Source organism: Haliotis rufescens, unplaced genomic scaffold (genome assembly GCF_023055435.1).
Source record: "Haliotis rufescens isolate VD_foot unplaced genomic scaffold, xgHalRufe1.0.p SCAF_17, whole genome shotgun sequence".
NCBI classification, from domain to species: Eukaryota; Metazoa; Mollusca; class Gastropoda; order Lepetellida; family Haliotidae; genus Haliotis; species Haliotis rufescens.
The window spans coordinates 326,470-429,513 of NW_025963857.1; the positions used below are offsets into that span (position 1 = coordinate 326,470).

General features: G+C 43.6%; 3 protein-coding genes and 1 long non-coding RNA gene across 6 annotated transcripts; 1 reads left to right on the forward strand and 3 right to left on the reverse strand.

Annotated features, from left to right (window-relative positions):
* Positions 1-9,288: 9,288 nt before the first annotated feature.
* On the reverse strand, positions 9,289-36,485 carry LOC124112716. 2 transcript variants are annotated; one of them, XM_046472953.2, is made up of 6 exons: positions 36,329-36,485; positions 31,755-31,835; positions 17,207-17,341; positions 15,509-15,695; positions 14,231-14,467; positions 9,289-11,866 (listed from the first exon to the last, which is right to left on the reverse strand). In XM_046472953.2, the coding sequence occupies exons 2-6, from the start codon at positions 31,818-31,820 to the stop codon at positions 11,778-11,780; spliced, it is 714 nt and encodes a 237-aa protein (XP_046328909.2). In that variant the 5' UTR covers positions 31,821-31,835; positions 36,329-36,485; the 3' UTR covers positions 9,289-11,777. The 2 variants fall into 2 exon arrangements, with proteins under 2 accessions (XP_046328909.2, XP_046328831.2); XM_046472875.2 differs by lacking the exons at positions 31,755-31,835; positions 36,329-36,485 and adding an exon at positions 28,508-28,721.
* Positions 36,486-38,665: 2,180 nt separating this feature from the next.
* LOC124112535 (vitelline envelope sperm lysin receptor-like) lies at positions 38,666-55,080 on the reverse strand. Of its 2 annotated transcripts, XM_046472725.2 has the most exons (12): positions 54,925-55,080; positions 53,930-53,973; positions 53,107-53,143; positions 49,805-49,850; positions 48,567-48,751; positions 44,773-44,927; positions 43,403-43,548; positions 41,653-41,737; positions 41,051-41,204; positions 40,198-40,249; positions 39,244-39,390; positions 38,666-38,880 (listed from the first exon to the last, which is right to left on the reverse strand). In XM_046472725.2, exons 3-12 carry the CDS (start codon positions 53,140-53,142, stop codon positions 38,735-38,737), a joined length of 1,152 nt encoding a protein of 383 aa, XP_046328681.2. In that variant the 5' UTR covers position 53,143; positions 53,930-53,973; positions 54,925-55,080; the 3' UTR covers positions 38,666-38,734. The 2 variants fall into 2 exon arrangements, with proteins under 2 accessions (XP_046328681.2, XP_046328731.2); XM_046472775.2 differs by lacking the exon at positions 53,930-53,973 and having other exon boundaries at positions 54,925-55,077.
* On the forward strand, positions 51,463-52,738 carry LOC125381142. Its single transcript, XR_007221702.1, has 3 exons — positions 51,463-51,813; positions 52,128-52,185; positions 52,585-52,738. It is a non-coding gene; the product is annotated as an uncharacterized LOC125381142 (long non-coding RNA).
* Positions 55,081-55,484: 404 nt separating the features above from the next.
* Positions 55,485-74,404, reverse strand: LOC124125760. Its single transcript, XM_048397383.1, has 6 exons — positions 74,239-74,404; positions 65,126-65,192; positions 62,569-62,706; positions 61,284-61,479; positions 59,650-59,895; positions 55,485-57,030 (listed from the first exon to the last, which is right to left on the reverse strand). The coding sequence occupies exons 2-6, from the start codon at positions 65,189-65,191 to the stop codon at positions 56,945-56,947; spliced, it is 732 nt and encodes a 243-aa protein (XP_048253340.1). The 5' UTR covers position 65,192; positions 74,239-74,404; the 3' UTR covers positions 55,485-56,944.
* Between the last annotated feature and the right edge of the window lie 28,640 nt (positions 74,405-103,044).

A 103,044-nucleotide genomic window follows, 5' to 3' on the forward strand; every position in this document is an offset into this window, starting at 1 on the left:
TTCACCATATGAAGCTACCACCCTTGGAAGAACTGAAATACTACTAGAGTAAAACGAACCTCACTCTTTCACTGAATCGCCGCGAATAGGTCGAAGATTGCTGACGCGGTGTTAACCAGTATTCACTCACTCACTCACTCACTCACTGGAGGGAGGTAGGGGCCAGCTGGACGTGGCCCGACTGTAGAGCCGATGATCCCGTCTATCGTTCGTGCTCGCCAACCATGCCCTTCTCCCAGCTCCCTGATTACAATCATATGTCATATTACAAACATGCTTGATCACTCAGGATTAGTGCCAACATCAGCTTCATCGTCAGATTATGTCTTCAGGTAACCGCCATATCCAGCGGCCATTATAACTGTGATATAACCCGATTCTAACCACGCTCTGATAACACGAGTTATACTGGGAGCTGGAACAGTAGACTGGGTGATGGGCGATAAGGGTTGTGTTTGTCCACCACCTCCCCAGGTGATGTAAGGTAAGAACGTCGCCGGTGACTCATCTGCTGACACCGAGGTCCCATCTGTTAACATCCATTACCTTTTTCCAGGTGTATGCGAGATAAGTCGGGTCAGCGCGAGAGGTTGTGTTTTGAGAAGGGTTTTAAGCAGATCTTTGTGAGTGTGTAACATGGCGCCCGCTCGTCATCTGGTATGGTGGAAATGGCGTCGCGGTGTTTTGTGTTTGTTTTCATAGATCAGTACAACACAATACAACACAATTGAGTAACACACCCTTAACTACCTTCCTCAAACCGAAAACAAGAAAGATATAACAAACACACATACACACACAACACACACACACACACACACACACACACACACACACACACACACACACACACACACACACACACACACACACACACACACACACACACAAACGCGCGCGCACGCTCAAACCCAAACATTAACCCAAACAAACCTCAACAAAAACAACCTAAAACCTAAATTGTTTATCCGAGTGAGTGAGTTAGTGAGTTTGGTATTACAGTATTCCAGTTATATGACGGCGTGTCAGCTTGGAAAGCCTGAAGTGATGCAGGTCTTAGACATTTACCACTTTGGTGAAACCCACGAGCACGGGTATGGTGCTGACAAACCTAGAAACATCATCGGGACGAAACCGGGCTTCGAAAACAAGCTCTTTGGTTTCTGGCCTGCAACTCTTCACAAGGAACTGTTCTCTGCCATACAGACCCTGTACATACAAACCCTGTAGTCTGCCATACAGACCCTGTACATATAGACCCTGTAGTCTGCCATACAGACCCTGTACATATAGACCCTGTAGTCTGCCATACAGACCCTGTACATACAGACCCCGTAGTCTGCCATACAGACCCTGTAGTCTGCCATACAGACCCTTTAGTCTGCAATACAGACCCTGTAGTCTGCCATACAGACCCCGTAGTCTGTCATAAAGACCCCGTAGTCTGCAATAAAGACCCTGTAGTCTGCCATACAGACCCTGTAAATACAGACCCTGTAGTCTGCCATACAGACCCTGTAGTCTGCCATACAGACCACGTAGTCTGCCATACAGACCCTGTAGTCTGCCATACAGACCCTGTAGTCTGCCATACAGACCCTGTAGATACAGACCCTGTAGTCTGCTATACAGACCATGTAGTCTGCCATACAGACCCTGTAGTCTGCCATACAGACCCTGTACATACAGACCCTGTAGTCTGCTATACAGACCATGTAGTCTGCCATACAGACCCTGTAGTCTGCCATACAGACCCTGTAGTCTGCCATACAGAACCTGTAGTCTGCCATACAGCCCCTGTAGACTGCCATACGGACCCTGTACATACAGACCCTGTAGTCTGTCATACAGACCCTGCAACAAATATATCCAATACAGCCCATGCAAGTCTATAATAGTTAGTAAGTCTAGGTTACTGCAGTTTCAGGGAATGAAGAGAGTCTCCGGGCTCCATTTTATCATATTATAATATTTTAAAAATATTTATATCATATTTAATTAAGATAATTTAACTGTTTTTTTCTGTAAAATATTTTCATTTCAGAGACTAGATGTTAGTCTAAGCGACTTGCGTGCTCTAAGACATCTGGGCCGGCGGTGCCCTCAACTTTCTCAGAAACAATCTCTCTATTCGTGGAGGAAGGTAGTTCCCAATCACTCAGGCTGCTTGTGAGAATACATCACTGCTTCTTCCACTCCTCCACACTTCACATTTGTTCATTCCGCCGACCATCATCTACCTTACTTTAAACAGATTCCTCAGGTATTAACGAAGCCCTTCCAGGGTTACCATAACAACCAAATTTTAGGAAGCCTTTTAATTCCAGTATTACACAAGTTGCACGCGCCAGTGCCAATGCAATCATCTCCAGAAGAAAGCATTAAAAGATGCACTACAGTCCGTTTGACTCCAAATGAGAACGATGAATTGCAAAATAACTCGAAATCCAGAAAAGTGTATGAAACATCAATACGGTACTTGACCATGAATACTCTGCACCCAACAAAATCTGAATTTTGTTTATTTTAAGACCCATGACGGATGAAGTTCTTTAAGAAACTATCATGTAATTTTGTATAGAAATGTGTACATGACACGTAGGGGGGACAAACCGTGGAAGGCACAGCGCAAGCACGCATGCACTGCACGTTCTGTGGTAGGGGAAATGACAGAGCGTTAGAGGGGCCGTCTCATGATAATTTCTGTCGCAATCTGACGCGCTCATGCCATAGATCTCGTCGTCGGAACTGCTGGTGCCTGAACCGACTGCCACTATTATAGGTTGGACTGTTGCTGGCCGTAGTCCATCTCGTGACCAATAACGTGGCTCTATCTCGTCAACGACTGTGGCCACACAACGCCTCCATGTTTCTACTGTTACCCGACCAAGGGATTCCTTTACGAGTTGTTCAACGTCTCGTAATTTGAACGTTGTGTTCGATCGTCCAAAGTCACCCTTGACGGTGCCCCATACCAACTCGATTGGATTCAGGTCGCAGTGATAAGGTGGCAGTTGTAAGACAGCGTGACCCTGACCCTTGATGTAACTGTCAACTTTATACACGGGGTCAGGTTTCATAGTTTTGATGATTTCATAGAACTGTGGTTTCGTCGCTCGAGAAGGAAAGGTAATGTTCCTCCGTTGCAGCCAAGTAACCATGTTACACTATGATATGGTGCATTGTCCATGACAATGAGAGACTTGGTAGGCAAAGCAGGGACTAATATATCTTTCACCCACTCCAGAAATACATTGCCGTTCATTTCTGTGTGGTAGTCCCTGTTGTCTTTGGCCTTGGAGAAAACCCTGACTAGCAGAACCAGCATGGAGAACTATGAGTCTTTCACCCTTTCCCATTGGAAACTTTCTACCAGACTCCTTACAGTCACCACTGGGTACCCACTGACTGCTGGCTGTGTGTGACGAATTTACCCATGTCTCATCTAAGAAGACGGGCTCATATCCTTCTTCACGTTTCTGCTTGATGGTTATCTTTTTGTATTTGTAACCAAATGTATGCAACAACTGCCATAGTTTGTACTTTGTAACACGTAAATCATGGTCAGTTTCAAGGTGTTTCTTCAAAATTCTTAGGGACAGGTACTTATTTTCTGAGTGCAGTTTAACAATTGCACGTCTGACTTGATCCCTCTGAAAACTGTCTAATTTATCAACCTTGCGTGGTTTTGACATGTTCCCTACCTCCTTGGCCTGACTATTTGTATCTCGTAGACTAACAACCTTTTTAAGTTTCTGAGGGGACATACCAAGAGCTTTTGAAGCTCGTTTCAAGAATTTATAATTGCATAAAAAGGCTTTGCTCTTTCTGCTTCACTTCTAAAGAAATCATACACATTCAAATTCAACTGTTTAACATCTGCTGAGTAGCGCATCTTGTCATTGAATGAACACGGTCACTGTGTAGCACGTGCAGACCGTGCTTGCGCTGTTCCTTCCACGGTTTGTCCCCCTACGTATCATGTACACATTTCTATGCAAAATTACATGATAGTTTCTTAAAGAACTTCATCCGTCATGGGTCTTAAAATAAACAAAATTCAGATTTTGTTGGGTACAGAGTATTCATGGTCAAGTACCGTATTGGTGTTTCATACTCTTTTCTGGATTTCGAGTTATTTTGCAATTCATCGTTCTCATTTGGAGTCAAACGGTCTGTAGTTATGGCGCCTCATTGTGTGAGCCTTTAAAGGGGAAACAACTCGCACTCCACTGTACAAGTAAATGAAGTGTGCTACGAACACACACACGCACGCACGCACGCACACACACACACACACACACATATATATATATATAGTTTTGTTTCTTCGTAGCTACTGAACTTGTTGGTAACTAGATCTCAGGTGGCTGAGTGGGTGAGATCGCTGTATTTGCGTGCTGGCGAGAAGGTGCCTCGAATCCCGGATGGGACTCAACCCAGAAAAGTGCACGAATTGTACTTTACTACGAAAGTGTAATCCCAAACATAACATTTGTTAAATCTCTATTATGAATACTTTGCCCAAGTCGACAAGATTCCTTGTACCGTGGCTCTTGTGATTCGCCACAGATTATCAAGTCCATTATGTCTGAATGTCTCTGTGATACAATAACAGAATATAAAGTATAATATACCTAACACTCGAGGAGGCAGTGGGTGTGGTGACTGCACGTGCGACCTGACCCCCAAGCATCACCATGCAACACAGCAGGTTGTTAGCGGTTGTGTGCGAAGACAGTGAGGGAACATGGCCTGGGAAACCTTGTCCTTATTGCATCGTCATGATTGTCGTGCGTTTTCTCTGTGAAACGATTGATGTAAGTATTGGTGGGCCATGACATGGACAAGATGAACACATAGGTATGTAAGTATTTATCTAAATATAGAACTGATGAAGTTATGCAAGTGGTAGGGCAAAGGTCAGTGAGTAGCGCTGGAGTTTCCGAGACATGCACGAGGTGTTGTGTGTACTTCACGCCCTGCAGAACAATGCCTGACGTAGTTCCCTGGAGTTTAAATATACTAAACTCACCATGCCCCATGTCGATACGCATCAAAAGCCATCAGCTGATGACAGTGCAGGTACACAGTACAGGGTTGACACACCGATGTAAGTGTTACGCAAGTTACAGAATCTAGGGGCTGGTCGACACACCGATGTAAGTGTTACGCAAGTTACGGAGTCTAGGGGCTGGTCGACCCACCGATGTAAGTGTTACGCAGGTTACAGAATCTAGGCACTGGTCGACACACCGATGTAAGTGTTACGCAGGTTACAGAGTCTAGGGGCCGGTTGACTCACCGATGTAAGTGTTACGCAAGTTACGGAATCTAGGGGCTGGTTGACTCACCGATGTAAGTGTTACGCAGGTTACAGAATCTAGGGGCTGGTCGACACACCGATGTAAGTGTTACGCCGGTTACGGAATCTAGGGGCTGGTCGACACACCGATGTAAGTGTTACGCAAGTTACAGAATCTAGGGGCTGGTCGACACACCGATGTAAGTGTTACGCAGGTTACAGAGTCTAGGGGCTGGTCGACACACCGATGTAAGTGTTACGCAGGTTACAGAATCTAGGGGCTGGTCGACACACCGATGTAAGTGTTACGCAAGTTACAGAGTCTAGGGGCTGGTCGACACACCGATGTAAGTGTTACGCAGGTTACAGAATCTAGGGGCTGGTCGACACACCGATTAAGTGCTGCACATTCCGCGTGGACCAGGAACAAGGAGCTCACCGCCGTGCCTGGCCATGACTCACTCTCAGGTGAATGGGAATAGACAAAATACATTCATTAATTTTGTCACGGCGGGATCCGAAATTCCTTCTCACTTGAAACTAAGCCTGCTTGGTTTCGACCCAGCCCCGCAGCTTCAAAACGCTTTGTTGTTGAAAGATGAGCTCCGGGGTCGCGAAACTAACGGAAAATTTACACACATCCGAGTAGTCGGACAGACTTATGTCGCATGCGATATGTTTCGTTACGGTTTTGGCTGTCGTTTCGACCAGTAGTATATGTTATATAGACAGGGTAAGTGCTGTGTAGAAAGATTCGGTCAGATATAGAAGCATTGATGGGTGAAGGTGATCATGGCATGAACAGAGAACAGAGGCAAGATGCAAATTAACATGCATACGATTTACCGACCAGAATCTGCATTTAAGGGAAAACTATGTAAATTATGTAATACATCTAAAATATGAATTTCATCCTGGGGATGATATTCACCTCACGGTTGTGCCTGGGAGGTCATCATGATAAAGAACAATATTCCATTAACAGTTCATACACGTTAACAGCGTCTCGTCGCGTTTTGTGGCGTCACTTTTAGACTGTCTCACAGCGGGGAGATACAGAAGTCATCTGCGCATGGGTGTGGTCGTTTGGGGTAGGGGGTAGGGGGTAGGGGGTAGGGGTGGGCGGTATGAGTGGGTAGGGATAAGACGTATAGGAGGGGTTAGTATAGTCTAAAAGAGATTTGAGCGTTTGGCAAAATAAATGGTTGTGCCACGCGTACACTGAAATGATTTACATTTGCAAGTGAGTTTTGAAACCCCCCCAGGTATGTCCAGGTATTCCAATACTATTATCAATTTGTTTTAAAAACTTTACAATGAACGAAATGTTCGCGCCGTTAGAACTGGAAGTTTCAAACTGACGAATTTGCCTTCGACAATGACGCCGACTACGAATTCCAACACGTCCACGTTGACAATGGCAGCCGCGCAAGGTGCAGACAACAAAAAACCTCAGGTAACATGTCTACTGTAAGTTACACCGCCGGCTGAATTCTTGACAGATACCCTCATTTAAACTGAAGCACAACGCGGCAAATTACCAGGTTTACCCCGATAAAGTACCGGGTTAGAAGGGTCGGCGTTATCGGCCAGGTCCCTGTAATCCACTCTTATTAAAGATAATCATCACACAGCTTTGCCCGTCTCGTTTTCCTGTGTACACCCAGTTTGTTCGCGTTGGCATTCTTCGAGTAAACTAAACCCTCCAGTGTTTGAATCACTCAGCCAAAGAAATGAATAATTTTGTCAATTTCGGCGTTCTAATGGCGGAGTAGATGGCACCGTCTGTTAGTACTGTAACGGGATACCTTCTAATTTCACCCAATTTTCTCCTTCCGTATATCGCCTCGTATTGACACAGCAAACCCAGTCAAGTAGACGCGATAGCGTTATTCCTGCACGTGGAGATGTTTTGTTCTTAACTTTAGAGTACGTGAATGGATGAATACTGTTTAACACCACAGTCAGCCATATTCAAGCTGTTCAGCGTCGGCCTGTAAATAATCGAGCCTGGACCAGACGATCCATTGATTGACATCTTGAGCATTTATGTCTCAATTAGGATACGATGACATGCATCAACCAAGCCTGACCACCCGATCCCGTTAGTCGCTTCTCACGACAAGCATAGTCGCCTTTTGCAAGAATAGATTGTTGAAGACCTATTCTACCCCGGATCTTCACGGGTCCACTACAGAAGAAATCCAATTGACGTGGCTTCCTCAGACAGCCGCTGTATATGTGCATCAGTCAGTAAACAAAAGAAACTAATATTTATGTTTAATCACGTCATGCATTTGTTTACGTGAACAGCGACTGATAGTCTTAAAATCCTGGTTCACTAAATACGTAATGAAGTAGTATATTGATATAACAGTCCATTCATTGACCAGCACATCCCAACGCTGTTGTAATCACACCAGCTTGAAGTTTAGATGATTCATCAATGTAAATGTAGTGTATAAGAGAAATGTGTTCATCCAGACTAGCACCGACATGTGTCGTGTGAAGGTTGCCTTAAGCAGCAGAATGTTGAGCTCTTCGGGACATCCTTCTGTGCTAACCACATGCTTCGTAGAAACAGGTTGCAACACATGCGGGTAATAGTTCTGTATTTTACGTCCGCTTCCGTCACTTAGTGCTTCTCTCCTGAATCGGCGGCGTGTCATCACTACAATCAATCGTTAGCTGCTGTTGGTGGATGGGGTAGAATTTGTTACATCTTCATCAGTATATATTCAATGCTCTTGGTGATCTCTCACGATGTCTACGGTCATCGTCGTAGGAAGGAAGTAAGTCACACACGTGAACTGTTTGGTAGACATTACTTAGAAGTTGACGGATGACAAAGTAGACACAATTTATGGATAACAACTTCTTTAATGCTGTAAAGGCGACGTTTCGGTATAGAGCCTTATACCGTTGTCAAACAAGTCACGCACGTGTTTTGGGCGGCCACAGCCTCTCTCCACACCAGACAAGGCACTATGTGGTTATCCATGTGTTTCCACACAGGTCAAGATGAAATGGTTCGTATGATCATTAGGTTTTACGGTAAATCTAGGGTTGATGGTTTGATCATGTAAACTGCCAAAAGAAAAGAAAGTGTACACCCATGTTTGATGGTGACTAAACGCGAAACAAACAAGAAATGGTTATTCGATGGTGATGTGTTTGATACGGGTATCATAGATATGTTTTGGACCTAAGTTTTCAGTTTTAATAACGTTTGTATTCCTTGCATGGTCAAATCCAGGTTTCAAGTGTATAATTTCTTTGGTCGGCAGTTGGTTAGATTTGGGCTCCAAACTTGATGGTTTGTTTGTTTACTTTGACACGGGCTCGAGGCTTGATACTTCCTTGTCATGATAGTTTGCTAGTCACAAGAACCACTCTTCACTGTAAACTACAACAGGAAATATTCTTACTTTAATTTCCTCTGTAAAAGTTGGTTTCGAGAAAATAAAATATAATGTAACAAGCTTATTCTTGTGTTATTGAGCTTGACCAAAGATGGACTTAAGACTACCCCTGTTTATGTTCTAGTCTAAAGAAGAGCTTACATAATGCTTCGACGTCACACATATGCTTTTGTCTCGCATGTATGACATTGTACTGTATAGTTCTTCCGTCACCGAGATTTAAGTCCGGTTTAAGTCCGCGTTAATAACGAGAACAACTCACCGGACCTCCGAGATCCGAGTGACATGTGAAAAGTAAATCCGGATTTGGAAGCGTCAGTTATTAAATTGGTCACTTGTCACAAGATGTCAGTCCTGACTCCGCAGTGTCGGAAGTTCGAAAGAAACAGGTTTTACTTGATGATAAACGTTGATTAAACGTAATTCGGTACTGGTCTGGTTGGATTAGCCAGAGTCCGGTTTAGACAGATTCCGCTGTACCAAGTGTAAAGGATGAACTTGTTCTTGTGGTTCGGGGTTTCACCTTCCGCTGGTGGTCGGACACACAACTACACACAAGTATTTACAAAATGGACGGACTTTATTTCTTAGTATATACATGTATCACAGTGTCGCTTGATGCGGGGCTAATACGTACTGTTAATAAATAACAAAGAAAAGTAAACTGAAAAGAAACTATAATGCTACTGCATAAACAGATTGACGCAGGACGATTTCGACTTAAGACACATTTACATCTTTAGAAATACGCTGAAACCTCGTGAATCCGGACGGTGGTCCGGACTAGGGAGGTTTCCCAGTAGTGCCCCATTGAAAGCCCCGAGCCCTGTACACTACCCCTGGACTGCGTATACTGATGCGTCGGGGCATTCCGCTAGGGTGAGCGTGGTTGGTTCAGTCATTCCAACAGATTCGAACCCCGACCAGCGGATCCAGGCCTCTACCGTATACTAAGGCTATTTCTGAGTAACTCAAAGTTATCTTTATCAACCACATCAATCTATATTAATCTAAATACAGTGAAAACCGTTAATCCGAATAACCTGATCAACGTGAAATCGTCCGAATATACAAATGTCCGAATTAACGAGTCATAGGTTATAGGTTATGAACTTTTCAATGCCGGACTTACGGGGTTACAAAGGTACAAACATGGCATAATTCTTCAATGAATTTCAAAAATATAACAAAACTGATAAAGTTGCGTATATGTGATGTAGCTACCCACAGTTGTAGTTCACATCGAAGTTAAAGAAGAATCATAGAAGACCTGATTGGAAAGTTATAAGAGTTCATGTCTGTCATCCCTGCGTCTATAACGTTTTGATTGAAAGTCAGTTTATACATGTAACATTAACACACAACGCCAAGTGAACAGTGTGCACGCTTCAACGGGCTAAAACCTGGACCATTGGATAGTGCCGCCATCTGACTGGACCCAGCTATATGTAGTCACGAGACATCACGTGTCACGTGTTGATTTGGGGTGTCAGATGTATTTTCAAACAATTTGCACGGTTGTCGAAATAGTGATGAAAAATTAAATTACAAATAATTTTTTTAATAATACGGTTAGCTGGATTAATAAAAAATTAACAAAATCTTCAGCGTTAAGGCGGTGTTATGGATTTCAAATTCTTTATTCAATGAGACGTTTCAGGACAGATGCCAGTCCTTGAGCAGCATCTGTACCGAAACACTCTTCAGTGATACGGCAACATCTAAAATGCCACCAAGATATAGCTACAGTTTTGTCTTTCAATCTGTTTCTTTGAACGGCCGTTGAAGGCGATTGTAAACAAACGTGTTCTACTTGTGTGGAGTAGGGATGATCTTTAAGATGAAGTTAGGGCAAGCCCAGAAATAGGTCTGAATCAATCCACTTCGTCACTTCGAACCCTTCAAACATTCCCATCATGTCTTGTTACTGAAATTATTATTCGGTGCTAAAGTAAAATAGGACTGAAGTAAAGCTTTTGGTTTCCCAGGGACCGATAAATTATTAATCATAATATGAAACTGATTCAAGGCATGGAGAGAACCTCGTTAAAGTCGCTTGCCCATCAAACAGAAAGTAGCTGTATCCTCACACGCCAGCAAGGTCCACGTTTCCCCTTCACATATACTACCCAACGGTTGATAGGGATGCTTCCGTTATTCAATGATATACAAAACTGAATACAGTAAAATACGTTTATAACCAACACGCTTGTAACGAACTGACGGATATTACGAACTTACTTTTTGGTTACCGCCATTTGCTGTATAGATGTTGTATGTATGCTTATACCGAATTACGGTTATAACGAACTAAAATTAGTGGTCCATTTGTGTTCGTTATAACCGTAGTTTACTGTATATATAAACATGTGTAACTATAATGTGTAATCTGTCTCCCTGTCAATAGTTGATTAGTATACACAGTTGAAGTACATATTTGTTGTTCTGCCAAAGGGCCTTACGATAGTCGTGGCGCTGAGAACGTTTTGTGGGACGTTCTTAGCGGCACGACTATCGTAAGTCTATGTACTGCTAAGGTTCCTTAGTGAAACGATTATATATATAACATCTTGGGATCCGACGATGTCCTTAGACTACACTAGCATACCACCAACAGACAGTCTTCAGGTACACTTCATCTGTACAGCGTTATCGCCAGGGAACACCTGTACCGGATTGCCTGGTCGATGATTGTAGCGATTTGTTAAAGGGGACTCATTCCAAGTGTAGGTGCAGATATCGTGCACACAATGGTGCCGTGAAACACTGGCGTGGGGTACTGAGACCGGTGATTAACTTCTACATATTCATTACAAAATTTGAGCAGACAAAGACAAGATTTTTAGATTTGCCACAGCTACCAAATGTCCAGACCTTAGTCACCCCCGACAACTCCTGATGCCGATAGACTGGAGGACGATGATGTTGCACTGCCAGCACGTGCAGCATCTCAGACTCATAAACAGGTAAGGGAGGCAATCAGACGTCATGGGTGCATATCCTTTCTACTGTAGTCGTCTCCACGCGCCAGGGGTGTCACGTTACCAAGGCTATGGACAGGCCCTCGGGTCGATGGTGAAAACTGTTGTCATTTCGTAAGCGAGTGAATTGTGAGTTTGTCTAAGGCTCTGGTACATTCCTGTGAAGAAAAGATGAGGATTGAGATAATTTAAGAGTAATGGTTTAATTTACAAAATCCACCATAGCACCTTGACCGGTGCAGATGAGTTATCTTTCCCTATCCACTAGGTGGCACGGATGTCTCAGTCGTCTTAGATGCCGCAATTCATTGTGCAGAGTTGCGGCCCTTAGTCGTGCCAGAATCCTATGATCGTGGAATCGAACTCCGCCTCCACCCTAATTATATTTCCCGCTTCGTCAGCACCACTGTGTTCATGGGTTTAACTAAATGCTAACCGTCTGAAGCCTGCATCACTTCAGGCTTTCCTCCGAAATATCGGGTTTGTCAAGCCGACACGCAACACAAATACACCGTTATGGATAACAACTTCTGATTTACTGTTTCGATGTAGATTTTTACACCATTACCAAGCTGCAGTGACAACAACCAAGACTAGGGATGAGAGGTACATGTATATATGTACGACATTCCGTGATAAGCAGCAGGTTAACATTGACAACAACAGGTAATAGATAACAAGCAGCATACAGATAAACGGATGAAGCCAGATGTACAGTAAGAATAACAAAGAGCACACAGGTGATGAAGCACACGGGTGATCAAGCCAGGTGTACAGTAAGGATAACAAGTAGCATACAGATAAATGGTTGAAGCCAGATGTACAGTAAGGATAAGGATTAAAAGGGTTCAACGGTTGTGACAAGCTGATTCGATCCTAATTAAATCGAAACGTCGCTATATGCAATAAACCAGAAGTTGTTGTCCATAAATGTGTACATTTTCTGACTTACTTACCAACTTCTAGAATGTCAATCACACAGTGAGCTGACACGCGATATAACTGGATAATTATTCCAAGCGGCGTTAATCCCAACTCACTCACTCACTCACTCTCTTCTTCCTTTGTGCAGGGAATCCAGGGTTGGTAGTTAAACCACTGGCTAGGTGAATCGTTGGACATAATGGCTACAGACTATTGATACTACATAGATTGGTGACGACCGTGTCGGCATTGACCAGTGGTCATCATATCACTGACGAGTATTCCCATCCCGGCATTGTGCAAATTGTTTGAGACACCGAGCAGGTATATCCGAAGCGCCGTAAAAGGGCCTTGTCATGGACAGTAGTTGATTTCGTCAACAATGACCTGTGCTTGAGTTGTGAATGAGTTAGGGACAGCTCCACTTTGAGTGAGTATGTTTTTACGCCACTTTTAGCAATATTCCAGCAAGATCATGGCGGGGTACACCAGAAATGGGCTTCACACATTGTACTTATGTTGGAAATAGAACCCGTGTTTTCGGCGTGACGGGCGAACGCTTTAATCACAAGGCTACCCCACCGCCTAACCTCCACTTTAAACAAAAGTCATTAACGTCAGTTTGAACAGCGCGGATTATAACAGTTGTTTCTGTGCATGTCAGAAGTGCGAGAAAAGTCCAAAGTAAATAAGGCTGAGGAAGGGGTTCGAACCCACTGCTGGCTACTATTGATTTCATCCTCGTGATTAAAGGGTTCCTTTACACACCTCATCAGGCAGGTGACAAATAACATCCTCGTGGCTCAAGGCTTATGTTACATACCTTATCAGGGTAGTGACAAAATTAAAAACATCCTCGTGGTTCAAGGGTTGTGTTACATACCTTATCAGGGTAGTGACAATATTTAAAACATCCTCGTGGTTCAAGGGTTATGTTACATACCTTATCAGCGGAGTGACAAAATTAACAACATCCTCGTGGTTCAAGGGTTATGTTACATACCATATCAGGGTAGTGACAATATTGAAAACATCCTCGTGGTTCAGGGGTTCAGTAACATACCTCATCAGGGTAGTGACAAAATTAACAACATCCTCGTGGTTCAAGGGTTATGTTACATACCATATCAGGGTAGTGACAATATTGAAAACATCCTCGTGGTTCAGGGGTTCAGTAACATACCTCATCAGGGTAGTGACAAATTTAATAACATCCTCGTGGTTCAAGGGTTGTGTTACATACCATATCAGGGTAGTGACAAATAACATCCTCGTGGTTGAAGGGTTTTGTTACATGCCATATCAGGGAAAAGACAAAATTAATAACATCCTCGTGGTTCAAGGGTTATGTTCCATACCTGATCAGGGTAGTGACAAATAACATCCTCGTGGTTCAGGGATTCAGTAACATACCTGATCAGGGAAGTGACAAAATTAATAACATCCTCGTGGTTCAAGGGTTATGTTCCATACCTGATCAGGGTAGTGACAAATAACATCCTTGTGGTTCAGAGGTTCCATTACATACCTAACAAGGCAGTGACATATGCCATCCTGGTGGACCAAAACTCTCTACGCGCCTCATCTCAACAACATACCATCGTTCATGACATCCTCGAGGTTGAGGGGGCTCCGGAACAAGTGGACGGTGACGATGTGGTTGGGGTCCTTGTAGAAGCGCCTGATGCCCATCACACTGGAGGTCTGCACGACGTAGGGCTGGGCATGGTACTTCTGGAGGAGGTCGGCGAAGGGCGTGGCGAAGTTGTGTTTGTAGTGCATGTAGCAGTCGGGGTCCTTCAGGCGGATCTCCGAGATCATGAACGTGTTCAGAGCTGCAAGGGAAACATGTGCTGTCAAACTGAAAACCGTGAATCTTATAAATATATCCAGTTGTTTGTTGTTCAAGAAACCCGCCGAGATATGACCATGGTACCGATGATGGTTAAGCGGGTATCGTGACGTTACATCGTCTTAGACTGGTATTTCGAGATCAAGGACTTTGAGTTCTAGTATACTGTATTCTGAGTGTTGATAGTACAATGAAACAATAATTAACGGTAATTGTCCGAAGACAAATACCGGTCGAAAAAATCCCCAAATATATATGTGTATCTTCAGATTTGGATTTCCTTGTCTAACATGGCAGTGTTCAGAACAAATGGCACATAACATGCACCTATGTAATGATTCCACATATTTGATGGTGCGTAGATCGCAGGAGCGACATGGCTACACGCATTAGTGCATGGATAACTGCATCCTTGAATATCCAGTTTGTTATATCTTCATTCTATTACGATTAAAACCCTGAACCCATCCCTCGCCACAGCTTCAGGCGTCACCACGCTACAACATTGCCGTCCAATCGAATTACATTTACATCCGAGAGACATTCTGTGGGAAGAACGTGATCAGAAAGTTTTGTTTGTTGTTTAACGCCGCATTCAGCAATATTCAAGCTATATGACGGCGGTCTGTAAATAATCGCGTCTGGACCAGACAGTCCAGTGAATGACATCATGAGCATCGATCTACGCAATTAAGATACGATGACATGCATCAATCAAGTCAGAGAGCCTGACCACCCGATCCCGTTAGTCGCCTATTACGTCAAGCATAGTCACCTTTTACGACAAGCATGGGTTGCTGAAGACCTATTCTAACCCGGATCTTCACAGTGTGATCAGAAAGGTAGTGACAGTGACGTCCAAACTGGAGCTATGTTTACAAATGGGTCCAGGGTATTTATTATACGAAAATGGAAATATTATACACTGGGCAATCGAGGATGGTTTCACAGCAGCGATGATGGTATGTCACTATGTGACAAACACTGGATGTATTCTGTACATGTATATATATTGCCGTCGCACCTCCTTCGTTGTCTGGCGAGTAATGGCGGTCCACCACCCACGCCTGACAGTGACCTGCGCACTGGGGGAAGTCGGGCTGCTTGAACTTCGGGTCTGACCGGAAGAACATGTCGGCGGAATCACGTGACGGGAAGTAAAAAACGATACAGCCTTCATCCACCGACGAGTCATAGCCATAACTGAAAACCTTGCAATGGAATGACATCGTTAGCATCACGGACAGATCAGGTCGAGTGAAAAAAACAGATCACTCTCGTAAAAATACAGTTGTTGGTTGGTTGGTTTGATGTCTAACGCCCCACTCAGCAGTATTCCATCTATATGACAGCGGTCTGTAAATAATCGAGTCTGGACCAGACAATCCAGTGATTGATATCATGAGCATCGATCCACGCAATTGAAATCGATGACGTGCATCAACCAAGTCAGCGAGCCTGACCACCCGATCCCGTTAGTCGCCTTATACGACAAGCATAGTCGCCTTTTACGGCAAGCATGGGTTGCTGAAGACCTATTCTACCCCGGATCTTCACGGGTCCGTAAAAATACAGACACGTGTAAATTTGCCTACACTCCTGCGCCAAACGTTTGTATTAACTTCAATGGTGTGTAAGCGTAAAATCTGTTGTGGCAGTGGTTTATATATATAATACGAAATCAGAGACACCGGTCAGCACAATAATGTTGTACAAGCCCCGCCCACTAATTTATCAGCCAATCAGGAAACAATAATCCGTTAGTGGGCAGTCTTTTAGGTAATGTTAGCTAATCAAATGCCATTACATCACTTGCAATAAAGGCCATTTTGTTAATTCTTATATTGCGCATATTTCAACACCACACGGGGGTATGCCCAAACTTACAATCATGCTCAGCTCCCTGGGGATTATACAACCTAAGCTGCCTGTGATTCGCTAGAAGGTTAACAGCCACATTGCCATCTCATCCTACCGGGTACCCATTCGCTGCTGGGTGAATAGAGGCACATTTCGAACAAAGTCACTTGCCCACGTGGTACATGTGTGTCAGTGCAATGTCAACTATAGACACTAGTGTCCCACTATGAATTTTCATGTAATTATTAAGAGACATCATCTTATAGCTGCAATTTCTAACGTTTTGAGCCGTAACTGCTTCTTACAAATATATTTGAATCAATTAAATATTTATGAAAAAGTAAATCTTATATTGTGTTTAAAATTGTTGTAATTTATGTGAGGTAGGTGGGTACTGTATGGCAACAAGAAAGACGACATGTTTTTGTTCAGTGCGAATATTTTAACAATTTCAAAGAATTCCTGGATTCGCCACTTCAACAGGTATTAGTAGGACTTTTTATAATATTAAAGTGACCTAATAACTACGTGTACATCCTCACACCCCTTTCCCATTTATATCTTATGTTTGAGTGCATGTAAATGTGTAAAGCTCGTCCCTGTCTGGTGTGTGTCACCGACACGGCATCATGTACAGTACAGTTTACTTATTCACAATCATTTCTAGGACAAGCACAGTTCAGATGCAACCTCTGATGTTAAATATATGTGCGGACGCCATGTGTTTCGTAGGTAGCCTCAAGAGTTATGACACTTGGTGGTCGACTTGGTGAATCTCCTACACGTTGTATAGCAGCTTCAACATTTTTAAAGATGGTATTGGTGAATTTATACAAGTTTTTCATATGTAGTCAGCACTCACCTTCCTAGCGATGCCGACAAACCTGCCGCCGTATATCCCCACCGTGCGACTGGCCCTCACACAGTCCTGACCCGCCTCCTGCACGTTCTTACCCCCGTGGGTCGGGAACAGGATGAACAGGTAGCACCCATCTGTCTGAAACAACAGCAGCAATAGTCACTGGATTGAAACAACCAGCAGGGAGAAGTCATTGAACTGAACAACCAGTAGGGAGAAGTCATTGAACTGAACAACCAGTAGGGAGAAGTCATTGGACAGAACAACCAGTAGGGAGAAGTCATTGAACTGAACAACCAGTAGGGAGAAGTCATTGGACAGAACAACCAGTAGGGAGAAGTCATTGGACAGAACAACCAGTAGGGAGAAGTCATTGAACTGAACAACCAGTAGGGAGAAGTCATTGAACTGAACAACCAGTAGGGAGAAGTCATTGAACAGAACAACCAGTAGGGAGAAGTCATTGAACTGAACAACCAGTAGGGAGAAGTCATTGAACTGAACAACCAGTAGGGAGAAGTCATTGAACAGAACAACCAGTAGGGAGAAGTCATTGAACTGAACAACCAGTAGGGAGAAGTCATTGAACTGAACAACCAGTAGGGAGAAGTCATTGGAATGAACAACCAGTAGGGAGAAGTCATTGGAATGAACAACCAGTAGGAAGATGTCATTGGAATGAACAACCAGTAGGGAGAAGTCATTGAAATGAACAACTGGTAGGGAGAAGTCATTGAAATGAACAACAAGTAGGGAGGAGTCATTGAACCGAACAACCAGCAGGGAGAAGTCATTGAACTGAACAACCAGTAGGGAGGAGTCATTGAACCGAACAACCAGCAGGGAGAAGTCATTGAACAGAACAACAAGCAGGGAGAAGTCATTGAACCGAACAACCAGTAGGGAGGAGTCATTGAACTGAAACACGTCTGCTTGTCTGTAACCAGCAAACACTCTCACATTAGCACATAAAACAAAGAGCAATTTGATGGATGAAATAAACAAGGCTAAAAATCCTGAGAGCACAATTTCTTACCCTTGGCATAATATATTTCCAAATATGTAAACCTTACATATATTAAAACAAGTATTTCAAATGTTAAAAGGCGTGTGTTAGTGGCAGTGTTGGTCATGCTTGATGTACGCCAAATAGGAGTATATGTTAATCCTAATTGAAATCAATATGATTTTTTTGTAATATTTCAAATATGTTTAGAGAGAATCGAGTTGGTTGACGAAATTAATGCAAATCTTTGCCTTTGGAAACTGCATGAGTATAAGTTTGTTAAAATACCCGTAAGCTTAAAAAGAAACTATATTAATGAATACGAAAGCTCTTATATTTATCACACGAACACTACAGGTTAATTGCTTGTGTAGGATATACCAGCACTATCGTGTTTCACCAATAAACGATGCTAATTACCCTGTTTGTCTCCGGGAGGTGCCTTTAGGTGGCAATTGACACCACATAAAACCAGGACATACGTGTGTACGTTACTGTATAGCGTTACAACACTGTACATGATAGATCGCTTCCACGTTAAGAAACATTCTCCAGTAGAGCAACTAATTATGGAAGGTCGCGGTGGTTTCAAACAACACAGTTGCGTGTGGAGTTTGATAAAGATGGCGACCAACACACACAGATCATATCACGAAGGCGCTGAGCTAGTCTACGTCATTGTGCGACGTTCTACACACGGATTGTCAGGCAGTATTACAGTGGCTATATGAAAGTGAACAGGTGGCACAATAGGGAATAATGCGACCTCGCCTGTCTCATTCGTGGCCACAAAGACCATGTTGCTAGCTTCATTCAAGCTTATGGTTACCCGATTGTACAGGACAATCAGCCAGGTAAATCGCGTAACGCCGCATAAGGTCAAATATCACGGCCTGCGTGAAATCCCTAATACATGTTGATTTTGCGATCTTGCTTCGAAGGTGGTGAGCGCACATAGATAGACAATATGTTGAATACAGTAAAACTTTAGAAACGATTCTGAAAGTTTTGCTCGACAAAAGAACAAACATGTTCTGTTTTATTCATCATCACTCGCTCCTTTCCGTAACCTGCAAGAAGACTCGTCACCCAATCGATAAATCTTACGTGCAAAAATACGACAAACCAATCAGAATGCGCGTATGACTTCAAATACTTCGGTCAAACAATCCCACAGGAAGAATTTGATTTTACATGTGTCTTGCATTTCAAAATATACCAAAGATACACATAAAAGTGTTTAATCATACTGCATAATACTGTAAGTCCCAATGTGTTTAATCATACTGCATAATACTGTAAGTCCCAATGTGTTTAATCATACTGCATAATACTGTTAGTCCCAGTGTGTTTAATCATACTGCATAATACTGTAAGTCCCAATGTGTTTCATCATACTGCATAATACTGTTAGTCCCAATGTGTTAAATCATACTGCATAATACTGTAAGTCCCAATGTGTTTCATCATACTGCATAATACTGTTAGTTCCAATGTGTTTAATCATACTGCATAATACTGTAAGTCCCAATGTGTTTAATCATACTGCATAATACTGTTAGTCCCAATGTGTTTCATCATACTGCATAATACTGTTAGTCCCAATGTATTCAATCATACTGCATAATACTGTTAGTCCCAATGTGTTCAATCATACTGCATAATACTGTTAGTCCCAATGTGTTTAATCATACTGCATAATACTGTTAGTCCCAATGTGTTTCATCATACTGCATAATACTGTTAGTCCCAATGTGTTTAATCATACTGCATAATACTGTTAGTTCCAATGTGTTTAATCATACTGCATAATACTGTAAGTCCCAATGTGTTTAATCATACTGCATAATACTGTTAGTCCCAATGTGTTTAATCATACTGCATAATACTGTAAGTCCCAATGTGTTTAATCATACTGTATAATACTGTTAGTTCCAATGTGTTTAATCATACTGCATAATACTGTAAGTCCCAATGTGTTTAATCATACTGCATAATACTGTTAGTCCCAATGTGTTTCATCATACTGCATAATACTGTTAGTCCCAATGTGTTTAATCATACTGCATCATACTGTTAGTCCCAATGTGTTCAATCATACTGCATAATACTGTTAGTCCCAATGTGTTTCATCATACTGCATAATACTGTTAGTCCCAATGTGTTTAATCATACTGCATAATACTGTTAGTCCCAATGTGTTTAATCATACTGCATAATACTGTTAGTCCCAATGTATTCAATCATACTGCATAATACTGTTAGTCCCAATGTGTTCAATCATACTGCATAATACTGTTAGTCCCAATGTGTTTAATCATACTGCATAATACTGTTAGTCCCAATGTGTTTCATCATACTGCATAATACTGTTAGTCCCAATGTGTTCAATCATACTGCATAATACTGTTAGTCCCAATGTGTTTCATCATACTGCATAATACTGTTAGTCCCAATGTGTTTAATCATACTGCATAATACTGTTAGTCCCAATGTGTTTCATCATACTGCATAATACTGTTAGTCCCAATGTATTCAATCATACTGCATAATACTGTTAGTCCCAATGTGTTCAATCATACTGCATAATACTGTTAGTCCCAATGTGTTTAATCATACTGCATAATACTGTTAGTCCCAATGTGTTTAATCATACTGCATAATACTGTTAGTCCCAATGTGTTTAATCATACTGCATAATACTGTTAGTCCCAGTGTGTTTAATCATACTGCATAATACTGTAAGTCCCAATGTGTTTCATCATACTGCATAATACTGTTAGTCCCAATGTGTTAAATCATACTGCATAATACTGTAAGTCCCAATGTGTTTCATCATACTGCATAATACTGTTGGTTCCAATGTGTTTAATCATACTGCATAATACTGTAAGTCCCAATGTGTTTAATCATACTGCATAATACTGTTAGTCCCAATGTGTTTCATCATACTGCATAATACTGTTAGTCCCAATGTGTTTAATCATACTGCATAATACTGTTAGTCCCAATGTGTTTAATCATACTGCATAATACTGTTAGTTCCAATGTGTTTAATCATACTGCATAATACTGTAAGTCCCAATGTGTTTAATCATACTGCATAATACTGTTAGTCCCAATGTGTTTAATCATACTGCATAATACTGTAAGTCCCAATGTGTTTAATCATACTGTATAATACTGTTAGTTCCAATGTGTTTAATCATACTGCATAATACTGTAAGTCCCAATGTGTTTAATCATACTGCATAATACTGTTAGTCCCAATGTGTTTCATCATACTGCATAATACTGTTAGTCCCAATGTGTTTAATCATACTGCATCATACTGTTAGTCCCAATGTGTTCAATCATACTGCATAATACTGTTAGTCCCAATGTGTTTCATCATACTGCATAATACTGTTAGTCCCAATGTGTTTAATCATACTGCATAATACTGTTAGTCCCAATGTGTTTCATCATACTGCATAATACTGTTAGTCCCAATGTATTCAATCATACTGCATAATACTGTTAGTCCCAATGTGTTCAATCATACTGCATAATACTGTTAGTCCCAATGTGTTTAATCATACTGCATAATACTGTTAGTCCCAATGTGTTTCATCATACTGCATAATACTGTTAGTCCCAATGTGTTCAATCATACTGCATAATACTGTTAGTCCCAATGTGTTTCATCATACTGCATAATACTGTTAGTCCCAATGTGTTTAATCATACTGCATAATACTGTTAGTCCCAATGTGTTTCATCATACTGCATAATACTGTTAGTCCCAATGTATTCAATCATACTGCATAATACTGTTAGTCCCAATGTGTTCAATCATACTGCATAATACTGTTAGTCCCAATGTGTTTAATCATACTGCATAATACTGTTAGTCCCAATGTGTTTAATCATACTGCATAATACTGTTAGTCCCAATGTGTTCAATCATACTGCATAATACTGTTAGTCCCAATGTGTTTCATCATACTGCATAATACTGTTAGTCCCAATGTATTCAATCATACTGCATAATACTGTTAGTCCCAACGTGTTTCATAATACTGCATAATACTGTTAGTCCCAATGTGTTTAATCATACTGCATAATACTGTTACTCCCAATGTGTTTAATCATACTGCATAATACTGTTAGTCCCAATGTGTTTAATCATACTGCATAATACTGTTAGTCCCAATGTGTTTAATAGCATGGAACATATGTGAGGTTCGGGAGATATACGTGAATTATAAGCAACAAGTTGACAAGTCGTTTAGCTATGCCCGTTTGCGCAGTCGGAAACATAGCCACGAGAAGGGCACGAGTCGCTATTCGTCACGTCCCAGAATAACACGAGTTCTGTTTCTGTCTGGGGCGTGAGGTAGGTTTAGTGGCTTCATGCTAGGTATATGAGTGTTGTTTCAGTCAAAATATTCCAGCCATATCAAGGCGACTGTAAACATTGCACTTTGGACCAGACAAACTAGTGACTGAATTTAAGGCCGCTTTGAACAGTATTCCAGTTATATCACGGCATGTCTGCTGATTGTGGAAGGAAAGTCCGAAGTGATGCAGGTCGCAGACGTTTACAACTTTGGTGAAATCACGAGCACGGGCATAGTGCTGAAAACCTAGAAATATAACCGAGGCGAAGCGGGATTCGAATTCTCGATCATAGGTTTTTGGTGTGCCCAAGGGATGTAACTCTGCACATTGAATTGTGGCGCCTTAGACGACTTGGCCACCCGTGCCTCTTACTTCTCTATGGATGATGGTCATGGCACTGGAGGATCAACGTTACATAAACCGCTGATGGTTTGTGAATGCATGTTAATGTACCTGCATGGTTAAATGATATACAAGGTGCTTTCAGAGTTGCGTCCCCTCGCTGCAGGAAATGCTGGTGGAGTGTTCAAAGCTCCGACGTGTACATCCCCGTACCAGTAGTCGTCACTTAAGTAAACTTTCAACCTGTGTTTATCCTGGAGCTTTTCCCCCACATCAAACTAATACAACTGAAATACTGCCCAAAGTGCTTTGAACCAAACTTACTAACTTATTCGTCACTATAAGCACGATAACTGACGAATATATTACACGCGAGTGCTTCTGAACAGTGTTTTCCCTTCCTTTGATATTCCCCACGATATTGACCAGTTATTGATTCGTAGTCCCTAGGGTTAGTTTTAAGTTGTTTCCAGGGGAGATAATTGAGTAGTAATCTCCCTCAATCCCAGAAACCCCCGAGAGGGATACGCCTGTATCTAAGTTCCTTCATTTATAGATACCCCTTTACCCCAGAGACCTGAGAGAGATACGTATATCCTAGGGACACCCGAGTCTTGGTTGCCCTCAGCGCTACAGTATGTGGGGAGATCGACAGCGTTATGATTCAACTGATGGCATGTGGGGTGACTGTACTGTAAATCTCCCACTCCACATACTTGTATAGGGGCTGGAATGCCAGGACGCTGTTATCGCTATAAGTACGCGTATTTCAGTCTCTTTCCCTTGATCTGTACATTCACTAGCGGTGACAGCTAGAAGTTAATATCTCTATTTTCTATCTAATAAGAATAAAAAATTCAACAGTCACTGCAACTGAAAACAATTTGACTTAATAAATTTATAGTTGAAATAAACATGGATTACAGATCATATGGTTACTAACGGAGTGAAATATAACATTAGTCTTATTGAAAACACGATTTGAAGGGGTGGGGGCGGGGGCGGGGGCGGGGCGGGGGCGGCGTGGATCCTCTGCTGCAAGGTGGGCGGGGGCGGGGCGGGGCGGGGGCGGGGGCGGGGGCGGCGTGGATCCTCTGCTGCAAGGTGGGCGGGGGCGGGGCGGGGCGGGGCGGGGGCGGCGTGGATCCTCTGCTGCAAGGTGGGCGGGGGCGGGGCGGGGGCGGGGGCGGCGTGGATCCTCTGCTGCAAGGTGGGCGGGGGCGGGGCGGGGGCGGGGGCGGCGTGGATCCTCTGCTGCAAGGTGGGCGGGGGCGGGGCGGGGCGGGGGCGGCGTGGATCCTCTGCTGCAAGATGGGCGGGGGCGGGGCGGGGCGGGGGCGGCGTGGATCCTCTGCTGCAAGGTGGGCGGGGGCGGGGCGGGGCGGGGGCGGCGTGGATCCTCTGCTGCAAGGTGGGCGGGGGCGGGGCGGGGCGGGGGCGGCGTGGATCCTCTGCTGCAAGGTGGGCGGGGGCGGGGGCGGCGTGGATCCTCTGCTGCAAGGTGGGCGGGGGCGGGGCGGGGCGGGGGCGGCGTGGATCCTCTGCTGCAAGGTGGGGTCACTGACGGTATTTGTGTGATCGCATGAGGTCACTGACGGTATCTGTGTGATCCCATGAAGTCACTGACGGTATCTGTGTGATCCCATGAAGTCACTGACGGTATCTGTGTGATCCCATGAAGTCACTGACGGTATTTGTGTGATCCCATGAAGTCACTGACGGTATCTGTGTGATCCCATGAAGTCACTGACGGTATCTGTGTGATCGCATGAGGTCACTGACGGTATCTGTGTGATCTCATGAAGTCACTGACGGTATCTGTGTGACCTCATGAAGTCACTGACGGTATCTGTGTGATCTCATGAAGTCACTGACGGTATCTGTGTGATCTCATGAAGTGACTGACGGTATCTGTGTGACCTCATGAGGTCACTGACGGTATCTGTGTGACCTCATGAGGTCACTGACGGTATTTGTGTGATCTCATGAGATCACTGACGGTATTTGTGTGATCTCATGGTCACTGACGGTATTTGTGTGATCTCATGAGATCACTGACGGTATTTGTGTGATCTCATGAAGTCACTGACGGCATTTGTGTGATCGCATGAGGTCACTGACGGTATTTGTGTGATCTCATGAGGTCACTGACGGTATTTGTGTGATCCCATGAAGTCACTGACGGTATCTGTGTGATCTCATGAAGTCACTGACGGTATCTGTGTGACCTCATGAGGTCACTGACGGTATTTGTGTGATCTCATGAAGTCACTGACGGCATTTGTGTGATCGCATGAGGTCACTGACGGTATTTGTGTGATCTCATGAGGTCACTGACGGTATTTGTGTGACAACATGAAGTCACTGACGGTATTTGTGTGACAGCGTGAGGTCACTGACGGTATCTGTGTGACCTCATCGAGTCACTGACGGTATTTGTGTGACCTCATGAGGTCACTGACGGTATTTGTGTGACCTCGTGAGGTCACTGACGCTATATGTGTGACAACATGAAGTCACTGACGGTATTTGTGTGACATCGTGAGGTCACTGACAGTATCTGTGTGACCTCATGGAGTCACTGACGGTATTTGTGTGATCGCATGAGGTCACTGACGGTATTTGTGTGATCTCATGAAGTCACTGACGGCATTTGTGTGATCCCATGAGGTCACTGACGGTATTTGTGTGATCTCATAAGGTCACTGGCGGTATTTGTGTGATCGCATGAGGTCACTGACGGTATTTGTTTTATCTCATGAGGTCACTGACGGTATTTGTGTGATCTCATGAAGTCACTGACGGTATTTGTGTGACATTATGAGGTCACTGACGGTATTTGTGTGTCATCATGAGGTCACTGACGGTATTTGGGTGACATCGTGGGGTCACTGACGGTATTTGTGTGATCTCATGGTCATTGACGGTATTTGTGTGACATTATGAGGTCACTGACGGTATTTGGGTGACATCGTGAGGTCACTTACGGTATTTGTGTAATCTCATGGTCATTGACGGTATTTGTGTGACATTATGAGGTCACTGACGGTATTTGTGTGATCGCATGAGGTCACTGACGGTATTTGTGTGACCTCATGAAGTCACTGACGGTATTTGTGTTTCATTATGAGGTCACTGACGGTATTTGTGTGATCTCATAAAGTCACTGACGGCATTTGTGTTTCATTATGAGGTCACTGACGGTATTTGTGTGATCGCATGAGGTCACTGACGGTATTTGTGTGATCTCATGAAGTCATTGACGGTATTTGTGTGATCGCATCAGGTGACTGACGGTATTTGTGTGATCTCATGAGGTCACTGACGGTATTTGTGTGACCTCATGAAGTCACTGACGGTATTTGTGTGACCTCATGAAGTCACTGACGGTATTTGTGTTTCATTATGAGGTCACTGACGGTATTTGTGTGATCTCATGGTCACTTACGGTATTTGTGTGACATTATGAGGTCACTGACGGTATTTGTGTGACATTATGAGGTCACTGACGGTATTTGTGTGACATCATGAGGTCACTGACGGTATTTGGGTGACATCGTGAGGTCACTGACGGTATTTGTGTAATCTCATGGTCACTGACGGTATCTGTGTGACCTCATGAAGTCACTGACGGTATTTGTGTGACCTCATAAGGTCACTGACGGTATTTGTGTGATCGCATGAGGTCACTGACGGTATTTGTGTGATCTCATGAGGTCACTGACGGTATTTGTGTGATCTCATGAAGTCACTGACGGTATTTGTGTGATCGCATGAGGTCACTGACGGTATTTGTGTGATCTCATGAAGTCACTGACGGTGTTTGTGTTTCATTATGAGGTCACTGACGGTATTTGTGTGATCTCATGAAGTCACTGACGGTATTTGTGTTTCATTATGAGGTCACTGACGGTATTTGTGTTTCATTATGAGGTCACTGACGGTATTTGTGTGACATGAGATTACTGACGGTATTTGTGTGACATCATGAGGTCACTGACGGTATTTGGGTGACATCGTGAGGTCACTAACGGTATTTGTGTGATCTTATGAGGTCACTGACGGTATTTGTGTGACCTCATGAAGTCACTGACGGTATTTGTGTGATCTCATGAGATCACTGACGGTATTTGTGTGATCTCATGGGGTCACTGACGGTATTTGTGTGACATTATGAGGTCACTGACGGTATTTGTGTGTCATCATGAGGTCACTGACGGTATTTGGGTGACATCGTGGGGTCACTGACGGTATTTGTGTGATCTCATGGTCATTGACGGTATTTGTGTGACATTATGAGGTCACTGACGGTATTTGGGTGACATCGTGAGGTCACTGACGGTATTTGTGTAATCTCATGGTCATTGACGGTATTTGTGTGACATTATGAGGTCACTGACGGTATTTGTGTGATCTCATGGTCATTGACGGTATTTGTGTTTCATTATGAGGTCACTGACGGTATTTGTGTGATCTCATGGTCATTGACGGTATTTGTGTGACATTATAAGGTCACTGACGGTATTTGTGTTTCATTATGAGGTCACTGACGGTAGTTGGGTGACATCGTGAGGTCACTGACGGTATTTGTGTGATCTCATGAGGTCACTGACGGTATTTGTGTGACATTATGAGGTCACTGACGGTATTTGTGTGACCTCATAAGGCCACTGACGGTACTTGGGTGACATCGTGAGGTCACTGACGGTATTTGTGTGATATCATGAAGTCACTGACGGTATTTGTGTGACATAATGAGGTCACTGACGGTATTTGGGTCACCTCGTCATACGTAGGCAATGTAAGGGAGGTCGGTGTATTTAATGGTGGCAAATGTATGACTTGACAGGTACATTAGAGACAAATTACACATGGTGTAGGAATGAGACGTCCCCCGATCACATGCCATGCTGGGCACGAGGAGTGTACCACGACAGGGCACGCGGTGATGTCAATAGGGACGTATTCATCACAGGATATAGACAGAGACACTAGGCTCCAGCAGACGGCCAGCCCTTGTACGTTTGGTTCAAGTTGTTCTAAACCCACCGTGTTTATCTCCATGTGTCAGTACCTGTATCGGTCGGAACCTTTACATTGATTAGGTGATTATGATTTTACGCCGTTTTTAGCAATATTCCAGCGACATTACGGCGGGGGACATCTGGAATAGGCTTCACACATTATACCCATGTAGGGAATCGAACCCGGCCTTCGGCGTGACGAGCGAACGCTTTAACCACTAGGCTACCCACCGCCCCGTGAACCTTACAGAAACAATGCCATGTTTCACAGATGGATTAAAATATAAATGCAGGCAACGCCTGCACATGGAACATGCATGGTCTCCCTTTAAACATAAAACACCACCACATCCAACAATCACTACATCTACATTTACCGTGTTTGAAGAAGTATTTTAAAAAAAAGAGTGGAGTTGTCATTGAAGGACAAAACGACGACAGCGAGGAACACAAACCTCGACATTAACTTTCCTCATTCAAACACTGGACTCTCCACAAACGTTAACACCTTAACATTGATTAAATCTGACAATTTGAAACTCCACTTACAGGGGTATTTGATTTGCTGCCCCCCTCCTTCTCCTGCGCTTCTAACTTCCTAAGCCGGTCCGTGGGAGTAAATCCATTACAGAACGCCATGTCAAAATCCGAATACGATTCCGATCTCACTCGAAAAGCTCACAGCGTAGAGATTACTATTCACTGAACGGTCCCTCCGTTACAGCCGTCGCCATAGCGACCACCGATATCACCGGCTAACTGGGCTCACTTAAGAGCGTACTTAAATTGTCAACAAACTGACAAAGATTTCTCCCTTAACATATAACAAGACTCAATACATTCAATGCATTGGCACCACGTGACACGTTTAGGTAGAGTTATCGTTCCTGATCTGCATTCATACAACAAAAATGATTGACTTGGGTGAAACCTGGCTATTGAAAGTAACGAATAATGGCGGAGTTGTATTGATTGCATTAACGGCTAAGTCAGACGCAGAAGTTCATAAACTCTAAGAAAGAGTGGCGTCCCAGATTACTAGCGGCACACGGAGTCTCATTACAGAACAAGTGACTGTGAGCTTGTGTCTTCAAGGGTGGATTTCTGTTAGCAGTGTTGATTTGTTTGGTCTCGAAGCGCACGCTCATTATTGACTGGGTCGAAGTAGTACACACTCAAGTGGTATGATAAACACTGATTCCGATATAGTGGAAGGCGTTCGGAGACCTGCTTGTCTGCTGTTCCACGGCAACTAAACTTTACACTGACCAGTACTATTCAACACCACTGACCAGTACTATTCAACTCCACTGACCAGTATTATTCAACACCACTGACCAGTACTATTCAACTCTACTGACCAGTATTATTCAACTCCACAGACCAGTATTATTCAACACCACTGACCAGTACTATTCAACTCCACTGACCAGTATTATTTAACACCACTGACCAGTACTATTCAACTCTACTGACCAGTATTATTCAACTCCATTGACTAGTATTATTCAACACCACTGACCAGTACTATTCTACTCCACTGACCAGTATTATTTAACACCACTGACCAGTACTATTCGACTCTACTGACCAGTATTATTCAACTCCATTGACCAGTATTATTCAACACCACTGACCAGTACTATTCAACTCCACAGACCAGTATTATTCAACACCACTGACCAGTATTATTTAATACCACTGACCAGTACTATTCAACTCTACTGACCAGTATTATTCAACTCCATTGACCAGTATTATTCAACACCACTGACCAGTATTTATTCAATACCACTGACCAGTACTATTCAACACCACTGACCAGTACTATTCAACACCTCTGACCAGTATTATTCAACTTCACTGACCAGTATTATTCAACTCCACTGACCAATATTGGGGGCACGGGTGGCCCAGTCGTCTAAGGCGCCGCGATTCGCTGTGCAGAGTTGCGTCCCTTTGGCATGCCAGAAACCTATGATTGTGGATTCGAATCCCGGTTCGCCCCAATTATGTTTCTAGGGGTGTCAGCACCATACCCGTGCTCGTGGGTTTCACCGAAGTGGTAAACGTCTGAGACCTGCATCACTTCGGGCTTTCCTCCCACATTAAGCTGACACGCCGTGATATAACTGGAATAATGTTAAAAGCGGCGTTAAACCCAACTCACTCACTCACTGACCAGTATTATTCAACTCCACAGACCAGTATTATTCAACACCACTGACCAGTACTATTCAACACCACTGACCAGTACTTTTCAACTCCACTGACCAGTACTTTTCAACTCCACTGACCAGTACTATTCAACACCACTGACCAGTACTATTCAACTCCACTGACCAGTATTATTTAACACCACTGACCAGTATTATTCAACTCCACTGACCAGTACTATTCAACACCACTGACCAGTACTATTCAACACCACAGACCAGTATCATTTAACACCACTGACCAGTACTATTCAACTCCACTGACCAGTACTATTCAACACCACTGACCAGTATTATTTAACACCACTGACCAGTACTATTCAACTCCACTGACCAGTACTATTCAACACCACTGACCAGTACTATTCAACACCACAGACCAGTATCATTTAACACCACTGACCAGTACTATTCAACTCCACTGACCAGACTATTCAACACCACTGACCAGTATTATTCAACACCACTGACCAGTATTATTTAACTCCACTGACCAGTATTATTCAACACCACTGACAAGTACTATTCAACACCACTGTCCAGTATTATTCAACTCAACTGACCAGTACTATTCAACACCACTGACCAGTACTATTCAACACCACTGACCAGTATTATTTAACTCCACTGACCAGTATTTTTCAACACCACTGACAAGTACTATTCAACACCACTGTCCAGTATTATTCAACTCAACTGACCAGTACTATTCAACTCCACTGACCAGTACTATTCAACACCACTGACCAGTACTATTCAACTCAACTGACCAGTACTATTCAACTCCACTGACCAGTACTATTCAACTCCACTGACCAGTACTATTCAACTCGCCTATTCTGTCCTTCCTGTAATAATTTCCTTATAACGTATTGCACGATGTCCATATATATCTGTGAGGTTTGGATTGAAGTTGTAGGTCCCTCTCACCATTTGACACAGGGGTGGTGGGGTAGCTTCGTGGTGAAAGCGTCCACTCGTCAGGCCAAGGGCACGGGTTCGATTCCCCACATGGTAACAATGGGTGAAGCCATCTCTTGACTATTTCTAAACCATACTCATTCGCAGATTTGAATTGTTAATGACTCTATTAATCAGTATAACAATCTGGCCTATTGAATGTTGGGTTTATTTAGTACTGTTAGACAGTAGTGTATGTATGAGCTTAACGCCACTTGGAACAGTACTTCTGGCATATAGGATCACAGCGTGCCAGCTTGACGTGGGAAAAAACAGCCTTAAGTGAAGCTGACCGTTTACTACTTGGAAAACCGTGCGCACGGGTAGGACGAAGACAACACAAGCATCGTAATACGGGTGTGATTCGATCCAAGATCAGCGGATCCTGTCTCAGGAAAGGGACACAATCTGTGGTAGAAGTAGGGGATACAGTGTGAGTGGAATCAAGTAGGTCGCATGTGACACAGTGACACAAAACTCGTTCCCAAATATGCCTTCGGTTAGTAGAGTCTATTCTAATAGAATGCTTTGAACCCTTTACCAAAGGATGTTTTGACAAACTGGTATCTGAGATGGTGTCGCGAACAGCATCGTCCCCGACGTCGTCGTACAGTACTTACCGGCGCGGCTCTGGTCGGAAGCTGCGTGTAGTGGACCTGGGGGTAGACGGCGTCAAAGTAGGCCATACTGCTCTCACCTCTCTGCAACAGAATTAACGAGCAATGTCACTGCCTTTAAGCGACCTTTGTGCACTGTAAACATATACAAGACAATGTTTAATCGAAACATGTTTAGGAATGTGTTGAAGTCCTTAACGGAATACACGTATGGTGTTTTCTATCTAAACATATTTAAGATCTAAACACATGAAATGAGCTATCGTCTCACCGTCACACATACTTAATATATTCAGAACTTAAACATATTTAGTGTTTAAATAATGTTTAGAATTTAAACATGTTTACGACAAAATGCATATTAATATGTATTATTATCAATCAATCTTAACTTGTTTAGACCAAAGCGTTGAGCATAATCCTAAACAAGTGTAGACCCAAACATGTCAAAATTATGGGACAAGGAACGTGTTTTTGTACAGTTCAGTATATTGTTGAACTAACGAAGATACGCAAAAGTTATATGCTTATATGAAAGGTTGTGTTATAATACACTGAACGTAAAACGATTTTGTACTATTTACTATTGTGCGATAGAGTGTTTGGGTTACTACCGCTTGTAAGTCAATTATACCACGGTACCGGTATGGGAACTCCAAACCTGACCCAGGTCAAGGAACTGGTTGGTGAGATGCAGGAGCGTGGTTGGTGCTGCTGACAGAACTAGGGTCATCGTGACAATGTAGGATTCAAATCGAACCCTGGTCTAAGTCGAGACGAGCAGCGCTACACCCGGTAGGCTACCCACCCTCAGTCATTACACTGTTATATCCCGTGCACCACCGTTATCAGATCAGGTGTAGAACTGGTGTTCAGCAACCCATGCTTGTCGTAAGAGGCGACTAACGGGATCGGGTGGTCAAGCTCGGTGACTTGGTTGATGCATGTCGTCGTATTCCTATTGCGTGGATCGATACTCATGATGTCAATCATCGGATTGTCTGGTCCAGACTCGATGTTTTACAGACCGCCGTCATTTAGCTGAGATATTGCTGAGTGCGGCGTGCAACAACAAACAAACAAACAGTGTGGTTCTGTGTGGTAACTCATCACTGGTGGACACACACCATGCTGATTGACGAGGCCGACCTAGCTGTCCGGGTGTTGTGGCAACGCTCTGCGTGGCCTATCTCTGACTGAACACTCACCAGCAGCCTGGGAACACCGAGACGTCTGTTTTACAAGCTCATAAATCGGGATGAATCACAATCAAATCGTCACTCTGGTCTTCGCTCACACAGAAACACACACACTAGTTGATATATTTGCATATTTTGAAAGCAAGGGTGGAATTTCGACAGGGCTCAAGTTACGATATTGCAATGTACACACACATGCACACATACATGTACACGCACGCACACACAAAACAACAAAACACAAACATACAAACATACACACACACACGCATACACAGAGACAAATACGCAGACACAGACAGACAGACATGTAGACACGCAACATACACACACTGACACACACACACAAACAAACACAGATAACACACATACACACACGCACAGACAGACAAACACACAGACACTTAGACACACACAACATACACACAATCACACACACAACATACACACAATCACACACACACAGACAGACCCACACGCAGACACACGCAGACACACAGAGAGAGACACATACAGAGACACACATACACACACTTACACACACATACACACACAGTCTTTGGTGTCTACATTTCACAACGTTTAAGGTAAAATCGAGTTTGCTTTTTCAACGAAGATTTCAAAGAAAGTCATATGATCAGGGCTACAACTTTCAAGGTCTCAGTAAAACTTTCAAAATGTTTTATGTGACATTTCTAATTTTTACTCATCAGAGATTAAAATGCTGTCCGATGTAATTCCAATAGTGAACCATATGTTCCTGTTTTTTCAGGTCAACAATTAACTTGGCTTTTCATGTGTTTATGACGAGTGCCACCAATGGGGCAAGATACGCTCACCTTTTCGCGAACACCTGGTATCATCACTATTCATAAACATGCTCATGATGTCCTCGGAATCGTACAATGGACTCTACCTGTAGCAGAGATGTCTTAAGAATATGGAAAGGGTTTTGTCGCCAAAGATTGCTGCTAAGATTATGGTGCCCGTCTCAGTAACATAAACGCGGGCATAAAATGTTGTTTAGTCATTTAGGTGCTTGTTGACAACTTGCCCTCAATAAAACATCATTTCGGTGTCTCCCCCGTGATATTGCTGGAATATCGCTGAAAGCGGCGTAAAACAATTCCCATTCACTCTTACATATTTATGAAATACAAAGTTCAAACGGACGTCCACTCACGTTAGAATGTACTCAACAGTCCAATATTTATACTCTAAGTTAAGCTGTTGCAGTTATACGAGATGGGTTAATTCTTTTACTTGATTTTCGAATTTGTCGCCTTGGTGAGAGGCGGGTTCGTGACCTACGTTTACCTGTACGTTTACCTGTACGTTTACCTGTACGTGCACCTGTAGACTAACACCCAGGTGGGAAGGTTCAAAACACTCGAGCTCTGAACATGTAGCCACTAAAAAATAAAATCAATGATTACACGATATCAGCCGACTGAAGACTGTAGCAGTCGTGTAAGGTGGTCCAGGATATATATTTATATATCACTGTTTTTGACAACTGCGAGTGATTTGAACGGGTTGTTTGAGCTTTGTAAGCTTTTATAGCAAGGTCAAAACACGTTTGAATTATGTTTGGACAACAGTAACATGGTATGTGGTATTTTCTACACCTGTCACACACCCACAATAGGCCCATAATACGCCCGCAACATTCCCGCAATATACCCGCAACATATCCATGATACCGGCATAATACCCAAATATTTCCGCAATAAACCCATATATATCCATAATATCGGCCGCAACATTCCCTCAATATACCCGCAATACATCCACAATATACCCGCAATATTCCCTCAATATACCCGCAATATATACATAACATACCCACAATATTCCCTCAATATATCCATAATATACCCGCAATATATCCAAAGTATACCCGCAATATTCCCCCAAAATACCCGCAATATATCCATAATATACCCGCAATGTTCGCATAACGTACCTTCAATATATCTTTAATATACCCGCAATATTCCCTCAATATATCCACAATATACCCGCAATATATCCATAATATGCCCGCAATATTCCCTCAATATAGCCACAATATATCCATAATATACCCGCAGTATACCCAAATATTCCCTCAATATACCCGAAATATATCCATAATATTCCAGCAATATTCCCCCAATATATCCACAATATATCCATAATATGCCCGCAATATACCCGAAATATATCCATGATATACCAGCAATATTCCCTCAATATATCCACAATGTACCCACAATATATCCATAATATGCCCGCAATATTCCCTCAATGTAGCCACAATATATCCATAATATACCCGCAGTATACCCAAATATTCCCTCAATATACCCGAAATATATCCATAATATACCAGCAATATTCCCGTAATATATCCATAACATACCCGCAGTACGCTAGCCGTGCCTAACTGAATATCTCAGCGGAAGCCCTCACGGACAGACGGGAAGACCGACAGAAGTAAATGATTTAATCAATAATACCCACAATGCATTAATCAAGGAAACTTATTGATTTGAAATACCGACTTTGAGCTGGAAGGAATGCTTTACGTCAGTCAGGACAGCATCAGGACATACATTGTCCTCCGTATTAAGTCTTTGAACTGAAACCTGTGTTTTGTTTCCTTGCTCATCTGAATGCCCTACAATGCAACACCAGGAAGTGCTTGAAAGCTCCACTTTCAGGCTATGATTTGATTTGATTGTTTGACTGTTTGTTGTTTTAGGCCGCACTCAGCAATATTCTAGCTGTATGACGGCGGTCTGTAAATAATCGAGTCTGGACCAGACAATCCAGTAGTTGACATGAGCATCGATTTGCGCAATTGAGATAAAATTGAGATGCAATTTATGAAGCCATTCTTAGGTGCCGCTCGTCATATTTCTAGAAAAAATGCTAAATGCGTAAAATCCTACTCAATCACTTTTGCAAGACACCAGGCGAACACGTGTACAATACAAGGTGTTACAAACGTGACTGAAGGCAAGGTCTACACACCATACCAACTAAAAATACAAGTATTGCTTCGGAATTCTATAAGTCACGACCGATTATTGACATATCAATAGTTAGTTGAATACCGCGACAAATGACACGTTCAGGGCCCTTTGAGGTAGTGAAATACAACCATATTGTCTCTTTAAAATGTGCTCAGGTTGCCAGCAGGGCGTATAGCTCCTGGTGGAATCGGGAAGGCTGAACAACAAACTGAGTGTCTCTGGAGAAACCCATTCACTTCTGCCATATCCTTCCCCGGATGGGGTCAGACGTATCAATACAGACATGGAGAGGGGTCTTGATGGCTCCTTAAACAGTAAATCTTATTATTACGAGGTATAACTAGTAATATGTACTTACAACACAGGAACAGGTCTCTGCTTTGACTTCAAGTGACCAAAAACTGCACAAGTATGGTTATGTTTGCGCGCACGTCAAGATCGCGAGCGGCCTTGTTTGTTTGTAGATTGGTCGGTCGTTGGGTACTACCAGATCGAAGCCGTGAGTATGTGGGTCTGCTTTTGAAGTTGGCGATTTGCCACGGAAAGGGGTTCAGATATAAATTGATGTCAACACAACGAACAAATAGGGCTCTACTTGATATGAAACTTTCTAAGGGAGGGTTATCGCTTTATTTGCACGTCGCTTGTATTGGAGGTGACCTTTCGCTGAAGTCGCGTTGTCGAATGGGACCTGCTTTGATGGCCGCTATTGCCTGGATAATGGGACCCGTTCAGTGCTGAGCGTCAGTGGAGTAGAGGGGCCTTGTACCTGTGACAGTGAAAGATGGGCGGTTGTTTGACGGAACCATATCTCGTATATGTGTAGTGAAGGCCTCCGTTATCGCCACAGAATGGAAGACATGCATAAACTATTGGTGGTGTACAGAGCGAGTAGAAAGCTTCGTTCCTATAATGAACTTCGGCCGAGTTCTTGCACGACTTTGTCAGGGGTAGTTTGACAGAAGGTATAAATGGGCGCAAATACGGACATGTTTATAAGAATTGGTGAGCAATATTCAGTTTGGAGCCAAATCTACTTTCGAGATACTTTAACAAATATCCGAGACCCGTGACGATCCGGGGTAGAATAGGTCTTCAGCAACCCATGCTTACCGTAAAAGGCGACTATGTATGTCGTAAGAGGTCACAAACGGGATCGGGTGGTCAGGCTCGCTGACTTGGTTGACGCATGTCATCGTATCCCAATTAAATTGCGTGGATCGATGCTTATGATGTCAATCACTGAACTGTCGGGTACAGACCGCCATAATATATCTGGAATATTGCCGAGTACTGCGTTAAACGACAAACAAATAAACAAACATATCAGAGCATTATTTAAAAATTGACTTTGTGAGAGTTACTTTGAGTATGAACCTTCATAGAGTGAGGGACTAACTGAACGTCGGACCTTGCGAAAACCGTTTCCCTATTGGCGGATAGAATGGGCGGGGTTTGTCGAGCCTTATTGCGCTGAACGATGTCATTTATTTCGTATGGTTGCCTAGTTTGGTGAATGTGTGTTACATTACTTTTTAATACCTTCATAAACGCCAAAAATATTCAAGTCAATTCTTGAAAAGAAAAATCTAAAGTTGGAGTGAGTGACCTTGGGTCTTATGCCGCATGTGACATTATTTTAGGTATGTCAGAGTGAGTGAGAGTGGTTTTACGCCGCTTTTAGCAATATTCCAGCAATACCACGGCGGGGGACACCAGAAATGGGCTTCACACATTGTACACGTCGGGAATAGAACTCGGCTCTTCGGCGTGACGAGCAAACGCTTTAACCACTAGGCTACCCGACCGCCCCCCCTAGGTATGTCAGAGCCTGATGCGTTGTAACCCACAAGTGTCGCAGATTATGCAGGTAGACAAATAAAAACCATGTTCACACTATAAATCCATCTCCGTATTAACCGCCGTAAACGTAACATATTGACGTCAGTTCTTAAATAACGCGCCGAGTGAGCCGGTTACAAATAATATCTTCATACTACTTATATTATGATTAACCACAAAAAAACTTTACAAAACAAGAAGGCGGTGACATCGTTCAGCGCAATATTCCAATTATTTATCAAACAGTCAGGAACAGTAGTCCGTTGCTCGGCGTGACCTATTTATAGGTCAGAAATGGGCTTCACACATTGTACCCATGTCGGGAATCGAACCCGGGTCTTCGGCGTGACGTGCGAACGCTTTAACCACTAGGCCACCCTACCTACGCTTGTAAGAGAAGATTAAATGGATCAGGTTCGCTAAATTGGTCGATGCATGTTATCGTATCCCAACTGCGTCGAGCGACGCTCATGATCCCGGACTGTGTGGTCCTGACCTGCATATTGCGGCGTTAAACAATCAACACACCAATGAATACATACACAAAGTCGGGATACAGCCCATCACTACCTTTGGCGGGACTTTTCGTTTTTATAGGCCTTTTCACAAACGTGGTCGAATGCGTTTCCTTCTTAAAGTATGACGGTAGGTGACAATGAACCGCACTCCAAGACGAGTTACCATAGTAACAGGACGTTTTATAATTACATCTTGTTGGACTTAATATTGCCAACTTGTAACACAAACCACCTCAAGTTCTTCCACCGCCATGTTAACGGTTGTGGTGTTGTAACATCAGGGTGTTCTTGTAGTTAGTCTGTTCACAAGAAGAAAAAAGCAATCAACAAAGAGGTAAAAAGACACGGCGAACAGTTTATTCAGTAGATTCTGAACCCCGTCACTGTCAGATGTTTCACGCCGCTCACGCCAGCGATGCGGAAGTCATTCTGCGCCTGTGCACCATCAGGGCACTTCCGCCCATCAGCATGGTGAGAAAGATCGCCATCGTCAGAATAACTACCGGGGTTTGCCACCAGGGAGCGTCTGATGCTGTGCTGTGAGAAACTCCTGCAAACAAGTCAACCCTGTGTACTCAAAGTAAACCACACATTTAATTTAATATAACTGAAAAAAATATCGTCATTGAATATGGCTTTACAGAATGGCTACTTACGAAACGTGTGTTCCGATATGCGCGTTTTATTCAGCTTTTCAAACCAGGCAATTTCATTTGAAACCGACGCCAAAAGCCGGAGGTTTCAAATTAACATTTCCTCGCATCCACCCTGTGACATGCAAATTTAACAGTAACATTCATAAGCATCGACTATTTCGTGAACTTGAACAGTTGTGAGGCCGTGCTCACAAGAAAAGGAGTGCTGGTGAGCTTTCTATCCCCACGGGACCATATGTTTGATAAATAGATTATACCAGTATTTCTAAGAGAGTGGTAGTTGACATCCGCATCGTCTCGGACCGCATCGTCTCGGACAGCATAGTCTCGGACCCCGTCCTCACTTCCATTGCTGTCATCTACATTCTGCAAATCCAGCGAATCGGACACTGCGGTCACGCTATCTGAAACACGAAAACATTGAAACCCTGTTGGATTAACAAACCAAGGTCGAGTCATGTCCCTTTAATGAAATACAGACGCTTCCAACAGAAATCGTCAGACGCGAGGTTTTATAACTAGATTTCACTATTGTCTATACAAACATATTAGTTTCAAACGTGTGACCTTCATCAACACACCAATCCTTGAGAAACAAGATGGCTTTATTTGGCTTGTCCCAGAAAGGCAGGCCCGTCACCAGTGAATGCGGAAACGCAATTGGAGGCCGATTGACCCGTGAAGATCCGGGGTAGAAGTCTTCAGCAACCCATGCTTGCGGTAAATGGCGACTATGCTTGTAAGATGCGATTAACGGGATCGGGTTGTGAGGCTCGCTGACTTGGTTGATGCATGTCATCGTATTCCAATAGCGTGGATCGATGATCATGATGTCAATCACTGGATTGTTTGGTCCATACTCGATTATTTACAGACCACCTTCATATAGCTGGAATATTGCTCAGTGCGGCGTTAAACAACAAACGAACACACTCTACATAATGGAGTCGGGACAATATAAACCAGTAAGGCAAGGGGAGCGTTTCTTGGCGACCTAATCTATCCTCATATCCTCACAGGGGTGGAGTGCGGCGCACCTTGTAACAGTACGTGCACGTACAACTTGTACCTTGCAGGGAATTGAACCCGGAAAGTCAGCGTGATGAGAAACTACTCCCACCGTTTGGCTGATTAACCCCTACCTGATCCATTTCAAAACACCAGTTCCAGGGAAATAGTGTGCTCATATCGCGTGTAGATGGACTACTCACACGGGCTATGGGCGGAACGTTTGGTCCGCGCCGCTTGGTCGATACACGAACTCTGAAAGAACAAGGCAGTCTATTAAACAAGGTTTTCTCGCAAACCGCCAATTACGGATTCACTTGACAAGGATACACACGATTATTTAAATAATTCGAAAGTAGTTTATATGTTCCGATGTTAGTTGAAAGAGGATGAGGATGGGACCCCGTGAACCTTATTACTAATTCTTTTCAATTTACTAACATTGAGAAAATTACGTAATTCAGACATTCATTTTAAACCTTTGAAAGAAAACGCTTACTACAATCGCATTCAAATCAGATCTTAGGGGTCGCTACCACTAAACCAAGTTGTGAGGACATCCCATTACGGATGACGTCAGAACGACCTTTCATCCGACCTATCGGAACGTCGCTTACCAGATCGGGAAAGTGACAGTCGGAATGTGTTTTCTAATCACGGGGTACTTCGAGCGACAGTTACAGGCTGTACGTCAATCTCACGCTCCACTGGAGGGACTTTCCATTGCCCGTGGGAACCACACAATCTCGGCCATATACTAGACATTACAGAATTTTCTTGTTCAGTTTTCAGATGTTGACTAAGAACTTTGTCAAACCATCTTTCAAAGCGCGGTATGGAATGGAAGTCGCCAGTTTGAAACTAGTGCCGTTAAGCCCGAGAAAAATGATTTGTCATTGGTTAATGTCGATTCTTGTTAGTTTTTTCATTGGTCGGCCAAAGTTCACCGATGTCCTCAGATCTTTGTATAGCGGTAGCGAGAACTAAGGTATGATTGTAATAAGATTGCGTTTGGTTCAATACATATGGGTTGTCTCCCTTGACATAGCTACCTACCCCATCGCATGGTGTTGAGCAAAACGTATAGTTGCATTTGAATCTCAAAGAGACGCTGTTTTTCAGAGTGAAGATTCGAAAATGGGGACTATAGACATTTAAACCGTCAGTCCTGAAACCATCTGTCCGTTTGAATACGATACCATCCCCACAACTGCAAACAGAGCAATGTCATCTCGTTATGTCCCAACCTACAGGCATGGCTGTGAACATTTTGTTCAATCGAAGCAAAGTGAGGGAGCTTTTAGCAATATTCCAGCAATATCACGGCGGGGGACACCAGAAATGGGCTTCGCACATTGTATCCACGAAACAGTGAATAAATTCAGCAGTATTTCAATTATATCATTACGTAACAGTGTGAGCGAGTTGGGATTAACGCCACTTTGAACAGTATTCCAATGAACCCACGCGCACGGGCATGGTGCTGGCAAACATAGGAATAATGAGGGCGGAATCGGGATTTCAACCCACAATCATATTTTTCATAACTCGGCACACCGAACTGCGGCGCCTTAGAGGACTGGGCACCCATGTACCCGCTTCATTAAGTCGTCACGATGACCTGATACCCTAGTGACCTCGGCAGACCCACTACTTACCCAGCCCTCAGCACGGCGTAGTGTACGCCATTATTCCCCACAGCGTCACATGCAGTCGCCCGCAGTCCCATTTCACCCCCAGTTCCTGCAAGCAACATTCGACATTAGTAACGAGTTGATAAAAACCACTGTCGGAAATATTCCAGCCAAGGTGGCCTGTCAATAATAGTCTCGGCTGGACAAACCAATGGTATTCTGGCATGGACGCAACATTCTTCACATTCACATGCACGCTTGAAAAAACTATCACGGCGAGGATGCAGGCTTCTGGCTTCTTCACGTCTGCTTCAGAAGGGGAGGCACCATCTTGCAGACCTCCATCCGCCCTTTATGACAATAGATGGAACAAGCGCGGAAGATTCAGACACATGTATGTGACTATACCTATGTTGGCGGACTTCTTACTCCACAGGACAACACGTTTCAGACCAGCCTAAGCCTCAGTACTGCAGCATGATCTGTTGTCCATAGAAGTCACCCAGTACTCAATCGTCTGATAAAATCGTTTTTACAAGGGGGCATCTAACACTTATCCATCGTCTTGTCGGCCTTGACGGAAGCACCAAATGAGCCTTTGCCACAAGTAACTCTACTGTAGACATCTTAGAAGGCCGCTTTCACAAGGGATTCACGCAATCGAAATCCTTCCCTCATTCAGACTGCTGCACAAGATCGTGGATCAACCTGACACCTGTGTCCGGTTAGAGAACTGAAACATTATCTCACGGAAATCGCACAGAAGACACAGAAAATGACTGTTCATCTCCTGCAAGACAACAGCAACCGTGATGCAAAACTCCCCATGCCAGAAAACCAGCTTATCGTCATCTTCCCGAGGCAAGGGTCGACTGACTATAAAAAAAAAAATCAAGTTTCCACCGTTGTTGAACTAGGCTGGAATTATGGAGATATATTTTGGCTTGACTGACGAGTCTATGCATAGTCCAATCAAAACCGCGATTTGATGCACTACCCGAAGTAAGACCCGTTATATTATAATATAGATCTTGATTATCGATCGGATCGTCTTCACTGGACGACGCCATATTATTTGAGGAAAAGCAAGTGACAAGAGAGGTTGAATCTGGTTTGTCAAAAGAAGGGACGTGACTCAATAACCACTTGTTGCGCTACGATCGAGCCCAGAAATTCCAGCCAAATTCGGCAAGGGTGGAAACTTGACTTTTCCAGTCAAACGTGTGGAACTATTTTGTGGGCCAACAACATACATGATTTTGGGCTGTCAGGGGTTGTATACTTAGATTTATTAATGATAACTATTGTCTGATGTTTCTGAACACTTTTGTAAAGCCAGACATTACTTTCCAGTATTTTCCTACCCCCGCTCACCGCAAAGTGGAGGGGGATATGAGAATGGGCGTTTCCGTCCGTCACGTTTACTTTCGTATGCATAACTCGGAAACCATTTAATATTTTATTATGAAACTTTGAATATGTATCAAACATTCTGAAGTGTGACTTTTGATGTTTCGTTATTTCTAAACATAACTTATTGTGCATTTCCTTTTCTTACTTAGTGGCTGCAAAAAGGACAGGTTTCCTCCAATTCCACTGAAATTACATTTGCATGCTTATCTGAGATATATTTGTCAAAACCGAGTTAAAAAAATATTTATTCTTCTTGATTTACCCATCCTTTCTCACTGTATATTTACTACAATATGAACAAACAACATCCTACTGTGCCCCATGACAGGTGATAGTGATAAAGCACCTAGCCCGGACTGACCATCAGAACTTGCCGCGAGACTGACAAGGAGACCGCGTTTCAGCTTCCTGGGGGTCGCCTTGTCCATCACGTCCACGACCAACAGCTTCAGGTGAGAGGCCCCCCGCTTACCCGCGTTGGCTTGAATCTCTTTGGGTGCGATCAAACTGAAACAGGCAATACGTCTGGGTGACGCTTCACACCATTGGAGTTGCATCACACCATTGGAGTTGCATCACGGTGGATTGTTGTCTTCCGCCACACTGCACGCGAACTGTGAAGATTCCGGGGTAGAATAGGTGTTCAGCAACTCATGCTTGCCGTAAAAGGCGTCTATGCTTGTCGTGAGGCAGCTAACGGGATCGGCTGGTTAGGCTCGCTGAATGGTTGATGCATGTCATCATATCCCAATAGCATGGATCGATGCCCATGACGTAAATCACTGGATTGTCATGTCCAGACTCGATTATTTACAGACCGCCGTCATATAGCTGGAATATTGCTGTGTGCGGCGTTAAACAACATACAAACAAAACAAACACACCGACGCCATGGTAAGCAGGTCACGTGGCATTGTCAGGTATGTCCAAGTCGAAGGTGGTACATTTTGCTTCGTCACCACTACCTTTCCTAAACTTACTAGAGCAAAGGCCACACAAAATTAAATGTTTCATCAATTCCAGATTTTTACAAGGGCATGGCGACCAACATTTTGTTCACATTTGTGCCAACAAAGTCTTGTTTTCAACAGTAATTGAAGACAAAAAGCATTGACCCGCCTTAAAGATTATATCATTATTTATTCATATGTAATTTGTTTTTGTTAAAATAGGACATTAAAAGGCAGTTTGTTCGTTTGTTGTTTAACGCCGCACTCAGCAATATCCCAGCTATATGACGGCGGTCTGTAAATAATCGAGTCCTGAATTGAGTCCTGACCAGACAATCCAGTATTTGCGTCATGAGCATCGATCCACGCAATTGGGATGCGTCATGAGCATCGATCCACGCAAATGGGATGCGTCATGAGCATCGATCCACGCAATTGGGATGCGTCATGAGCACCGATCCACGAAATTGGGATGCGTCATATGCATCGATCCACGCAATTGGGATACGACATGAGCATCGATCCACGCAATTGGGATGCGTCATGAGCATCGATCCACGCAATTGGGATGCGTCATGAGCATCGATCCACGCAAATGGGATACGACATGCATCAAGCACGTCACCGATTCTGACCACCCGATCACGTCTGTCGCCTCTTTCCACAAGCATAGTCGCCTTTTACGGCAAGCATGGGTTGCTGAAGACCTATTCAAACCCGTATCTTCACGGGTTAAATGACAGGTGGACAGGCCGAGATACATTCGTAGTCCTGTACGTACCTGTGTCCAATACCTTGTTTGTTTGATTTGTCTGTACTGTGGGGATCGTAGGTACACGTGACTATGTACGGCTCTACAAATGGCCGAATCTCTGACTCTGGTTCTCCATATTCTGCATCCAGACGGAACGTGTACGTCTTCGAGCCCGCCATTTTCTGAAGATGGAACAAGGGTATTATTTCCATGGATGTGCAACGTCTTTATTACAATACATGCAGAGCTTTAGTGTTGGCACCAACACGTTTTCAAGCCAGTGATATACATAAGTAGGGACGTTATATACAGGTGGGTAATTGATGCTTATACAAGGTTGAAGGATGATAGATTACACATAAGGTTCAAGCATAAAGCCTGATTGAAGTTCAGATTAAGATGAATATTGTTTTGTTTTTTAACGCCGCACTCAGCAATATTCCAGCTATATGACGGCGGTCTGTACATAATCGACATCATGAGCATCGATCCGCGCATTTGGGATCGATGACATTCATCAACCAAGTCAGCGGGCCTTACCACCCGATCCCGTTAGTCGCCTTTTACGGCAAGCATTGGTTGCTGGAGACCTATTCTACCCCGGATCTTCACGGGTCGTATACGAAAAGGTATACCGTGAGTTTAAGACTGTATACAAAGTATCCACTAACAAAGATATGCCATGTATATGTGTGCATATGCAATCCCAAATATGTACAGCTCGTATTTAGCTAAATAGGATTATAACTGGGTAAAACACTACAGTGACTTACATGGACGGGTGATTGGAAGCCAGTATTAAATTGTATATGTAATGGATAATGGGGATGGGATTATATCGTTCGTTCTTTTGTTGTTTTACGCCGCACTCACAAATATTCCAGCTGTATGACGGTGGTATGTAAATAATCGAGTCTGGACCAGACAATCCAGTGATTGATATCACGAGCATCGATCCACGCATTTGGGATCGATGACATTCATCAACCAAGTCAGCGAGCCTGACCACCAGATCCCGTTAGTCGCCTCTTACGGCAAGCATAGGTTGCTGAAGACCTACTCTACCCCGGATCTGCACGGTTCTATCGCCCTACAATTGTGTTTCAGCATTCACTGGTGAATATTCAGTCAGCAATATTCCAGCTGTATGACGGCGGCCTGTAAATAATAGGGTCTTGACCAGACAATCCATTGATTGACATGAGCATCGATTTTCGCAAATGGGATACAATGACAAGCATCAACCAAGTCCGCGAGCCTGACCCCCGATCCCGTTGGTCGCCTCTTACAAGAATAGTGGCCTTTTACGGCAAGCAAAGATTGCTTAAGACCTAGTCTACCTCGGATCGTCACTGATCTGTTACAGGTGGAGCGGGTGTACGTACACGTATGTTGTGTGCACGTGCAGGTCACGTGGACATGTGTTGCTTATGGTGCTATAAAGGTGTCGTTGTGACAAATACCAGAATTTCTAAAAATCATTTGATAGAAGTTAATCACAAATGAATAAAAATGTCAAAGCTTCACAATCATTGATGAATGACATAACAATTCATTATGGCGGACTGGGGAAACAAGTATTCCATTTTTACAGCAAAGGAATTCCCTTGACTTTCACGATACTTTTCAATTGTTATCTATGCAAATTTGCCGTCTCCATTGTCACGATCATGGAGTACCTCACATCAGCATGTAGTGTCATCTGCCATTGAAATCGCCAATAGAACTCGTAAATCGAGACAGGACACGCACATATCCATCGTACTACTCGTTCACAATAGTACCGCCAGTGGGCGGACATCATACATAGTCATACGGGGTTGATTAACTGTCAGGTGAGGTAAGGTGAAATGGGGTTTAACGTCGCTTCCAAGATTATTGCACTTGCATAGCGACGTGCATGCACGTGTTTGGCTGCTTGTACTGGTCCGGACCGATGCCGATTCATAGTGCTAGCCCAATGAGATGCGATGCCGCAGTTAAACATGAATGCCCCACTCAGACACAGTATACCGATTCCGAGCCTACCAGTCCTTGTTTTAGCCCCTTAATGCCGAGCGCCAGACAGGGTAACAACAAGTACCATTTTGTTAACGTCTTTTGGTATGACGCGGAAGGGAGATGAACCCCGGACCTTCCGCTCTCCGGGCGGACACTACCTCTAGACCACGGAGGCGGTCTGTCAGGTCACTCGTCAACTTATCCTGGCTTACCAGTAAAAAACAATCGGAGCGAACCGGAATTCTGGGGATTTCTGCTCAGCGAATTGGACGACTCGGTCGCCCGTGCCGCCAGAAGGGGCTACTACTTTTTGAATGTTAATTCAAACTAATTCTAATCACTTCCGTAATCTAACGTGTGTTCCTCACCAATTACACATGCAGCCATACAATGTGGCTTAAGCTACCCATGAGGTAGGAGGTTGAGGCGTCAGCTCAAATGAAGCTTATGGTGAATTGGTATATTTGGCAGTTTATGCAATACGATACATTGGATACTGGAGGGTGTCAGTACAAGGGCACCAGACTAAGTCCTCTCCGGGTTTTGGTTTTGGTTTGGTTTGTTGTTTAACGCCGCACTCAGCAATATTCCAGCTATATGACGGCGGTCTGTAAATAATCGAGTCTGGACCAGACAATCCAGTGATTAATATCATGAGCATCGGCCAACGCAATTGGGATCGATGACATGCATCAACCAAGTCAGGAGCCTGACCACCCGATCCTGTTAGTCGCCTTTTACGACAAGCATGGGTTGCTGAACACCTATTCCACCCCGGAATCTTGACGGGATCCTCTCCGGGTGGTGACGGTGCACGACATGCGTCACGTGGGTTTTCCCCTGCACTACCAATGAATGAGTGCGACCTCTCCCTTGAAGATCCGGGTTAGAATTTGTCAACGTATCTCGATCCTCATTTCAATCATTGGATTGTCTGGTCCAGAAACGATTATTTACAGATCGTCGTCAACAAACGAAACAATCCTCGCTTATTCTGTTCTAACAAGCCCCGGTTATTGAAGACTTAACATGTGACCCAGTGACTGCTGAACACACATCTCATTGGCCTGTACACAATACATCGTGGTTCAGTGACCAATAGTGAGTGAGTGAGTGAGTGAGTTGGGTTTAACGCCGCTTTTAACAGTATTCCAGTTATATCGCGGCGTGTCAGCTTAATGTGGGAGGAAAGCCCGAAGTGATGCAGGTCTTAGACGTTTACCACTTCGGTGAAACCCACGAGCACGAGTATGGTGCTGACAAACCTAGAAACATAATCGGGTCGAACCGGGATTCGAACCCACAATTATAGGTTTCCGGCGTGTCCAAGGGACGCAACTCTGCACAGCGAATCGCGGCGCCTTAGACGACTGGGCCACCCGTGACCAATAGTGAACGGCTGGAGCAACACTCAACGTGGTCGGACATGGTGACACAATGACACACATTGTAGTCCCCCGATCATCACTTAAGTTCAATCCTTACACGTTTACTAACCGCCAAAAGAAACGCGAATACCATACCTGTTGGTAAATATATGAAGAATTACTCATATTCAAGAAATACTAGATTGGTTCGAAGCACAAGTTGACATACTGTTGCTTGAGCCGACGCTCATGACGTGATAAGAATAAAGACAAACTGTGGTAACACCTGATTGTTAGTTTTGCCTTTAGGTGGTACACAAGGGGAACATCTCTTGTTAATGTACGTGCTTCTGTTTCTATCATTCGCGTTTCTTTTGGCGGTGGGTATATAATAAGTGTGGGACCTAGTATTTACCCAACAAAGCTATGAACGACTTAAGAAATACAACTTACATTTAAAACACACTCTTGTCTGGAGTTCCCTCTGAAGGGAGGTTCGAAGTGGAAGTTGACGGAGTCGTCGCTTTCAATGAGGGTGGTGAAATTGTCCTTACAGATGACGCGCACACGCAGGTTCAAGTCGGTCAGAACGTGCACATCAACGACACCTTCTGGTTTGGATGGACACGTTGCTTTCACTGAAATTTACAAAATTTACAAAATATAAACAATGCGAATAAAATAGGTTAGGTTTTAGTAACCCCTGACAATATGTCCATGGATTTATCTTGGTTTCCAAAAGAAGAGCCCGTGGCAGGCCAATTGGGAAGAAAGGTTTATGCTTAATTCAAGAGGCATTAGGACATTGTAATGTGACATTGTTTTTTCATTGTGTCCTTGCTATCAATGGAATACAATGTACTTCAGAACCGTGGAGATACGGCTAAAGAATAGGTCTTCAGGAACCCATGCTTGCCGCAAGAAGCGCCCATGCTTGTCGTAAAAGGCGATAACGGGATAGGTTGTCAGGGTCGCTGACGTGATTGATGCATGTGATCGTATCCCAATTGCGTAGATCGATGCTCATGAGGTCAATCACTGGACTGTTTGGTCCAGATTTCGATTATTTACAGACCGCCGTCATGTAGCTGGAATATTGCTGAGTGCGGCGAAAACAAACAAACAAACGTTTAACTAAATCCTTACATATTTACTCACCGCCAAAAGAAACGCGAATACCAAACATGTTGGTTGATATATGTAGAATTAGTCATATTCAAGAGCTATTAGATTGTTCCATGCACAAACGAACAATGTTATTCGAATATTTCCAGACCACCGTCATATACTGGAATATTGCCGTTAAACAAGCAAACAACTTACCACGACCACCCCACATTTGTCGTAACCATATCTTATATGAAAAGACGATTGTGTTCCCATTTAGGAATTTGTTTGACATCGCCAGCGAACTTCGCCAGCCGAATATTGGCCTCTGAGCAGGTCTAGATAAATCCATGATTACATCTTGATTACAGTTGCCTCCCCTTGTAATCCCAGTAGCCAGACTACAAAACACTCCAGTTGTAACAAAGGTATTCACGAGGACGTCTGAGCGAGTACTGGATTGACGCAACTGTTTAACATTGTATTACATTCAAACCACACAAAGTGACATGCAGTTAATATTCGTTCAGGCATGTTGTCTAGTTCTATTTACTAGATAGCGAGACGTCTATGGTTGTACTCACACTCTAGGACGTATCGCCCCGCGAGCTCCTTGTGGTACCGGAAGCCCTGTGGGAAACAATGTCGTACGTTAACCGTGGTTACCCATCAATAGCATTCGTGACCAACTCGTGTTATTCCGGGACAAGCCGAATAGCGACTCGTGCCCCTCTCGTGGCCATTTTTGCGACCGGGTTCCGTCTTAGCGCAAACGTAAAACAATTGTCAACTCGTTGCGTAATGTTTCAAATATATGTCCCCATATATTATATATATTTCAGATGCAATTAAAAGCACATCGGGACATGCGGATTGATACAGTATGATTGACCACATTTAACTGTCTTGGGTATATTTTTAGATGCAAGACATATTTAAAATCATAAATTGTTTCTGAGGGATTCTTTGACGAAGAACTTGAAACCATACGCGCATTCTGATTGGTTTGTCGTATTTTCGCACATAACATTCATCGATAGGGGGACGAGTCTTCTTGCAGGTTACGGAAAGGGGCGAGTGGTGACGAATGCCATCAATATTACACCTAAAGGGACGCCATGCTACATCCGTACAACAGAACCATTTCACCATGGACGCAATATTACATCTGTACTATTATAGAGTAATTAGTTTGGTTTAACGCCGCTTTTAACAGTATTCCAGTTATATCGCGGCGCGTCAGCTTAATGTGGGAGGAAAATCTGAAGTGATGCAGGCCTCAGACGTTTAACACTTCGGTGAAACCCACGAGCACGAGTATGGTGCTGACAAACCTAGAAACACAATCGGGGCGAACCGGGATTCGAACCCACAATCATAGATTTCTGGCGTGCCCAAAGGACGCAACTCTGCACAGCGAATCGCGGCGCCTTAGACGACTGGGCCACCCGTGCCCCCCACAACAAGGTGAGGTGAGGTGAAATTGGGTTTAACGTCGCGTCCAAGATTATTGCACTTATATAGCGACGTGCATGCACGTGTATGTGTGTGTGTGGCTGCTTGTACTAGTCCGGACTGATGCCGATTTATAGTGCTAGCTCACTGAGATACCATGCCGCAGTTTAACATGAATACCCCACTCAGACACAGTATACTGACTCCGAGCCGACCAGTCCTTGTTTTAGCCCCTTAATGCCGAGCGCCAGACAGGGTAACAACAAGTACAATCTTTTAACGTCTTTTTGTATGACGCGGCCCGGGATCGAACCCTGGACCTTCCGCTCTCCGGGCGGACGCTCTACCACAAGACCACGGAGGCGGTCCCCCCACAACAAGAACACCACCACACGGACACAACAGACATCGCCCCACGGACACAACAGACATTGCTACACGGACACAACAGACATCGCCCCACGGACACAACAGACATTGCCCCACGGATACAACAGACATTGCCCCACGGATACAACAGACATCGCCCCAAGGACACAACAGACATCGCCCCGCGGATACAACATACAACAGACATCGCCCCACGGATACAACAGACATCGCCCCACGGATACAACAGACATCGCCCCACGGATACAACAGACATCGCCCCACGGATACAACAGACATTGCCCCACGGACACAACAGACATCGCCCCACGGACACAACAGACATCGCCCCACGGACACAACAGACAACAGACATCGCCCCACGGACACAACAGACATCGCTCCACGGACACAACAGACATCGCCCCACGGATACAATGTAACAGGATATTGTATATATAGTTTTTAGGAATATAGTTTTAGCTCTTTTCATTTCAAGTAGTTGTATACATCTTCATTAGTTGTAGTGCAAAATGTATATGCTTGGGTTAAGAGTCCAAGCGGTTGGTTCAATTTTATTGAAGGGTGGACAGGTTAGTCTATTCTTGTCCCTTTGTCACAAGCTCTCTAGCTTGTCAATACAATAGCTTTCAGCTTCCTAGCTGATTAACATTATCTAACTACAGCTTTCCTCCCTAACATTTGCACACTTTTTATTCACTCTGCTTATAACTCTGCACAGACAGGACATGGACTACATATAGTTCAGGTTAGTTATTTACATTATCTTTCCTAAATAGAATTCTAACTTATCATTTAGATATGTTATCAATAATGTAAATATTGTAAATACTTACCTATGATATCAAATAATCAAGATATCTTCTATTTTATCAGTATAAAGTGTTTAACATGTAAATATGTGTGAGAGCATGATTTGATTGGGAGTTTTGAATGTAAGGATTGAATTAGAAGTTGGTTTTCTATAATTTAAGGAAATGGTTGTCATGATGTATGTATGTATGTATGTATGTATGTATGTATCTATTCAGGCATGATAGTTATGTTATTTACTTTTTATAGGAATGCCATAATCCTATATGATGTGGGTTTATAGACACACCCCGGTGTCACCCACAGGGTATGTATAAATCCTTTATCGTATCACTCACTTATGAATGAATGTATATGTATTAACTATGTGTTATAATTTAACACAACATGGTAGCATTTTATATATATTCCTACTCTTAAAAGATAATAAGCGTATATTTATGACGCCACACGGCTACTAGTATTCTTCTAACTATATGGTGTGTAACTGATATATTCAGTTATGATAAGAGACATTTAATATATGTATTACTATTTGAAAGTTCGGTAAATTGTATTTAATATAATTTATCTACAACGAACTAGTGATGTGTAACTGTATGCGTTGCATGTATGGATTAATGTGACTGCTCAAACTAGGAAATAATTAATATGCAGCCGTATGCTATTCTATGTACAGTATATAATGTTATATATTTTATTACAGGGTTGATTGATCAATTGTGATTGATAATGGAATAAATGTCACCTCAACAAACACAACCGCAGCTTGTCATTTTTCATAATGAACTACCCCTGCTACAACAACATACATCAGACATCGCCCCACGGACACAACAGACATCGCCCCACGGACACAACAGACAACAGACATCGCCCCACGGACACAACAGACATCAGACATCGCCCCACGGACACAACAGACATTGCCCCACGGACACAACAGACATTGCCCCACGGACACAACAGACATTGCCCCACGGACACAACATACATCGCCCCACGGATACAACAGACATCGCCCCACGGACACAATAGACATCGCCCCACGGATACAACAGACATCGCCCCACGGACACAACAGACATCGCCCCACGGATACAACAGACATCGCCCCACGGATACAACAGACATCGCCCCACGGATACAACAGACATCGCCCCACGGATACAAGACATTCTTCCGAACAGTGACGAACATGCCGCATAAGTAAAATACGTTGACTGACCTCGACCGAGACGATCATCATCAAAAACAGCAGCATCCTGAAACAAAGATGTAGAGCATCCTTACGTGCATACTTCCGTTCTCGTTCCCTTCACAGGGCCTTGTTACTCAACAATCAGCTGCAAGATATGGACCCCGTTCTACAAAGCCAACTTAGCGCTCAGGTGATCGTAACTCCCAAACTTTAACATTGGCTTACGATTGTCGTAGTTCTAAGATCGCTTTGAGGAACGGGGCCATGGTCACTATCGATGTCGTAGTTGAAGTAACCATACATATTGCTGTTACTGTTTGCGTAACAATTCACTGTGGTTCCGTCACGGGTTAATATCAGCGTTACAAGATGTAGCCATCAACTACTTCTATTGGGGAATTGCTGATATAACAGTCACCGATATGTCAGGTACTTCATGGACAATAATCCGAAACCTTGCACAGGCAAACCAGTGGTCGACAGTATAATAAACGCCCCACTGCATAGGTGTACAACAACATGGTTAGGTCAGACACTCGATCCTACTGGTACTCCAGGGCGTGTTGAATCAACTCACAAACGCGTTTGAGACAAGGCGGCGGCGTACAGAATTTGTACGGTGTACGATTATGCTTGTCGTAAGGGGCGATTAACTGGATCGGGTGGTCAGGCTCGCTGACTTGGTTGATGAATGTCATCTATTATAATTGTGTGGATCGATGCTCATGATATCATTCACTGGATTGTATCGTCCAAACTTATTTACAGACCGCCGTCATAATCATATAGCTGGAATATTGCCGAGTGCGGCGTAAAACAACAAACAAACCTGATACAGACATGGCCTTACCTTGAGCACAGGGTATCCCTGGATGACGGCCGATCTTTAATCACCTGTAACGTATCCAGATTCAACAGTTGAGAAGCGGGGACGATTTTACGCCGCTTCAAAATTTCAGATCAAGTTTGAGACATTGCTTCACTAACACCGGGATTAGGCAATCATTCACACCCGTGAGGACCCGGGTCAGAATAGGTCTACAGCAACCCATGTTTGTCGTAAGATGTAACAATGCTTGTCGTAATATGTGACAGACGGGATCGGGTGGTCAGGCTCGCTGACTTGGTTGATGCTTGTCATCATATCCTAATTGCGTAAATCGAGCCAGTCACTGGATTGTCTGGTCCAGACTTATTTACAGACCGCCGTCATATAGCTGGAATACTGCTGAGTGTGGCGTTAAACAACAAACAAACAAACAAACATGTACCATGTTACAGTGGACGCATGATCACCCTAGTCACGTGTTTTGTTTGTCGTTTTACGCTAATATTCCAGCTATATGACGGGGCAGGAGCCTAGGGCAAAGCGAGACCCAATCAACAAAGTCAGAGCCTGACCACTCAATCCACTATTCCTCTGAACCAGCATAGTAAGCGAGTGAGTTGGGTTTAACGCCGCTTTTAACAGTATTCCAGTTATATCACGGCGTGTCAGCTTAATGTGGGAGGAAAGCCCGAAGTGATGCAGGTCTCAGACGTTTACCACTTAGGTGAAACCAACGAGCACGAGTATGGTGCTGACAAACCTAGAAACATAATCAGGGCGAACCGGGATTCGAACCCACAATCATAGGTTTCTGGCGTGCCCAAGGGACGAAACTGTGCATAGCGAATCGCGGCGCCTTAGACGACTGGGCCACCCGTGCACCCCCTGAACCAGCATAATGGGGACTTCGGGGCACACTGGTGATTGTTTATAGTTGAAGTCAAACTTGCAAATATTTCGATAGTGTGGTTGTTAAGAAAGAAACTGATTGATGATCCTAAATTCCGATTACTTACACCAATATGTTGCGACCCACTCGCTTGGAAAGACTGTTGCAGGTGCCCGATCTGAAACAAGTTGCGCACAACCTGATAACAAGTTGCTCCGCAGGGCAGCTGAAAGTCGTGGCCCTCTGTCTCCGGCACGCTCTTCTCGGGCGTCAATGTACTGCACGTGCTTTTCAGGGCATTATGGGCCGCATGTGTACACAAGCGGTTGTATTTCGGCGAATGGTTATAATGTATAAACGTGTTTTAGCTGTTAAAACATACCCAATGTCCAGGATGTGTTATGTTCGGGCCTGAAGGCTTATTTACACAGTCGGCACAATGTTACCGACACACAAACATGAACACATAACAGTTACGACCAGTGCATGCGTTATGTGAAAGAAGTTTTATAAAATCTCAGAAACTGTACACAATGATTGCCATTGCTTTTAGCCAATGCTGCAAACGCTAGCCTAAGGCCTAAGTCGATCATCTACAGGCTGCCCCGAGGGTAGCTGGAAATTTGCTGACTGCGCCCTCGAACAACATTCTTTCACCACTTCCTTCAACACAAACACAAGCACAGCTCGGTTGATAACAATCTTTTATTCCCAGGTGAATAACAGTAAGAATAATATATAATTACAAAACAGAGATACATCACTAGAACTAGTAGGCATGTTTGCGTAATATCAGTATAAGTATTGGCATTTTACTGCATTAAAATCAACAAAAATTAAAATGAGACATGAAAAAAACACGTGACCTACAAGTCATCATTAAAAACTCAAAGAGAGACGGACTGCAACGTTATAGATACGTTGAAATTAGGAATCCCTAGCTGAAAGTCAGAGTAGATGATTTAAAGTTTTCGGACTGCAGACACGTTATATCTATTGGGATAAAAGAATAGTACACATTTTGCTGAGTTGCCAGCATTCAAATGATGACGACAGGAGGGTGAGATCCTGGACTTAAACAAAGGGAGATAACTTTCAAGAGAAATCAATCGATGGCATAATATCCCCACGCAGCTGTCTTAAGATGCCGCCAGGCCCCCTCACGGTGTACAGTTGTAGACAATATCTTGGCACGTAAAGGGTTAATATAACGACATATACCAGAGCTCAAATATAGTTTTGGCAAGGTGGCACGTGACTTCAGTCGAAGTGATTCAATCAGATCCACGACTTACATGACCTGGAATGAGTTAATACTGTGAGCTGAGTTGTTCACAAACTAAACTATACATTGAGGTAGGCACACACAGTTTGTTTAAAAATTCAAAATGATGGGGAAAAACAACCCACATTGAATCCCGTTCCACCAAAGAATTGAAGAGCTGCGACTCCTGTGTCAACCGTGAGTGAGTATGGTTTTACGCCGCTTTGAGCAACATTCCAGCAATATCACGGCCGAGGGCACCACATTGTACCCACGCGGGGAATCGAACCCAGGTCTTAAGCGTGACGAGCGAACGTTTTAACCACTTGGCTACCCCAACGCCCTTCTGCTAGCCGTAGTTGTTAAATCCTTTTATGGAACAGGGAATCAGGTTAGCTAAATTCATTTTTCCTACTCAGTAATACACGGCTATAAACCTCGTTCTCAAATACCATCCATTGTTATAATGTTGCTGACTACTGGCTTTTAATTTAGTTAATGCGCACTTCTGAAATAGTTTGATAGAACGGCAATAGCATGATAGATTAGGCCCTAGATAGGAAGCTTTTTCTCATCTAATGTATTTAAATATGCCGTGTGTCACCGATTAAAACTTCAAGACGAACAATCCAGGTTTTGTTATAACCGGGAATACATCCGGTTCTGATATCAGTTCTCTGATGTTAATACAAGAGTTACATTTGTTTACTGAAATATGCTGCTGTGACTGAGGATTTTTCACAGAAACTTAACCTCGTGACCTGGTCATACTTAAAATATACATCTGATGAGAACGTTTTCTTTTTTCATGGCCAAAGTTATTTCTTCTTATTGATAGCTCACTATTAAAATATTTGTAAAATCTGTTCTATCTGTTCTTCGTCTATGAGATCTTGGGGACAATAGTGAAGAGAACTGTAGTTGTTTCACTGAGACTCTCGCTGGCCTCCTTCATGGGCTGGTGGGCATCTGGGAAGAGACAAGAGGACGATTGAAACACATCTATAGTTTCTCTACATGACAACATCTTCATCTCTACATCTCACCAGCCAACGAGTAGAAACACAGGGGACATTAACAAAATACTACTTCTTCAAGCTGATTGTTGATTTTTCGTATGTTTTCGATTAAGAGAAAGAGTTTCGTTTAATTCATAAAAGCAGGAGCGCTTTAAATGTTTTTTCTTGGTAAAGCTAAATGCCGTTACATGATGGGATGCCAGAAAAAACAACATACTACTGATTTAAGAACTCGGGTTTTTCTTTTTGGCAGGGCTTCAGTGGCAACTTCCCTGTAACACCCACCTCGCTGTAACACTCACCTCCCTGTAACACACACCTCCCTGCAACACTCACCTCCCTGTAACACACACCTCCCTGTAACACCGCACCTCCCTGTAACACTCACCTCCCTGTAACACTCACCTCCCTGTAACACCCACCTCCCTGTAACACTCACCTCCCTGGAACACTCACCTCCCTGTAACACACACCTCCCTGTAACACTCACCTCCCTGCAACACTCACCTCCCTGCAACACCCACCTCCCTGCAACACTCACCTCCCTGTAACACACACCTCCCTGTAACACCCACTTCCCTGTAACACCCACCTCCCTGTAACACTCACCTCCCTGCAACACTCACCTCCCTGTAACACACACCTCCCTGTAACACACACCTCCCTGTAACACCCACCTCCCTGTAACACTCACCTCCCTGTAACACTCACATCCCTGTAACACACACCTCCCTGTAACACACACCTCACATCCCTGTAACACACACCTCCCTGTAACACACACCTCCCTGTAACACACACCTCCCTGTAACACTCACCTCCCTGTAACAGACACCTCCCTGCAACACACACCTCCCTGTAACACTCACATCCCTGTAACACACACCTCCCTGTAACACACACCTCCCTGTAACACTCACCTCCCTGTAACACTCACCTCCCTGTAACACACACCTCCCTGTAACACTCACCTCCCTGTAACACACACCTCCCTGCAACACTCACCTCCCTGTAACACACACCTCCCTGTAACACACACCTCCCTGCAACACTCACCTCCCTGCAACACTCACCTCCCTGTAACACTCACCTCCCTGTAACACTCACCTCCCTGTAACACTCACCTCCCTGCAACACTCACCTCCCTGTAATACTCACCTCCCTGTAACACTCACCTCCCTGTAATACTCACCTCCCTGTAACACCAACCTCCCTGTAACACTCACCTCCCTGCAACACTCACCTCCCTGCAACACTCACCTCCCTGCAACACTCACCTCCCTGTAACACCCACCTCCCTGTAACACTCACCTCCCTGTAACACTCACCTCCCTGCAACACCCACCTCCCTGCAACACCCACCTCCCTGCAACACTCACCTCCCTGTAACACACACCTCCCTGTAACACTCACCTCCCTGCAACACCCACCTCCCTGCAACACTCACCTCCCTGCAACACTCACCTCCCTGTAACACCCACCTCCCTGTAACACTCACCTCCCTGCAACACCCACCTCCCTGCAACACTCACCTCCCTGCAACACTCACCTCCCTGTAACACTCACCTCCCTGTAACACTCACCTCCCTGTAACACTCACCTCCCTGTAACACCCACCTCCCCGTAACAGTCACCTCCCTGCAACACTCACCTCCCTGCAACACTCACCTCCCTGTAACACCCACCTCCCTGTAACACTCACCTCCCTGTAACACTCACCTCCCTGCAACACCCACCTCCCTGCAACACCCACCTCCCTGCAACACTCACCTCCCTGTAACACACACCTCCCTGTAACACTCACCTCCCTGCAACACCCACCTCCCTGCAACACTCACCTCCCTGCAACACTCACCTCCCTGTAACACCCACCTCCCTGTAACACTCACCTCCCTGCAACACCCACCTCCCTGCAACACTCACCTCCCTGCAACACTCACCTCCCTGTAACACACACCTCCCTGTAACACACACCTCCCTGCAACACTCACCTCCCTGCAACACTCACCTCCCTGTAACACTCACCTCCCTGTAACACTCACCTCCCTGTAACACTCACCTCCCTGCAACACTCACCTCCCTGTAATACTCACCTCCCTGTAACACTCACCTCCCTGTAATACTCACCTCCCTGTAACACCAACCTCCCTGTAACACTCACCTCCCTGCAACACTCACCTCCCTGCAACACTCACCTCCCTGCAACACTCACCTCCCTGTAACACCCACCTCCCTGTAACACTCACCTCCCTGTAACACTCACCTCCCTGCAACACCCACCTCCCTGCAACACCCACCTCCCTGCAACACTCACCTCCCTGTAACACACACCTCCCTGTAACACTCACCTCCCTGCAACACCCACCTCCCTGCAACACTCACCTCCCTGCAACACTCACCTCCCTGTAACACCCACCTCCCTGTAACACTCACCTCCCTGCAACACCCACCTCCCTGCAACACTCACCTCCCTGCAACACTCACCTCCCTGTAACACTCACCTCCCTGTAACACTCACCTCCCTGTAACACTCACCTCCCTGTAACACCCACCTCCCCGTAACACTCACCTGAGTTAAAGATCTCCCAGTACTCCTGCTCCGAGCTGTACAGGTCAAGCCGGTAGGTGGCGTTCTGTTGGATCCAGCAGTCCTTCAGTCGGTCCAGCTGGCACTCCTTCCCGTCCTTGACGTAGACCAGACCGTGGTCCACGTCCCTGCTGTCAAACAGGTTGGTCACTTTGTCCACGTAGTCTGCCTGGTACGACCCCTTGTTCCTGATGCCCGCCACCTCCGTCCAGCAAAACGTATTTTGACCTGAGGAGTAAGTGAGTGAGTGAGTTGAAAAGTGTTTCTGTTATTTCACGGCGTGTCGGTTGACGTAGACGGTCATCACTTTGGTTTGTTTGTTTGTTTGTTTTTTAATTGTTTAACGCCGCACTCATTAATATTCCAGCTATATGACGGCGTAAATAACCTGGACCAGACAATCCAGTGATTGACATCATGATTGACATAGATGCTACAAACAACAACCTGTTTATTTAAGGATATTAAACATTAACAGTAAACTAAAATTTCTTTAAAACCTGAGCCCGAATTGTTAAAACAAGTCTCATGCAATTCCTCCCTTAGGGGCCATTATGTTGATGTTCGTGTCACACACATAGTAGAGATACAAACACACATTATATACTAGTAATACCTTTTGGAACCAACTTCTTTCAAGTGTAAAGATATTGTTCAGCTGCAGACCCTGAGTGAACCTCAAGGATGACCGACTGACTAGCTCTTGGATGGTGACCACCTGGGGTTCTATTCTAGATTGAACTCACCTAGTTGGGAATGCTACATCCCATTGAGGGAAGATATACACATGCTATCGCCGACACGTATATCTCGTCTACCCCTTACCTGTAACACTGTTGACTACAAACAGCGGTCATGTAAACGTGTTATTGACTACAGGCAGCGGTCATGTAAACGTGTTTTTGACTACAGACAGCGGTCATGTAAACGTGTTATTGACTACAGACAGTGGCCATGTAAACGTGTTATTGACTACAGACAGTGGCCATGTAAACCTGTTATTGACTACAGACAGTGGCCATGTAAACCTGTTATTGACTACAGACAGCGGACATGTAAACCTGTTATTGACTACAGACAGTGGCCATGTAAACCTGTTATTGACTACAGACAGTGGCCATGTAAACGTGTTATTGACTACAGACAGTGGCGATCTGACAAGGCTATTGTTTGCAATGGAATTACAGTTTACCCATTCAATTCCATATTCTCACCACTATCCAACAACCCCCTCACCACTACCCTACAACCTCCTCCCCTCTACCTCCTCCCTCACCATTACCCCCAAAAGCAGTGAAGATCGGGGTAAAATGGGTCTCAGTTAAGGGCGACCACGCTTGTCGCAAAAGGCAACTAACGGGATCGGGTGGTCAGGCTCGCTCTCTTGATTGATGCATGTCATCGTATCCAAATTGCGTGCATCGAAGCTCATGATGTCAATCACAGGATTGTCTGGTCCAGACTCGATTATTTACAGACCGCCGTCAAAAAGCTGGAATATTGCTGAGTGCGACGTTGAACGTGGATCTGTCTCAGTCCCACAACCTCACCACCAGCCCCCCCCCCCTCTCCCAGCCCCCCCCTCCCCCCCGGCCCCCCTCGACCTCCTCCCTTACCAGTCTTGGGGATGTATCTGATGGGGACAGAGAACACCTGGAAGCCATCTGAGATCGGAGGGAAGTCATGCTGCCTGACTTCCGGTTCACTGACGAACCAGAACCTGGCCTTGTGTTGTGAGGGAAAGGCAATGGCGGTCACGCACCAGTCACTGCGGCGCAGCCAGGGGTTTCCTTCTGGGGCAGACACATTCACCTGCAAACGCGAGGGACGAAAACATAGTAACTTTCAGGACAACAAATCACGTTTTCGTTCGTCGGATGGTCCAATAATTGTTTCCCAAACAAATCTTGAATGTTTTTTTCGTATCACAGACATGTTCCAGATGCAGATGCTAATACCATTCCGAAAAGTAGCTGGCCATCAGTGACTGAGTATGGTTTTACGCCGCTTTTAGCAATAGTCCAGCGATATCACGGCGGGGGACACCGTAAATGGGATTCATACATTGTTCCCATTTGGGGAATCGAACCCGGGTATTCGGCGTGACGAGCGAACGCTTTAACCACTAGGCTACCCCTCCGTCTCCGCTGGCCATGAGACCCCACTTTGCGAAGGGGAAAATATAGCGCAAACAACCAATGAGTTGTGACGAAGTAATTACACAAGACGCGCTCGGCATCTCACCACGACCAGCGCTCCCGACATACCCACACAGTAACACCCATGCATGCCATGGATGGGAAACTAGCATGTTGTGGCATCAGTATATAAACGTGACACGTTAAACATGCTATTGACCACTCGTTTGTTTTCAAAGATGTTTTCTTTTTCATTTTTTAACTGGCATTCGTTATAAGATTAAATAAAACAAAGGATAAGACAACAGCAACATCCCTGGCAGTGGTTCGTGTGTGAAGGCGGGCGATGGGCGGTGGGATAGCCATGTGGTTAAAGCGTTTACCGAAGGTTCGATTCCCCACATGGGTACAATGTGTGAAGCCCAATTTTGGTGTCCCTAGCCGTGATGCTGCTGGAATATTCCTACATACGATGTAAAACTATTATCACTCAATAGCTTGTGTGTGAGGTCTTGGTTGTTTATTTCACAGACAGAAGACCGCTATCGCTCGCCAGTGTCACCCCCGAGCTTGGAGCAGTACCCAGGCTCGAAACAGAATATCCTAATCAGGACATCCGGCTTTGGGGGTGGTTTGGTTGAAATCGATTCCAGTTTTAAAAAAAGAACAACAAATGTTTATAATTCAGTTAAACTTGTAACAGAAACAATATGTACATTTGTAATTAGATTCCGTGAAGGATGTGTTGCAACTGTTTGCATACCTTGGTCGAGATGCCGAGAACCTTGCCTTCGTAGGACTTTATCCTGCCGCTGAATCTGATAATGGCGTTCCTGACCCGGCGGTCAAACTCACTCCGATACATGAAAAACAGCAGAGTCTTGCCGTTAGCTTCCTGCAACTGTGAAGCAAGAACGTCTATACTACTCAATTACAGTAAACTACGTTTATAACGAACACGCTTACAACCAATAGACGGAAATAACGAACTGCCCCCCCCCCCCCCCCCCCCCCCCGGCCACTTGCTGCATATATGCTCATTACGAACTACGGTTATAACGAACTAAAATTAGTGGTCCCTTTGAGTTTGTTATAACCGTTGTTCGTTACAACCGTTGTGTACTGTACATGTAAGGAATCTGACCTTTTTCACAAAAACTACTGCATTGTGAAAATGCCATGGCAACATCAGATACTTTTCTCATAAAATCTCCAGGGAATAAACCCAATTCAGTCCGTGTGTGTAGACTATCTCCAGTGAAAACCCCTGTTATCCGGACAGTATCGTTATAAGTGATATGACAAATATCATGTATGCAGAGTAACTAATAGTCGTCCTAGAATACTACAGACTGGAATAAAAAACAGCTTGGCCGATTGTTATAGATTTGTTGATAAAAGATGACATGGGGACATGCCAGATGTTTTTTTCTAAGTGACATGCTTATATATTTCGGGCTGTACATAAACGACAGAAGGTACGAGTTAAAACATTTCCTTTTAAACATATTCTGTTTAGCAATAGTTGTGAGGAGGGTAGTATTTCGTGTATCAAGACATACCCGGGTCATAAGACTACACACTACCCCCAAACCCCATCACCACTACCCCCAACCCCCTCACCACTACCCCCGACCCCATCACCACTACCCCCGACCCCATCACCACTACCCCCAAAACCCTCCCCTCTACCCCCAACCCCATCACCACTACCCCCGACCCCATCACCACTACCCCCAAAACCCTCACCTCTATCCCCAACCCCATCACCACTACCCCCAACCCCATCACCACTACCCCAACCCCATCACCACTACCCCCAACCCCCTCACCACTACCCCCCAACCCCTCACCACTACCCCCCAACCCCCCCACCACTACCCCCAACCCCCTCACCACAACCCCCAACCCCCTCCCCTCTATCCCCACCCCCTCACCACTACCCCCAACCCCCTCCCCCCTATCCCCACCCCCTCACCACTACCCCAAAACCCCCTCACCACTACCCCCCAACCCACTCCCCTCTACCCCCCAACCCCCTCACCAATACCCCCAACCCCATCACCACTACCCCCCAACCCCCTCACCACTACCCCAACCCCTCACCACTACCCCAACCCCCTCCCCTCTATCCCCACCCCCTCACCACTACCCCCAACCCCCTCCCACCTATCCCCACCCCCTCACCACTACCCCCAACCCCCTCCCCCCTATCCCCACCCCCTCACCACTACCCCAAAACCCCCTCACCACTACCCCCCAACCCACTCCCCTCTACCCCCCAACCCCCTCACCAATACCCCCAACCCCATCACCACTACCCCCCAACCCCCTCACCACTACCCCAACCCCCTCACCACTACCCCAACCCCCTCCCCTCTATCCCCACCCCCTCACCACTACCCCCAACCCCCTCCCACCTATCCCCACCCCCTCACCACTACCCCAAAACCCCCTCACCACTACCCCCCAACCAACACCCCTCTACCCCCCAACCCCCTCACCACTACCCCCAACCCCATCACCACTACCCCCAACCCCCTCACCACTACCCCCAACCCCCTCACCACTACCCCCAACCCCCTCCCCTCTATCCCCACCCCTCACCACTACCCCCAACCCCCTCCCCCTATCTCCACCCCCTCACCACTACCCCAAAACCCCCTCACCACTACCCCCAACCCACTCCCCTCTACTCCCCAACCCCCTCACCACTACCCCCAACCCCCTCCCCCTATCCCCACCCCCTCACCACTACCCCCAACCCCCTCCCCCCTATCCCCACCCCCTCACCACTACCCCCAAACCCCCTCACCACTACCCCCCAACCCACTCCCCTCTACCCCTCAACCCCCTCACCACTACCCCCAACCCCCTCCCCTCTACCCCCAGCCCCCTCACCACTACCCCCGACCCCCTCCCATGTGTATTCCTGAAATGGCAACGCTTAGATTGGTTACCATTCAATGCCGTTCACAGGTAATTCACCACCCGTGAATACTGATGTAGTGAAATAACCGTTAATACTGATTTCGTTCATGTTCAATAATACTTCTATAGCTAAGAAACGGGATCCAGGTTAATGTTACATTTGACCTCGCTAGAACTGACCTAATTAGTATTGACTGAGTTAAACCCCACACATGATACAACTTCACCAAGAAACAGACCCAGGATCAATGTAGCGACTATCAAGGATTTTCTGACCTCACTTAAAGAGACTATTTTAGGTGAGTTTCTGCACGAGAGCTCGCTGTCAAGAGCCTAGTCATATCACAGCCAGTTGAGCTAATGTCAGCGTTAAGGAAAGTGCGCGTTACCTGTGTATCCCCGCCCCGGGGGGTCTGGGTTGTGTTCTGGGTACACTCGTCTCCTTTCACTGACATCCTGCAACACCAACAACACATCCTTGATATACAACAACACCAACAACACATCCTTGATACACAACAACAACAACAACAACAACACAAATGTAAGGAAGAGAATATATGGATGTCAACTTCTTTATAATGAGGAACACAACGTTTCGGAGTATATGCATTCATTTACCTGATGAAGCAGTAAGGAGCAACCAGAATAGAGAGCATATTATAATTGAACACTGTGTGCTCTTTACGTAACATACATATATAACTCACACTTATGTCGTGTTCATCCATTACCTGGTACCTGGTACCGTAATCTTTTGCGGATCCCTTTTCTACGGTGGCCCATAAGGGACATAGAATCTGTTTTTCCATAATCACGATTTGTCTTACAAATATGTGATAAATCATGTGTAAAGAAGATATTGAATCGCTGAAAAGTGAAACGAAAATGTCAAAAACTAAAATGAAAATGTCAAAAACAAAAGCGAAAATGTCAAAAACTAAAATGAAAATACAGAAAACTATTTCCACCGCGGTGGAAATATTATCACCGCGGTGGAAATAGTTTTCTATTGTTTCATTTTAGTTTTTGTTTTTGACATTTCCATTTTAGTTTTTGACCTTTTCGTTTTTGTTTTTGATATTTCCATTTTAGTTTTTGACATTTTCGCTTCACATTTCAGCGTCTCAATAACTACTTGAAAGTACATTTTCCATGTTTTCGGGTGTTTTTAGACATGATTTATCACATATTTGTACGACAAATTGTGTTAATTTGCGAAAGGTTACGATAAAAGTAAGTGAAACATCAAAACATTGAAAAACAGACTCCATGTCCTACTGTTACATATGTCGTCTGTCGAAAGTATTCATGTAAGTATTTCATGTAAAATAATCCATATACAAACGGTAATGATGTGATTAGTATGTCTTGTAGTGTTTGTTATTGATTTTTACCGCACAGTATTCCAGCTATATGACGGCGGTCTGTAAAAAAACTAGTCTGGACCAGACAATCCAGAGATTGACATCATGAGCATCGATTTACGCAATTGGGATCGATGACATGCATCAACCAAGTCAGCGAGCCTGACCACCCATCCACACAACTTGTATAACAAAAAAATATTTATTGCTGCCATGCGACGGCGATCAGTAAACAAACCAATCAAGTGATAACACGTGTTATTTTAAAGTAAGATATAAATTGTAGTTGTTTGTTCAGGTAACTAATTTTAACTATTGTTTCCTGAATAAAAACGCCGAAGACCCGGGTTCGATTCCCGACATGGGTACAATGTGTGAAGCCCATTTGTGGTGACCCCCGCCGCGAAATTGCTAGAATATTGCTAAAAGCGGCGTAAAATCATACTCACTCACTCACTCACTGAATAAAAAATTATTTAAACCACACAAGCCTACCTCTTGCGGATATGTGCAACACCCGATGTTGTTATCAAACAATACTCATGTCGTAAACAAACATTGCTGTACGTTAATGCATCCTAGAGGTCTGAGTCACCCAGTGATTGACATCATGAGCGGCGGGATCCGATGACATGCAATCTACCAAGTCAAACCACCTGATCACAATGTTCATCGGCTGCTGAACAGCATGGGGTATTCTGGAACTAACCCGGAATCACCACAGATTATTTTCATTCATAACAGTGGGCAGTAGGAATAAACTATTCGGTAAGATTATCTTATTCTAAAATTATTCGCCAAGCTATCAATTATTCCGAGATCAAACGCTTTTATTTCTCCGATCGTAAGTTGCCGAATCTGCCAATTACACAAAATCTGTAATCTGACTTTCACAGAGTAATTAGAAACCTCGTTAATACCCACGCGTCGTCATGGATTACTCATAATACCATATAAAAGACAAAACATATACCATTTAGAAGACAATAAATATCTTCAATTCCTGAAAGGAAATATCAAGGCTAGTTTCCTGCCAACACACGCGTTGTCTGGAGGCAATATCAGGTATTATTGTGAAGCATCTCACAGTGTCCATAAAAGATAACGGTGTGTTTTTTATGTCAATTCTAAAACTGTTATGAAATTGTTATGTATACAAAAATATGAATGTGTAAATGTAAGCAGACAAAGACAGAGCCATTTTGACAGCAGCCCCTCTACCTCTTTTTTGAGGACCAGATGACCTTGGTCAACCAATGGTCTGTCGTCTCAGCCCGACGTTTCCCGGTTATTTAGTGCACGATGTAGTAAGTGTTTATTTCTACGTCACTCTTATCAATATGTAAAAGTGACGGGATATTGTAATTATAAATTAACATATCGGTTTTAGTTTCAACAAAATCAGTAAATGCGCTGTGTTTTCTGGTGAATCCCACGATTGTCTGGTTTGTTTACAAGTCGCTGTCGTATGGCAGGAGTACTGCCGTAAGGCGTCAACAATCAAACAAACAAACAAACAAACAAACAAACAAACAACATTTTTTATACAAATTGTGGGAGTGGCCGGTAAGGGCACGCTTACCCTTTTCGCAAACACCTGGTGTCATAACTGATTTAAGTGATCCATTCATGTCATTTTCACAGCTATTTTGCCTTTAATGCCCAACTGAATCTGTTTTAGCGGATAATCGAGACTGGTTACTCTCTGGCGTTGGCGCTTCAGATATTTCCCCACCAGATTATCTACCATTACAAGGGCTCTTATGGGAAGACAAATCTGGACTCGAGAACGTGAACCGTGAACCGCGAACCGTGAACCGTGAACCGTGAACCGTGAACCGTGAACAGCACAACAACAGTTGTCATCAACACAGGTGGAGCCTCATAAGTTTATTATTCTGTTGCACATTCTACGCTCATCAGGCCCAATGATCGAAATTTATTCTTCAATCTCCTGTACATGTCTAAAACCTACATCAGAACGTCTGCCTGAAATCTGTCTACACTATGACACATTTTGGTCATTGTTTGTTTGTTTGTTTGTTTGTCGTTTAACAACTGTTAGTCGCCTCTTACGACAAGCACAGTCGCCTTTTACGACGAGAATGGATTGCTGAAGACCAATTCTACCCTGGATCTTCACGGGCAAAAGTGAAATGTGTGTTCTCTCCCCTTGCAGGGTACTCGCGTCCGGTACACGAGTACCCGCCACAGCCCTACACCCACCACACCTGACCACAGCGAAAACAACTGCCCTTCTCTCTTAGTGATCGTGCAATAGTTGTTTTTTATTGATAACATTCCTGCACGAATGATTGGCAACAAGCCAACTGCATTCAGCGTGTGTAATATATCAGACAAACAAGTAGAATGACAATACAGATATCTCAAATACACACACACCCCATGGCTACCGCCATTCACGGACAGAATAAACATTGTTTGTCACAGCATGTGAGTCCATTGTACGAACCCTGGGATTTGCTTTACAAAACTCCCGACACTGTTAAGAGGTATATGCTCCTTCACAAACAATGGACGGGTTGAATGTGGCGACACACAACGCGATGCTTACTGTATACATAATTCTTTCTTGTGCCCATGGGAACATCAGTATAGACATTCTTGGAGCAGGAATATCGGTATAGACACTCTTGAAGCATGGGCTATCGGTATAGACATTCTTGAAGTAGGGGCTATCGGTATGGACATTCTTGAAGCATGGACTATCGGTAAAGACATCCTTGGAGCAGGGCCTATCGTTATAGACATTCTTAAAGCATGGCCTATCGGTATAGACACTCTTGAAGTATGGACCATCGGTATAGACGCTCTTGAAGCATGGACCATCGGTATAGACATTCTTGAAGCATTAATATCGGTATAGACACTCTTGAAGCATGAGCTATCTGTATAGATATTCTTAAAGCATAGGCCATCGGTATAGACATTTTTGAAGCATGCAATATCAAGCACAGCGTGTTAAAGATAACGTTTTCTCCATTGTCACGTTCCGTGTGAAATACAAATGACGTGATCAGATGACAATCCAAAAAGTGGCGCAACGTGTGTGTACGGGCAATTCATTTATAGGTCCCAGGACTAACGTATCAGAAAGTCTACAGCGACAATAATGACAGTGCGTGCGTGGAATCATCCCATGATGCTCGAGTATTTCCGGTACAGTGAAACCCCGTTCATCCGGACGGTTGCGTTCGCGTGAATGTGTCTGGATTTACACATTCCCGGGTTAATGAATGTTGGATTCATAGAATGACCATGTATTTATGTAGATGTTGGTAACAGTAATTACGTGATTTTCGGAATTTCATTATCGGGGTCCGGAAACTGAGGGACTAGTCAAGGGACTACCACTTTTGTCCGGTAGTATAGTTTTAGGTAACTGCTTCTACTGCAAGGTGACAGCTTCTCCTTCAAGGTCACTGCCTTTACTGCTAGGTATCTGTTTTCTCACAAGAACTTCATTTAAGACCAATAATTACCAAGACATCCTCGAAAATTTATCTAAATTGTAAAAGCAATTCAATGATGTCTATTTAGTTGCTTTAAAAGAAGAAACCGTTCGCCATTTCAATATGATGATAAACAAATGGCTGGATGGCTAAAGACTGGACATTTATGAGTGAGACATCAAGGCTTTTCTGAATATGCAAAAGACGTGTGAATATCTGCACAGTGTACTTTAACCTACGACCCAAGGAACACAGGGGGTAAAGACAGTGAGAATCTTCTCTTAATCAATGTTTGTTCACGGCTGGCGTAACGCTGTTCCCCAGTAAGAGACGGTGTATAAGCTTGTCCTGAAGTGCCGTGCGGGTGGAATTACTCAATATCTTTATCTGTGTCGAGTGATACAATAGGTGGATTGGCATGCCGATGATTTTTAAGAGTTGTAAGGCAGCTCAACACCACGTGGAGATACTTACGTACGTTTCGTGTACAGGAGACAAAAGACACTGCAAAGCAGACGACAAGACGCGGCACAACGGACGTCATGGTTTTGAGTTTGAGAATGCTGTTACACTCAGCAGTACTGCAGTATATAACGCGGCCTACAAATTATAAGACCAATGAATGAAAGCACGTGAACCTGGCCACCTGATTATCTCTCGTCTGTTTTTACTGCAAGCACTGGATACTAGTGGCCAAATCTTACCCGGAATCCCCACAGGGCACGTCATAGTAGACATCTAACCAACAGACGACACGGCAAAACTGACAACAGTGTAACGAAAACGACACCACAAAGTAGAAGAAAGGGGAGAGCAGACGACAAACTGTTGCAGACGACAGGGCAAACGAGACGACACGGGAGAACAAACGGTATTGTTGACAAGCTGTTGCAGACGACACAGTAAAGCAGACGACACAGTAAAGCAGACGACACAGTAAAGCAGACGACACAGTAAAGCAAACGACACAATAAAGCAGACGACACACCAGAGACGGTGTCAAATCTCACACACAACCCCAAGCAGTGAATGTGACCTCCCCCTTTCAATACGCTACCCTTTGACCAGTACATAACTGCATGTAAACACACGCTTTGTAGGAGAGTAAATTTAGAGCGTTCATTGTGTAAGTGCAACACGATCGTTCGACGTGTTGACTCCGGTTGTACGTTCTGCTGAACGGTTGTTTGTTCCGATGTACTGGGTCTACCCTAGCGTGAAGGTGTCCAATGAATACAATCAATATAGATATTATCAGTTTGGAATTAACAAACGATATTGGTTTTAGGTGTGTTATCGATCAGAAATTAACGAGTGATTTATTGTTCTGGCAGATGTGTTGTTGATTAAAAAGGCGATTGACAATTATTCGAATCCAACATAAATTATGTTGGTTACAAATAAATACCTAATAATATTATTTTACCTTGAAAACATTTCCTGTTTGTTTCACTTGAGTGATTTAGTTGGTTCTTGTTCAAGGGCCACCACAGGAAACTGGTCTTATGATTTGAACGTGCTAAATGTCACAGTAACTATTATATTATTAATATGTACGGTGATATATCAACCTGATGTAAAGCCGCCCATTACTGTTTCATTATGCTTTATTTCTCTCATGTCATAATAAATAAGCAATTGCAAACAATACAAATACCACAGAAAGTATGTATAATCTTGTAGCGTGTTAATTAAGTGACTGAATGTTCAAAGTAAATCATATTCTTGGGATTCGTCTTTTTTCACAGAAGAATATGTTTTTATATTTTAATGCTCCCCGTTCGTAAATTATATACCGATTCAGTTTGGTTTTATATTTAAAAAAACGTTATTCTTTCGACCTTATTCATTCTACATTCAACACGCGGGTAGTGCCCATCCTGCTCGTACCAGTCCTACAGAATTACTCAGCTTTAAGTCGCATTTATATCATAGAATAATTACAATGAAAAGCCATATTCATTCATTCACCTTCCACGTGGCCAATATTTATCAAACTTAACACATTTTACTATTAAACAATTTTGTTAACAAGCAAGAAAAGTCTGAATAACTGAAGCGATTGATAAAATAGCTTATAGTGTGAGAAATATAGACATGAATTATTATTTTTTGTGTAATGCTTTGTAAACTATGAGGAATTCGGATGATTGTAGACAGCTGCAGAGCAGGCACACTGTAATATCCAACCATATGGTTCATCACAAATTTTTTATTGAACTCACCAACAGTTTTATTTGCCTGTTCTAGAGAATCGATTTTAATTATTTGATTTACAAGTTCTCCGAATTAGAATAATAACGAATTCCTTAAATGTCTTGTCAGGATTTAGAAATATAGAAAAATAACAATGTTTGGAGATGAAATGTCAGAGAGTTATTTCCCCGACCCACTTTGACATTTTCTTACTGACTGAACAGACAGTGGGAACATTAGTAATTCCCAAGATTATATTTTATTCCATCTTTGAGGTAAAATTTGAGGTTGGTATGTTCATAGATCCAGGTAATATAAACACCATTTAATGTTTGCTGGCAGATAATGTTATCAGATTCTGGTAATATCTGAAAAGAGTAAACAACATGAACATGATGAAGATATTCTACGAATGCTGAACTTCTTGTGAGATATGGCAAATATTTGATAGTTGAAATCATATTACAGTGACATAATGTCAATACTGCCTTCGAAACTCAGATTTTCTCATGATGAAACGTGATAACCTACATGTATGATATGGTATAGTCTAAATAATTCATTACCAGTGTAATGGTTACATATATCCATCTTTCAAGACAGGTTGTAAATAGACTGTAAATATATATTTGCATAATATTATCTATTTTTTTAAACTTTATTAAACAAATAGTTTTGATATTGTATTGAACTGCATGAACTTGATTATTCAGACGAGACACACTTAGTTGTACATTTGGAAATCTGTTTCACTTACTCTTAAGCTTACCCCTGGGGTTGCTAAAGTTAATGTTCATATTCCACAATATTTGTGAAATTTTGTTTACTGAGGTGAGGTGAAATGGGTTTTAACGTCGTTCAAGATTGTTGCATGCACGTGTGTGCGTGCGTGTGTGTGCCTGTGCGAGCGTGCGTGCGTGCGTGTGTGTGTGTGTGTGTGTGTGTGCGCGCGTACGTGTGTACGTGCGTGCGTGTGGTTGCTCGTACTAGTCCGGGATAATGCCGCTTTGTAGTGCTAGCCCAATGATATATCATGCCGCAGTTTAACACGCATATCCCACTCAGACACAGAAAACGCTCTCTCATTGTACAAACTGAATAGAGTTATCGCCCCTTCTTAATATTTCGTTACATGAGTTATTTTGCACTATTTTCACTTACATCGTAATATGTTTGGATGAAAATCATCGAAGAAAAATGCCTCATGTCAACTGGTCTCATGACAAAACGACAGGGAGTGGTGCAGCAAACACCACTATAACTCGTGAAATAAACATGACGATCTCGAGTTCCCCACGCCGCGCGTTGACTGAGTAAATTAGCAAAATACACGGACGTGTTTCATGTCATGCACTTGACTTACGCTACATAGGTTCTGTCATTGAACATACTATCACATCGTATTCATATGCCCACGAGGTTATGATAAAACAACCTATTTCGGAAATAACGTATGTCGAAATGCACCTTTCGATTCACATCCGGGTTCCTTGCAGCAAAATGCGATTTCCGGTGTATTATAAGCAATTTTAGCCGGGCCTCATGGTTAAATGTGCAATGTGTTCTGTATAAGACACAGAGGATACCATTTCTTGTTTGTAATGTCCTTCAGTGAAATGCCGGAACATAGAGTACCCATCACAGCATGCTCTCTGTTGATCTATGCTCTACAAGACTCGTTTTCGATCCAAGATGGCGAACGTGTGAAAATGGTCAATAGCGTCGTACCATGAAGTAGCCCGACTAGCTATGCTATCTATTTTTTTCAGATTAAGACCTTGTTTCCATTTTTGGAAATGTATGTTTAATTAATCGTAAAAATAATTTTCAGTTCACAGGTATGTGTGGATTTAAATGACAGGCTACTGCACAACATATTGACAAGTCATAAAACAGTGGCTTATCGCGTAGAAGCTGCAAATAAAACAAATAAAACACCAAGAATAGCACAGCGGCGTGTGGATTGTACAACACGATTACATTGCCATGCTGGGGTCCCTCACTCCATCCATGACAGCTTCCACAAAACACAAACTCGTGGACATGTTATTTTCACTTATTATTATTTCGATATATAAATACGATGAAATGTGATTTTATAACATCGAGGCACGAATACCTGTCAGTTTTGATTATAAACGGTCATCAATCTCTCCCTGATTGTCTATCACGACTGCTATACATGTAATTACCCACCATGCATTATTAATGCAGTGACCACTGATAAGCTTCTCTGGTCGATTAATACACTCGGTAATCAATGCCAAACAGGCATGGATGGACACATCCACTGACATGGACATGTGTCGATGTCGATCGCAAATGCAAATCCCAGAGACGATCAAGCGCCTGTCAGTGTACATGTTTATTGCACTGATTATGTTTACTGTTGTTCAGACATACAACAATCAGTGTCTTAAGGTTAGGAGTAAACAAGCTGAAATAGATTCGTGATTTCACCCTTACCTGGCTATAGACAATAGTGCATGGAGTTATACAGGTGCTGAGATGAAATCCCTCTTGGGTTTGCTCGTCGCTAGCGAGTGTTTATTGAGGCGTCCCCGTTACCAACGCGAGGTGTCCCATGGGCCCGACATCGAATGACAGCGAGTGTATCTTAGGTCAGAGTCACCTGACGGACAGGTAGAAACTTGATTACGCATCAAGGAAGATAACTCTAGTTCGTATTGATCCTATATAAGAACGATGGGATAACGGGTCGGATGTACATTGCCATGAATAGTAAGGTACTTCTGCAGTTGGTAACATGTGTTATGTCGGTGTTTTTTATTTTAAACCATGGAGTAATTACAGAAAGATTTCCGCCGTAACCCCTGCTTTAAATTTCCCCTGCGTCAGTGAACCTAAGCCTATCTAACCCTAACCTAACATAGATGAATATTTAATATTTCTAGCCAAGGGTTATGTTTTCTTCGAAGGAAGGGCCCCAGGATTACGGGCGGGAGTTTTTCCTCTTTTTCCTCTACCAATGATCTAGTTCTTTCGTTGGACCACGCTAGACAATGTCGGCACGTACGCAGCTCATGGAGCAACAGATGAAACACGTGCATCGTTGCCGTGTCGTCTGCCACAAGTTGTCTGCTCTGCAGTGCAGTTTACTTTACCGTGTTGTCTGTGTTATCGTACGAAACCGGAGTTTTCGTGTTTGCAGTGTACGTTGTCACTTCAATAACGTAACATTTACAATAATCTAAACATTGTTTGTATTGTTCAGAGATATACTTTGTAACTTCAGTACGTGTGACAAAAATGATGTCCGATGCAATTCCCTATTTTGACTTGTACCATGTGTTCCCGTGTGTTTTTTTACAGGTGAACAATTGACTTGCCTTTGTATGTGTTTGTGACGGTGATTTCTATTGGATATGGAAAGGGTTTTCTCGTTTTATTTAAGATTGTATGTGAACTATATCCTGTAAACTTATTGTTTGTGTACTCCCAAAAGAAATAAAATGATAAAAAAGAGACAAATTCCAGAGCTGGTGGGCACACGTCGTCACGAATGTGGTGTGTCGTCACAGGGAGTCTATACAGACAGGTTGGTTGGTTGGTTGGTTGTTTTACGCCGCACTCAGCAATATTCCAGCTATATGACGGCGGTCTGTAAATAATCGAGTCTGGCCCAGACAATCCACTGATTGACATCATGAGCATCGATCCACGCAATTGGGATCGATGACATGCATCAACCAAGTCAGCGAGCCTGACCACCCGATCCCGTTAGTCGCCTTTTACGACAAGCATAGTCGCCCTTTACGGCAAGCATGGGTTGCTGAAGACCTGTTCTACCCCGGATCTTCACGGGTCTATATACAGACAGGACTGCCCTGTAGTCTGGGGGTAGAGCGTCTGCCCGGAGAGTGGGAGGTCGGTGGTTCGATCCCCTAACAGCGTGATACCAAAAGACGTGGAAAGATGGCACTTCTTACCCTGTCTGGCGCTCGGCATTGAGAAGATTACACCCGAACTGGTCGGCGTCAGTATACTGTGTCTGAGTGGGATCCATGTTCAACAACGGCATTGTATTTTTAGTTGGCTAGCGCCATAAAACCAGAATTAGTCCCGACAAGTACAAACAGGTCACACGCACACGTACGCACGCACACGCACACACGGGGACCCACACGCACGCACGCACGCATGCACACACGCACACACAGGGACCCACACGCACACATACGCACGCACACACGCACACACAGGGACCCGCACGCACGCACGCACGCACGCACGCACACACAGGGACCCACACGCACGCACATACGCGATCCTAAATCCCATAACGCCCAACTATATAGACAGTAAGATCTGACCGGACCTGCTGGCATCCCCTGCACACCCTATGGGAAGCTGTACATCATGATAAGACGGATACGGAGCATAATGGCTGATGAAGTCGTTGAAAGGCATTTAGAAGTTGGAAGAACGTGAATACATGACATTTTTTATGGATAGCAGCATCTGTTGTTCTTTGTTACGATGTTTCAGCATCTTGCTGCTTCATCAGGTGAAGGCTCAGTCTGATGAGGGAGCAAGAGGTACCCCTAAAACGTCGTGTCAAAGAATAAAAGAAGTTGCTATCCATAAAAAAGGTGTCATATATAGCGTACTTATGTGGAGCATTTTGAAGCACATGGTATGAACGTGAGGGGAAATACACAATGACACAATATTACTGACTGAAACCTAATATTTTTCTTTGCAAGATGCGTGTCTTCATATATATCTAAACTTCAGGTGACAATTTACCATCTCGTCTTGTGCGGAGTAAAGCATGGCGTGAGGTGAAAGTGGGTTTAACGTCGCGTTCAAGATTATTGCACTTATATAGCCACGTGCATGCACGTGTGTGTGTGTGGCTGCTTGTACTAGTCCGGATTGATGCCGATTTATAGTGCTAGCCCACTGAGATACCCTGCCGCAGTTTAACATGACATGACATGACATGATACCCCACTCAGACAAAGTAGACTGACCCCGACCCGACCAGTCCTTGTTTTACCCCTTAATGCCGAGCGTCAGACAGGGTAACAAAAAGTACCATGACGCGGCGGGTATCGAACCCCGTACCTTCCGGTCTCCGGGCGGATGCTCTCCCACTAGACCACGGAGGCGGTCAGTTGTGTAAAGAACATACATTACATGTGTGGGTGAAACGTGCATCAAACGATAAACTTATCAAACATTCAATCAGGTTTCATGCTTTTCTCCGCATAAAACGAGAATTCATGAATGACAATTTGTTGGTATGACAAATGATGGTATGACAAATGAGAATATGACAAATGGGGTTATGTAAAATGGAGATATGAAACAGCACGTGTGACAACTGGGGGTATGGCAAAAGGGTTATGACAAGTGGGTGTATGACAAGTGGGTATATGACAGGTGGGTGTATCACAAGTGGGTGTATGACAAGTGGGTGTATCACAAGTTGGGTATAAGAAATGTGGTTCAGACAAAGGGTGATTATAACAACTAGGGTTGTGACCAGAGGTAAAATGGCAACTCGAAGGTAGAACTAAGGGAACCCTTAGCTAAAGGGGTGATTTAGGCCATGACATGACTACGTCCGATCAGCCTCGTTCCCAGTTGAATCATTACACATGCTTCAGCCTGCTTGGGCCGTGTGCAAGCACTCCCACCACAACGTATTCTGCAGGCTTGTGTGTTGAGTGAGTGAGTGAGTAATTGGGGTCTTATGCGGACACATCGTATCACAGTGCCGGAAACCAGCAAGTGCTCCGTTTATCGTACCCATGTCGGGAATCGAACCCGCGCCTCTTGACAACTACTCCACCACCTTGTGTCAATATGTGTTGCTTGGTTGTACTAATGTACGCAACCATCATCAAGTTTCACATGTCCTTTCAAATGTCTTCCGGCAATCATTTGCTAACAAAAACCCGGTGCTGTGGTATTTGCCGGTATTATTCCTCTCAACAGCCATTGTGTTCACATACATTTTTTGCATACAAGAAATGTACATCACGTTTCTTGATATCCAAAGATGGCATTAATGTCTCCAACAGCGGTAACGTATTCTACTTAATACAGATGCTTTGGTGTAATGACCTTTAAAATATACTCTGTTTTATATCCGTGCTTGAGATTTATGTTCTTTTTAAAAAAATTCGTGACTCAGAGTAAAACACATTTGCATCAACTCATGGAGGTCTATTTTAGATCTCAAACATGTAAGTACTGCAGATGTTTTTCAGAAGAAATTAGTCATCGGAGTTGATGTCATAGTTACCATACATATTGTTACCATAGTTACCAGATTCATTTCAAAGATGAATATTTACGATGATCCCATGGACTTTGTGCTGAGAGAGGGAAGATCCCATGTATGACAATGTTGACTACAGGGTGTATGGAAGATCCCATGTATGGCAATGTTGACTACAGGGTGTATGTTGACTACAGGGTGTATGGAAGATCCCATGTATGACAATGTTGACTACAGGGTGTATGGAAGATCCCATGTATGACAATGTTGACTACAGGGTGTATGTTGACTACAGGGTGTATGGAAGATCCCATGTATGACAATGTTGACTACAGGGTGTATGGAAGATCCCATGTATGACAATGTTGACTACAGGGTGTATGGAAGATCCCATGTATGGCAATGTTGACTACAGGGTGTATGTTGACTACAGGGTGTATGGAAGATCCCATGTATGGCAATGTTGACTACAGGGTGTATGTTGACTACAGGGTGTATGGAAGATCCCATGTATGACAATGTTTACTACAGGGTGTATGGAAGATCCCATGTATGACAATGTTGACAACAGGGTGTATGGAAGATCCCATGTATGACAATGTTGACAACAGGGTGTATGGAAGATCCCATGTATGACAACGTTGACTACAGGGTGTATGGAAGATCCCATGTATGACAATGTTGACTAACAGATATTTGGAAGATCCCATGTATGACAATGTTGACTACCAGATGTATGGAAGATTCCATGTATGACAATGTTGACTACCAGATGTACGGAAGATTCCATGTATGACAATGTTGACTACCAGATATATGGAAGATCCCATGTATGACAATGCTGACCTCCAGGCGATGGTATAGCCCATGTACGACAATGTTGACTACCAGTTTTTGGAAGATCCGATGTATGACAATGATGACCTCCTGGCGATGGTATAGTCCATGTATGACAATGATGACTACCAGATATATGGAAGATCCCATGTATGACAATGTTGACTACCAAATGTACGGAAGATTCCATGTATGACAATGTTGACTACCAGATATATGGAAGATCCCATGTATGACAATGTTGACTACAAGAAATATGGAAGATCCCATGTATGACAATGTTGACTACCAAATGTACGGAAGATTCCATGTATGACAATGTTGACTACCAGATATATGGAAGATCCCATGTATGACAATGTTGACTACAAGATATATGGAAGATCCCATGTATGACAATGTTGACTACCAAATGTATGGAAGATTCCATGTACGACAATGTTGACTACCAGATATATGGAAGATCCGATGTATGACAATGATGACCTCCTGGCGATGGTATAGTCCATGTATGACAATGTTGACTACCAGATATAAGGAAGATCCCATGTATGACAATGTTGACTACCAGATATATGGAAGATCCCATGTATGACAATGTTGACTACCAAATGTACGGAAGATTCCATGTATGACAATGTTGACTACCAGATATATGGAAGATCCCATGTATGACAATGTTGACTACAAGATATATGGAAGATCCCATGTATGACAATGTTGACTACCAAATATACGGAAGATTCCATGTATGACAATGTTGACTACCAGATATATGGAAGATCCGATGTATGACAATGTTGACTACCAGATATATGGAAGATCCCATGTATGACAATGATGACCTCCTGGCGATGGTATAGTCCATGTATGACAATGTTGACTACCAGATATATGGAAGATCCCATGTATGACAATGTTGACTACCAGATGTACGGAAGATTCCATGTATGACAATGTTGACTACCAGATATATGGAAGATCCCATGTATGACAGTGTTGACTACCAGATATATGGAAGATCCCTTGTATGACAATGATGACCTCCTGGCGATGGTATAGTCCATGTACGACAATGTTGACTACCAGATATATGGAAGATCCCGTGTATGACAATGTTGACTACCAGATATATGGAAGATCCCATGTATGACATTGATGACCTCCTGGCGATGGTATAGTCCATGTATGACAATGTTGACTACCAGATATATGGAAGATCCCATGTATGACAATGTTGACTAACAGGTGTTTGAAAGTTCCCATATATGACAACGATGACCTCCAGGCGATGGTATAGTCCATGTATGACAATGTTGACTACCAGATATATGGAAGATCCCATGTATGACAATGATGACCTCCAGGCGATGATAAAGTCAATGTATGACAATGTTGACTACCAGATATATGGAAGATCCCATGTATGACATTGTTGACTACCAGATGTACGGAAGATCCCATGTATGACAATGTTGATTTCCAGGCGATGGTATAGTCCATGTATGACAATGATGACTACCAGATATATGGAAGATCCCATATATGACAATGTTGACTACCAGATATATGGAAGATTCCATGTATGGCAATGTTTACTACCAGATATATGGAAGATCCCATGTATGACAATGTTGACTACCAGATATATGGAAGATCCCATGTATGACAATGATGACCTCCATGCGATTGTATAGTCCATGTATGACAATGTTGGCTACCAGATATATGGAAGATCCCATGTATGACAATGTTGACTACCAGATGTATGGAAGATCCCATGTATGACAATGTTGACTACCAGATACATGTATATGGAAGATCCCATGTATGGCAATGTTGACTACCAAATATATGGAAGATCCCATGTATGACAATGATGACTACCAGATGTACGGAAGATTCCATGTATGACAATGATGACCTCCTGGCGATGGTATAGTCCATGTATGACAATGTTGACTACCAAATATACGGAAGATTCCATGTATGACAATGTTGACTACCAAATATACGGAAGATTCCATGTATGACAATGTTGACTACCAGATGTACGGGAGATCCCATGTATGATAATGTTGACTACCAGATATATGGAAGATCCCATGTATGACAATGATGACCTCCTGGCGATGGTATAGTCCATGTATGACAATGTTGACTACCAGATGTACGGAAGATCCCATGTATGACAATGTTGACTACCAGGTGTTTGAAAGATCCCATGTATGACAATGATGACCTCCAGGCGATGGTATAGTCCATGTATGACAATGTTGACTACCAGATGTACGGAAGATGCCATGTATGAAAATGTTGACCTCTAGACGATGGTATAGTCCATGTATGACAATGTTGACTACAGTGTGTATGGAAGATCCCATGTATGACAATGTTGACTACCAGATGTATGGAAGATCCCATGTATGACAATGTTGACTACAGGGTGTATGGAAGATCCCATGTATGACAGTGTTGACTACCAGATATATGAAAGATCCCATATATGACAAGGTTGACTACCAGATATTTGGAAGTTCCCATGTATGACAATGTTGACTACCAGATATATGGAAGATCCCATGTATGACAATGATGACCTCTAGACGATGGTATAGTCCATGTATGACAATGTTGACTACCAGATGTACGGAAGATCCCATGTATGACAATGATGACCTCTAGACGATGGTATAGTCCATGTATGACAATGTTGACTACCAGATGTACGGAAGATCCCATGTATGACAATGTTGACAACCAGACGATGGTATAGTCCATGTATGACAATGTTGACTACCAGATGTACGGAAGATCCCATGTATGACAATGATGACCTCTAGACGATGGTATAGTCCAGGTATGACAATGTTGACTACCAGATGTACGGAAGATCCCATGTATGAAAATGATGACCTCTAGACGATGGTATAGTCCATGTATGACAATGTTGACTACCAGGTATATGGAAGATCCCATGTATGACAATGATGACCTCCAGGCGATGGTATAGTCCACGTATGACAATGTTGACTACAGAAGTATGGAAGCTGCCAGGCATGGCACATACGTCGTTACTGTTGCTGCAAAGATGCGCACACCTCCTGTACAAACCGACTACCACATGAAACACCAAGGGCCTGTCTTGGTGTTTCCATGTGTATTTGTCTTCCATGGACAGCTGCATGACTCCCACCTGAACCACACAACAAGTGAGTTCCGCCATCTGGACAGTTGACCTAAATGTAGGCATGGGATTTAACGTTCATAATCCCCAGTCTCCCGCTGTCCCAAGTGAGTTCCGCCATCTGGACAGTTGACCTAAATGTAGGCATGGGATTTAACGTTCATAATCCCCAGTCTCCCGCTGTCCCAAGTGAGTTCCGCCATCTGGACAGTTGACCAAAATGTAGGCATGTGATTTAACGTTCATAATCCCCAGTCTCCCGCTGTCCAAAGTGAGTTCCGCCATCTGGACAGTTGACCTAAATGTAGGCATGGGATTTAACGTTCATAATCCCCAGTCTCCCGCTGTCCCAAGTGAGTTCCGCCATCTGGACAGTTGACCTAAAAGTAGGCATGGGATTTAACGTTCATAATCCCCAGTCTCCCGCTGTCCCAAGTCTCCAGATCATCTACCATGATCATACATACATATATATACTCACCCATTAAAGTAACTGGAATCATGTTATCATGCATCAGAATGATATTTGTTTGTTTTGCTTGTTGTTTAACGCCGCACTCAGCAACATTCCAGCTGTATGACGGCGGTCTGTAAATAACCGAGTCTAGGCCAGACAATCCAGTCATTGACATCATAAGCATCGATCAACGCAATTGGGATCGATGACATGCATCAACCAAGTCAGAGAGCCTGACCACCCGATCCCGTTAGTCGCCTCTTGCGACAAGCATAGTCGCCTCTTACGGATGGCATGGGTTGCTGAAGACCTATTCCCACCCGGATTTTCACGGGTGGTATCAACATGTGATTTGTTTGATGCATAAACTCAACACACCTCTAATTTATATGACGATGTACTTGTTAAATGTACCGGTGCTTGATATGGGTCATGGATGGACCGATAATATTTCTACAAATGTATAATATAATAATACAAATTAAATACATTTTTAACAAAAATCAAATGCCTAGAATATTGTATAATGACGTGAGTGATATTGCAATGTCTGCTTATTTTCTACCGTCATGAGAGATGAGCCAAGGTGTGATTTCTCTGTGACCCCAGCATGTGTTCAGACGACCTCCCCTGATCCGTCTTAACAAGTGACTTTATGCCCATATTTAGAGTCATATTACGACACCCAGTTCACGTCACAAGGATTACATATAAGTTTTCAGTTATAGATAAATCCCTATGATAAGTTACTTTTGTGTTTGAGTACAGTAAACTACGTTTATAACGAACACGCTTATAACGAACTGACGGATATAATAAATACTATTTTGTCCCGGCCATTTACTGTATATATGCTGTATATATGCTTGTAACGAACTACGGTTATATCGAACTAATATCAGTGGTCCCTTTTGGTTCGTTATAACCGTAGTTTACTGTATATGTCCCTTACGAGTAGTGCGAATCAAGGTGACGACGACGACAGAGTAACCTTCATTGCTTTCAGCTCTAAATTCTTTCAATATGCGATTAATACCACAAGCTTAATACACTCCCCCAAATTTCCTTTTTTCATAAAGTCCCCGTTTCGTGAACACTCCAGACCTCGAGATGGAGCGCTTGTGTTTCCCTTGTGTCTTTAACATGCACTAACACTCTGCTACTTTTTGTCTTTGTAACTATTCTTTCCACATATTGACAGGATGTCCTTAGTTGAGAATTAAACACATCCGCCGTGAGGGGGTTTCAGCCATGTGCTGGAATAATTGAGTTAGTATTCATTGTTTGCAGGGGCCATGTTTAAACTGTGGGCTGGACATGGGCGGGCTTTGTCTGCTCAAACACTCGTTTTTTTATGACTGACTTAAAGCATGCAAACACACAGACCCGTTTCATATTCTACAAGCACTGCAATATGTTGAATACAAAACACTGAAATATTCCAGGAGTTAAAATATTAAATCACTGACGAAACGAACGCCAGTAGCGTATCTTTAACAAACACCAACCGAACAAAAGATTATTTAAGGTTACGCCGCAATATTCCAGCTCGATTGTGACGATCGCCCCATAATAGAGTCTGGATTACAGGCATGTGACCAAATGACACCTTGGACGTAACAGTTACTGAAACCATGAACAACAACACACCCAGTCTGAACATACGTTCTAGGAGACAAGACACCCAGTCTGAACACACGTTCTAGGAGACAAGACACCCAGTCTGAAAACACGTTCTAGGTGACAAGACACCCAGTCTGAACACACGTTCTAGGAGACAAGACACCCAGTCTGAACACACGTTCTAGGAGACAAGACACCCAGTCTGAACACACGTTCCAGAGGACACCCAGTCTGAACACACGTTCTAGGAGACAAGACACCCAGTCTGAACACACGTTCTAGGAGACAAGACACCCAGTCTGAACACACGTTCTAGGAGACAAGACACCCAGTCTGAACACACGTTCTAGGTGACAAGACACCCAGTCTGAACACACGTTCTAGGAGACAAGACACCCAGTCTGAACACACGTTCTAGGAGACAAGACACCCAGTCTGAACACACGTTCTAGGAGACAAGACACCCAGTCTGAACACACGTTCTAGGTGACAAGACACCCAGTCTGAACACACGTTCTAGGAGACAAGACACCCAGTCTGAACACACGTTCCAGAGGACACCCAGTCTGAACACACGTTCCAGGGGACAAGACACCCAGTCTGAACACACGTTCTAGGTGACAAGACACCCAGTCTGAACACACGTTCTAGGAGACAAGACACCCAGTCTGAACACACGTTCTAGGTGACAAGACACCCAGTCTGAACACACGTTCTAGGAGACAAGACACCCAGACAGAACACACGTTCTAGGAGACAAGACACCCAGTCTGAACACACGTTTCAGAGGACACCCAGTCTGAACGTTACTGGAGACATATGGGAACTCTGGTCCCCTTGTTGGTGAAAACTATATCTATAGCATAGTTAGGGTTAACAGAGATCAACTTAATCATTGACCATCTAATAAAAATATACATATTGGGTAAACGTTATGCAGTTTGACATCGTTAACCCATGATCTTGACATACTGACGTTGTGGTCTTTGTCTATCTATGAAGATTCATTTAATTGGATCATGACATTTTTTTAGGATACTTCACAGCCGTATTGTAACTATATTAACGTTGTGTGAATAGACGGCTGGACAATATATCAATATGTCAATTATGTAGATTCAGTTTTCTGTTCTGTTCTAAAAAAGTGATACTCGGAAACGAGGGCGCGTAGATTAAGTCGGGGAAAGAGCAAAAGAAACGGTTTATTTGGATGTTCGAAAGCAGCCTCTGTCACCCCGATTTCGATCACAGATCTTAATGAAAGTGTTATCTCGTCACCTGGTCAGTTTTAAATTAAACTTTTTATGAGAAACAGTGTGTATTTCATGGCTCTACTCATACAATAGACGAACAGTGTGTCAGGGGTATTTGTATTAGATATTAGCAATCACATCAGGCACTGAACAGCCGAACAGTATGTGTGCTTGTGTGCCTGCGTGTGTGCGTGTGTGCGTGCGTGCGTGCGTGCGTGGGTGTATGTGTGTGTCTGTGCGTGAGTGTGTTTGTACTCAACAGTTATTCATTCAGACAATTCATAGGCCATTGCGAAGTCTAACAGTAAATATATACAACACTATGAGTGATGATTACTATACCCGTGTGTGTGTGTTGTGTTGGTAGCTTCTGCAGATCAACCTTCTTGTTAAATAAACCCTGTGTTATAAAATGTTGAGTCAACATTTTATGGCGATTGTATCAACATCAAATACAGTTTGCTTGCGCTTTTATTTCCCCTACGATTAAAACATCTGCCTCGGTGATATTAATTTTCATGACTGATAATACTTCCCGGAGACGAACTCCAGCTGTTCTTGTTTGGTTTTAGCCATCAGAGTGGTCTGAATTCAATAGTAACGACGTCACGGTCATAGTCTAGACGTTCATTATCATATAATACACCACGACATATCGATGATGATGATGATGAAATTAGGGGCTGACAGATGTATACCTAGCTCGTTGTTGTCTGGCATTGGCCAATCTTCGAATACTATTACAAAACAAACGCTATGGATACAATACATCACAAAGGAATATATATGGGGATCGGCTTCAAAACCAGCATCACGAATTCCAATTGTACATAAGTGTTCCACTTACCTTGTGTTGTTTGGACATGGTCAAAAGGGCCACAGATACCCTGGTAGAAAGCCCCACTAAAATGTCAAAAGGGCCACAGATACCCTGGTAGAAAGCCCCACTAAAATGTCAAAAGGGCCACAGATACCCTGGTAGAAAGCCCCACTAAAATGTCAAAAGGGCCACAGATACCTTGGTAGAAAGCCCCACTAAAATGTCAAAAGGACCACAGATACCCTGGTAGAAAGCCCCACTAAAATGTCAAAAGGGCCACAGATCCCTTGGTAGAAAGCCCCACTAAAATGTCAAAAGGGCCACAGATACCTTGGTATAAAGCCCCACTAAAATGTCAAAAGGGCCACAGATACCTTGGTAGAAAGCCCCACTAAAATGTCAAAAGGGCAACAGATACCTTGGTAGAAAGCCCCACTAAAATGTCAAAAGGGCCACAGATCCCTTGGTAGAAAGCCCCACTAAAATGTCAAAAGGGCCACAGATACCTTGGTATAAAGCCCCACTAAAATGTCAAAAGGGCCACAGATACCCTGGTAGAAAGCCCCACTAAAATGTCAAAAGGGCCACAGATACCTTGGTAGAAAGCCCCACTAAAATGTCAAAAGGACCACAGATACCCTGGTAGAAAGCCCCACTAAAATGTCAAAAGGGCCACAGATACCCTGGTAGAAAGCCCCACTAAAATGTCAAAAGGGCCACAGATACCCTGGTAGAAAGCCCCACTAAAATGTCAAAAGGGCAACAGATCTCCTGGTATAAAGCCCACTAAAATGTCAAAAGGGCCGAAGATACCCTGGTAGAAAGCCCCACTAAAATGTCAAAAGGGCCACAGATACCCTGGTAGAAAGCCCCACTAAAATGTCAAAAGGGCCGAAGATACCCTGGTAGAAAGCCCCACTAAAATGTCAAAAGGGCCACAGATACCCTGGTAGAAAGCCCCACTAAAATGTCAAAAGGGCAACAGATCTCCTGGTATAAAGCCCCACTAAAATGTCAAAAGGGCCGAAGATACCTTGGTAGAAAGCCCCACTAAAATGTCAAAAGGGCAACAGATCTCCTGGTATAAAGACCCACTAAAATGTCAAAAGGGCCACAGATACCCTGGTAGAAAGCCCCACTAAAATGTCAAAAGGACCACAGATACCCTGGTAGAAAGCCCCACTAAAATGTCAAAAGGGCAACAGATCTCCTGGTGTAAAGCCCCACTAAAATGTCAAAAGGGCCACAGATACCCTGGTAGAAAGTCCCACTTAAATGTCAAAAGAGTTCTATTGACCAATTGTTTGTGGCCCTTCTGACGTGTTGACCATAGCCCTTGCATTGTATTTACAAATGATACACATTTTCTCGTAAACTACATCGTCCAGAGGCAAGGGAGTTAACTGACTATAAAATTCCATTTTAAACCATTGCCCAACTAGGCTTGAATTATGTAGTTATATTTTGGCTGAATTAACGAGTCCATGCATAGTCCAATCAAAATCGCGTAACGAAATCGACATCCGGTTCGTAAACCGCCGTGAAGATTTCGGTCGACTGCAGAATTTGCAAAGCATGTGTACCACCAACTCGGCGTCAACAGATGTTTTTCAAATCTTTCCATGTTTTTAATCAAGGTGCTCACGTGATTTGATGCACTTCGCGAAGTAAGACCCGTTTTATGACAACAGAAATGTTGATTATCGATCCTATCGTCTTCACTAGGCGCCGCCAGTTTGTTTGAGGGAAATGCAAGTCATATGACAGGTGGAATATGATTGGTGAGTGAGTGAGTGAGTATAGATTTACGCCGCTTTTATCAATATTCCAGCAGTATCACAGAGAGGGGACACCAGAAATGGGCTTCACACGTTGTTCCCATGTCAGGAATCGAACGCGGGTCTTCGGCGTGATGATCGAACGCTTTAACCACACGGCTACCCCACCGCCATCTGATTGGTCAATAGGAGAGACAAAGAAGGGAGATCCTCGCCACTTGAAACAGAATCACGAGATATCGCCATCATTCAACGAAGTCAGCTGCATGTGTGCGAATCACGTGGTTTTACTCTTGGTAAGAATCGACAGTCAGGTAACTTATTTGGCAATGACGTTGGCAATTGCTCTTTAAATACTACATCTGCACGTGTTTTACTTTCAGTTCGTGCTGGTAATGAAATTTAGCGAAGCTAAAAACTCCCACATCAAACTGACGTGCTGTGATATAACTGAAATACTGTTCTAAGCGGAGTTAAAACTCACTCCTCCATCAAACTGATGTTTTGTGATATAAATGAAATAGTGTTCTAAGCGGAGTTAAAAACTCACTCCTCCATCAAACTGACGTGTTGTGATATAACTGAAATACTGTTCTAAGCGGAGTTAAAAACTCACTCCTCCATCAAACTGACGTGCTTTGATATAACTGAAATACTGTTCTAAGCGGAGTTAAATCTCACTCCTCCGTCTGACTGACGTGTTCTGATATAACTGAAATACTGTTCTATGCGGAGTTAAAACTCACTCCTCCATCAAACTGACGTGTTGTGATATAACTGAAATACTGTTCTAAGCGGAGTGAAAACTCACTCCTCCATCAAACTGACGTGTTGCGATATAACTGAAATACTGTTCTAAGCGGAGTGAAAACTCACTCCTCCATCAAACTGACGTGTTGCGATATAACTGAAATACTGTTCTAAGCGGAGTGAAAACTCACTCCTCCATCAAACTGACGTGTTGTGATATAACTGAAATACTGTTCTAAGCGGAGTTAATCTCACTCCTCCGTCAAACTGACGTGTTGTAATATAACTGAAATACTGTTCTATGCGAAGTTAAAACTCACTCCTCCATCAAACTGACGTGTTGTGATATAACTGAAATACTGTTCTAAGCGGAGTTAAATCTCACTCCTCCGTCAAACTGACGTGTTGTGATATAACTGAAATACTGTTCTATGCGGAGTTAAATCTCACTCCTCCGTCAAACTGACGTATTGTGATATAACTGAAATACTGTTCTATGCGGAGTTAAAACTCACTCCTCCATCAAACTGACGTGTTGTGATATAACTGAAATACTGTTCTAAGCGGAGTTAAAACTCACTCCTCCATCAAACTGATGTGTTGTGATATTACTTAAATACTGTGCCAAGAATAGCTAAAAACTCACTCCTCCATCAAACTGATGTATTGTGATATAACTGAAATACTGTTCTAAGCGGAGTGAAAACTCACTCCTCCATCAAACTGACGTGTTGTTATATTTCTGAAATACTGTTCTAAGCGGAGTTTAAACTCACTCCTCCATCAAACTGACGTGTTGTTATATTTCTGAAATACTGTTCTAAGCGTAGTTAAAACTCACTCCTCCATCAAACTGACGTGTCGTAATATAACTGAAATACTGTTTTAAGCGGAGTTAAATCTCACTCCTCCGTCAAACTGACGTGTCGTAATATAACTGAAATACTGTTCTAAGCGGAGTTAAAAACTCACTACCCCATACAAACTGATTCGCTGTGATAAAACTAAAATATTTTTCTAAACGAATATAAAAACTCACTCCTCCATCAAACTGACGTGTTGTAATATAACTGAAATACTGTTCTAAGCGGAGTTAAAAACTCACTACCCCATACAAACTGATTCGCTGTGATAAAACTAAAATATTTTTCTAAACGAATATAAAAACTCACTCCTCCATCAAACTGACGTGTCGTAATATAACTGAAATACTGGTCTAAGCGGAGTTAAAAACTCACTACCCCATACAAACTGATTCGCTATGATAAAACTAAAATATTTTTCTAACGAATATAAAAACTCACTCCTCCATCAAACTGACGTGTCGTAATATAACTGAACTACTGTTCTAAGCGGAGTTAAAAACTCACTACCCCATACAAACTGATTCGCTGTGATAAAACTAAAATATTTTTCTAAACGAATATAAAAACTCACTCCTCCGTCAAACTGATGAGTTGTAATATAACTGAAATACTGTTCTATGCGGAGTTAAATCTCACTCCTCCGTCAAACTGACGTGTTGTAATATAACTGAAATACTGTTCTATGCGAAGTTAAAACTCACTCCTCCATCAAACTGACGTGTTGTGATATAACTGAAATACTGTTCTATGCGGAGTTAAATCTCACTCCTCCGTCAAACTGACGTGTTGTAATATAACTGAAATACTGTTCTATGCGGAGTTAAATCTCACTCCTCCGTCAAACTGACGTGTTGTAATATAACTGAAATACTGTTCTATGCGGAGTTAAAACTCACTCCTCCATCAAACTGACGTGTTGTGATATAACTGAAATACTGTTCTAAGCGAAACTAAAGACTCACTCTTCCATTAAACTCACGCTCTGTGATATAACTGAAATGCTGTTCTAAGCGCATCTAAAAACTCACTCAATCACTGTTTGCAAATATTTATTTTGATATCTTTCTTATCACAGTGATATTGTTTCTCCGTTCTATAAATGAATGTGTCACAACCAACAACATGTGTCCACATATTCATAATGCCATATCTACTTCTGCAAAGCGGTTTACTAACTACTTAAAACATTTGTGAAGAAACTATCGACTTGTACCACGAAGGAAAATACAAAAAGAATTCTGACTAAATATGTTTATTGTCTGCGCATCATATAAGCTTAAGTACAAATGGTGCCAATGTGTTGATGGGAATCGAACCCGGAACGGGATTATATTGATCAATGTGAGTGAGTGAGTGAGTGGGCTGGGTGAGTGAGTGAGGTTTATTGCTCAGCTTAGACCATAGCAACAGACCAACTTAGACCATAGAAACAGACCAACTTAGACCATAGCAACAGACCAACTTAAACCATAGCATAGCAACAGACGTGCTTCATTTCCTTGGATGTATTCACACAGGAACCAATCTCGAACGTGCACATTTATTGTGATTGCAGAAATCGTTAATTATTCTTACAACATGATCTTTTGTACAACGTAAACGTACAAATACAACCGACAAACCCAGAATCATTAGAAATCTCAAAGAAGAGTCCGTTGCACGATTCCGACAATAGTGAGTGAGTGAGTATGGTTTTACGCCGCTTTTAGCAATATTCCAGCAATATCACGGCTGGGGACACCAGAAATGGGCTTCACACATTGTACCCATGTCGGGAATCGAACCCGGGTCTTCGGCGTGACGAGCTAAGATTCCGACAATACCATAAGCATGTGTTACTATAGCTCCATATAACAGCAAAGTGACTATAAACGAATCTCCCACTTTCGTTTAAATTACCAAATTAATCTCATATCGAGAATCAGAAAAGCTGCACATAAACTTTTCTCATTCATTCGATGAACTTCCACAAGAAAATATAAATCTCTCATGTCCATTACTTCTTTCAGTTTTCAATCAAAACCTATTATTTCGTTAATCCGCAGAGCCACAAAAAAGCATCGCTTGTAATGATCTTCTCTCCCTAATACATCACATGGACGCACGTGCCTCGTGGGAGATTTGACATCGCCATATTCAGCCACAAAGACACATCTCACCACTCCAGCATGCTGTCCGTCCCTCCGCGCTGCCATGCCTCTATACCCGTCACTTAATGGCATAGTGGAGCGCATACATTTGTAGTCCCAAGGCCCATTTACAAATTCTGAATGTGCAACCGGACTGGATCTGTTGCCAGATTTGCCCGACATCGTTCATTCTAACAACATTGTTTCCGTTACATGACGGACTAGGTGTCTATGGTTTCGACCCACGTATCGAGTCTGTGATACGGTAATTAGATTGGAGTCACTTCGCCACCTGCACCCTGAAGCGCACGAGAGATAATTTAGAATCATGACGTCACTTCCGAAAGGGAGGCAATTCATCCCGAACTATCAGCGGCATTTAGGAATCGACTTGTTGACTTCTTGGTCAATCCCTGAAACATTCCCCCAAAATATTTCTTCAATTTGCGGGGTGAAAGAGAAAGGTAAGTTTGACTTCATGATTTTTTTGTGAACAATTCGAGCTGTACAATACGTCTGCAAAGATTTTAAAATATTTGACACTCATCAAGTTAATATCTTTGAAATGTCGAATACGTGAATTTTATTTTTTTATATACGTGATGACCTTGGTATAACATGGCTGAAGCTATAGCTTCTGATACACATTTAGAATTCATGTTTAGCATTCAATACAAGCAAAATTAGAATTAAATGTGTATTTTGTAAAAAGCAGCAGCACTAATCGACGCGGAAGGAATGTACACACTATTAATGAATGTCAAACTATTTGATCTAAGCCTAATGCCAACTGTTTTATGACATTCCGAATCTTTCCCTACGGGGTTCGTATGGAGGAACAAGACGCTAGTGTCCTACTCTAGTAACAAGACCCGTGAAGATCCGGGGTAGAATAGGTCTTCAGCAACCCATACTTGCTGTAAAAGGCGACTATGCTTGTCGTAAGAAGCGACTAACGTGATCGGTTGGTCAGGCTTGCTGACTTTGTAGATGTCATCGTATCCCAATTGCGTGGATCGATGCTCATGATGTCAAACACTGGATTATCTGGCTCAAACTCGATTATTTACAGACATCCATCATAAAGCTGGAATAGTGCGGCGTCAAACAAAAGTAACAACAAAAAACAGTTGTAAGGTCTTGTCAACATGTGAGATACAATCGAGCATGCCCTTTCTGCTAAGCTTTTAAAGAGCGCCATACGACTTGCTCAGAAGTTGTATGACCAAAGTCAAAGCAAAATATCTTTCACAATGTTTATGGTGTAGACGTGTGGAGGATATTTCAAAATTTGACACATCAGTGGCAAAAATGATGTCCGATGCAATTCCTTATTTTGAATTGTACCATATGTTCCCGTGGTAAACAATTGACTTGCCTTTGTATGTGTTTGTGACGGGTGCGACCGGTAGGGCATGTTACGCTTAACTTTTCGCGAACACCTGGTATTATCACTATTTGATGTTGATTCATAAACACATGCTCATCATATAATCGGAACCGTACAATGGACTAAGTTTCGGCAGATACGTCCTATGATTATTGAAATGGGATTTGTTTGCTTATATTTACGATATATGACCTGGTTGTTTGTCGTCGTACTCTGATGGTGACCTACATGCAGTTTCCCGTGCAAGCACTGGGTTGTCTGCAGCTCATTACTCCATCGTGATGAAGCTGTAATTGCGACGACTGCAACAGGCTAAAACATCCACTCCCGCTCTAAGTGCCAATCTATTATGCTAAATGATACCTCAGTCTTGTCTACTTACTGGAGTCTACAAATTACCTGATCAGAATAGTTAACACTGTTAAAGTACAGACGATTGCTATAGTCTGGTGAAGTTGGAGCCAAAGAAATTAACGAGTGGTCCAACATGGACCGCAAGCAAGTTCTCTCGTGGGTAGCTGATGAGACGACCTTCCCTCCTAATTATCCAATCGAACGGGGAACACTGAACTGAAGAACACGCGAATGCATTACCATTTTGAGTGGTTTCGATCTCCCGAACTGGTTTGATATAAGTTAGCATTTTGTCCAGGTCGCCGCAACACCTCATGGCAACATCCGGGTTCTAATACCTCATCAACAGTCATGACACAGTGTTAATTAGTACAATACATCTTTACAAAACGCAAGTCTTTTTATTACGTCTGACCCAGATGTGCGAGTGTGTGTTAATGCACTTAAAACGTGTAGCAAGTTCTTATATGCATGGATGTTTCTAAATTCTGGACGAGTTTTAACACGCTTGTTTACACAGAGATATTGACAATTCAGAGCGTAAACATTGACAGATCCAAGGTTTGCGGGTTTCAAAAGGTTCTGTGAAGTTTAAAACTGCAATGTGTTTAAGTGAATATCCGAATCCTCTGTCAATATGGTGTTAAGGTCAAATTAAAACACTGACAATGGTCTGTACGCTCTCTCAGCAGTGAGATATAATCATGGGTCCACTATGGGTGTACACTTGAGGTCCGCCACAATTACAGTGACTAAACAGTAACCGCAGTCGGTGCATCCATCGTCGTTACTCAACACCCCACTGCCCCCGGCTGTGCCTCGCGTACTTTGTGTAGTTTCTGAAAGACGGCTGACAACAACTTCATCTTCGGCAACCCCGAGGTAGTCTTCCCAAGAGGTTTGAGTTTTGTGTCCGTTTGTTAGCCTGTCTGTTGATAGGGATTACCATATACGATAAAGAAACCTCGGAATCATAATGATATTTACTACGATGGCGGGTGTCCGGTTTATAGTGTGTTCTGATTGCCAGTTTACTGACCGCAGGTTGTTCCAGTTGAAGGCTAGAGTGATTGCTGGGTATTCAAAAGGATCACTTCTAAGTCGTCTCTTCTAGTCGAATCTATCTGCGTCGTTAATTCTACGTGCGTTCACTTGTGGTTGTGTGCAATAGACACCCATTGTTCCACTATTGATGACTTATACATGTAGATTTAATAAAAGTGACAAAACAGTTCCAGAATCATAAGAAATCTCTGCTGAAAGCCATTGTACGATTCCGGCTAAACCATGAGCATGTCTTTATGAATCACTATCAGCTAGAGTTCGCAGGAAGGTGAGCCTATCTTGCCCCACCCGTCACAAACACATGCAAAGGCAAGTCAGTTGTTCGCCTGGGAACATATTCCTCTAGAACTGATGTTTGTGGTATATAACTGTCATGTTGTTTCAGTTTCATTTGACAATGTGGGGTGCATGGAGCTCTGTGTTATAAGGCGCCGCATGTCCTTAAGCAGACTCTCCTACCTTAACCATGCGTCACTTCGGTCATTTCCTCACCGTTCAGCTGACCAACATAACAAAAATATTATTCAGTTCAGCGTTATACCAGCTTGCTGATCAGCGGAAAGCGCCCTGAACCCCGAAATACGACAAAATTAAATTTGAAACAAAAAATAAATTGGAATTATGATATGTTTATAAAACTTTAAAGATTGCTTATTATTTGGTGAGGCTTGGTGATTTGGTTCACTGTATTTTATCGGCCCCCGACGACGTGACCCGATGTTCATAATATCAATCACCGGTTTGTCATATCCAGACTTGATATATGTACAGGTGGAATAGCTGGAATAGTGCTGGGTGTGTAACAAGAACAAACAAAACGAATATACAACAAATCACGTCAAGAAAGAACAGGCTAGTCTGGTGCAGATTTAATGAGTATCACAATGAAAGCCCCGCCTCGTAGATCATTCCCTTTCAAATGCTGCACATGTCTATTAGGCGAAAATAGCTAGCTAACAACACAGCATTGCAGGACATTAGTTTTATTTGTGAAAGAGAACGGTTTGAGGCACATGCTTCTAAGAAATATCAATGTGATAAACGAGAACGTGATCACAACTTACCTTGAGGTTAAGTTATCAGATATAATAACGTCAGGCCACAAATAGTAGTGAGTTATTATTAACGCTGGCTACTGCACATGCCTCTACCGTCAGCTTCCGCATCACGATGCTTTCAGCGTTAGTTTTAAATCAGGGAGTGTTCCCCGAAAAAATACCAAGTAGGGCACATTTATAGAATCCGATACCCGCTGAATAACGTACTGTGCAAATATATGATACATGGATGGATGTTTATCACGGACGCTATTATTAAACATTATTTTGGATTGGCAAATTCTGGTCTTTTATCTGACCTTCTTTACCCCCGGACATCATTAAGGACTTCCGGTAGTCAAAGGATAGCTGGGTAATTTGCACACTTTCATCCCAGTGCCCGGATGTGACTGGTGTTGAAGGTGTAGCAGCGCTGTAGATCACGTAGAACGTCAGCTGTGTGCTCCGACGTATCGGGTGACGAATAGCCTCCAGGGTCCGACCAAACCCTACGTTTCCGTGTATTGGCGTTGTGATGAAGGCGTACAATCCCCGGCAGCTATGGGCTAGGAAAGTCGTGTTGGAGTTTAACGACGTCGGATATACAGGATTAGTATGGCTATGTTATTATTGGCAAAATAATCTTTGTGTGTATTCAAGATCACGATGGTCGATTAAAAACGTAACGTCACGCAGATGTAAAGAATAAAGTTAAAGTTCCTGAATACAAACATCACTACCCCCGCCATCATCATCATCATCATCATCATCATCATCATCATCATCATCTTCATCATCATCATCATCAATCTTCTCCGCCTCCTTCTCCTCCTTCTTCATCTGTTTCTTCAGTTTCTTAATAAAATCATCATCATCATCATCATCATCATCATCATCATCATCATCATCTTCTTCTTCTTTTTCCTCTTCTTCTCCGCCTTCTTTGTCTCCTCTCATTGTAATTGCTACCAGTATTCCAGCTTAGTTGCGCTCCTTGGACGTCGGGCCAATAATTAGGCATGTATGCAACATTGTTGGCTGTTGATATTGCTAGATACGGCCTAATACTATAGTCACTCACCCACGTGTTAATCCAGACCCCAATAGTCTGCAAACCCTACCCGCCGGACGAGCCTTTCGGGAACAACCATATACACTGACGGGAGAAAGAAACGATACCAATTACAACATCGAATTTTCAACAACAAAACTTTTCAAAACAAAATAATTTTATTTTGAAGCCACATCATAATGCGTCTTGGGTACACAGTTCTGAGTTTTCGAGCAAATACTCAATGTGTTTTGACACAAGTTAATTTGAAGAGGAGGATCACTGAGATCAGTCAATAACGATTATGTCCCCGAATGGCACGTAAACATGCTATAACTTACGCTGACTAACTAGCTAACTGAGAACGTGGGATGACCGTTCCAGGATCCCGGCGTGAGCCTGAGCAAGGCCTTATCCTGTGAGTGGAACTACTGGTCCGACGGTCCTACAGGTCCTACTGATCCGGCGATCCTACTGGTCCTACTGATCCGGCGATCCTACTGGTCCTACTGGTCCGGCGATCCTACTGGTCCTACTGATCCGGCGATCCTACTGGTCCTACTGATCCGGCGATCCTACTGGTCCTACTGATCCGGCGATCCTACTGGTCCTACTGGTCCGGCGATCCTACTGGTCCTACTGATCCGGCGATCCTACTGGTCCTACTGGTCCGGCGATCCTACTGGTCCTACTGATCCGGCGATCCAGAAAGTCCCCAGACGCTCTATAGGGGACATGTCGAAGGATTTTCATATTATGCAGCGTTTTATTGAAAGTTTGGCCATTCAAACTGTTGATATCTTCAGTTTACATGCAAAGAAATAGGACTCTCTGATTTGGTACCCCGGAAACTACGGTGCCGTACCGAGTGGAATCGTCCGGATTTTCATTGTACATGTAAAAGCATCCCTCATTTGTGAATATATCTACATCATTTTCGGGATCGATCATTACCACAAGCGCCCTGTCATGAGACACACGTGTATTACAGAATACATGCATCTCCGTAACAAATGATCGCTTGTGAAGACAGGTCCGGGTTTCCCCATCAGTTCACGCCGGCGTCACACCACACGCCAGCGTCACGCCACACACCAGCGTCGCTCCACACGCCAGCGTCATGCCACACGCCAGCGTCACACCACACGCCAGCCTTACATCACACGCCAGCCTCACGCCACACACCAGCGTCACACCACACGTTAGCCTCACACCACACGCCAGCGTCACACCACACGCCAGCGTCACATCACACGCCATCCTCACGCCACACAGCAGCATCGCACCACAAGCCAGCGTGACGCCACACGCCAGCGACACACCACACACCAGCATCACACCACACGCCAGCCTCACATCACCCGCCAGCGTGACGCCACACGCCAGCATCGCACCACAAGCGAGCGTCACGCCACACGCCAGCGTCACACCACACCACACGCCAGTCTCACATCACACGCCAGCGTCACATCACACGCCATCCTCACGCCACACAGCAGCATCGCACCACAAGCCAGCGTGACGCCACACGCCAGCGTCACACCACACACCAGCATCACACCACACGCCAGCCTCACATCACCCGCCAGCGTGACGCCACACGCCAGCATCGCACCACAAGCGAGCGTCACGCCACACGCCAGCGTCACACCACACCACACGCCAGTCTCACATCACACGCCAGCGTCACACCACACGCCAGCGTCACACCACACGCCAGCGTCACACCACACGCCAGCGTCACATCACACGCCATCCTCACGCCACACAGCAGCATCGCACCACAAGCCAGCGTGACGCCACACGCCAGCGTCACACCACACACCAGCATCACACCACACGCCAGCCTCACATCACCCGCCAGCGTGACGCCACACGCCAGCATCGCACCACAAGCGAGCGTCACGCCACACGCCAGCGTCACACCACACCACATGCCAGTCTCACATCACACGCCAGCGTCACACCACACGCCAGCGTCACACGACACGCCAGCCTCACGCGATACGCCAGCGTGACGCCACACGCCAGCGTCACACCACGCGCCAGCGTCACACCACACGCCAGTCTCCCATCACACGCAAGCGTCACACCACACGCCAGCGTCACACCACACGCCAGTCTCACATCACACGCCAGCGTCACACCACACGCCAGTCTCACATCACACGCCAGCGTCACACCACACGCCAGTCTCACATCACACGCCAGCGTCACACCACACGCCAGCGTCACACCACACGCCAGTCTCACATCACACGCCAGCGTCACACCACACGCCAGTCTCACATCACACGCCAGCGTCACACCACACGCCAGCGTCACACCACACGCCAGTCTCACATCACACGCCAGCGTCACACCACACGCCAGCCTCACACCACACGCCAGCCTCACATCACACGCCAGCGTCACACCACACGCCAGTCTCACATCACACGCCAGCGTCACACCACACGCCAGTCTCACATCACACGCCAGCGTCACACCACACGCCAGCGTCACACCACCCGCCAGCGTCACACCACCCGACAGCGTCACACCACACGCCAGCCTCACGCCATACGCCAGCCTCACACCACACGCCCATTTTGGTACCTGTAAAGACTACGAAGCTTCAGCATGGACGTTGATACCGTATAGATATATATATATAAGATTTAGAACTGAAATAAATTCTCTAAGGTTTCACGTTTTTCCGGTGTATTTTGGTAGCAGATATGTCATAGGTATTGGAGGTAGTGGGTGCGGAGTATGGTTTCAAAGACATAAGCTATAACATTATATGAACCTACGGTGCTGCTATTAAAAATAAGCTGACGGAAGGGTCAGAAGTAGCAAATCCACACTATGGCGTTCTTAATGATGACAGTAAAAAACGTTATGAGCGTGTTTTATTTACTTCCACATTTTTTGAGAATAAAATTGAAATGTGATCTATTATTATCAGTGACGAGAACTAATGTATCTTGTTACAATCAAAAAGATTCTGTTTCCCGATATCAAATTGCTTAATCGATGAGCTCGCGGCCTGCGGACATTTGCAGTTGGTTCCACAACACGTGAAGATGACTTCCTCCAATAAAGTGTTTAGTTGTCAGTAGTAGCACCTCCTAACATCGACAGTATATCACATTCCTTGTCAAACTGATAACAGTGATGTGATTGGTGGTGATTGATCAACGAGAATCACAAAACACATCTGCACTGTTGCGTGCACCACCTGTGCGATAAATCAGCGAAATAACGTAAAAACCTCAAGTTGGTGTTGAAATTGTACCTTGCGGCAGACCTTCATGCGATGTGTTGTTCTCTGGGTATGGCGTTTTTTAACCGGTGGAGAAGGATACGCTCGCCGTTTCTCGAAACAACCATTTAAAAGTGATTCATAAACATATGTGATACATCAGTGACAAAAATAATCTCTGATGCAATTCCCTATTTTTACCTGTTCCATATGTTCCAATTTTTTGTTAGGTCAACAATTGACTTGCCTTTGCATGCGTTTGTGACGGGTGCCACCGGCTGGGCAGGATACGCTCACCTTTTCGTGAACACCTTGTATCATCACTATTTGATAGTGATTCAAAAACACGTGCTCATCACCATCTTCCCGAGGCAAGAGAGTTAACTGACTATAAAAGTCCAGTTCCCACCCTTGCCGAACTAGGCTAGTATTATGGAGTTACATTTTGGCTGGATTAACGAGTCTATGCTTAGTCCAATCAAAATCGCGCACCGAAATCGAAATCCGGTTCGTACACTGTCGTACAGATTTCGGTCGGTTGCAGGATTTGCAAAGCATGTTCACCGCCAACTCGTTGTCAGCAGATATTTTCCAAATGTTTTCATGTTTTTAATGAAGGTTCTCACGTGATTTGATGCATTTCGCGATATAAGACCGGTTTTATCAGAATATAGATCTTGATTGTCGATCAGATCTAACTGACCGGGCGCAACCATTTTGTGTGAAGCAAACGCAAGTGATACGAGAGGTGGATTCTGATTGGTCCATAGGAGAGGCTTAGAAGGGACATGACTGGTAATATCCACTGGTGGCGCTACGATCGAGCCCAGTAATTCCAGCCTTGTTCGGCAAGGGTGGAAACTGGACTTTTAAAGTCAGTTAACTCTCTTGCCTCAGGAAGTTGGCTTATCAAATACTTGCAGCCGGAATCGTTAAATCGACTCTGCTGTTGGCAGAGATTTCATATGAATATTGAAGGGTCTTGTCGATTGTATTACGTCCAACCGATAGTGTAGCGTGACATAACTGTCCACTACTGATACGAAATATGTTCTACTTGACGGGACATCTCGTGGAAAATATGCGAGGATAATTCGATAAAATCTCAGACAAATGCTTGTATATAAACCAACTGTCCATGTATATAGGCCAACTGCCCATTGTTAAATATGAACTTATGATCATCGCATTGCTCATCCATCTACCATAATTGCTCAGTTTACGAAACTGACAGTTTTAAAAAACCCAAAACATTTTAGTCTCTTTGCACTTAGTCATGCATCATGAAGTATGCACGTTGTATTGACTACGCGTGATAGTGTGTGGTTCTGTTAGAACGTTTTATAGTCACGCTTTATAACTTCTACACTGCGTTGATGAACTGCTATTGTTGTTTATTACATTTATGATAAACGAGTTAAAAAATCCAACCATAGGTCACATGTAATAATGATTCTATGTGATCTACGGCGTTATTTAAGCAGTGACCATACAGATATCATTGTTGACGTTATACAGATATAATTGTTGTCGTTATACAGATATCATTGTTGACGTAATAGAGATATCATTGTTGACGCTATACAAATATCATTGTTGACGTAATGCAGATATCATTGTTGACGAAATAGAGATATCTCGCGGCACTTTACCATGGAAATCCCTTTCAGACCCGATTTAGTGACTCCGAACCGAACGGTCCTTCTTTTATCCCCTTAATGCGGCGTGTCGGGCAGGGTCAAAAGAACTACAATTTTCAACATGTTATAAGGTTAATATGCAAAAATGGACTTTTGAATGGCTAACTTTTTTTTCTTCTTAACACAAGGCGACCGACCAAGCGTCAGTGCCTGTATCGCCAGTTGAACATGTCCACCTGGTACCTACTCTACCAAACGCTGAGTTTCGCTGATGACACCACTGGGACATCTGTGCCACCTGCGAACACCAACTGCGAACACCTGAGAGACTGACACGCGCAGGGGTCTCATCCAAACAGATATACTGGGAACATAATTACAAACTCAATTATACTTCACTATAGTGAAGTGAAATTGTATTTTTAATTATGTGAAAAAATACAATAAAATAATAAAATTATTTTAGATAAAATGATGAAAGCAGGCTGAAAGTAAATAAAAGCTTCAAACACTTTCCAAGATCATAAGAAATCTCCCACATTCCAGTGTCAGACTATATCATAAGCATGTGTCAATGTATCTTTAACAAATTGTGATGAAAAGGTGAGCGTATCTTACCTACCGGTGGCGGCTGTCACTAACACATGCACAGGCAAAACCAAACAGGATAACAACAAATAATACATGTACAACAATAATTGAAGGTGAAAACAACAATACAACAGTCTTTGCTATTGGAACACTGACAATCTCAGTGGATGCGCCACATGGTATACGTATTCATTTCAACAAATATCAACAGCTTTTTCAAGTATCTTAACTGAACTGTCACCATGGTAACATATCCTTGGTTCTATTGTATTTCACATAAATACCACTCGTGCTGCTCAGCGATCTCTTAATGTCCATGTGCAGTGGGTATAACCTACATGTATGACGCAGCATGTACACAAAGTTTAACTACAAGATGGCGCTACTATTTGGGCATCACGAGGAACACAAACATTTAGTTTTAGTGAGAGATGCGGCTGCCGCCAATTGTCAGACCTACACGTTCACACCAGCCAATGTACCCGCAGTCTTCACACGAGGTTTGTCTACCGAGCAGTACGTGTTACACCAGACACCAGCATTGGGCCATAGTCCTTCCCATATGATAAACAACAACACCCTCTACTTGGAATACGTTGAGGAATAATATAACAATCTCAAAAAAATATTTTTTAAAACGTCGAAGGGGTATTTGTGGCGTAGTGGCCAAACAGCAACACGTGTAGGAGTGAGTGAGGCAGTGTGGTTTAACGCCGCCTTGCACAGTGTGTAAGATCAGGGGAAACAAGATGTGGGAGGAAAACCCCAAGTGGTTGAGGCAGTGGTGTTTACCACTTCAGGAAATATACGTCAGTTAAAGAGAATAACCAGTCTTGATATTCAGCCATTAGGCGCAAAGGGGAAAATAGCTGTGAAAATTATGTGAATAGATTCAGTGAAAATCAGTGATGACACCAGGTGTTCGCCCTGCCCTACCAGTAGCC

Bases quoted from the DNA above. Each gene is read 5' to 3' on its own strand.
- LOC124112716 (XM_046472875.2), bottom strand. From the start codon at position 28,597: ATGGCGTTCTGTAATGGATTTACTCCCACGGACCGGCTTAGGAAGTTA. The intron at 14,468-15,508 runs GTGCGACGGCAA...TTTCCCTTGCAG, and splicing joins CTCGCCAGACAACGAAGGAG to CTCTGAACACGTTCATGATC. The intron at 11,867-14,230 runs GTATGTTGTTGA...TTTTCTTCACAG, and splicing joins CGAGGATGTCATGAACGATG to GAATGTACCAGAGCCTTAGA.
- LOC124112535 (XM_046472725.2), bottom strand. From the start codon at position 53,142: ATGCTGCTGTTTTTGATGATGATCGTCTCGGTCGAG. The intron at 48,752-49,804 runs GTGAGTACAACC...TGTAAATTTCAG, and splicing joins GGGGCGATACGTCCTAGAGT to TGAAAGCAACGTGTCCATCC. The intron at 41,738-43,402 runs GTCAGTCCGGGC...TGTTGCTTGCAG, and splicing joins TCTCGCGGCAAGTTCTGATG to GAACTGGGGGTGAAATGGGA.
- LOC124125760 (XM_048397383.1), bottom strand. From the start codon at position 65,191: ATGTCAGTGAAAGGAGACGAGTGTACCCAGAACACAACCCAGACCCCC. The intron at 62,707-65,125 runs GTAACGCGCACT...CTTGCTTCACAG, and splicing joins CCCGGGGCGGGGATACACAG to TTGCAGGAAGCTAACGGCAA. The intron at 59,896-61,283 runs GTAAGGGAGGAG...CTTACTCCTCAG, and splicing joins CAGATACATCCCCAAGACTG to GTCAAAATACGTTTTGCTGG.